Source organism: Colletes latitarsis, chromosome 2, assembly GCF_051014445.1.
Source record: "Colletes latitarsis isolate SP2378_abdomen chromosome 2, iyColLati1, whole genome shotgun sequence".
NCBI classification, from domain to species: Eukaryota; Metazoa; Arthropoda; class Insecta; order Hymenoptera; family Colletidae; genus Colletes; species Colletes latitarsis.
In genome coordinates this window covers 10,544,158-10,688,336 of record NC_135135.1, presented here as the reverse complement: position 1 = coordinate 10,688,336, position 144,179 = coordinate 10,544,158, and the positions used below count along the sequence as shown (strand labels likewise).

At 34.6% G+C, this 144,179-nt stretch overlaps 2 protein-coding genes across 3 annotated transcripts; both read right to left on the bottom strand.

The window, feature by feature from the left end:
* Window positions 1–85,893: 85,893 nt before the first annotated feature.
* Window positions 85,894–88,965, bottom strand: LOC143348073 (uncharacterized). The gene is made up of 2 exons (XM_076777893.1): window positions 88,627–88,965; window positions 85,894–86,217 (listed from the first exon to the last, which is right to left on the bottom strand). Exons 1-2 carry the CDS (start codon window positions 88,963–88,965, stop codon window positions 85,894–85,896), a joined length of 663 nt encoding a protein of 220 aa, XP_076634008.1.
* A 5,647-nt stretch (window positions 88,966–94,612) lies between these two features.
* LOC143347792 (uncharacterized) lies at window positions 94,613–136,385 on the bottom strand. Of its 2 annotated transcripts, none has more exons than XM_076777318.1 (4): window positions 136,279–136,385; window positions 98,272–98,558; window positions 96,069–96,329; window positions 94,613–95,691 (listed from the first exon to the last, which is right to left on the bottom strand). In XM_076777318.1, exons 1-4 carry the CDS (start codon window positions 136,286–136,288, stop codon window positions 95,260–95,262), a joined length of 990 nt encoding a protein of 329 aa, XP_076633433.1. In that variant the 5' UTR covers window positions 136,289–136,385; the 3' UTR covers window positions 94,613–95,259. The 2 variants fall into 2 exon arrangements, with proteins under 2 accessions (XP_076633433.1, XP_076633441.1); XM_076777326.1 differs by lacking the exon at window positions 136,279–136,385 and adding an exon at window positions 128,296–128,767.
* Window positions 136,386–144,179: the final 7,794 nt, after the last annotated feature.

The window sequence follows — 144,179 nt, the reverse complement described above, 5'->3', positions numbered from 1 at the left end:
AACTGTTATTTTAGATGTTTGATTCTAACTATATTTGCAGTAATATAATTCTAACATCAAGCATTTTTAATAATTCTAAATACGAATTTAAGACAAGTATATTATATTGTTTTATTCAAAAGTGTATGATAACTCGTATAAGAATTGTATTATTTAATATTTGAGTAAATATAAAACTGAATAGCTTCAGTTTTGCGGAAAATAAAGAAATTATATAAAAACATTGCGATAAATAAAATTACATAAGCGCTAATTATTGCATACGTTATAAATGTTACTAAATAATGTATGTTTAATACCCGCTACCTGACATTTCTTATTATTAGAATTTATCTCTTATGCGGGTGTTGCGCGTGACGTAATATTACTTTTATTTAAAAAATTGTGATGGTAAAGGGAAGAACAGTAAGATATTACAGTCACGATTTTAATAAAGAAGAATATCCGCCAAAGAAATACTGTAGTCGGCCCTATATATTCCTCACAGTAGAAAATAAGAAGAACTGATGGGTATTTAATGTGATATAGATTTCTTGTTAGCAGTGTTACTAGATACATTATTGATATATTTCCTTTAAAAATTCTACCGCCATTTGTTGCAAACGTTATCGTTATTTTACTATTAGGTTGTCTAATGAATCCGTTCGCATTTCTTTTTGATAACATCAAATATTGTCAATTTTCTGTAAAACTTACGTGATCAACAATTGTTTCAATATATGCTATTTTTTAAATTATTGACTTTCTTCTTTCCTTTTAATACTTGTTATAGCCAAATTCGTCCTAAATAAAAACATTTCTTCATCTTTTATTTAAAATGATTTTTTTTCACCGAAAAATTTCAGCACCTACCCCCCGTCGATTTTTCTTAAAAATTCGTTTTTCATTTTTAATAAATTTGTTTGATGTACTACGGGAATTTTGGTGAACACTTTTTTGTAGGTATCCATGAGTTCTACTTTCATACTAAATTTCATTGAAATCTATTAACTATTGTAGGAGTTATGGACGTTTGAAAATTGGACCATTTTTATGGGGTTTTCCTTATTTTACGAGGTCAAGGATTTAGTTTTCGAATATTCTTGGAATTTCTACATATTCTACACCAAAATACGCGTTGTTCGCCTTTCGAAACATTAAAATCCTCCAATCCGTTCAGGAGTTATGGTATTTTAAACATACGCATGAAATTTCAGTGAAACGTGTCAATGTATGGTCAGACATTATATTTTCAGTAAGGAACTTTTTTCTTGAATGTGGGTAGGATTTCGGGGGTATGTCTATTGACCAAAAATGACTGTAATTGACCCCCACAACCGAAAATAATTTTTTCAGAACGATTTCAAAAAATTGTTTTTCGCCGAAAAATTTAGGCACCTACCCCCTGTCGATTTTTCTTAAAAATTACTTTTTCATTTTTAGTAATTTTATTTGACGCCCTATAGAAAAGTTGTCTAATACTTTTTTGTAGGTACCCATGAGCTCTACTTCAGAAAAAAGTTTCATTGAAATATATTCACAATTGTAGGAGTTATAGCTGTTTGAAAATTGGACCATTTTTATGGGGTTTTTCTCATTTTGCGGAGTGAAGAACCAACTTTTCGAATATTTTTGCGATTTGTACATATTCTCCATCAAAATACGCGTAGTTTGCTTTTTTAAACATTAAAATCGTCCAATCCGTTCAGAAGTTATGACGTTTTGAAGTTTCGCACGAAATTTTGGGGTAACATTTCTGGCCAGAAATGATAGTTTTGGTAAAGAATTTTTTTCTCGAAAGTGAGTAGGATTTCGGGGGTACGTCTATTCACAAAAAATGATTGTAATTAACCCCCGCAACCAAAAATAATTTTTCCGTAAATGATTTGAAATTTTGAAATTTAATATTTTAATAACTTTTTAACGAAGCCTTAATCAACAAATTGATATTCTTGATTTTCGTCTTATTTTGGCCTCTAGAATCTCCCATTAACATTTTTCCCAAGGGTGGTCGAACTCCCTGTATATTTGTGGTAATCCAAAGTTAATAAACAAAACCTTATTATTAAAATTGTGTTCTAGTTCATCAGAGAGTGAAATATCTCATTAGAAAGTAACACTTATTTCTTAGTAACAACTTGCTCCACAACGGGATAAGAAATTCCGCTTCAACTAATCACAAAAGAAACAAATTATGAAAAACTCATTACATTACATTAAATTTGAAAACCTTAAAATAGAATAAATTTAACAATAAATTATCAGGAGTGAAAAAAGTAACAATATTATTTCCTAGTCATTTTTTATGTTTTCTCAAAATCGGTACGTCTAGCCCCCAATCTCCCTTACGTAGAATAAACGTGCTGATTATTCCATGATCGACGTATGTAAGCGTTCAGCGCATCGGCAAAGCAATTTTCCATAACATATTTCTGAAAACCTATGCCCGTTACGATATTACAGTGGAAGCATGCGTCAAACGATCGAGGCGTTTAGTCGTAATGAGGAATTTATGCGAAAATTTCTTCAAACATATCCGCGCCGACGTACAGTGCGTCCAAAAGGGACAAAAGTAAAACAATCAACTTGCTTACCGGCAATAATGCAATTCATAGACATAAATAAACAGTGGTAAATTGTTTTAGGAAAGGAAATTTCTTGAATGACAGTTTTAGTTATCGCATATCGTGTAAATAAGGTAAAGATTCTGTATCGTTAAGAGAATATTATTTTACTATATTTAATGGATCGTATTGCTCAAGGTAAGCATTCTTTATTTTGAATTTTATTGTCCAACTTTGATTAGACTTTTCTAAAATACTCCTCGATACTCCTCCATAATTCTGGCTGGAAATATTTGTGGATGTATCTTGGAAAAGATCACACAAGTATCAGCTGCTCCAAGTATCATTTGCCCCTTAATTTTTTATGATTATTTATTTAGGTCATTCACGATCGCTCACAAATAGTAATATAAAGGATACAGACCAAAAAAAAATAACATATTTACATACCTCCAAAATTGTTACTTTCCCGTGTATATATTTGTAAAAAGAATGTTAACGTTCATATAATCTTTTGAAACGTGCATGAATAAATTTAAAAATCTTACTTATTTTCGTCAAAATAGAAATGAATTTCCACCTAATGATTTTGATAGGAAAAATATTGAAAATAACTGTTACTTTGGATGTTTGATTGTAACTATATTTGCAGTAATATAATTCTAACGTCAAGCATTTTTAATAATTCTAAATACGAATTTAAGACAAGTACATTATATTGTTTTATTCAAATGTGTATGATAACTCGTATAAAAATTGAGTTATTTAATTTTTGAATAAATATGAAACTGGATAGTTTCTTAAAATTTGATTTTTGTCCCTCGATTCCCCTTAGCTCGACGCACTGTGCGTCGGCCGATATCGTCGAGCCGTCTCGTCGATTAACGATACGTCGTTGAGTTCTCGGTGAATTTTCATGCAAATTACGATACACGTCGTAATGGTAATCAGCAACCTCCGAGTCGAATCAATGGGCATTAATTGAAATAGAAGCAAAGCAGACGGACCAAGATCCACGACGACTGTTGCATTATGCAACGCGATAAAGACTCGGAATATTCAGAAGGGGTCGCGATAGACATTGTAGCCCTAACGTGGCTCAAAGGCATGCACAGGAAGTCGCCGACGCCGGTCTATGGGGATTGAGATTCCGTCCTGTCTCCAAGGCGACCACGTAGATGGATACTTTTACTCGATATAACCAGCCTTGTTTCAGGAAAACAAGCTCGTAAATACGTCTTGGGAGCTTCTTTCTATGGCAGTAGGCAATCGTGGGCACAGATGTCCCTCAGGGAGGACCGATGCGGTAATGATATCCTGCCTTTTCTCAGGGCCGCCTTTGGAACATGATTGTGTCTCTGGTAATTCGAGAAAATCTTTACTCGACAGGTATAATGGCAGCGGATCCTCGACGCAAGTTACGTGCCTGGACTCTAATGCTTTCCGCTAGCTGGTCAAATTGCTAGTATCCTGACAAGTGAGGGCACCGGGAAATCGGAAATAGGGTCCAGAAATTTTCGGGGAGATTGTTGTGTAACCAATAACTCGTACTTATGAATTTTTTTTCCAAAGACTATTATCGATTTGGACTGAATTCTCGTGAAGCGTATGGAGACATCTTTAAATATAGGTTTCAATTTTGAAAAAATATCCTTGAAGTTATTTAACGTGTGAAAAACAAATATTCCGGTTGTATTTCCTCCTTGAAACTAAGAAACCTTTGCGTTTAACAGTTTTGCCAAAAGTGTGTTGTTTACGAGATACTTGGATTTAAAGTTTGGAAATGATGACCTTATGTTTTAACCTAAATATCCCCGTTATTCACAAAAGTTATAGGGTTTGAAACACTACATAATTTGGTACGAATGATTTGATTTTATATATGGAGACGTAGAGGTTAATTTCATTTTTTAAATGGGATACGCAACTTTTTAAGCTTAATTTCGATAGAACATTATGAGTATACAAATATTAAGGATCTGGAATAACAAATTGCAAATGAACAGCTAGTTTCTTTTACGAATGTATCATATTTAAAGTTGCTTGAAATTCAAGAAAGAGTATTTTTTGACATTCGTACGAAAGTAGAATATCTTAATAGCGTAACCTGGGAATACTAGTTTAATTAATAGAATTATGATGGAAGCAGAAATTGTCAGTAAACATAGACTCGAAGTGATAGTTATGTTATGCGTCTGTAAAATCACTTCAGTCAGTATTTCGGGTAGTATTAACTCGAACGTTCAAAGTCAATCTAGTTCGCACTTTGAGAGCTTCGGGAGCTCTTCCGAAAGTTAAACTGCAACTAAATCACGTGTTTACCATGCAAATGCCCCCTAAATTAACAAACCTTGTTCGCGAAAGCTTTATATTCTGCTACTGCACACATAAAATTGACTTTAGCAGTATGTCGCTACATCTTATGTATATTGACTAAATGAATAAAATATTAACGTTACGTTTTGCTACGTTAACTATCGGCGATGCAAACATTATATCGACATACTTTATATAACTATATGCAAACTAAGTAGCTTCAGTTGCAAAGAAACTATTTTCGTATCAATTTCAGAAACTAAATCACTGAAATCTTATGTTTTCAATTATAATTATACAATCTTAGTCTTATGTTTACATTCAATAGTCTAACGTCTGAAAATAAAATTCGAAAATATAAATATTTCCAACCACTGTGAACCCATAATTTAGCGAAAGCATTGTATAATATTTGTTTCCAACGTTCCCGACAATATAATGAAAAATCAAAGGTAACCTCGTTTCGTTGGGAAAATGTTTTTATTATCGTTTGTATCGAAAAATCGCATTAACTGTATAGAAAAGAAAATTGAACTTGTACTATTTAACGAAAAAAATTTAGATTAAAGTTATCTTTCTATCCCGGTTGAATATGTACAGGTGTGCAAGCAAAATTTATCATTCAGTTCGAGAAAAATTTGCTTAGCAACAGAAAATTCGTAATTTGCAGTCTGACACTGAGAATTCTCTTTTCTTGCCTCCGTTTAACGTAAGTCAAGAAAGACGTTTCGTACGAATTGTATATTGAAAAAAAAAAAAATGGGAATTTACCATGGAATGGCTAATATAAAAAAAGACAGAAAAAGAAACACGTCAGCGGGAGGCTAGAGTTCGGTTTTGTTCGTTAATTATTGGAACGGAATGTTTCGGAATCGTTGCGAATTCAGTGTGATTTTATACCAGAGAGAAACATATTTCCCGGAAGTACGTGTGCAGGTGACCCGTGCACGTCCGTTTCACGATTTAAAATGTGCCCCGCGCGTATTTAACTTTTACAATTTTCGAACGAACGTGCGGAATTCAATCGAAACTACGCGCCAGTCCGGTTAATGAAAAACACTTCAGAACGCGAGAATCGATTCGAATCTGCGGACAATGGGCGCGTGTAAAACCGGTTTCATTAACGAAAGATTAATTAACTGACCGGGGCCACGGAAGGTAATTAGACGACACGCGAGGGAACAGAATGCCCGAGCGAATGAAAGAAAATTTCGGCTCGTTTATATAACTCGCGTATTAGGTTGTCATTTTTCTCGCGGCTTAGCCGGACGAACGTAATGAAAAGAAATTTCGAGCAACGCGTCAGCCGTGCAATCTTGCCTCGTTCCTTGCGTCGCCCACGCATTTATAAAGTAAACGCGTTTAATGAAAAGTAAAGAAACCTGCTGATCAAAATGACTTGATACGATGGAAAATTCAAAATAGGATTCCTAGTACACAACTATATATTCAGGATCATTTAAGAGTTAACTATTAGACGTATTTATTTTTAACGAAACGAAAAAATGACTGAAGAAATATTTGGTTCGAAAGGTTTAGGGGAATTTTAAATTATTTTCATTAGTGACTTCGACCTTTCAAACATATATTTCTATTAATCGATATTTTTATGACTTGATTTACACACAAAATTAAATAGTATAGGTTTGAAAAATACCTTTGGATTAAACATCTGTAATTTATCAATGTGTCAACTATAGTCACTATTCTACACAATCTTGCACTGGAAAGAGTTGTAAACTCGAATTTATTGAAATTTGTCTTTCAATTTATATCTTATCATTAGTCTACTAATATCGTATGATTCCAAAATCCAAACACAATTTGTAGAATCGAAGAAATAATTGCACTCTTGTAAAGTACAATTCCAGAAACACGAAGCTCAATATTTTTATGACTTGATTTCCACACAAAATTAAATAGTACTCGTTGGAAAATATATTTCTGATTAAACCTCTGCAATTTATCAATATGTATCAACTGTGATTACTATCGTACAAAATGTTTGAAGAAAGAATTGTTTGGTTCGAATGATTTAGAGGAATTTTAAATTACTTTCTTTAGAATTTTTATCCTTTCAAACAAATTTCATATATTTCTATTAATCGATATTTTTATGACTTGATTTACACACAAAATTAAATAGTACTCGTTGAAAAAAATATTTCTGATTAAACCTCTGTAATATACCAATATGTATCAACTGTTATTACTATTGTACACAATCTTGCACTGGGATGTGAGCAGTTATAAATTCGAGTTTATTGAAATTTGTCTTTCAATTTATATCTCATCATTAGTCTACTAATATCGTATGATTCCAGAATCCAAACACAATTTGGACCATACAGGGCTCGAACAATAAAGACGAGCTTCTAGAATCACAGAAACTATGGTTGTTATTGTACATAATGTTGCACAGGTGTGCGAACAGTTGTAAATTCGAGTTTATCGAAATTCGTTTCAATTAATACCCCATCATTAATCTACCAATATCGTACAATTCCAGAATCCAAACACAATTTGGACCATAGAGGACCAAATCGTACGTCAAGCTGTTACCTCTATTAACAGCGTTTTCGAACAATAAAGACGAGCTTTCAGAGTCGAAGAAACAATTACACTGTCGTAAAGTGTAATTGCAGGAGCACGAGGCTCCGACGAACTTCTTCGATAATATAATATGACGAGCCCCAGGACAATTTCCTCTTAACATTCCCGGGAACTTCGACGCGAGAGATTTCCGCTCGTCTTCGCGTGTCGCAAGCTGACGTTCCTGCGAGTCGGTTCGAGCTATCGAACCCGTGAAACATCTGCAATTCCACGGATGTTTCCGTGGCCGACGAAAGAATAAAAATCGAGAACCTCGAGACGCGATCCTCGAAAATTTTCTCTCCCCGATTGATTCACCGGAATGAAGACTTCGCGCGGCCCGAGGTCCACGGGACTAACAAGTTAGATGAATCAAGTTTCGCTAGTGGATCCATAGAGCCAGAAAAGAGTAGAGGACGTTCCGTTGGAAAGTTTACGGAACTTCAACGGGAATCCAATATCAGAGACGGACGTTTACAGGATTGAAAAGTAATGTTTGTACATTGTTCTGTCGGTGAACTTCGAAAGCTGAGAATCACGGTTGTACTCCGGATTTCGTAATTGGAACCAAATTGCGCGTTATTTCGTTTCCCGAAAAACGGGAAACCGCGTCTAAACAGGAACAAGTATCGCGAAATATCCGCGTTCTATCGTTTTGGAAACTTTCCGCGTCGAAGAACGGTCGACGTTGCGTTACGAGTTCCAATGCAACGCGAATCCATTTTTTTTACGGTGGAGTAAAACGTCCAATTACTGTTATTTTAAACTACAACACTCTAGCTGAAGATTTTCCGTCATTAATATGAAATTTACGAAGAATATTTGTATTTTTGTCATTGTAACTGATTGGAGAAAGCAAAAGGACTCGATTTTAAATAAAATGATATAAACTTTCGTTTACTATAAAAAAGTAACAAGGAAAAAGATGTTCTTCTTTAATAACAAATTATTTTTCTTCCTCCCTTTCGGTAATAAATTAAATCTCGTGCCATTTTATTATTATTCTCGTTATATTAAACCTCTGTCAGTGTTTTATCAGTTTTAACAATGTATAATAATATTTCATCACTCAAAAACGAGACTGTTCTTCGTAAAATTCATATTAATGCATCTGATCGAAAACTCTTTGCTGAGGGATGAATTTTATTTAAAATACCAAATAATAAAGTTGTGCATGAAATAAATAGAGAGTTTCAGAAATACCTGTAAATACTTAAACAGTTGAATCAAAACACTAAATGTAGCAAAAAAAACATTGTATGAATATAAATCCTATATTCCTTAGTTTTCTAATTATGAATGTTTAAATAATTCCAACGATACAGAAAAAATTGTATCCAATGCCCTACAGTGAATAATAAAAAATGATTTTAGAGATATGCATTTATGACTTAAAGCTTCCACACAAAAAATACAACTTAAATTTTTGAAAATTGTATTTGCAATTATAATTATATATCGTGAATTTTGATAAGTTCGTTGCAAGAATAATACTTTTTCTTTTTATTTGTTATAGAAGTATGACTTTTCGTTGAAACAATAAGTGAAAAATACGTAGTCATTAAATCCATGAGCAAATTTTATGTACAATATATTTTATTAACGTAATTTCTATTATATTCTCAAATTGGTTTACTGCAAAGTTTACAATAGTATAATGTTTTCTCTTTTTATGACATGGTCAAACTGTTAATTTTCTTTTTTTTAAATTACCGAAATTGATGGATTGTATATCCTTCCAACAAAAATTAATTTCTCCCGTCTTTCATTTTACTAATATGAAAATAAACAATATTTCTCACTCCTGAACACTGGGAATCTTCTGTATTCTGCATTAATTCGATTTTTTCTATTGTTCAGAATGTATAAACTATGCATATCGATACTAAGCTTATTTACAGATCTCATAAAATAAATTTGTTATGTATTTATAAAAACAATTTTTCTGTAGTTATAAGAAACCCCAATGAGTCATTCCAGAACTAAAAATACTGTAATAATCATTTTAGATGCAAAAACGTAGTAAAATTATAAACAAATAACAATAATGTTATTTTAGATACAAGCAAAAAGTTTAAACACCTAATCAACATACAGATTCTAGTGATTCACTTCTCGAAAAATTACAGACAATTTTATTGCAACTTTATAAAGAAATGCTCAAAAAGCTATTGTGAATTTAAATATAAAATACATGTTAGTTTCTATCCAAAAAGTAAATGATATTATTTCTGTCCCAAAAAGTTATAATGTAGGTGAAAATTAATGCTCAGAATTTTCTATTGTCGTACAATGTGACAATTATTAAAACAATGTGTCTAATTTGGCTTTAAAATGTTTATTCGAAACAATTTAATTCGATAAAAGATCACTTTGAAAATCGATATTACCCTGTTCAAGTTCCAATAAAATTAAGAATTATGAATAACAAGTTCCTGTAATTGGTGTCATACATGACCGCATAAGCAATTAGGTGTCTCATGTGGGCGAAACGAACCCGGAATTATATCTCATAGATAATAAATTAAACACCTTGAAATCGTGTAGCATTTATTATACGTTTGTAAACCTAAATTGCGTGTTATGGATTATTCGATGTCATAGATACCAAAGCATCCCAATTAGCAAATGGATTTTGACCGACAAATATCATTATGCCAATTCACGTTGAACCAGTTATTTCACACTGATCGTACTCTTGTAAATGATGGTTCGTATTAACATACATTAAAGAAATAACAACGCGACAATTTGAATAATAAATGAATAATCCCGAGTGACGTTTCTACCAAAAAATATTATTTCGTAACGTCGTAGTAACTATTCGAACCTTTTTAACGGTTGTAATACAAAATTATAAAGAAGCATATTCTGTATACTTCCCGTCGGCATGAATTAAATAATTAATAATTTGTTAATTACGTATCCCAAACCAATCTGACGATGCGTCCGCAGTCGTGACATGTATTTTAATAACGTGCTTAACGAGCTGGAAAATTTATATATTAAATTTCTACTATATTAAACGTAAATATATATCGTGTACCTTTTCTAAAGAGACGGAAGAAATCAATTAAACAATAGACGTATAGGAACTTTTTAATAGATTAAAAACACCGTTCGCGAGTACTTTATTATTTCGCAGTAAACGCGTACCGAGATCCCTTTGGTACAATTTTATTGTGTACTCTATAGTTTTAATTAAATTTTGCACTCTCGTTAGCAGTGCTTTTCAGGATGACAGAAAAAAAAACTCAATACGTTCAGTAATTAATGGTTACTGCATGCACCCTCTTATTTTTTCTCATTTCAACATTGTCTCCTTACTTTGGTTCTACGACACTGTTGAAGATTATGCGACGTCACTGTTAATTACTTTTGTTATTTGGACGTGCCAACGCGGTATTATGTTATAATATGCTAATTAATAACGAAGACACAGGAGGTCGCCGACAGCATAACAAAATGAAATGCCAAAGCTTTTATAGCACGCGACATATTTCTTACAATTAGTTTATAATTATTTTAATCGCGTGAAAATTTTGAATATCTCTGGCTTGTGCCTTAATTGTACTGGAAAATAATTTAAGATACGATTGATAAAATATATCTTGCGAGGCAACACTTATTTAAAGATAAATACAAGTTTCAAACTGTATGTTTCGATATTCTTTTGCATTTTTGATAGATTAAAGACTGCAATGATTTATTTGTACATAGGCCCTATGATAGAATGATTTAACTGGACTTTTACAAGAAAGTACAGTTAATTAATTTTGTACTCTCTTGATTAAGAATACTAATGGTTACTAACTGGAATTACCAATAAAATCTATTAGATCCTGTGTCAGGCGCGGCGTTGTTAATCGTTCAAGTAATCTGTTTAAAGTAATTAGACTAATGAAGAAACGATTAAAAGCCTTGCTGTGTAATGAGCTAATGCGCGTATGAAGGCATTTTCTAAATAAAACATTGTTAAAAATTGTTTATGAGTTGTACCATTTAAAATCTTAAAATGGCCTGCTGAAACCTAAGATTCGAATCCAGTAGACAATATTTCAGCACATTTAAAACTGAAATTGAATTGTATAATAATATATTACGTTAAAATACTGCAAAATTTAGTGTCATGTTAAAAACTCGTGGACCAAATATTAAAACTAAAAAAAATCTACAATTTATTGAAAAATCAGTATTTCGAAATCAACTTTACGAAGAAAGTTTGTACTAGCCAAATAATACTATTAATATAAATTTAACAATTTGTAAACAATGTCTCGTATAACAGATAAGATGTTTCATCATTGTGAATCTAAACGGCCGCCACGAATCAACAAAAATTAATTAAATTAAAATAAAATTTAGAAATTAGTTAAAGTAATTTTCAGATTCATGTTATTCCCTCCACGTTTCCATAACGTTCTTGCTTCAGAATGTAAAAATCAAAAGCATCGTACGTAATATTTTATACTTTTACATTGCACGCATAAACATTGAATAAAATAGTATTTACGTTAAAATGTGTGTGTTTAGTTTTGCTCTTCACCGTGGATAATATTCTGGAATCGTAGTGTTTGAATATCATTTGAATGGCTGCATATTATACACAATATTTGCATCGAAAACGTTTTATTGCTTCAGAATGTAAAAATCAAAAGCAGCGTACGTAATACTTTATACTTTTACAATGCACACATAAACATTGAATAAAATAGTATTTACGTTAAAATGTGTGTGTTTAGTTTTGCTCTTCACCGTGGATAATATTCTGGAATCGTAGTGTTTGAATATCAATTGAATGGCTGCATATTATACACAATATTTGCATCGAGAACGTCTATAAGAATGAATATCATGTTAGCTTGTTTGGTGTATATATATCGACAACATCCTGAGAGTAATTAATACGCCCGGAGTCAAGCCGTAGGTGATTCTAAGACGTTGCAACTTTCGACAGACATGGCGGAACGTTGCTAAACACGAAATTACCAGCAAACTTCATCCGGACGCGTCTAAAGTGATAAAATTACGATCATCGGTTAACGCGATCCAAAAGTCTTTAATTACAACCGCCATTTTCGAGTACGTTCGTAACGCCAGCGAGAAAATCAAAAGTACGGTAATTGAGATTCACCACGTGTAGAACGTTTTCCGCCATATTTTTCCACTCGCTTGCGTCTACTTCTTCCGCTTTTTCCGTGCCAACATCGGAAATCGTTTTTCTCCCTAATGACGTTCATCTTTATCTCCACTCACTATCCACCGCGAAAAAACCTTCGACTATCGCGAACACGATCGACCAGAATCGCGATATATCGTTTCGATAGTTCCGACGCGAACTGTAATAGTTCTTTTCATTCTAGCAAGTGTAGCTACAAATTTGAAAAAAAAAAACAAAAGACGAAACAGTTTGAGAGTTTTCATTTGTTGCAAACCCTCCACGGAATTATCAGCGATATGCGTAGCAACAAATAATATATAAAATATAAGCAGTTATTAGTTGAGAATAGTAACTATAATAAAATGCAAGAATATAGAAAATATTTTTAATTAATTCTAACAACGATTAAAGTTTATTTTATTTGCAATCAATATTGTGCTCTGTTACTCTATGTAACTAAGTGCATGAAACAAAGAGGATCGTGCAAGGAAGTTGGCTTCTTTTTATTTTATAATATATCTTAGGGCAGAGAAATGTCTCATGATACTAGTTTTAACTATAAACATGCCCAAGAAACTTAAAAATAATCGTTGAGATATACTTGATTGAAAAAGAAGAGCATCCACTTTAAACAGAGGAGAAAGATATTTAAAACACAGTCTAGGACTAGTACCATTTCTACCGAAGTCAAACTGAGGATATTGCAAAATAACATGATTTAGATCTTGTACAGGAAAACCACAACATTTAATATCTGTAGCGAGGTTAGTTCTATAAAGACAAGAAGCCAGTTAAAAATTATTGGAACGTAGTCTGTTAATGAGACGAAGAAATTAAATTATAGATGAACTGTTTAAGTAAATCTTTCATCTTTCATATTCTGCCTTAACAGTTATTTTAGTTTAAAATTAATTTTATCTGTAATCAACATTGTGTTCCGTTATTCCGTCTGGAGAATTGCATGAATCAAAGATAATTGCTCAAGGAATGCTTTTCATAATTTAATAGTATATTTTGAGGTAGAGAAATACTCAACGATACCACATTTAAGGGTTAAAGGCTTTCTTCGTATCTACACGGAAAGACTTTCGAACACTATCGCGAACACAATCGACCAGAACGGCGATACATCGATTCGATAGTTCTGACGTGCACTGTAAGGAAATAGCTGCTTTTATTTTATCAAGCGTGGTATCGCGTTTGGAAAAACTGAGCAGACGAAAGACTTCCTTTATTTACACGCGAAAAAATGTTCGATTATCACGAACACAATCAACCACAATCGCGATACATCGTTTCGATAGCTCTGACGCGTACTGTAACGGAATGGCTCTTTCCACCGTGGAAAGTAAGGCTTCAAATTTGAGAAAAAACCTTTGGTCGTGAACACAATCGACCAGAATCGCGATACATCGTTTCTGATTCCGACGTGTACTGTAAAAGAATTGTTCTTTTCGTTCTGGCGAGCTGTGGTTTCAAACTCGAAGAAAACGGAGCAATTTAGAAAAGACTTTGCTTTCACGATCGTGGAAAACAGTGATTTTCAATGGTTTTAAAAATCGCAAACGTTGACATCTTTCCTCCGTCTGCTAATGAATGAAATTACCAACCTTGACTAAGTTTGTTTCGATGTAACAAGAAACTAGCGAACTTGTTAATCTCGAACAAAAGTTAAGTTGTGTAAAAATATCTAGAAATATTATTTATCTACTTGGCACTCGAAACGCCTTACGTTTCACAATCTTTACCAAAATTACTTTCCACGCCAAATATGTTTTTATTACCGTTTGATGTATTGCTTTTCACTAGTTTTCGTTTCAGTGAAAAATTGATTCGTTCATTCTATACAGTACTTAAAGAGACGTAAATTAAAAATATTTGCAACGTTCAAAGGAAATCTACGCACGAAAATAAAAAGATCGAATAACTTGTGAAATAACTATTCTATGTTCTAGTTCTGATGCGCGTCTCCGGATAGGCGCGGGTAAATTCAACGTTTAATGAAATTCGGTGCACCGTTTTCATCGTCGGTTGCGGTTTTTCTTATTTCCTATAAACCTGGCAGCCCCGTCTGATGGAAAACGTCAGGCTGTCGTGTAACTCGGTCCATTCGAAAGGTGCCGAAACCAGTCGACGAATTCCACGCAAGTGAAAAATACTTTTAATTAAATAACACGGTTTCAGGAGTTTCATCGTGCTGGCAGCGGGCTCCGGGATCCGTTGAAATTGCAAAACAACTCGCACGCTACGTTCTAACTTTCGCAGACAAAGGGCACCTATCGCTCCTTTCATTAACCAAATGGAGCCGGGAGAACGCGCGATATCGAAAATGCAATCGCATCGACGATCCAAAGAAAACAGGAAAACGGAGGGATCAGATAAACGAGGATCCTACGTGCCACGTACGAAATTTCGAGTCGACAAGTTTAGAATCGTAAAGTTTATAACGTAGGTGAAACGAAAGAAACGAGCCAAACGACGATTGTATAAAAATATATAAAATACGACCGAGAGTCGGCGAGGAATCGACTACGTTATTTTGTTATAGATAAAAGTAAAGGAACTTCGTATGGGAAGTAGTATTGGTACTCACCAGAGTGTACCGCGGTTGGGTGCGACGCGTAGAAGAAAAAAAAGCACACAACAACAAGGAATGTCCGAGTCGGAACGCGCGTGGTTGTCGGCCGGATTACTTAAAGGTCGCGAGGCGAAAAAAAAAAGAAACCGAAATTTCGGATTCCCCCAGCGATGAGAACTGTACGTGTGATTGCGTGTCGGGGCGCGGACTGAACGACTGGGAGAGCACGGTCGTCTCTGGTTGTCCCACCCCACGCTTTCCTCAAACCATCCCCACTCTACATCCCACCATGAAGCTCGAAAGCTCCACACGACCCCACACCCTCGACACTTCCAGTACCGCTCGTCGTCAGCGCCAACGCCCTTGCGCACTGGGGACGTCTGCGAAGCGTGGCCTCGCCGCTTCTTCGTCACTCGACACCTTCAATTCTACCTTGCGCCCTCCCTTCTCCCATTCTTCCTTCGAGGAGGACAATTATCATCTTCCGCGGATGCAAAAAAAGCACGCGTTTAGGCAATTTAAGTTTAAACGGTAAGCGATTGAAACCAAACGTCACGCGGCGGGGCCATTTACCACAGAAACAATTTTTACTTGGCCCTCGCACGCGAGCAACCAAAATGTCTACCGTCGCGAAACCACCGCGATTATGGTTAAGAGGGGAAACCACTGTGACGAATTGAAAAGATCAAAATTTCTTTTTTATCTCTTTTCGATGTTTGAGAATTTTAAGAATGGACCCCTAAAATATTAAAGGAAAATTCGAAAAAATGAATTAATTTTAGGTGTTTGTTGATATGTTTTTGCACATATATTTTTAAGACTCTATCCTTTAAGAAAATGGGGAGAAAATCGAATTTTTTGGTGGTTTACAGTAGAAGACCCCGTTAAGGGAGGGAAACCTGTGTGACGGATTGAAATAATTGAAATTTCTTTTTTATCTCTTTTCAATGCTTGGGATTTTAAGAATGGACCCCTAAAATATTAAAGTAAAATTCGAAAAAATGACAAAGTTACAGAAGATTTGACAGACATTTGATATAATTTGGTAACATTGAATTTTATAGAAAATAATAAAGCTTTTCTCATTTGACAACTCCCTCCCATTTCTTTATCAAAACCATTACATATATCGTCGCAATAAAACTTTGATTTTGTATTAAAATGTTGTTCTTCAGTACATTGATAGTTACAAATTGTTTACCTATTAAAAAGCCTGAAGATTATTGTATAAAATAGTTTTATTGTATGCCAATACATACTCTATATCTGTTGACTTTTTTAATGTATCTTTTCAGAAATTTCGAAGTCAAATAAGCAATCTTTGGTAATTTTGTAATTTACGCGCGATGATTTAATCAGTTTTATAAATCGGTAAGTTTTTGCCCGTGAATAAATAAATAAAAAATATTTATGGAATCACGCAATCAAGAAATTTTCGTCTCATAAGTCAGTCACCATAAATTTTTGGAAATTTATAAATGTTTATTTTCAAATGTCTACGAATTGTTGATGTTGGTATGTTTAAAATTTCAGAAATTCGAAAAATTCTGGAACTTTGGGAGTATGTAGAGCATACATATATATATATATGTATCACGCAATTTTTTTTTATGCTCCCCAAATTCTCTGTCAGAGGTAGAAATTCATCCTCAAATATTTGGCTATTTTTAATTTTCTTTTTGTAACCTGGGAACTAAATATAATAGAAAAAAAGTTTTCAGACAAAAGTTACTTCTTAAAACCAGATCTATCGTTCGATAAATTATTCGTCAATTTTTTTAAACAATTGAATAAATGTTATAAATAAAAATTAATACTTCTTAAACATTTTTGAACGACGATCGCTGGGTCTTTTTGGATCCATATCTTACATTTTGCAATACTTATATATTTAGACTTTTAACCTGTAATAATGTAGAATATTTGTTTTATCCACTTGTTAAAAGATACAATGATCCTAATTTTCTCCTAAATATTTTTAAGTTTTACTAGAAATATACAAATTTTATTAAATTTTTGTTTTTGGAGAATAATTGTACAATAAAACATGAAAAAAAGTTAACCATACAATTCCAGTAACGTGTCAAGGCTCGACATTAAATATTCCAGCTGGCCCCATCATAATCGTAATTAATTTTTCAAATAAAAAATCAATTCCCAGAATTTCACATGCACGATATGTGAAATCGGTATACTCGACTTAACGAATTTCGCTGTAAATCGCCATGTTGGCTCGGATTTGTATTTACGACCGCTCCCAAAGTCGCGATCTGCTTCGTATCAATTTTCCTAGTTTACTTTTCTCGTTATGAACAGTCAGTATCCATCAGTTTCCCGATATATCTTCACAGAGTAGTGGAGAATATACGAATATGATTCTTGTTTTGGGTGCACGTAGCGGAAATACATCTGCCGCAACTAATTACTACAGAGACCGATATCCCAATCGTCGACGTCACGCCAAACGAGTCGTTAGAAGAATAAACATTCGCGAAATACGGTTCTGTTCGACCGCTTCGTCGAAATTGTGGTCATCCATGAGTCAGTCAAAATGTAGAACGCTATAAGATGCACTCGAAGACCTCGGTATAAGTCCAAGGAACTTTACGGTACGTACAATCTCAGCAGTTCAACGGATCTGCAAATATTATTCGAGCGCAATTTTCATCCTTACCACGTTACTAGGCTACAAGGACACTCCCAGCTCGTTATTACTCTGCTGTGGATAATATTATGAACACTTTTTCTATTTCTTTCTTCAATATTTCCAGGAAACAACCAATCAAGCTAATATATGTGTTTTGTGCATTTACTCGATGTTATAAAACGAGATTAATAAGATTCCAAATATTTATAAATTCAACTGGTCGTAGTTCATCGAAATGATTCTATGCTTTTGTCAGATTTATTTACTAGCTTTAACCACTGGAAAAAATTATTTTTATGATTCACGAAACATTTTGTCCTTCCAAAATGTTATAATTAGATTCGCATAGTACAGTCCCCACCACTTTTCATACAGATTTTCGTGCATAAAAGGAGCAGACGCGTCAGACTCGTTTTGAATTAAGTTTCTAAAGGACGAAACGCTGCAAGATGAGGCATCGAGTTTCCAGTCGAGCAGTCTTGAAATTACCGTACGGTACGTTCAATTATTGTTGGGCCATATTTCCCTTTTCAGCAACCCCCACGTCGTTCTCTGTATAAAATACGAGAATAATACATTCTTGCGTTCGATTATCTCTTATTCGATCGCGACGCAATTACACGGAACATTTTCAACGTTTTTGATCTTTATAGAATATCTCGAATCTAATGCTTCGAATCTTTCAGTCGCCAGTAGGTTTTATACAGCAATTCGAGTGGCGACCGAGAGGCGACAATCTTTATTAATGCTAGATTTCGTCGAACCTCGAAGCGTTGAGAGCAATCTCGGTCCATGAATAAGTTCCTAAACCTTTTGTGTATTCTTGTACGAAGTGCAAAATGATTTGGAATAAAGATAAGGTTTCGTTAGCTCTGACAGCTTCTGAGTGATCTAGAGAAATAAAATACCCGTAGAAATACTACCAGGATTATAGGTAACTTCAAATATATTTCGAAGAACCATTGAGTTTTTCTAAAGATATTCTTCGCCGATAAATAAAACAATAATTGAAACAAATAACTGTGCTACAAGAAAGTTAGAAGAAACGACGCTATCGTTTTTAATTTGGCGAACATGGCGGAAACTCGGTAAGAATTCAAGGGATTCATTGCAGTCATAATAAATAGTGTCAGCAGATAATGGAAGCCACGTTATTTTTTATTAAAATACATTTACAACCGATAGAATCACCGAAAATTGTTTGGATATCTGAAAACAGTCTGAAAAAAGTACCGAAGAACATATTTAAATTATAACACACTCCATTCAACTGTCACTAAGTATGAGTAAATATACGTATTTAACAAAGATAAATTTATGTAAGTAAGAATTATGCAGAATGTTCAATTATATTAAATTAATGAAATGTAAAATGTGTTGACAGAGAGCGCAGTGAAAAAATGGATAGCAGAATTTAAACGAGAAACTACCAGGTTGAAAAATGACCATGCATCGATGGAAAAAATTATAAAATACACGATATTATTTTAGAAGATTATCGAACGAACGTGTTAAAAATTGCTACAGATGTAAATGTCAGCTTGAAATTTGATTTATTCGCTCAGACTTCCACCTATTCCTAAAATTGAAAGACTTGATTTTCCTCAGATTATCAAATAATATACAGGGTGTTTGGCCACCCCTGGGCAAATTGTAATGGGAAATTCTAGAGGCCAAAATAATACGAAAATGAAGAATACCAATTTGTTGACGGAGGCTTCGTTAAAAAATTATTAACGTTTAAAGTTCCACCCGTACTGAATCTTTTTCTCGAAAATGCGCAGAATTTCGGGGGTAGGTCTATTGATCAAAGATGATGGTAATTGACCCCCTCAACCGAAAATAATTTTTCCAAAACGATTTGAAATTTTTTTTTTCACCAAAAAAATTAGACACCTACCCCCCGTCGATTTTTCTTAAAAATTCGTTTTTGATTTTTAGTAATTTTGTTTAGCGCCTTATAGAAAAGTTGTTTAATACTTTTTTGTAGGTACCCATGAGCTCTACTTCAGAAAAAAGTTTCATTGAAATATATTCACAATTGTAGGAGTTATGACTGTTTGAAAATTGGACCATTTTTATGGGGTTTTTCTGATTTTGCGGGGTCAAGGAGCAACTTTCTGAATATTTTTATAATTTCTATATATTCTACACTAAAATACACGTCGTTTGCTTTTTTAAACATTAAAATCGTTCAATCCGTTCAGAAGTTATGATGTTTTAAAGATTCGCATGAAAATTCGGGCAGACATTTCTGGCCAGAAATTATATTTTCGGTGAGGAATTTTTTTCTCGAAAATAGTTAGAATTTCAAGGGTATGTCTATTGATAAAAAACGATTGTAATAAATTCCCGTAACTAAAAATAATTTTTCCGTAAATGATTTGAAATTTTTTAATTTAATTTTTTAATAACTTATTAACAAAGCCTCAGTCAAGAAATTGATATTCTTCTTTCCCTAACATTTTTCCCACGAGTGGCCGAACACCCTGTATACCACAAACAGTTATTTCAACGACTTTCAAGAACCGGATTTCCGAAACGAAATGAAAGCTTTGGTACGTTTCGAACGATCCTCATATAACAGTTTTGAATTTTAATTTGTATATAAAATCGTTTTATGTTAGCCGCAGGAAGTTCATCAAATATTCGCGAAGGGCTAATAGCCTTGCATTCGCGCTAACCTCAAATGCGATTTACATTTTACGAGTACGTACAGTTTTATGCGCGGAACAGCGCGTATTATTTGCCTAACTCGACCAATTAAATTACATATTCTTGTCATACACCAAGTAGAACTAACGTTCGATGAACTGCACGCAATCTGAGGGTCGAGCATAGAGGAACTTTCGGTGGTGTCTCTGTTATCCATCGATCCTGCGTGCTTAAATCCTTTAACTTCTTATCACCCCCTAACCAAAGGCACGATGACAGCGCTTTCGTTGTACGACATCCAGAATATTAAGATAATTTGACTTAATCGCGTCAGTTTTCCGAGCGAATGCTTTCAGCAGTCGTAACTGGAGAACAAGGGAAGCTCTAGCAGCCTCGGAAACGAGCAAACTATGGACCGCGTTGCATACCAGATTTTATCCACATGCGAGGATAGAGAGCATTTCACTGCCAGAGATGACGAATGAGTGGAGTTATTGAATGTTACTCAACATAGAGCCACGTCACGGAAGATTAAATTGTTTTAAAAGAGATACGAACATAGAAGCCGCCGAATTGCGGCTCGGAACTCGCGGTAGCGTAAATTTATTGCAACAAACGTAGTTCGTTCACGATTGAATAAATTTCGTACTATAATAGTGTGGAAAATAGATTTCGTGCAATAAGCTCACGCTTCTGCAAACTTCAGGTTCATATAAATTCAATCGAATGCATACAATGTTTGCGTTTCTTTTAAAACAATTGCTGAAACATGGTACAACGAATAAATAAATAATAAAGTGTATCGACGTAGAACTTTTCATACTTTGATTTGTTGTCAACGCGTTTCTAACGATTTTTAATATACAAGTCAATGTGTAACGATTAGTTTAGCCCTTTGACTGCGAACGACGTATAAACTTTTTCCCCTATAACATATTTACTGTTTTATTAAAGTGGTACAACATCGTGTGATATTCTATATTGACATCTAGAATTACATGACTAAGGTACATGTCCCCATTATTGTTTAAGAATAATAATTGTTTACTATTATCCAATGATAAGTAAAATATGTAGTTTTATACTTGAAGTCTCTAGTTTCACGACTGAATTAGTTTTGAAGTTGAAAATAGGACCTCAAATTTATCTGATGATACTTATACAGTCTATTCTAATGTACCCTAATAATTTGACAAAATTCGTTTTTTGACGGTTACCTTTCTTTTACTACTAGGTATTTGTTAAGTCTCTAGGAAGGTAGGATAATAAAAAAAAAACGTCACTTTTCTTCTACAGCTTTCATTTTCCAAGTAGGGCGACTCAGCAAGGGTGTCTAATAAGCTCCTTATGTCCAGAAATCACAGTTGAGAAAGGCACAATCAGAGCAGAAAGTTTAGACAATTTATATGTTAATCCACAACATAGAGATAGTATACAATTTTACTTAAGTGGAATAAATTCAACAATAAGAGTGAATAAATATTCCAAGACACATTCTAAAATAAAATTAATTCTCATGAAATTTTTACACTATCTTATAAAGTTGATTCTAAGAATAGAAATTTAATTTTATACAAAGTAGTATGATGAAATATGAATACTAACATTTCATGAATAAAGGAAAGTATTTACAAATGTAATTTGTTATATTATTTTCCACCTTTTCCTTATTTTATAAAATCTAATACGAATTCTTGTAGACCAAATTTTGTGTTATAAGGTTTAATTACAAATATAGTTTTCGTTGTATTATAAAATCTACACAAAAAATGAAAAATTTAATTTGTTAAGATGATTGCAAATAAAAGGTTCCTTTAACTTTTTTCTAAACATTCGAATGTTGTGTACTTAGTCTACATACTCGAACGTATTTTAGTGAATTCTTCAGAATTTTTTATGTATTTTAAACGTGTGTAAATTATGCCAAATCTAGAAGACTCCAGTGTGTCTTGTGGTAATTTGAAAAACAGTAATTCTTAGGGTTACTTTGCTGCAATTTTAATTTTCTCTTAGCGGCAAACGCTCATAAACTGTGCCCAGCAACAGTATAGTTGTGATAGCATAAGCTGCGCTGTGGTATTAAATTATCTACAACTTCAAATTTCACCGGTATTATATACTTACATTAAATAATTATGATAAGAATGTTTTCAACTTCATTTCTTGATATATTTATATGCACAGTATTATTATAAGAAAGTAAACAAAACAAGGAAACATGCTTTGCAAATAATATTACGTAAAACATAGTTAATATTTTGCGATAATAATGAGATACTAAAGAAAATTCCATATTGTACATTTATAATTAGTTATTAGTAATAATGTTTCTTACGTATTTCACCAAGAATTTTAGACGTGGAAAACTTAAGAATACCTCTGATATAGTGTTCCGTAGAGAAAGAATATGAATGTTCGAACTGTAGTATCGGATATTGGTGGTATTGAGAAAGAACAGACACGTCAATTATGTCGATAACATCTTCCCAGAATACAAATATTTTCCGATCATTTTCTGCCATTATTTATCCATATAGCTTTATAAATTCACGTTTTTATTATATTAAAGCTTCTATGGGGAATAAATTCTAGCAAAAATTAAAGTATAGGTTATATAAGAGTGTACGCAGATCCACTATAATGTTATGGACACAAAATTGTAGAAACTAAAAAAAGTTATACAAAAACGAAGATGTGGCTCTATAATGTAAATTTACATGCACAAAAAAAGAAAATAAATTTATTTCAAGTATTTTTAATAATTTTAAAAACCCATACATAAGAATTAAAATAAACAAAAACTCAACAGTTCAATAACAATAAAAAATTCACAAAGATGTCCCTGTTTATTTCAGTCGAAACAGTCTGGAAAATTTGTGGTATATGAGGGTTGTCCAAAATGAAGTCGTACTACATGTATAGGGAAATCGTGTTATAGAAGGACTTAATTTCAGAATTAAGGTAGAATTGTATGTTTAAGAAAACATAAGAAGTGTGACTTATAAACATTCAAGGAAGATTATTATAATGATTTCCCTATGAATAGTAGTGATGTAGAGTGAATTTTGTGGTCAACTTTGGATTTTTAAACAAAATGCTTCCTACGATCGATTTCCATAAAGTGATCAATCTTAAGACTACCAGTGTATACAATAGCAATTGACAGACGGTTACAATTTCTCTTCGTCAAGTTGTCACAGTTATCTTCGCCATTCCCATGAATTGATGGCATTGTTTCCCACTCTCGTCCCCAATACATAAAGGCGAGGACTTGAGGAAGGTAGCAGCGATCAAATTTCATTTACCAATCTGTCAGGTTGACATAGATTCGAGTCCAGTACGATTAAACGTATACGCGTGTAACAGTTCGCAGATTGCGATTCCAACACATTAGTATAAGTCACACTAACCGAACACAGTTTTACTTGACACTATACGCTCTAGTGTAACTCAGGATAAACTCTAAAAAAGTTAAACGTCGATAGATAGTACAGTGCATCGAAATTTCAGCCAAATCCAAAATTTGATTACAAGCAACCATACAAAATAAATGATCATATACAGGGTGTTCGGCCACCCCTGGGAAAAATTTTAATGGCGGATTTTAGAGGCCAAAATAAGACGAAAATCAAGAATACCAATTTGTTGATGAAGGCTTTGTTAAGCAGTTATTAACGTTTAAAGTTCTGACCGTACTAAATTTTTTTCTCGAAAATGCGCAGGATTTCGCGGGTAGGTCTATTCACCAAAAATGATTGCAATTGATCCCCGCAACCGAAAATAATTTATTTAGAATTAATTCAAAATTTTTTTTTTCGCCGAAAAATTTAGGCACCTACCCCCCGTCGATTTTTCTTAAAAATTCCTTTTCCATTTTTAGTAATTTTGTTTGACGCCCTACAGAAAAGTTGTCTAATACTTTTTTGTAGGTACCCATGAGCTCTACTTCAGAAAAAAGTTTGATTGAAATATATTCACAATTGTAGGAGTTATGGCAGTTTGAAAATTGAACCATTTTTATGGGGTTTTTCTCATTTTGCAGGGACAAGGACCAACTTTTCGAATATTTTTGCGATTTGTACATATTCTATGTCAAAATACGCGTAATTTGCTTTTTTAAACATTAAAATCGTCCAATCCGTTCAGAAGTTATGACGTTTTGAAGATTCGCATGAAAATTCGGGCAGACATTTCTGGCCAGAAATTATATTTTCGGTAAGGAATTTTTTTCTCGAAACTGAGTAGGATTTCGGGGGTATGTCTGTTGACCAAAAATGCTTACAATTGACCCCTGCAACTAAAAATAATTTTTTCAAGACGATTCGAAAGTCTTTTTTTTCACCCAACACTTTCAGCACTTATTCGAATTTTTTTCTCGAAAGTGGGTGGGATTTCGTAAGTATGTGTATTCACCAAAAATGATTGTAATTGACCCCCGCAACCGAAAATAATTTTTTTAGAATAATTTGAAATTTTTTAATTTTGTCGAAAAATTTCCCAATTTAAAATTTTTCCCAAGGGTAGTCGAACACTCCGTATGTTCAACGGCAGGACAAAAATTACAGCAGCTTCGATCTACTATTTCCATTTACCAATTTACTCACTTCGTAGATTGAAAAATTCTTTCAATGGAAAATTGTTCAAAAATACCAAAGAAATAAATACACCTGCATCTGCATTTTTTACTAAATAAAACGACGAGTTCTATTGCAGAAAACTGTTAAATCACTAAAAAGGTGTTAGATCACAGAACAAAATGGCACATGTATGATTGATCAAATAATTTCTATGTAAAGCTGATAGTATTTTGTATTTTTATTATCAGGGTATTATTCAAATAAAAATAGAAACTCCTAATAAAGAAAGCTGGTTGAAACTCTTCGTAAGAAAATGATAATCAACAATAGGTCAGTCACACTTCAATACGCCGGAAGACGAAGCTCGATGATTGGCTAGACGTATTGATTTGCTATTTTTAGAAGTGACGAGACAGATACATATTTATCTTTAGCAAGGAAGCGCAGCTTTCTCTAGACACTCTTACCTTTATCTTCTGGCCTGGCTGATGCAGGGAAGTGCATTCGCAAATCCGACATGCGCCGTTTCATTGTGTAAAATGCACCAGGAACATAAACAACTCACCTCACGCGTGAGTCTATGCTCGAAGGATGCACTTTGCATTCGTGATGCAGCTGAATTTGGTTTCCCCAAAATGCAGTTAAATTTCTCTTGGAAGAATTTCCGAATAAAACGAGGACGTTAAAAAAAAATGGCCTTCGTATTTCTCCGAAAACTAAAGTACTGAGACATTATTTTTTAGATCTCAAACAAGTGCAAATTCATTATCATTTACATACAAATTTAATACACAACTTCTATCCGTTCCCATTTTGTACTAGTTCTGATAAATAATTAAGTTTTCTAGAATATTTTAACATTCTGCTTATAATAGTGCTATCAAGCTGAGACTTTTTATCTGTCAAAATAAAATATTTTAGTTTATTTATTATTTGAACTGTAAATGGGTAAAATTCAACCACATCCATTTTTCGAAACAATTATTCTAACATAAAACTCGAACACAACTTTTTTTACAGTTTCCATGTACACCCTGTATTTGGAGAGATTAAACAAACCATTGATAAAAAAAAAACATACACCTGTATCGTTCTGTTTCAAATTTATTTAAAAATAAAATGGTAACTCTTCCTTTATCACACCGTATTCAAATTACGTACCAAAAAATTTACATAATCGTGATAAATTGCCAGATTTGAGAAGCTTCCACGGTTATCGATACCTATAAATCGTGTGAAAACTGAGAAGTTAATTATTTTGCCTTAATATAATCAGTCGACTAGAATACGCGAAGTTAAATATCACGGGTCCAAGAAAAGTGCAAAAAGAAAGGAGCTGTCCTACAAAGAATATACGTTGTGCAAGAATTGGAAGTATAGTTTACGGAACGGAACTGTTTCTGGCAAGGCTAAACGAAGAATTCCTTTCTGGCCGGAAGTTTCGATACCTCCGAAGAGCATCCGCTGAGAATCTTTTCGAACAGAAGAAAAGTTCGATACTCTTGGACAACGAGTTAAATGTTTCGATGAAACTTTCATGAGGAAACGTATAGAATATTTCAACAATAAATTCTTTTAATCGTATCTGGTCCAAGAAACGGTGAATTTCCTGTATACCACTACTCGATGAGAAAAATATTTTCGAGACCCTTGGCAATCGTGTGTGACACGTGTTTCTAATAAGATCGAGGTACTCCAATTTAATTATAATTCGAGAGTCCTCGTGGGCAAAGAAAACTTAACCGAATAACTTGAAACTGCGGTTGCTGAGGAGAACATTCGATGAAAAATTTTTGATGAGGAAATTCGAAGAATCTCCACGAAGGTAATTTAAAACGGAACGAAGTAATTTATCAAGCAGAACGTAAAATGAACTACGGAGTATAAAACAAACCTATTTGTAACATTGAAACGTATCGAAACCGTTTTCTCGAAACGAACTTCGTAAACTAACTTTTTCTCATTAGCTCTATAGCAACACAAAAGAAACAGTTTATAGGATAATACGTATTGTTTCTATTCGCGGATTTATTACTGGAAAACGTTAATTAATAATTTCTCAATTATGAAGGAAAAGCAAATCCTTTTTGATATTATTAATATAAAAACTTATTGCAAAATCTGATCTCACAAGCTTTTTCAAACATCGCACAGCGATGATTGTTATTATTATTAAAACTTTAATTCTGTCGAACTTTAATTTTATGAAGTACATTCTAGATGAGATCCGATAAGATACTCTCGCATTTAATATAATGATAAAAATTTTCATTTGACGATAGATAATCCACTTGAAAAAAATATGAGAGTATACAAAATATAGTACATAATAATTTCCAGGGCGAACTTTAATAAGAAACTACCACCGTCGGAAATTGTTTTCAAGATTAAATATGGTACGTAAGTAACATTTTTATTAAAGACATAATTTACGATGCAGCGATTTTCCGTTGTCTTGAATAAATTACGTATTCAAAAGTATAGTGCATTATTTCGTGTCTATATTTTCACGATACTAAATAATATATATCAAAACATTGTATAATAAATTACATATTGTATCGAAGAAAGAAATATAAATTATGCTTGGTTTTTCTGTTACGTGATACTGTGAAGAAGAAAATTACTTCTTAATTCCATAGAATGTAATCATGTTATAAGTAGATTTTGCTTTGATAAAATAATGTAAAGTTAATATAAGAGATATAATTTGCAGTGAAACAGAATCATTTGCTTGCAAAATTGGTCAAAACTTTCTAACAAGCTTCGCATAAATAAGGTCAAGTGAAGCCTCTTTAATAAAACAAGCGGATGAGTATTACGGGGACGAGGAGCATAGTTAAAAGATAATAATCAGTTTCTTATAATAATATGAAAAGAAACTAGAAAACTTGACGAAGAAACGAAAACATTGTATCTGATTGTGTTACTTTCCGAATAAAACGTTGGACAACGACAAAGAAGTATTTATTTCTTTAGTCGTAAGAGCAAACTTTAATTTCAGAGTTCAACGTAATAATTAAGATAACGTTTCAACGTTTCGGTCGTTTATGCTACCACTTATAGGAAAATTCTTAAAAACTTTTAAAACGTTTCCAATTTAAATGAATATAAGCGTGGAAAAACGATAATAATCACAATAAATAATTACTTTTCGGTAGAACAGAGTCTGGAGGGTTTGAAACGTTTTCGAGATTAAAACTGAACTATGATTGATGATACTTTCCCACATGATTAAGGCTACCATAAGGCTAACGAGATTTCTCTTTATTTCTTTACTTTTTAATTTAACCACGAGCCAGAAGCATAGAAGAAAATATTTTATTACTCTCAAAAAATGAAGTGGTTCGTGTAAGTCTGCTTTTAATTTCTCCAGATTTTAACAACTACAAACTCATTATTACTGATACAGATGCGTTTGTAGGATTTAACGAAAAAGTAGAATTTTTTACCAAATAGGTTGATATTTTTGTAAACTTTGTTGCAGAAAGTTTTTCTTCGTATAAAACTTTGTATATAAAATATTCTTTTAGTGAGTATTAGAGTTTTATTATTACAGTATTATTGTTAGAGTTTTTAAAATTGATGGTCCTTCATAATTTGAATATTCTTGCATAGTAAATAACCAATTAACTTGGACGACTTTATAAATATTCACAGCCCACTTAGTCTTGTTTTTTAACATTGAGCAGACAGTTGGTATATCTAATATTCCATGTCTAGAGATATCTTTGCCATTTGTTCAAATTCAAGATAGAAATATTTTGTATAATATTTCTAATAACAGTAGTGTAATTTAAACAAAAATTAGTTCCCTCATCGTGATTTTAAAACACAGTCAAAGTGTTAACCATAAACATATCTTGCTATAATCAGTTGTTTCTTGGAAATTCCGAAGAAAGCAGGCAAGGAAAGTATTCGAGTTTATTACTATTCACACTACGTATATTGTTCTCCAACAATATAGTTCTTCTTGTTTTCCAACAATAAAATAGCACACAAACTTATCATCGTATTTTCCCAACACAGCATACGCGAGACGTTTTTTTTTCTAGCAGATCGGTTTTCCTCATTAGATCCTCCTTACCTCCGGGTCATACAAAGTAAAACAAGGGAATCGTGTTTTTCCACTAAGGAACGAAGACGTTGAGAAATACCAAGAAAATGAGCTAACTAGTTACGGAGCTTTAATGAAACGAAGCGAAGACTGCGCGAACGGCAATCAAGAGTCTTGGAATTAAATTTCGAGCCACTATTGCGGCTCGAAATTATCGTTAACAAAAGCACGCGGTTTTACAAGACCGGGGCACAGTATATGACTTTTCATTTTATTCAAATTAATACGTAATTAAGCAATACGGAGATCGCTTAACGCTTGAACCGACGATTCACGAGCAACAATTTCTACCGTGACCAGGCGTTAAAAGAAGTTATATTTTTTACATTCGAAAATGAAAAAGAAAAGATAGGTGTACAGTTCCTTGCATTTAGAGATAAATAATTCCTTTAAAAATTTTGGGCCAAATATTCTGCAAGCTAATTGGTCTACAGCACGAGAACTATAGAGAGTTGTGAGCACTCATCGTAGAACAACGGCATTTGTGCTGAGTTATCGTACTTTGTTATATTTTGTTGCTCGTAGAAATTTATAAAATGTCGTCACGAGACGTGGATGTGAAAGTAATTTTTCGAATAGAATTAGATTTAGATTTGCTAAAAAATGCTGTTGTTCTTAGAGATTATCATTATCAGACAATGATAGTTTCAATTATTGTTACATTATGCAAAGGAATTTTGAATAAGTAATAAAAGTAATAAGAGGAATAATGTGTAAGGTCTAATATATTCTTGTAATTTGAAAATGTTATTAGAAGTCTATCTACGCGCCTGCCAATCGAAAAACTAATAACATCAAAGTATGATCGCCTCGGAACCACACAATATTCCGAACCAATTTTCGCTAAAATTATTACTAGGCTATGTTTATGCACGCAAAACTCGTGTGAATGTGCAAAATATGTGCGAAATATGTATATGCTTATATGCAGTATGTGATGCCTCGACGCATGCAGTTCACGATGACGATGACGATGACGATAAATTCCTCATATTATTTGTTATGAATATAGAACTTATGAACTTGGAAATTTTGCAACTTGAATACGTTCGTTATGAGCATATCAATTTATTATAAATACATATGTATATTATATAAACAAAAGATAGAGAATGTGTACATTCTTTCTAAAGTTCAGACAAGTTTAGGAAATGTAATTGTTGTAATTTCGGTAGGAATACTGCAAACCGCAATTCAATCAGAACAGGGTGTATTTCTAATGAAACAGTTCCATAATTTAGTATTTATAGGAATCTATTTTGAAACGTTAGCAATTAATATGAAAATTTTGGTGAAGAGGGGAACGAATGGCACTTACGAATGGAAATAATCTAAGAAATGGAGTATTCACGAAAACCCCAAGGCTCAACACTACATCATAAATTGCTGAAATTGAAAGAGATAAAATTATTACGAAGTCAGTCGAAATTAAACACCGCCGCTGGAGTAAATTTAAATACGCTTCGATCATATCATATATGACGTTGAATGTTTATTTTCCACGTTGATTTAAATTGTAATTATAATGAATAAATAATAAAGGTTCCATTATCATTGCATGTCTCACGTAGTTTTCACGTACATTCGATAAATTGTATTTTCATATTATACATACTTTTAAATGCACGAACATTCGCAATCTAACAATTGCAATTTTATTTGTATCATATTAAATTTGGTCTTCCGTTTGAACAAAATTTATATATTTATAATAATTATATTGATTTACTACTTTTCCATTTTTTACTACTCTAGTAAACGAAGGTTCGATTTCAGCAAATGAAAAAAATGAATAAGAAATCTTGCAGTGATAGAATTAAGGAATCGCTATCATCTTGGAAAATGGGTGCAGTTTTACCGTTTTATTCTACGAAAAATGTAGTTAAAGAAGTTTAGTTGCTATAGTATCTAAACGCTGACGATAGCTATCGAGTAAATGAATATTTTTAAATGCTCCCGAAAATAAAAATCCGATAGACATAAATCTGGGGGAGGAACGATTCAGGTAATATCACGTGCAGCATCTATCTATCTGTTGGAAAATCGTTCGTTCAAGAACTGTCTGGCTACTGGGCTGAAATGAAAAGGTGCACCGTCATGCATAAATCACAAGCGACGTACAACATCTAATGGAACTTCTTCCAATAATTCATGCAATCGATTACTTACGAAATTGACGTAAGATTAATGTGTTAATCTTCTATTAAAAAAAAAAAAGAAATTATCAAGCACTGTACGCGAAAGTCAAATCAATTTTATACATTAAGAATTACTGTTTCGGTGCAGAAGTGGCTATAACTTGAGAACAAAGTGAACATTAGAATATACTTAATCTTAACATAATTTCGTGTGATAATAGATCTGCTGAATGATTCCTTGACACGTAATTTCTTTTAAAAAAAATTATTGAATCTAAAAACTCTTCATTTCTGCCTAATACCTATAAACTCTTATTTTTAAAAACTCTAGTATAGGTTTGAGAAACACTGTTATTTTGAAACTTTTTTGAAAAATCTTTGCAACATTATGACAGAGCCATGTTATGCAGTAGAAAATTTTCCTTTTTTTATAATTTAAAATAGAATTGTATAGTTACCAAATGCATAGTGCATATCAGCATTAAAATGTTTTGCATCGCGCTAAAACATAACCCGTTTTGGCAAAGCACCGTTCTTTGGGATTCCCAACGTGGTTTGCTATGAAACGCGAAACTCTTAACTGGTGTACCATTGACTGCATAACACGCTCGGTGAAGTATGCTCCAAGTCGTGAGCCTCTGATGCATAAGACGCTGAAAGCTGGTTTCCAAGGTAACGGATTCCAAGCTCTTTTTTAGCGTTTACCGCGCTATTCGCCGGAATACATGCACGTTTCTGATAGAAAGGATACTTTTCCTCTCTGTATCATTTTCACACTCGACTGGTCACGCTATTTAACCAGATTTTGATCCAAGTCATTTTTGTACACGTTTCGCCATAGAAATTTTCTGATACACTGGCAGTGAATTGCTTACGAACAAAGGATCGTTAGTCAAACTCTTATTTTACAAACTTATTATACATGTTATTAATCGAATCTTCTTCTACAGCTATACAAACGTACCAATGTCAATTTCAAAATGATTGAGAACCACCCTTTCAGTTAAAAAGTTATCAAAGTATTTAATATGTACTTTTCAAATACAACGAATGTGACACAAATAAATTTCAAGGACGATAAGATAAATGAAAAGATTTTCTTCGTGGATAACAACAAGCTAATTACTGCAAATTTAAAATTGTTTCTTAAGATCTAAGAGACAATTGTACTCTATACATTTTGTAAAGTCTTTTTACTCCTTCGAGAATTGGTAGAATTTTAAAAATGTATGCAGTGTTATTAAATATTTCAATATAAAAATATTCTTCTATCGAGAATCGATTCGAATTGTCTTTAGCAATGACTTTTCTGTTTAGAAGAAGAGTAAATTAAATATTCTATTTGACATTCTGCAGAAAATGAAATTCTAAATGAATGGAATATTCTTGTAAGAAAGGCACAATTATAGGTGATATTTAATTTATGCGTCTTGAAAAATGATGATATTCTTACGAACATTTGTAAAAAATTGCTGACCACTATCACTTCTACTCTTTTATTTAACTGTGATCTATACTCATAATTACTTGCTTCTTTCATTACTGAGACTTGATTTAAGTTTGTTTAACAATTTGCCTCGTTCGTAATGAATTACATCGAACAAAATTAATTTGTAGTATTGTATTTTATTCAATCATTTGCAATTTCTATTTCTCCCTTATTATGTGAAATTCTATAGTTCTTCCGATAGATACAGTGACTTAAAATTTCGATAAATTTTGTTTCAATTTCATCGTGTATTGTGATAATTAGCATTATATCAGGAATTTTGATATTTCTTTAGCTAATTATATCATGTGAATTTATAATGTTATTCTATTTAATTGCTTTCTATTTCTATTTTCGGTATTGTATTCATCAGTATATTCATTCATCGTCTTATTCAACATATTTAGTTAAAAAAACTAGTAATAGTTAAAAAGAAGAAAATTAACGAAATGTGTATGTTAAACTGACACATTTGATACAATTTGGAAGTTAAAATACTATAAAACTTCTTTAATTTTGTATTAAAACTTTGTTCTTCAACACATTGACATTTTCGAATTGTTTAACCATTAAAAGAAATGTACTTTCGAAAACATTAAACATTTATCAGACAAAGTTTCACAGTTGCGCCTAAAAAATTCTTGAAAATTGTCATGGTGGTTTCCTCCCTTAAATAAAACTGTTAATAATTCCCTGTGGATCGTGTAAGGGAAGAAAAACTTTTCTACCTTTGCTAGCTTCACCTGTTTGACTAGTTCAATCGACTACTGGTTTTTTTATCAGGTCATACGTAAGTGGAGAGGCAGTTTCGTTGCTGGATCCTCTCCATGGATCAACGCACCGTCGCGAAGGATCGTCGTCACGGATCAACGAAACGTCGGTTACGTAAGCGCTAATTGACCGGAATTGGGTCGCGTGATCGACAGCCAATGGTGTGGTCGCGAAGACGCCACTATCGGGAATATATACGTTACATATGTCCTCGATCGTGGTCCATTCCTTCTTCTTCTTCTTCTTCCGGCCACCATCGAGAGGTGAGTGCGCCCTTTCCGTTTTCCCATTGGCTCTCGTGATAAAAGTGTGTCCGTCTGTTATACGATGGAGTGTGAAAAGCGCGCTCGAAGGAACGAAACGGAAACGACGACTCGATATATTTACGTACGGGGAGCAACATTAAAGCACAAAAGACCCGAAAACCGCGAATGTTAAAACGCATCTACGCGAAGAGAATACACTTGCTTTATTTTAAAAGTCTCTTTATGGTAACTGATCCTGTGATCAAAAGGCTATGGAAACAAATTTGTGGTTCCCCCGAGAAATGAATTAACGCTTTCATAATGTATTCTTGATGATTTTAATCACTTAACGCTTTCATTTTTTCGATTTAACCCGAAACCCCAAAGAATGATCAATTTTTTTTATGGATTTCTTTCTAAGCTACGTAACAATGTGTTTTCTGTTAATTGCAATGTTATATCTTGCGTTTCTAACGTAGAATTTGTATGAAAACAATTATTTTCATTCTTTAAATGATAAAATTATACAAATATCGTTCCTAAAACATATCTATTGCTACCAGAGACAGACTCGTATATAAACCTTACGGAGCTGTTTTAAAATTATTAAATGATCATTATAAGGCTCTATCTATGCCTGACATTGTTAACAATTTATTTCAGTTGTTAATGATTAATAAAGTACACGACTGGTAGAGTTATCTAATTTCTATTCGGAAGATATTTGACTTTCGTAAAAAGAACTTTGAACGCGAGAAGTATGTTTTATGATGTTTTACAATTGTTCGTTGAATATTTTGACATACAGCCACCAGCAAGGTAAAGTCTATAAACAATGCAATCATTGAACTAATGGATGACCTACTTCTCAGTGACGTGAGAGTGAGGAAGTAATTGGAATAGGTAAAAAAAACCTTTTATCGTCCCCATGAAGGATAAAATAGAAAAATTGTAACGATAGAAATATTTGTCTCTGTCAAAGAAATATCTGTTATACACAAATTGTAGAATTTGTGATTATTAATCATTTGAAACAGTTAGAATAAATGTCTTTCCTTCGATAGGTGTACACTTTAATCGTATGCGTTTATTGTCTTGATTTATGAAACATTAAGATAATTTCATAAATATTTCTAAATACTAAATGATCATGGCGTATGTAAAACGCGAAATTGAAATTTGAAAAATTACTAAACCAAGTTCAAGTAATGTACCAGTGGAAAATTTTATGTCAAAAAGTTATAATTGCATAAATAATAATTAAAATGAATTAAGTCAGATATCTTAATAAATAAACTTTATTCGATCAAGTATTTCAAAAGTTTGGAAGCAGTTGAGTCAAAAAAAAGATTTAAGTCCATATTTGCCTCACTAAATTGTTGTCTCGTCAAAATGACGATCTTTTTGAAATAGTTTCCAAATCTTAAGCCTTCCATTAACTTTCTAAAATATTCTATGTCTAACTCAAAAATTAAATACCTGATCTTAAATACATCAAAACAAATAAAAATATGGATATAATGGTTCTATGAAGTCCTGTTCGCTGAAAAATTATTTTCGTCTGAAAGAAAAATTGACCAGAGTATAGCACGCTAAAATTCGACAAGGTACAGAATTTTTGAGAAATGAGATTTAAAATTTACGCAATAAACTTTCTTAACAGGCAGCTACTTTCAACTATTAACAAAGAAATATCGTGTTTTATTAAAAAGTAAAATTGCTTTCGAACTTTTGGACGGTAGTGTATATCTGGACTTTTCCATTTCTTTATTAAGTTTTCTCGTGCAGTCTGAATAGGAAACTTCAAGGAAACATTTCATTTCTAAAAAATTGTATACTTGCATAATTTTATTATACATAATCATTAGTAATCTCTTTGTGCCCCTTCGGACAGACAAGTGCAAAGGGTTAATTCATTTTAATGCGTAAGAGCATTTTCTCGAAATGCCTCGAGCCTTTATAATATGACCAGTCCTTATGGTAATTCAAAGCAAGACGAGATCAATGAAGACAGTGGCTGGCACAAATGCGCCAGAAAATCGTTATAACCAGCACACAGAACGTGTCAGATATCTGTTTTGGACAGGTACCAGAATCCTTCGTCTCTTTAGCCGTCATTCGTACTAATGGAGTTCTTGTTTTCTGAATTTCCCTGTTTCCTTTGAACGTGTAAAGGGATCACGTATGCACCAAGAATTATTGCTGCTTTCAGTGACGTTTCCTCTTTCACTTTTAACTGAAATTTACGAATACCTTCCACTGAAACTAACAATCGTCTATTCTTCGATTGGAAAGAAAAATGCACAGCAATCTTCGCTCGCTCTTTAAATTTGCACAAAGTTATTTTGTGAGATACACGTAGTGCTTCAGAATTCGTAAATTCGCTGAATAATATCTCGAAAATTATTAATTTTTTACTAATGGTTGGGTACTTTTTTGCATAGTCAAATATCACACGTATCAGTTGAAAAACCCATGACGACCTTTGTATCAGTAATTATATCTAATTCATTTATAAGATTAAACTCTGTTCCAGTAGTTATTAGTAATACATAAGCTGTATTTTTGATCCCTTTCGTTCAATAATCTGTTTTCGTTTTACGCGTATGTACAAACTCGAAACGAATAATGAGATTATCTAATTTGAAGCTAAATCATCTGCAGGTGTATTAGAATTCTCCTCATTTTATAACACTCTTTGTTAGGTAATGTAGATCATTTATAACAATCTAAAATGAACTCTCAGATAGAGTATCATTGCTCATTAATTAATAATTGTTACTATTTTCTTTAAGTTATCGATTTCAAATGATGTAAATAACTTGAATGCAACCGAGCTATTCAAACAATTGAGCAGATTGAATTTGTTAAAGTTTGACCAAACATTCAAGCTACGTATCTAGATATACTTGACTTGGTTTGGAAAATGAATTTTGTCTTTCGAATTTAAAGTACTTGGAAAGTTCATCAAATATTAAGTTCCAGATTTTCGTTCACGGAATTAATGGTATCCGTATGTCGTCGTTTGTGATGGGATGACCGAATCGCTCTAACATTCTACAGATTGAGGCCAGAAGCAAACCGCAGATTCACGAGGCAGCCTTCGGAACACTGATGTCATCTGCAAATTATACATCAGGGAGTTGTAAAATAGCCGTTCGAACCATTCTTTGGAACAGGTTACCGTAGAACATCAGGATTGCCATCAAGCAGGTAGATTTGTGGGATACAGGGAGCCCGCTGAATGGACACAACGGTAACTGGATTAGTGCCATGATTCTCGTTTGCCCAGGCATCATATCCGAACCATACATCGGTAGATACATATCATAGCTACTCTGGCACTCATATTTCGACTCGACAGCTGAACAATAGTATTACCACGCGTCTATCCAAAATAGAATCAAGATTTTGATCGATAGAAACAATTACAATGAGCTGAAAATATACAATAGCTCTCGAAAGAGCGCCACAGTCCGGATTCTACACCTCTGGATCGGTGAAGATCCGTTAAAAAAGTTTCGACCTTTCCCGACTTTATTCAACGTGAATTAATTTAGTACGGGAAATAATAATTTATGCGCAAACATCGCGTAGCTTTGAATGGAATACTTTGTATAAAGCAAACACATGTCGCCGTCGTAATTGAAATCAATCCTTCAACCACCGAGCAACCTCTCCAAACCACGTTCATACCTAAATTGAATTCTCTCAACTGTACCTCTGGAATGTATAATGTTCCTTGAATTAATCATTTATTTCATAGAACTGAAAGCTACGGATTCCTTGGAATTAGACAAGAACACCAGCCATAAGAATATAAGAATTCTCTTTGAAAGACATTTACTGAACAAGTATCCCCTAAAATAGTGATTCTTATCGTTTTTTATGGGTCCTTTCTACATAATGTTCCTCAGTATAACTTTCTTAAATATTCTTTATATTAATATTTTTCAAACAGTGTTGACAATTTGCACAGATCTCTCTAGAAAACGAGAACAATTTATATTAAGCAAGAGAGGATTGTAGATCCACGAGTTCTATTTTATTTCCAGGTGATCGTAAAATTATTTTTTAAACTTCTATAAATAAAAATTATTTCATAAACATTTAAATTGCTTCTTTTCTCTTTTAAGTTTATACATTTTTTATTCTGATGTAAAAGTTTTGGAGGAACTTACGTTTCTTATACTTTAGGGTAAAATATAAAAGTTTCAATTATTTGTTCGAGTAAAATTATTTAAGAATTTGAAAACATGTCAAATATAGATGAGACATTCAAAATGTCGTTACAAAAACATAATAGAGGTAATGATGTGCACGAAGAACTAACGAAAACTGAATTGTTTGAAAGGTGAGTTTGAACGAAAGATCGAACAGTATTGTTTGGCGTTTCGTAAAACGTTTCGAGAGGCGTTCTAGCCGTCAATATTGCTGCATTTATTGCTGCTTGTACGTTCGATGAAGGAGAAGTAGCATATTTAAGGATACTTAATTTTATAGGCATCGAAACAGGTCAATATTCGCGCCAGTATCGCAGCACAAAGGACGAAAAGCGGATTACCATCGACAAACTGAGAGTTTGAAGCAACAAAAAATGAGGGAACACAGCAGAGACAGCAAAAAGACTTTAAACGAACATTTTAAATCACTCAAAGGGTTGGTTTGTCAACCAGAAATAGATGGTTAAAGGTAAAATCAAACTTAAGTATTCAATTTTTACAATAAATGATGCTCAAACTTTAAATAAAACAATTTTAGGTACTTTAAGCATGTCACGATTACAAAAATTAACATTTGTTTCAACTTTTTTTTAAACCAAAAATATGTACAAACGTAAAAAACGATTATCTCGTCTTCGAAAGATGATATTTTATATTAACGTATAAATTTTAATATTTGTAGTGTAATTTATTAATTACTTATACTTTACAAATTTATTTGATACTTCCTTTTTTCCAGATGTAGTTTAATTATTTTTGAATATTTTTTGGTAACCTTCTTTAGCTTGCTTTTAAACTCTACGTTCCTCTGGTATAAAAGTATTTTTAAAAAATGAACAGTTTCTAATAATTTACCAGACATCAATATTGTACAGTGATCTAATATTCGTGGTTCCATCGATAAACTGACAAAATTTAGATTCTTTCAAACCAAACAATTTATTCTTTATGCATTTTATTATTTAAATGTTAATGATTTCTATAGAAGTTTTCTTTACAGAAAAGACGTTGCAAAACTAAATAGATTTTTACTGCAGAATTTTTTATATTAAAATTTGATACGGAAATACAAGCTTAAGAGTTGATAGGTAACAAAGATTTGTTGAAAGGTACATTATAGGGATGTCGAACACAAAGGGTTAAAAGTGACAGAGAGATTGCATTGTAACAGAGTTACTCAGACACCTTGTATATAACCCTTTAAAGACGAAGTATTTTACTTTCGCGCCGTGCACCGAGCAGACATTTCTACTGGAAAAAGGGTCTTCCCCGATTATTCTCCTTTCTCTCGCGAGCACCTGAAACTTAGACAACTCCCTCAAAGTTCGAACGACTTCCTTCCTCCTTACATCCTGATTCTTTTGATAATATGACGACCAGGAAAAAACGGAGTTGGCGACAGTCTGCTCGATAAATTATAGAGTTAAGGCTATCTCGCAAGTCTCTTCTTCTCAACTTAACCATATTAATAGCACCGATGGAGATATTAATCTTCTCTGACAAAAACGGGCAGGGACGTTTCTGTCGTAGATGTGCAGATACGTGTGAGATTATATAAAAGATCCTGAAAGTAATTTCCCCGTGTTCCTTGAACTCGATATCTACGGTTCGTTCAAAACAATTTGTCGCGCTTTCTACTGGAAGTTATACAGAAGTAATTAAATGTATCGACCGAGGCGTTGATGCAATGTTTCTCAATCTGATACTCCAAGCGGACATTTATTAATGCATTTTGTACCAATGATTAATTGCATTTTATCTCTAAGAATCTACTTTACGCCTGGTGAACGTCGATTATCCTGATTTCGGTAATTAAAACTTATTTTTGTAAGGCTTTTGAAGCTAGTCTGCAATGAAAAACTGTATCCATCGAACTATTCAAATTTTTATCAATCGAGATTCAAAATTAAATTACACTTTGTAAAAGAATCGAAATCATCTAGTTACGTTGATAAATCAGATAATAATAAAATGGATTGCAGTGACGCTTTTAAATTCTCATTTAAAATAATCAAGAGAAGCAAAGTAGAACTTTGATATTTGAATTTCTTTATTGTACGTTAAATTACTAAATGTCGAAATGTAGATTAAGGAATGCATGAAGGTATGTTTCACGAGTGATTTGATCTCGTGTATGCGTGTGTTTAACACTTAGTGGAGGGAACGTGTAAAAATACGTGTTATGAATACGTTGCGATCCCAATGGGACGCGTAAAATTACGCTTTAGGTGGATATGGCATTATCAGAACGCGAAGAGCTCGACAAAAAGTAGTTTAAAAAAGGAAGCAAACTGTGCAGCACAGAGAACACGCGCGATCGAACACAGTTAATTGCATGCAGTATCGATATTATATACTGTGTTTCTTCTCGAATCGTATACTCTATTTAAAAACAGTAACTTTTAAGTTTTCATGACCTCAGAAAAATGTTATTTATTAAATAGAAAATAGTTTATTTTATAAGACTGTCATCATTCTCCAAAAAAACTTAGTACGTATGATATCGAGATATTAGTTAGATTCAAAGAAATAAAATACAGTACAGGAATAAGAAGTCTTTTTGACGTTCCTAATAATAAAAAGAGAAAATGATTTCCGTAGAAATGATGTACGTTTACGTATTAAACGTCGTTTAATAAAAAAGCTATTAGAGTAAAGAACTCGGTTACTACCGCCCTAAACTGTTTTACTTAAAATAACGAATCCCAACGAAATTGTACACAAAAAACTCTAGGAAATTCTTTCTTTCGTCGAAGGTATATTGCATGAAAAACTCATTTATTGAAAGGGGAAGGTGACGTACGACTATTACTAAATAATAATATATGCAGTGCAGGAACAGTATCTCGTAGGTACGTGATCTTTTCGCAGACATAAGTTTTGAAACAGGGAAGCGTATGAAATTGACGTACGCGAATACGACGCGTCAGCATATGTGAAACTCTTTTCTGTCGATTCGCGTATATACGTACGTTTGTATCTTCGTTAAAGAATTATGATGTATCGGAAATATGACAACGATAGAAAAGAAAATATTGACAGAAACGTCAAGATTTCTACTCACGATTTTGATAAGGAAAGGCTTGATGTTGAACAAATAATTATAACGTGTAATGGGCCACAGATTGCAGGTCTTACAAATAAACGACCGTGATTTCAAAATAAAAGATTTTTTAAATATTTTACAGACATCTAATTAATTTATATATATTTTTTTTAAGGAAATAATTTGAACCCAATGAATCAGATAATTATCGAAAAAAGAAGAGAATGCAATATCAATAATATCACTGAACTTCAAACCAGATAAATGTAATTCAATTTTACAAAAACATCGGAATGATGTACGATATTTGAAGACCATGTTAAATACTGTAATTTGTTGTGTACCATTTTTATTTTACTGTACAGCCGCTAATGTTCTTGTAATTGATGAAACATTAAACAATATTTATTACTGTCCCATATAACGTGCAATATACCAAGTTTTAGGTCATTAAATTGAGGTACAATAGTATAATAAAGTAGGAAAAATTGTAGCTGTAATTTAAAAAGTCAATTCTCAAGTTTCTTTAACGCGTTGACTGCTACAGTGATCACTTGTGACCGGCATTTCAAGCTTGCAGAGTTTTTTTCAAAGACTGAAATACTTATTCTAACACTTACAGACTTTTAAATAAATTAAGAGCGTCATAAAATAACGAGTACATCGTTGAAATATTGAATATTTATGTTTTTTGAAAAATTGTGAAATATCAAGTGACTGACCAATATTATATTTCATATATAATTGGAGAGATTAAACAAACTATTGATAAAAAACATATAATATTTATAATGTTTAATTTTAAAATTAATTAAAAACAAAATATATATTCTTCTTTAATAAATCAGTTTTTAAAAACGGGGCAGTGATTTGCTTCAAGTAGTGAATCAATTTCCAAAAAATGTCAATTAGTCAATATCAGTCAATTAACGAATAAATTTTATTATGTAAAAACTCGAAAGGAACCATGATTACAAGCATTGAACATCGTTCGAAGTTTAAGAAAATGGCGCCTTGGAATTTGAAAATTCAAGATCAACGAAAGCAGAGTTTATCAGACTCTTTTATTATCGAATTCGGTGAAACTAGAAATGATTTATGGTCTGAAAAAAGAAACTAATACCGAGTTGAATTATAAAAAGTGAGCAGGAATTTTGGAAAAGTGAAATAAGTAATCAATTTTTTAACGAGGTAAAAAAATCGTTTTTCTAACCAAAAGTAATAGGGATGGAAGACATTTGTAGGAGCAGGTGAGAATCAAAGGGTTAAGTTATTATTTATTTGAAACTATAACTCTGTCAAAGTTCATCGATGCTATTGACAGAGATAAAACAATCCATGGCACTGATCTTCGGTGATGGGCATTTGAAGCAAACGAAGATATTGATTTTTCTGTATTTAAAGCGGGATGTACATGGATGTTCAACTTTAACAGAGTACATGGTGTATTTTCCAACAAAAGATCGAAATTGGTGTCTTGCCCGCATTGACACAATATAGAATATGTAAATGTAGCAATTGATAATTGCACTGGAACGATAACACTACATTCACAGGCATTGACTGCACATATTTTTATTAAAACCCAATCGCATTGATAGTTACATTAAAATAGGCTTTTTCTTTTAATTAAGATATGTATTCATATCTTTATATTAATCAAATTCAACATAAATTGCTAACAAATGATATATTTATAAGTTCTGTAACTTTAAGTATGGAATCCAAATTATATCAAATTGATCGATCCGTAAATATAGTGTAAATATAGATTTAAATACTCTCAAATCTTCGACTCATTTTTTTTCGACTAAAACTACAATGGTTTTAAATATTGAAGCCTCCTGTTTCCAATTACCTCGATAAAAGTTAATATACGATTATTTTCATGGTTTTATTTCACTTTGAATGAAAGAACACCTGTAACATTCGTTACAAATACAAAATGTTATTGTTATTATTTATTTATTGTGATTGAAATTTGTATTCAATTCGAGTATTTATTATACTAATAATAAAACTCAAATTTCTTAAATGAATTTCACTTTCTATTCCAAATACACACCATAAGTTTGTGAAGATCGTTTAATTGGAAGATAATCGAATATTAAAAATTATTCATCGAGAAAATATTTGTTGAACTCCAACTCAGAATAAAAAATAAGAAAACAAAATGGAAAGTAAAATTGCGGAGACATTTGCAAAATATTTGGAACAAATTTTAGAAGACGCAATAAGGAAGCTCGAATTTATAAATTAATTGTACGAAAATAATAAAATATTCGAAAATAAAAATAGATGTACCCAAATTTTTGAGCGGTAGTGCACATAGAAGTCAGTTTACGAATCACTATAAAATTTGTATTCGCTATTCGTGAATAAAATTTACCGAATTCTGCGTGCATGTAATTATTATGCATTACGTTTGCCTTTGTAATGGATGCTTCTGGGCATTCACAGCTTACATTGAAAGAGGTTAAGATTTAATTACCAGGCATTGAATACCTAAATATGCACTGGTATGACGGAACACAGTCAATCGTTTGATTAAATTTATACGTGTGTCGCATTCAGAAAATCGTGACCTAGTGAGATTCATGCGCGAATTTAGCGTGACAGTCAATGTGTTAAATTAACGTCGCAAATTATAGGCTGAAATTAATACTAAGGCTGAGCTATAATTACCGTTTAATTAAGAGATTAATTAAACCCTCGACGGGCTGATAGTAAGCTGTAACAAATAAATAAATCACGTTTCGGAATCTAACGAGGAATAGAAGGTTATTTATAAGATTTAATCCCAAACCATTTTTTAATGGAAACGCAAATAATAAGTTGTGATTCATAATTGAAAAAAAATGGGTTTTCAGACGAAATTTTGAAATTGTTAAGTTGATTAAACAATTAAATTCATTATTTTAAATAAATCTTAACATTTTTCAAGTTTCTATTTGCATATTTCGCGCAAAAGTTAATAATAAAATCTTACTTTCCACCCCGATATTTCCAGATTGTGTTTATGTTTAGTGACATTCATAAAATCTGGGTAGATCAAATTTTATTCAGTATATGGTATTGCAAAAATTCATTCTTCCTATCTATAATGTAACACACAAAATTTATTGATGAGTGTAAACTGTAATGGAAAATAAAAACAAGTCAATTTGGAAAATTTATTAAATTACAGTAATTATATGTGGAAACAGACAGGTATCCACTCAATTTTGTCTATAATATTTAATATTAATTCATAATGATTTTTATGTAACGTAAACCACTTCATTTAGTAAAACTACAAGCAAACTTTGTCGGTGGATATAAACTGCAATGAAAACTGAAAGCCAATTTAATTTGGGAAATCGATTAAATTAGAGTACTTTTACATGAAATAGACAGGTGCCCACTCAATTTCGCCTCCGGTTGTATGCAAAAAACTTTCGTACAATTCTGCACAGACATTGACAGACAAATAGAGGTCGATTGGGAAACACTATCAGGAAATGTGATGCATGTTACGAGACTGTACGATATGAATTGACGTGCATTAAATCCCTACCGATTGCAACTTCCAGCTCGGAACTCGGGGCATGTGTTTGATAGAACCTATTAAAACTTTCGTGCTCAACTTTGCTAGACGATTGCATGTGCAATATTACAAAAGTATAATACCCAACAAAATGCCGTACCTTCTACGTTTTATAGACAAATGATATTCTGTATAGTATCGATTCTGTCTGTACGATTATGTTTCAATAAACGTCTTTCAAAACATTCATATTTGTTTTCTTTCAGTCGACGCGTTCGCTTCTCGTTTCGTACGATGTTATCACGTACAATAGATAAAACACTCGTGGAGTTCAAGAAAATTATTTTCAGATTATGACTGTTCTACAGAACACCAAGACTGAAAGAATAATACTTATAAAATAAACTTAATGCAGAAAAGATAAGATTCAGGGTGATTTATTCAACGTTTTTATTTTAAATACTCTCTGATATTTTGTTCGATAGAAAATTGTTTTAAACGGAGAGGATCGTTCGCTGTACAGAGTTTTAAATTGAAATTCTTTCAACATAATATTAATAGTGTTGATAATACTTTTAATAGTGTTGCAACTTTAAAAAACTTTTTATGACTAGAAACGAAATTTTTTGATACCTTTTTGTAATTTATATTTATATTGTAATATAGCGTGGTATAAAATTATATTGGAGTAAAGATTCTTTCCACGAGTAAACAATTTATAATTAAAATCGAATACTCCACGAGGATTCATTCTGAAAAAGGTCCCAATCGTTTCATCGCAGATGGTAGAATAGATCTGGTGGTTGTACAGAGGGATAATGAAACACAATCTTATTTTCATCCCCGTGTGGATCTAATGATGACCGATTGGAAAAATCCATCATGCCTGAGAGATTTCCGGAAATCTCTATGGAGGGTCATCGGGAAAGAAAAACGAGACTGTTCCATATTATCTACCATTTCGTAACGCCCTCGTGTCTTAGTGGATGGATATCGATAAAAGTATTTCGTAATTTAAACTACCCGGATACTCGAGACCGCAGTAAAGGAGCGGCGTCCTTTAAAAAAGTGTATCCCAAGCCGCCATAAACATCAGATAAACCTAAATCATTTGTCTTTAGTTAAGAACCGCATCTTCCTAAAGGTACAACGGGTAAGAGCGATATAGAGAACAATATAAGGGAAAGAAGAGAGAGAATGATAACGTAGGAACGGCGGCATCAGCAACTGCGCCGTGGCCAACGAGGGATGTAAGAGGTTTACTGTTGCTAGGCAACCTGTTACCACGGACACCCATCATACCACCATGGGAGGACTCAGTAAGCTACGGCTTTTCGCACACGATCAGTGAAACTAACGGAGGTTAAGAGATGACGCCATAATCAACTGATCGGTAAGACTACGGTGGAACCTTTAGTATCCAAATTAATAGGAAGACATCACTGATAGGTGGAAGGAATTTCGGATAAGAGTGGTAAATTACTGTAAAAACAAAATTACAGCCAACCCCCATGAGACAGAAATGATTATTAGAGTTGACAGAGATGACAGAATTAGAGTCAACCCCACTATTATAGAAATCACTATTCTAACCAAATTACAGTCAATCTTTATGTTATAGGAATCACATGTTATATAAATTAATATTCTAACAAAATTACAATCATTCCTCATATTATAGAAATTCTAACAAATTGAAGCCCCCTTATTATAGAAATTATTATTTTAATAAAATGGCAATCAACTCACATGTTATATAAATTAACATTCTAAGAAAATTACAGTCAACCTTCATATTATAGAAATCACTATTCTAACAAAATGACAGACATCCCCCATATTATTGAAATAACTACTTTAATAAAGTGACAGTCATCTCACATGCTATATAAACTAATATTCTAACAAAATTACAGTCAACCTTTATATTATAGAAATCACTAATCTAACAAAATGATAGTCACATCCACTATTATAAAAATTACTATTTTAATAAAATGACAGTCAACCTACATGTTATATAAATTACTATTCTAACAAAATTACAGTCAACCTCCATATTATAAGAATAACACATTCCCAAACCAAAACAAATTAAAAGATGACCAAATCAGCATGGCTACAGTGAAATCGTTAGCATCCAAATGAATAGGAAGACGCGACTGACATCAATTTTAATACAATTATAATAATCTAATATAAGTTATTAAAATAAGGATATCTTTAGGACTTGAAAAATAGCCCTTATCAATAAGAAAGTATATCTTCGTAAATCCTTATTTCCTCGACTATTAATTTTTGAACATATTATGCTCGACAATTATTAATGAAAATATGATGTTTACTGTAAAAGAGTATACTTCACACTGATAAGAAATTAATTCTTAATGCATCTTGAAAGTCAAATAACTATTGAAGATAAAGAGTGGTAATTTCAAAATATTCAATATTCAGAATTTATAACAATGACAATTTATATTAAATTTTATTAATATTTCCCCTTTCAAGGTTAGTAAACATTTGATACATAAAATTTTATCCCCAAAATATAATAATTAAATTTAGACAACTTTCTCCGATCTTGACACTCGCATTGCTACGATGAAAGTATTCTGAGCATCGGTATGTAACTTCATTTTTGTAAGCATTGAACGTTAGGTTCGAAAGCGTTCGAATACTTCCGTGACCCACTCTATATACGATTCCGAGCACTCAGTATGTCACTTCAATGCTCACTCTGTACCTGAGCGGAAAAAAGAAAACGTTCGATCCTTACCAACTGGATTTATCGATTCTGCAACAGTTTATTTGAATTTGAATTCCGCTGACGAAGAAGTCTCGTACCAAAGGAACTGATTTACGGTTATGTTGATTTCTTTATATAAGATTTAAATACTGAATTTTTAGTAGATCAGCAATATTTTTATCCCCGCCGGAAGAATATAGGAATTATAATTCTGTTCCCGCAAGCAGAACGGTAAATGTGTGTTGTTTTACCGGTACTCCATGTCGCATAATTTTAACATTATGTTTGTTCTTCAAAGCTAATATGAAGAACGCTACGACTATAACACAATTCCCAATAGAGGCGCGAGCAGTTACGCCGCTGATTAAACATAGATTTTTATATTCTAGAGAGCTGTGAACGAAGACATAAGAGGATACTTTGTCGAATATTTTCATATTATGACGCTTGTAATAGGAATAAATTAAATAAACTCTACATGTATGTTTAAGCACTGTATAAAAGAAATATTTATGAATAAAAATAAAAGAAATAAGTGGTCTATCAAAACTGATCATGTCCAACGGTCATCAATATATAAAACTTTATAATTTATATTTAAAAAGTTACGAAATCACAATTTATCATCCAGTTTTATCGCACAGCAGTTTCTATAATCAAAAGAAATTGTTGAAACAAATTTTCTTTCAAGTCGATACTGTAGTTAATTTCGGAGAAAACAATTATTTACGAAAAATGGCATTGTAATTATGCTAACACCCTGTATACAAATTTAAATTCATTTTCAATTAAATAAACAATTTATAGTCCAGTTTTATTCTACATCTGTCGAATGATCAATAGGAAGTGCTAAAACTACTTTAGGTATGTAGCGTTAAAGTAAATGTGAAAATAAACATAGAAGACAGCAAAAATTATAATAGCTGGCATAGTCTTTGGATAGAGGATGAAATGCCCTTTAAAATGAGCGTTCGAACAAGTCGATAGCTTAATTAGTTCCGGAGATATAGCGATTTTAGTTTCAAGTCGATGCGGTGGCTAGTTCCGGAGATATAAGGGTTCGAAGCGTTTGTTTGCGATTCATTGAGACCAATGAACTCGCGCGCGCAAAAATAGTAAACAGTGCGTAGTAAATTCTTGGAAATACTACGCCCCGAATCTAGGTCACTCGGTCACGACTCACGCGCGACAAAGAGGTACGACGCGACTCGTCAGACGGAGACAGAGATAGTCAAATTAAGAAAAATACCCTTTTACATAAATTACGATATCTCCAAAACGGAAAGTCGGATCGACAAAAACCAAAAACCATTTTAAAAAGGAAGCTTTGCCGCCGCTAACAATAGCTCAATGATTAATAAAACACTAGTAGTTTCGGAACTGCACACGTCCAAAGTTTTAGTATTTTTAATACGCGTTAATAGCCTTTCCTAACACGGGGAAGCGAGAGACAGAGAAATTTTAAAAATTACCTTTTACATAAATTACGATATCTCGAAAACGGAAAGTCGGATCGACAAAAACCAAAAGCCATTTTAAAGGGGAGGCCTTGCCGTTTCCAACAGTGGCTCAATTGTTGATAAAACACTAATAGTTTCAGAATTGCACACGTCTAAAGTTTTAGTACTTTCAATACGCGTTAATAAACTTTTGTAAGCCGGAGAATGGAATTTAAAAAATTAACTCTTCATTTAAATTACGATATCTCTAAAATGGAAAGTCGGATCTACATAAAACAAACATCATTTTAAAGGGGAAGCTTTGCCATTTCTAATAGTGGCTCAATTACGGAGAAAACACTAGAAGTCTCGGAATTGTACGTGTGTAAATTTTAACTATTTTTAATACGTGTTGTTTGACTATTGTAAGACAGTGGGAAGTGAAGATTCTCTCGTTTCATCTTTGCTATATAATTCTTATTTACATCGGAAACTAACCAGAATTTGATACCTAATTTTGTCCGATTTTTTACAAAAAAATATAAATCGTTCAACCGGTTAGATGACTGGTCCAGAATAAGAATAGAAGTGAATATTGAAAAATTCATTATACGTATACTATAAGAAAAGTCGTGAAGTTAAATGGCGCTAAAATAACATTCTATGTTAGAAATTCTAAACAAAATTTAAAAAACGATCATTTGACCGCTCGCGGTGGGTTTAGTGTAATAATTGTTTGAGGTGGACATAATCAATTTTAAAATTGTAAAATTGTAATGCAATTTAATATCTGGAAACAAAAGACACCATTAGAACCAAACAATCTACAATAAACTATAAAACATGATTGCGTGAAAAACCATATGTTTATCGATGAAATCTCAGACTAGACATTCAACTATTTTACAAAACGATTTAAAAAACTTGAAACCCACTGTTTTTTGGTGGTTACTCAAAAATGAAAAATCAAGTTTTACCACGGAATGATTGTAACCTCATAAAACGAACCACTACTTCTTAATTCGTGCAGAAAATATTCCTGGGGTCGCACCAGGGTTAATAATTCGTAAATGCAATCCTAAAATGAATACTAAATCCCAACTTTGAATGGATACACGTAAGTACTGAACTCTGGCACGACGCTTTGCAAACAATCAAGGACAGTCGGCAATCTCGTCACGTTCGCCTATGGATTTGAATCTGGTTAACCAATTCGTTGAATGCATAGTCAGGGAACCCCGTTGCATCCGGCACGATATGCAGCCATCCGCTATTGATTACACACAAAATTGTATCTCCCACAGTTATATCTCCACGAGTGTTTCATAAACCACTTTCGCTAATAAAAAATAATGATACAGAGTATCGTTACGCCCCGAATAAACGTTTTTATTTCACTTTTTCATTTCTTGCTGCTGAACTGTGATTCAGTAATGCGTAGCATTTTAGGAAATACCCTAATCAAATTCCTACATTTGATACTAAATAATATTCCTATGAATTGGTTGATATTGGTTCATTACTATTACAAATTTACGTCATTATTATTATTCTCATGTCAACGTTTTAGATGTACGTTTGTCAGGTAAAAAGATATTTTTATAAACAAGAATGTAAAAAAAAATCAATTACTTCGAACGAATTAAATAAAAACTGAAGTATTTGCTGGCATCGTTGGTAAAGCAAAAACTGGTTTAATGTCTGTTAGGCAAAATGATATTTTTATAAACAGAAATGTCTGAGGAATCAATTACTTTGCACGAATTAAATAAAGACTGGAGTATTTGCCGACGTCGTTCGTAAAACAAAAACTGGCTTAGAGGCACTGAAATTGGGGACAAAAACAATTTCTTTTATTCGTTTAAAAATTCTGTTGAAACACTAATGTCTGTCAGGCAAAAAAAAAAGTAAATTTTTATAAACAGAAATGTCTGAAAAATCAATTACTTTGAACGAATTAAATAAAGGCTGGAGTATTTGCTGACGTCGTTGGTAAAGCAAAGGCTCGCTCAAAGGCACCAAAATTGGGACGTCTAAATAGGAACATTCAAAGTGATTTGCGAGAAAGATTCTCGAGCGTGGAGCGTGTAACACTAGGTTATCGAACGCGGCGATAGTCCTTTGGGAAAACGTGGAATCGACGTGTCGGAATCTCGTTATGACGGATGCGGTCACCGACATGGGTCATGTCGGACTACATTGATTTTTTCAATACGTTCGACGCATGATGTCTGGTCGTGTTACGGATGCTATCAATGAATGCCCCAGTGTGGCGGTTCGTGTTCACAGATGACACAGAACCGTTAGAGAATCACCGTGGATGATCGCTTTCTAATATCGAATTTGCGTATATTATATGCAACACACGTGCCCAAACATACATCAATCTTAATGGAGGTATTTCCAGAACACAAACGCGAGCACATTCGACCATAATTGTATCGCCATTGCCTGTTTTTACACTTTTCAAAGTATAACGGTCCAGCCACAAAGAAACTTACATTAATTACATTAAAAATGAAAACAGAGATAAGAACTAGCGAGGAACAGAGAATTTATAAAATATGAGAATTGTCTTACATTGAAAGTAAATAAATAGAATTAATCAAACATTTTATATTCTGTATGATCTAAGAAAGTATTATACATTTAAAATCTTTGTACTTGAACGATCATGAATTATATTTTGAAAACACAAATCAACGTAGAAATAAAAAAAGTGTGGAAACAAAGAGCAAAAGGAAACCCCAGCAGTCATAAAATATAATTTTATGAATACGATAGAGAGAGATCAAAACAAATCGTTTTTAATCGGATGGTGTATCGTGGTGTTGGAATCGAACAGAAAAAGCAAATACTCTCACCGAAATTAAATGAACGTGAGTATTATCTGTACAAAGCAGTATTTGAATATTTTACAAAAGAGCTTGCCAACAATTTTCGAATCCAGTGATTATAAAAAGGAACAAATGATATTTCAATAAGCTGACGATCCAAAACACCTAAATCCAATAGAGATTTTCAGTCGATTGTGAAAATGAGATTAGAAAATCTTGAAAATCCACTGTTAAGCATTCGTGAACTTTGAATGAGGACAAAATTATGGAACAATATAGAATCAGAAAATATTCATAGCAAACAACAAAGGGAAATGGACCAAAAGTTTCATGTTCTTACGTGATAAAAATTATCATTCTAAAAACTGTAAATATGATACGTATACTTCGAACTATTATATCTTCGTGAAGAGAAATCGATTAAGAAAAGAAAAAGAAGAGAGAAAGAGATTATCGTAATAATCTTTCTAAAATCGATTTAACCCCTCAACACTCATATTTTTTGAATTGACCAAGAATGATCAGTTTTTTTTATTGGACTTGTTTCTAAACTATATAAAAATTCGATTTTTGTTAATTACAATGTTGTATCTAACGTATAACTTGTAGGAAAATAAATATTGTCATCCCTTAAATCATCAAATTAAACAAATATCGGTTTTCAAAGCAGTCAGAAGTCTCTACTTTCGAATCTTTAAGTTGAATTTCCTCGAGGTAGAAAGCAGTTTCACATGTACGCGACACAGTAGGTTAACAATTACCGTATAGGAATTCGATAACAAAGTTAACATCGACTGCATTCCGTAAAATGTAATTTCATTGTATAAGTGCGTGTGACACAGGGATTTATCGTAGGCGAGAGGGGCAGAACAGCGGGAGGATATGTTACTATAGGCGAGGGAACAGCCCAGCCAACTTATACGATAGGAACAGTGGCCCGAGGGAAGTTACTTTAAACAAGGAGATAGAAGGACGAAGTGGAAGACGTACGTTCATATCGTCGTAGCACGAGGGAATGGAGGCAAAGAGAGATAAGCTAACTCGTACAGACCGACAACTAGAGAAGCACGAGCAGGTGAGGCTCGTTCGAGGATGCTTACCACTATTATGAAAAATATTATGATGTGAAAAGAAAGGACACAAGTGTCGAATAGAAGCGTACAGATCCCGAGAAGTTACCAGTGTAGAGCAATCAAATACAAGGATTCGTACAAAAATATTTGTTTACAGTTTACACCACACGCGTGAAAACACTTTCGAACAACGAACAACTTTAAGTTGTATCGTGGACCCACTAAGGTGTTACTGTGGTGAAATAGCAAGAAATACTTAACAAACCTGTTTGTATCGATTAAATTACTCAATTAATTATATATTTTTATTAGATACTCGTGCGTTCGTAGAAGTTTTAGGTTTGTCTTCTACGAATGTAAAATTATCGTTGTCCAATAAATTTGTACATTACTATATAAAATAATATTACACTATTTAGTGATACAAATATAATCAAATGTAATCTGTTTTCTTAATATCAGAACAAAACAGTACCAGATATACAATTATCTCCCGTATTAAAACAAGCGACAAATGTATAAAATCTTCCACGAACGTTAAAGGATCACTTTATAATCGCCAAAAAGTAGCAAAATTTAAAGTTCTGCAATTCTGCGAGAAACAGCCGTATAACGATGTGAAAAAAGCATTTTGAAGTCTGAAGCGTCGACTTTAAAAGCGTATTGAGCAATTTAGCCCGCGATGCTTTTACAAGCAGTGCTACCACTCTCGAGCCTATGTATAAAATTTTTTCAAATCCCTCAACTTTCACATCGCGAACCGAGTGAAAACAAATTTTCTTTTTTTTCGTTTTAATTTGAGTTCTCTCAACTTTCTCGAACGGCGCATTAAACTTTAGAGCCCCGCCTTTAATGGTGTCTTTTTCAAGTAGACCACGGTTTTTTTTAGGCAACGTTATCAGAATTTTAAGGGAACCCTTTTGAGGATTAGACGTTTCGTGAGAAGTCTGAACGTAATTTTATTTGTCGCCACTGATTTCTGTACAATTATTTTATTTTAAGCGTTGTAATACTAATATTTGTAAACTATTTTACAAGGCTACTGTCTTTAGAAACGAAAAATAAACCATTTAATTATTGAATATTTTAATTTTTCACACTATAAATTGAATAACTGCCGTGTGATTTCATTACGTGTGATTTGAGAAATTTAAAAATGCTGTGTTTACTAAAATGAAGAAAATGAAAAGTTGTAAGGATAGAATTATTAAAATGGTTAATACCATGTTTAATAAACTTTCCTATATTTAAATAAAATAACTACCATTTCTTATGCACAATTCCGACGTTACTTTTTGCCCAATCAAATATTTTCCTTCCCTTTAATAGTTTTCATTGGAAATTTTGACTATTAAAAACGAGAAAATTTGAAACGTCTGGATATAATAAAAGCTCTGCAACCCAGTTTCCAGCTTTTTTCGAAGGAGAGTTGTACATATGTATTGGTTATTGTACGTACAAGTGCTCTTAGTGCTCACAGTAACGCCGTTACTTTCAGTTTTGTCAAACAAACAGAGTATTTGTGCAACGAACCATTTCGTAAACATACACAGCCCAAATGGACAGCAATTTTGATGGTAGTGCGACGTTTGTAGTTATAAAATTGTTACCAGATCGATGGAAAAGACTGGTACTGGACGAGCAAGTTTTTTTCAAATCGCGAAACGCAAGGAGGCGGAATTTTGAACGACTTGTTAAAACAGTTTAAAAATTTTTGCTGAACGTCGACGTAGAATCAAATAAACCGAAAATCGCCAAAAGAAATACGTGAATCGGTGCAAGTATTGTTGCAAGGAACAAATGATCGTATGTTTTCTTACTAAGTTTTCTCATACGAGCCACAAAGAGTCGCACAATATCGTTCTGACTGAGGCTTAACTCCGAATATCCGGATAATAACGTCGCGGATTATTCGTAATCCGGATTTTGAATACCCGAATTCATTCCCAAAATATCTGGTTGGATTTACATAATTAAAATTAAGCAAAATTGTAACCGTGTAAATCTTATTGGACTACTTAACCTGCATAGTTCTACATGCTGACTTACCATCACGTGCAAACTTATGATCTCTATTCTAGTCTTTAAACAAACACTAAAAGCTTATTTTATATTAGTCCGTAAATTATGAAATCGTTATAAAATCATAAGTCTGTGTTGTTTTTATTATCTGAACTATTAGAATTACGATATTTTTAACTATCCGGATTATTCTAGCACAATTCCGAATATTCGAATATCCAAATAATCGAAAAATCTGGGCCAAGCCCTAGTTTAAAATAAATAAAACGATGTAACACGTATACCGAGAGTTTGTGAGCCTTTCTGGAGCTTACAGGAAATTAGGTACAATAAAACGTCGATAATCCGAACTAATAAGGAGAAAAATTTGTTCCGAACTAATAGGGCGAAAAATTTGTCGAATTAACTGTCTGAGAAAACCAACGTTGTAATTAGATAATAAAATAATTTTGAAAGGTTTATTATATAACAGAATATTTGAAATATAAAAAGTATATTAATAATTTTCGAATTTAGTTAACTGTAATATAACAATAATATTACAAATGATACGATCCCTAAATATTATTAAATTACACCTCTCGTTAGGTCATCGTCTGCATTTGCAAGAAATAGAAAATAACATATTTGTAATTTCTCAATCTTGTAATACTTCGATTTTAATAATAATAGTGAGAAGTAAAGAGATAGAAGTATTTAAATGTTAAATACTCATTACATTAATAATAATTATTATTATACGTGGCTATAAAAATTATAATTATGTTTATTTTAATGTGTACCACGATAATATTGGTATAGTAAATGTGAAATACTCATCTCGATTAGGAGCGTTCACGTTATTTACGTTGCACTTTAACTCCTGTCCATGGAGTATCTTCAATTCACTCACGATGATTATATTGAACAATATAAAGTAATGATCATTTTGCACACATATTACTTTCTGAACGTGTTACTACCATTTATCAATATATCCTATTTAAGTTAAACCATAATATCAATTATCCATGCAAATTAGTTAATACTGTGTCAACTAATTATATTCTTTCGAACACAAGCAAATTATTTATTCTAACAAAAATGTCACAATGGTTTGGACTGTGTCCTGTATGGAAAATGTACATTTAGTATATTTTTCGTGAGTAAACATCGGCAACGATAAATAATTTTGGTCACTCGTAATTGTTATTATCATACAAGTGTTTTTTATTTTGGTCATAATAGTTAGTGTTCCTAATTTTCACACAGGATTTGAGAATCATCCCCCTCTATTGTTTATATTTATGTGGTGCGAGCATCCCAACGACTCGCGCAACCGGTGGCCGCAGGCGATAACGATCATTATTGGCTTCCATTCGGGTTAAAAACTACCAACTACCCTGGTTTTAAGTGAATTTGGGGATTTCGATTTTGTCACTCAAAAGCGTTTACCAGGCCACAAACAACTGGAATTTATTTGCGATTCTTACGAAACAACGTCCAGAAATGCTTCTCAGTTTACTTTTTTTATAATTACCCTACGTTTAATTTTTACAATGCTAATTTTATTATACCTCCAACAAAAATTAAAACGTGAACGTCCATTACCATCTGTAACTTTTAGTAACTTTGATTCCGTTTTATTTTAATTTTATACCACATCTGTCTCAACTTTAATGTTTTAAAGAAGCACGCGATTAACATAAAAAAATTTCCCAGGAATTTACATAAAAATACGACCGAAAGAAGCGTTCATATAAAAGGGAATACGACTTTTTGCCGCGCGCGTTCGATCCACGGAAAGGCAAACAAAAAATAGTTACACGGGACTGTAAATCCGTAAACGATATATCTATCATACTAACAATCCCGATTCGCTGTTCTGCGTAAACAAATTCCATTTCCTCAGGTTCGATCAATCGCATCCATTATTTGCTTTCCATCAATTTCATGTGCAATTGGTTTTTCGTGAAGTTAACAGACTCTTCAGGTAAACAGTAAATATATATAGAAGAGACATCGATCGAAGTGCCATATTGGAGGGATTTCGGTTCGAATCACGCATTTGACGATACCAACGATACGGCGAAAAGAGAAATACAGCTTACGCGTCGGTTCCTATCTGCTTGAAATAATGTTTGACTTTCCGGAATTGAAAAAACGCAATTCTAGATACGCGTCGAAAAATCTAACTTTGGCTGACTGTTTTTGAAACGAACCTCGACGTTTGTGGAACATCTAACGTACAATTTTCCAACCAATTATGGCTGTTGTTATTACATTAATAACAAAGAGGGTTTATTGAGTTATTGCAGTTCTTCTGCGAGCTGCAAAATAATTGTCGTGTTACAGAAATTGCTATTTCAACAACAATTTAATACCTTCTATGCACTTTGTTTGTTGTTACATCCATAATGTATGGGAACATTCCTGTTTAAAGAGTTGCAAACATAAATAACTATTGCAAATGCGATATGTATTTAAACAGATGTGTAATGCTTCATGTTGCTACCATGTTGCACAAACATTGTTTAATTTACAAATATGTTACATTGCAAACTGGGTAATTAAAGAAAAATTTGCGTAGCGATAGTAATAATGATAAAAAAGTGAAAAATATACGGTGTCTATGAATTCTTCGTCTGTCCTTCGTATCTACAATTTATTTTAACTCGCGAAATATACTGTTCAAATTAATGTTACTCTTTTCGTAATCTACTTTACAATTTTTTTTTATACGGTTGAAATTAACTTTCGTTTGAAGTGTTTCGTGAAAGAATAAATATTTCCGAGCTTTTTCGTGAAAGGTGTTTCATCCTCCCGATCAGTTTCCCTGCATAAATACATAACAAACATCCCTCATATTTTTGCGACACCGTAGAAGCAGTCAGGTCGCGAACATAATCAGTGGATGAACCCTGGGGACATACTTTCGCGAAGATGAGGCTAGAGAAAAGAAAAGACGGCGAAAAAAAAAGAAATATTCAGTAGCAAAGTGTGCATATTGGAAAATCAAACTTGCTCGTTTCCAGCTGCATTATTTAGCAGCAATGTTCTGATAGAAGTTTGCTTCGTACATATTTCAAACGAAGGCTATGAAGCTCAATTCTTCGAGAGAGATCGTCTGCATTTTACTCAGCACCTGATTCTCAACGAAAAGAAAAGAAGTATCCTCTATTGTCTTCTCGAATCGATAAAAGTGTCGCTACTATTTGCTATAATAATGTACATTTTACTTGATTTAAAAAAACCCCGACAGTTATAAGACTGCATTTTGTACGCATAATAAAATAACGTGTGCTTCTATAGTTGACATCTAACGCGATAAAACACAGATATTTAATGAGTAAATACAATTTTTCAGCAATTAGATACGAAAATGCCTGACATGAAGACTCAAAAGGCAGCAAAATCTCAAATACTTGCAATTTAAAATATTATTTAATGCACGATTGTCTATGGCTACTGAAAATATTGTTTATTCCATTTATTTTTAATCATACACGTCTATACACAAAAGCGGAACAAAATTATAACAATAATATAACGTAGATATGACTAATAATGTGATTTAAAATGTAAACACTACAAAGTATTCAGTTATGATTTAACATAAAAGTACTTTTGTAAAAACACATCTTTATTCATACGTTTGCTATATTATAAATTTTTTTCAGTTCATTAGACTCTTGATTATTTTGCAAAAGCATTTTTCAACGTATTATTGTTTCGTTTATTATGCATGAATTTATTTGTCTCTCTTTTACGCGCACTATTATAAGAATTCAAAGACAATATTACAAATTAATAAACCGGGTTTCAAATTTCTGAGAGTTTTATACGAAATTTTTAATGTCTACGTACAATTTGAATCGTTAAAAATGATTAAGACCTTCTAGGTATTTTCAAGAGTTTCGTATTTCTAAAGCAAGTATAGGCGAAGAATTTAATAAAACTTCGCGAAGCTTATATGAACTATTTCCTGTCATAGCGAATAAAGTGCTTTCACGAGACTCGTGCTCGGTTCGGAAGCAATTAAATTGCTGCCTTCCTCCTTACCTTCACAATTATCACCGACAAATTATTCAACGATTTTGGTGCTTCGACCAAGAATGAAATTGGAATTATTTGATTAATATTTGATGAGATGCTTCTCTAATTTAAAATTTAACCATGACTGTAAGTGAAATTAAATTAAAAATCCTTCGAAACGTCAATGCCTTACATAATTCCATTAAATTAGCATTAGCTACCAAATTATACTACTAAATTTACTCTGATCTATTCAAGCTTAAATATAAGAGGAACATTTATAGTATATTATATACAAAAGTATTTGTGTATACTGACTGTACAAATTAAATATTCTAAACTTAAAAGAAATTAGACGAAAAGATAGCAAAGAGTGATTCAAAACTTTTTAAAAAAATTTGACAGAATTTTCCCACCAACCGAATCTAATATCTCGAGGGTGAAAAATTGATTCGTGACAAAATAAAGCTACGTATACAAATAATGTTTTCTTTTACAGAACTTTATAATTATTTTAGAAAACAATTAATTACTCCATTTATTTAACGATCAAGCAACCAATTGTATTAAATTGCTTTGGGTACATATATTTATTAATAAGTAAATAGTTATTCATATTTTTCTAAAATGACAGATATACTGCAAGAAAAGTCTACGTAATTATAGTAAATATACATTCTAATTACGATTGTATTAAACATCGAAATTATGGAGTAGACAATATTTTACTTAGATTAAAATTTATATTTAAAGAGAAGCCATATTCTGAATTACCTCGACAGTATCATTTAAATATATACATCCTTCCTATTAAAGATAATTGTACATTGGAAATTCTAAAATAACCACCTCCGTTATTATCTTGTATAATGTACCAAAGAATATTTCATATTAGAATAGCTACTGTGGTGAAAATTAAGAATATAACATTTTTTTAAATTAAAGTAGAGTTCTCCAGTCTAGTTTTCTTAAATCGTTGACGATTAAATTTATTACACAAACCAATTCATTAATAAACAAAGAAATAAGATCAATTCACAAGACCAGGCATTACACAGAAATGTCTCGAATGATAATTGTTAACCAGAAAGGTTTTCATTTGTAATTATCTTGTAGTACACTAATCAAAATCAGAATCCTACTGATAAATCCTACTGATAAAGCTACCAGAAAAAAGTGCCAACAAATTTTTAGAAAACTATATTTATTTGAGGAAATGAATATAAATAGTAAAACTAATTATATTAATATTTGTTTACGTGGTAATAACTTTGATCATACTAGCCATATACGGATTTTTCATTTGCAGATGTTTCATCCTTCTCACGTTTCAATGAAAAATATTTCAGTAATTACCGATTTTTGAACCCATTTTTAGTCAATGTTACATAGTTTTTTCCTGATTGAACGGTCAAATGTTACACGTTTGATCGAAAAAGAAACAAAGTGACTTTCGTAACTCGGTAAAAAAACAAAATAACAAATAAGTAATTGTTGTACTATACATCTGTATACATCTGTGGAAGAACTAACTTTGCAAAGATATATTTTCGATACTAATAATACCTTACGTATCGATACGAGAGAAACTGTTCAATTACGTTTTATATTATATGACGATATACATATGTACTTAGAAGGACCGATCGAGTCATTTTATGGCGGAAACGATGCGAATTCAATGACAAATGTGACAATAAATCTTTTAAAAAGCGTGAAAAGTATGAAAGAACAGTACGTGAAAAATGTTTTCTTCGGAGACTATTTCCTATTGCTGTTCATGGAAAAATATTTAATTCAAATCTAATTTCCCCGCCTTTCTGTACGTCTTCATTTTCATTTTCAATTTCACCCTCGTCCATCACATAGTAATTACTATCTTTATTTTCAAGTTTTCAGATGTTCGTAATGTATGTAAATAACACATATTATAATAATATACTTGACAAATGTTTAAGAGGGTATTCCTGTTTGGGGACGTTGATTTTAAGTGATTTTGTAAATAAAGAATTACTATATAATTATACAGCAAGGATTTAAAAATTTATCAAAGTAACACAATATAATTTTCGTTCAATAATCTATATTATTGCTCAAGTTATTGCATGTTTCTTGCAATTTTAAAAATAAAAAGATAAATCTTGATCAAGTAAAGAGTGACAGAATGAGGTAATAGTTACTCGAAAAATACTCAAACGGAGATTCGAAATCGTTTACGCGGAAATCAATAGGAACTTCAGGACTAAGAGACAGTTTTCATATAAATAAGTCCTTGTACTACCCTTAGTTTCCATCTCTTTTTGTCTGTAACAGACAACTACCGGAACTGTTTCCAGTGTAGGGGGAAAGAGGTGGAACAATTAATGAACCTGGAATTATAAAGCGAAGGTTGAAGATGACTTGTGCCATCTTATAACAACTAGAAGAAAGGAAACACTCGGTAGAAACGAATAATTACTTCCTGTTGATATTTACTGCCATTAAACGGTACATTTAATCTCGAATGCATCGTAGCATCAATTTGTGTTTTATCGTTTGTCGCGTTCCTTCATTCGAATTCACAGATAATATAAAAATAGAATTCACCGCTTAATTGTGCGATCTCGTACAAAAAAAAACTATACTTAAACGATAGAAATTCTAATATTTTAACGAAATATACTAGTTTCGAGTCTTTTTGTGAATACAAAGAAGTTTTACATAATCAAATACAGTTATTTTACCAAACAGTGAAACTTTTTTTATTTGGATATAAGTAACTCTAACAGGATTAAAGTTATCTAAATATATTAATCATAGTATTTGTGGTGTGTACTATTATCGTGGTTTAAGTATGGAACTTTTTTTATTAGGAATATCTTTTTTAGGGCCGCTGAATCTGACATCAGGATTTCAAAATTATAATGACAGAGCCAATATGGCTGAAATGTACCACGCTGATGAGAGAAAGTCGTCACGCCAGAAAAACTCAAGAGAATTGAGAATGAAGACTTATTAAGCGTCTTACTAGTGCCATCTGATCCTTTAATAAGTTCATTAAGAAAGTTCATTAAGAAAGTTGCCAAGAAGTTGTTTCAGCTCGCTTTACTCTGTCGAAAGATGAAAGTGCAAGTGGGACTTTCAGTAATGCTAGTTATAAATATTGTATGTATCGTTTTATATTTTCTAAATAAAATTTCCAAAAATCTATTAATTTTTGTATTGTGTATTTCAGTAATTCTTCCATTTAATAATTAAATATTATTGGATGTTTCATTCATAATGTGACAGTTTCATAAAAATTAACAGTGTTTAGTAAGAATTTTTTTAACACTATTCTATAAAAAATGTTCATTATTGAATTTTAAATAAATTTCAAAATGCTTTCATATTTATTTGTGAATATAGTTATAACAAACAATATCTACAAATTTTTGAAACATGAATACTGTTTTTAGAGGGAAGTAAATAAATGTATTCTCAAAGTCTAGATAGAGGAGTATGCAAATTTTGAAAACACCGTCGTCAAGGCTGAGTAAACAATGTTGGGAATCATTCGTTCCCTTCAAAATAGACTCCACTTAAGAAAATTAAATTTCTAACTTTATTGATTCGAGATTCAGAGAATTTGATTGGCTTCTCGTTTCTAACGCACAGAGTAAAATGCAATTTTTAAAAATATTTTAAATATACCTAAAACAATGTTTCTAATTTATTCAGTGAGGCTGGAGATCATTCAAAATTGAAAAATAACCAAAGTAACTAGATAATGTACGTAAGAAACAGCTGCAAAAACTGTTATGCTGTTATGAATTTCCACTACATCAAAAACTATAACTTTTAATGCAATGTAAAAACGAGTCTCACTCAACTAAACTGTGTTTTATATTAATTGGCTTAAAAAGAGTCAAACCTAATTAATGAAACAAAAATATTACACGAAACTTTAATTCAAAAGATAAAGGAGCACACATAGAAAATATTTAAAAAAGGGAAATTAATAACTTTTGCCTTGGGCGTTGCAAACAAAGGATCGCGTTTGTTCGAAGTACAACGAAACTTTTACAGCAATTATTTTTCTCTTTTCCTTTGAGGAGCGTATTTTTTGAATTTGAAAAGCACTCGAACCCCTCGGTATTACCTGCCAATTCTAACAACTGACAGTTTACGTTTCCCATTTACCTTTTCGCACTTTTCGATACCCTTCAACGGAGGGATAAGTACCAACGCAACGATCGTGTATCAGTGCGACGTCGATTTTTCAATAGCTCTCGAACTACAGTTTTCGGTGATACGAATATCCATTCGGGGGAAAGTACGCGTGAAAATTTCACCTAGGAGGGTAAATTCGTCCAACTTCCGTGATTTTCGGTTTTATTTTTACGCCGTCGGACAATGTCTGGACGAAGACTATATACGTACAATCCATTTTAGCCGTTTCATCCGTCAATTTCCGGTGACGCGGTGCACAATGTCTTTCTGCGCTTTCGTCCCTTTCGCGCGTATTTTATCTTCGTCGAGAAATCAATGTTACATCGTCTATTGACCTATCCTTGAAGTGCACAAAATCTCTGCAACTAAAAGCTCGTATATAGGAATCTTATATACAGGGTGGGGTCTCCTAACGTGACCGATTTCAAATAACTCGTTCAACCACTCGATCCGTGAAAAAATAATTCAAAGAGAAGTTCCGTGACTTTCAGGAAGACGTAGAAATTGTTCATTTATTACTTTGCTTTTTTTTTATCGAGTTACGAATGTCCAATAAAAAAATATACTCCGTAGAGTTTAAAATCAATAGTTATTGCGATCGTTATCGTTAAATAAATTAAAAGAGTTTGACTTCAAACCCTATTTTTTATTAAAGATAATAATTAAAAGAAGCAACGTTCGCATAACTATATTAAAATAAATTTTATTTCGACAGGGTTTCGAACTGTTATCTGTTACAGTTAAATTCTTGAGTGAGAATGACGAATTAAACCAGTATAATTTGTGCAAACGAGTTACACCAAAGTATTTTAAATATTCAGATACCACATTCGAGAATAGATTGGAAAATGTATTAATGATGTTTATACTAATAATGTACGGTTGCATAAAAATAAAACTGGCAATTTCTCAGAATATTTTATCAACTGTAAAAATTAAAAACATTAACTTTTCAGTGAGATACAAAAATACTGAAATGCAATTTTAATTTTCAGAATCCGATTATATTTTTATTCAAGCATATGATATTTTAATTTTCAATGAAATTGGTATTTTCCAGCAGTGTTTATCTAATTTTTATTAAATTTTTAATTCATATTACCAATTATTGGAACAGTTTCGAACGTCACTGTATATAAAGACATCGTTGAATACGATAAAAATTCACAGCAGAGATTAAAACATGTCTCGAGTGCATGCTTTCAGATACAAAGGAGGTCAATGCTTAAAACCCTAGAGGATGATCTCAATCTATCTCTCTGCTTTTCCCGTTATAGTGAGAATCGTTAGAACCTTGCAAAAGTTTCCTCGTTTAACAAAAATGAGAAACAAACGGTAGAATAAACTCCAGACTCATGAATAAGAATTCTCCAATCGCATAGCAAGCATTTTTTCCTGGTCTAATAAATGTTTAACAAAGCACATTTATTACTCGACAGATGATAATTGACGTATTATTTATGATCCGTATAAAATGAATTTTGTATGAAAACTATTTGGATGATGGAGAATGTTCTGAACTATAACTGAATTTAATTGAAAAAAGAATATCGCAAACATTTTTTTCTTTTTCTACATTTTCACTTCAGATAGTTTAAATGTCGAATTCCTTATTAAAATTAAAAAATTTTTAGCGTTTGAAAGATAAATTAGCTTCATATCGACCAAACAAATATGGTATTATAAAAGATTCAGTTTCTGGAGCAACAACAAATAAAATGAGCTATGTTCAAAATTGATTAGTCAACTACTTTTTAAATTATTCCAGACGCCAATTTGCAGAATGTGATTTCGTCTCACCAAAGCCTCACCAAATAGCATGTAACTTATTTTTACGAATTAAACCTCAAGCTTCTATGAACTTATTTTTAAACTGTATTTTCGATTTAGAAGAGAAACAAAAAATTTTTCGAACCTGTTACACGAGAATCCTCCACTAAATTCTCGTACTCGTTACTTGATCTATGATTACTCGATCGATTCGCGTTCATTTATTTAACGTATCATATTTATCACCGACAAATATCAAATAACCAAGAACGATCATAATATTTGAATCGTATCTGTTTCGCCCTACGTTCTCCAAATATTCCATGCAAGGTTTTTGAAGCCCCACAACAGTATTAGCTTTGTTTTCGTATAACATATGCTAGCATTAGTACCTTGTTTCAATTATAAACCATTGGTGTGGAATCGCTAAATAGAAGTTCCGCGAATATTATACCTTCGATTTGTGCCCGTTCGTCCAAAAGCTTTGTCCCACCATTTGCAACTGAGCATACCTTGTCAAATTAAATGTTACATTAAATATTGATCGGTGCCTACCCATCCAAGTGAACGACGCATATATTGCGACAATGCACGTGCAAATTGTGTTTTGCTGAATTCAATGTTTACCGATGCTTAGTCGTCGCAGGATTTGCGCATAAATTGCGGCTGGACACCATCAAATTGTATTCTCTTAACCCTACCACTCTCCTATCAAGCTTGAAAAAGTTGGAAAATTAATATTCTCGGAGTAATAAATAATTTTCTGTTTGTGTCGAAGCGTGCAATTTAATTGACTCGATACTGACTATTTAAATCAGAATTTCGACGAAAGATGAATCGAACTAGTCTCGTAATTCCCTCGATCATTCAATAAATTCGTTTTGTTACTAATTTTTATTTTGGTCTTATGTTTAGTTTCGATGGAATTTGAAGTGTTTTTATTTCTTTCTTTGTCTAAAATAAAGACTCCTCTTTGTTTTCTTTTTATTATAGAATAGTGAATTCTTATGAACAAGTACTCGACACATGCTCTACATACACGGTGACCGTATTTTCTAACCCAAGAAAAAGACTTACTTAGGTGGAACAAATGGAAAACCTCTCTTTCCCCTCTTTCATCCCGCTAGCAAACCTACCAACTACCTACAGAATGAAATCACAAATCTCTGCAACATTAGGTCTGCAATACTTTTTTAAAATATTTGTATTTAAATTTAATAAAAACAATTTGATGATAGGGGCATGCTTTTTGTACTACTTTTGTACGATGCAAATGGGTCATCGAAATATAATGTGACAGACATAAAATAATTCGAATTTAAAAAATACAGGGCATTGAATCTCGCGATTTTTTATTATTCACGGACTATAGAAATGAATTTTTATCTGAGAAACTATAAATCATACTGACAAGGAACATCCACGAAGTGCCCTCGCCTCCCGACTTTGATGAAACTTTGCAGGTTGTAGAGCGGCCAAAGATAAGGGACACGTATTTCAACGGCAGTAACTTTAGTTTAAGGGGTAAAATACCCTCTAAAGTTTCACCCTCTAATGCAATCTTGAAAACTATTGAAGATATAAGAAAGTTTTTCAAACACATTGTTAATGACTTTTAACGGAAACGAATTAATGTGATCAACTTTCCGTTAGCTACGATGGGGCTGCCGGACCGATAGTTTACATTCTGGTTGATATCTTCCCAACAGGTGAGACTATAGTACAACAAACTTAAGATATCTCCAACTATAACGTCGTTAATGTTATTTCAAAATATTAGCGAGCTTAAAAACTTCTTAACGAAAATTGCGTACATGATTACAAGACTGTGTTTCTCGTTTGGAGTCGCTACAATTTTGACAAATCGATCAAAATTGGGGGTTTTCAGATTTGCAAGAAACTTGATACATGTGGGTTGATTGCGAACCTGATAGAAAAATTTAAAAATTCAAAATAGTTCAAAATTACTAAATTTCTTTAATTCTACTTAATTTACAAATTTTCAATCAACCCGAAATTGAATTTAAAAATTCTAATATTTGATATTGTATTATATTAGAGTAAGAAATCCTTGTATACCAATTTTCGTACAAATGTTATATACCATTGACATGCAAATTGACCATACAATATACCACATTTTTAATTTAAAAATTCTCATATACAATTGGTAATCAAAATTTTTACGCCTACATCGATTATGTTCTGCCTGCAAAGGCCAAAATAGCTTCATAACGGGCATTGATTTTTGGTTTTATGCAACATTCCTCTTGAAATTAACGGAAACGGATTACTCTGGAGAGTAGCTTTCAGCGCGTATCCACTTGAGCGTCGGGGGTTCGCGAATTTCGATTTCGAGAGAGAATGGAGCGAAAGACCGGGGGAAAATATACGAGAAAATTCGCAAAACTGCGACCACTGGAAAAAATCTGTGATGAGCAAACGAACGGCGAACGACCACTAGGCACGGGTCATTATGTATAAAATATTCTCCGGATAAAAGTATATTTGAATCCCGTATATGAAGAAATAAATAAATATTCGTTATGTAAAAGCTAAAAGTATTTTTTGTGCACTTCAATCTAATGTAATTATCAAGATACAAACTTATTCTTCATAATATGGAATTAATCGCTAAAATTTTACCTAAATATTCATTATTACATTTCCCAATAATGTAACATATTCTCAGGCGATCGATGGACGCCTCGAAGTTTTAATTATTTAAAACAAAATAATTTTTTTAGAAAGTATTTAATGAACTATTTCGTTTAATTCTAATCATGTAATAATCATTTTTGTATCTGTGACCGTTTTAAACCAAAAATGTACAAAATACAAACAATTAAGGACGTCAATTGACTTTATCAATAAGAGTTTTATTGCTGAATAGGTATAAGTAAGTTTTGTTTGCAGCTGTGTTTCATTTTACGAAAACAATAATTAAAAAATGTTTTTTTTTCGTATGCACCCCTGGTAAAAATTTTAATGAGAGATTCTAGAGGCCAAAATAAGACGAAAATCAAGAATACCAATTTGTTGATTGAGGCTTCATTAAAAAATTATTAACAAAATTATTGTTAAAAATGATTAATCAAATATGTCCACCTACACGAATTTTTTTCTCAAAAGTACGTAGGATTTCGGGGTAATGTCTATTCACCAAAAATAATTGTAATTGACCCCTGCAACCGAAAATAATTTTTCCAGAACGATTTGAAATTTTTTTTTTCGCCGAAAAATTTCAGAAGCTACCCCCTGTCGATTTTTATTAAACATTCGTTTTTGATTTTTAGTAACTTTATTTGACGCTGTACGGAAATGTTGTTTAATACTTTTTTATAGGCGTCCATGAAAACTACTTCCTCCCAAAATTTCATTGAAAAATATTCACTATTGTACGAGTTATGGTCGTTTGAAAATTGAACCATATTTATGGGGTTTTTCTCACTTTATGAGGTTAAGGAACAACTTTTCGAATATTTTTGGAATTTCTATATATTCTTCATCAAAATACGCATTGTTTACATTTTGAAACATTAAAATCCTCCAATCCGTTCAGGAGTTATGGTGTTTTAAACATACACATGAAATTTCAGGGTAACATTTCTGGCCTGGAATTATACATTTCGGTAATGAATTTTTTTCTCAGAAGTGGGTAGGATTTCGGGGATATATGTATTCACCAAAAATGTTTATAATTGACCCTCGCAACCGAAAATAATTTTTCCAGAACGATTTGAAACTTCAATTTCGCCAAAAAATTTTCCAGTCAGTATAGAACTTTAAGCGTTAATAACTTTTTAACGAAGCCTCAATCAACAAATTGCATTCTTGATTTTCGTCTTATTTTGACCTCTAGAATCTCTCATTCAAATTTTCCCCAGAGTCAAATTCTTAATTAAATAATATATTATTAAAAGCAGCTATATTGTTTTTGTGTCTGGGCAACCAACACATATAAACGACCCTGTACCATGACGTGGCTGTAGCGCAAGATGGACGCAGTCTGACTTGAAAAGAGCAATTTTCCAAGAGTCTTCTGTTACAACCTAAGAGTTGCCCTCGAGTTTATGTCCACTAAAAAGTATTTTTCTCGAGAGAGCTTTGTCCCTTGTTGTTTCGCTCATTCTCTCTCCCTCTCGCTGCGGTTCTCTATTTTTAGCGGCACTTTTGTTCCGCGCGGGTTTCGTCCTCGCGACGCACGGTCGACTCTTCCAATTTTACAACGTTACGTGCACAACGGATGGCGAAACTAGCGGTCGCTAACTCCCAAAAAAATACACAAATTAAAAGCAGGAAGCAACGTTCCAAGTTTTTAGCAGAAACGAAACGCGTTCGCGATTTTATTACCTGCCTTGGCAAGCGTGGCCAAGAATAGCGGTCCTTAATCGCGTGTTTTCCGTTTTAAAACATTTTTCAAAGCGAGGAATCTGGCCACAGGACACGAGATACGTGTTTTAACTATTAAAGGAGAATAACTTTCAACGCAAGGATTCCCCTCACCCCTCTAAATATCAAATAATTCCTTGACACAAACAGAAGGGATGTGATCAAAGTTGTGAGTAAAAATGTCTCTTTGTTTAAACATTTTTTTTTTAAATTCTCTTTCTGTTTCACTATATAAAAATAATCACAATCTTGCGTCAAGGGATTGTGATCCAATTTGAAGTTGCTAATGCTTGCATTAAAAACTACATTTATTAAAGAAGTTTCTAAAACTTACATCCTAAAGTGATATCAATTTTTATAAAACTTTTGCACGGAACAGAAATAGTATAGACATATATTTTTATAAGCAATCGCCCATATTGGATGAGAATTTAAAGTTGGTGGCGAAGAACATATTTTGTTCGATATCTCCGAAACTATTATGTGTAGAATAAAAGTTTGCGTATAAATATTGTGTATTTTTGAACGATGAATTCAAGCATGTGATCAGTTTTTAAAAGAATCCATTTGTTCGAGTGATATATTATTACTAAGTTTTTTGTTAAAGATGCAACGTAAGCAGTGAGAATTCTAATTCACAGAAATTTCTAAACGAGCAGATAACACTAACTAAACGAAAATGGATCGTAGAGTAGCATCGAAACTAGCAGTAATCTGACAAATTTCGACGAATCGATAATACTTCATTTACCAGTGTTGCCAAACATAAATTTCCATTAGCATAGTTACACGACCGGACATCATCGATCGCGCTTTCAAGCAGTTGAGAAATGGTTTTAATATAATTTCCCCGACGATACGAAAGATATATTGGACACGAGGAGTACATTCAATTCTTACTATTGCTCAGATACTAATACGATTTATATCTTCCTCTAAGAACATAGATTGAACATATAGACACGCTCTGAAAGACTTTTTCAGCGTCAAAACAATTTTCTTCTTTTCGTTTCCATTGCCAGAAGCAAGATAATTACACATCCCGGTGGGAATAAATGGTAAAAACACCGTTTCGATGGAGATAAATTGTACATCGACACGGTTGCGTGCCTCGAATGTCTCTGGTCTTGAAATACAGCGAAAGAAAGTTAACAAAACTGGTTTTGTCCTTTTCGAAAACAAACACAAAAATCCTAGAACCAATTCTGAAACTTCTTTCTCAAAACTGGAAATATTTTAACATTTTGATTCCAATTCTAAAACGAAATAACTTCTTCGCCATTTCTCAGCCATTATCGTTTCTATCATAATTTATAATATGCATTATAAATGAATACTTGATTATAAAAGAAATAACTTCATATAAGAATATCTTATCCTTAATCCAATTACTTGTTTAAATATTATTTAAATTTCGTTTTAAATGAAAACCTTTCTTTGAATGGCTGGATTTGAAAAATCTAAAAGATCCCTAATCCAGCTTTATAGACATACCTTACGATTTCTACTGTTCTACGGGTCCACTCGCAGCTTCGCGGTAGAATATGTGCAAAATGCGGGCTTCGTTTCGCCACAAAAAGGCGACAATCTCACACACGAAAACTGTAAAACATAATTTAAATTCTAAAGCGCAAAAAAAAAAAATTAAATCGAGAAAGTGAACTTTCAAAGAGGAAGTTTTATACGTTTTGCGTGAGATAAGTACAGAATATGAGTATGCAAAATGAATATCAGAAAATGAGATTGATAACAAAATGATAGACTAAGCAATAGAGAACGTTTCCAAAATCCGCGAACGACATTCTAATTGTTGCAAAGTTATACTGCTGCATTTTCCTTTTAATAAATTTCAATGGCTTTTATTAATATAATACGCAAACATCTTTTTCATAACACAAATGAAGTTAATTTAAAACTGACTCCAATATTACAATAAAAACATGAAATATATTTCACTATCTTATATTACATTTTATTTACTTTCAATTATTCTAATGACACGTGAAAACATATAGATTTCGATAATTGAAGTAATTTCGAAAACTCTTACGAATAATTGTAGAGAAAAAGTTTCTGATTCAACGTGTGAAGAAAAATTAATTGTGAAAGCCAATATAACAAGAATTCAAAAATAGAGTTATATGTTCTTATTTCATCCATCTACAATGTAAATAAACATGTATTCGAACGAGTTATTCGAATAAATTTTTAGAGAAATTCTTACTCAATTACAAACAATTTCTTACTCGAATAAATAATTATTCTTCGAAACAAATAAAATGTTATTCCTAGTTGTTATTCTGAAGAGAAGACACTGACGGTATGCGATGTATTTTCCGAGTTTTTGTCGGATAGAAAAATAAGAGATAATAAATAAGCGAGGAAGGAGAAAGAAATACAGGAAGATGGTAAGAAAGGTGAGAAGTTTAAGGGTGATTCGAGGGAAACTCGGTTTTAACAGACGAAAAAAGATGCAGAAGAAATTAGAAGTACGAATCTTTTAGAGATTAAGGCAAATCTTTCTACTTTCGAGTAAAAAGGGAGATTAATACCGATCCAAGGAAGAGAGAAGAAAAAGACAAATCCCCTAGAGGATAGGGAATTCGGTATGGAAACGAAGGACAAAAAAATGAAGGAGTATAAAGGAAAGAAGCATCCAAGCATTATTAAAATGAACGAGAAGGAAAGAGGAAAGAAGATGACCAAGAGACCAATACTGTTTGAAGAGATAAAACAAAGACTTCAAACAGTGTCTAAGAATCTGGGAGGCAGGAAAGAGTCGTATGAGTCTACAGTTTAGAATAATAACTCAGTAAGAATTGAAAGAAATATTATATAAAGTTTCTGAGTAAATGTTTTGTTTTACACCACTCGATTTTTACGCGTGGGGAACTTTTCAACAAAAAGTCTAGAAAAGTGACTTTAAACGAAAAACAGAAGCAAAGAATTAAAAATGAGATGTGTTAATTCTTTGTGCGTTAATTAGTAGCTGCTTTCCCAGATTTCTGCTCGTTTATCACGGAACTTTGATCTAAACGAAATTCATGTTCGAAGTAATTAATGTGATTTTTCTGGCCCAATAGTTACACAAGATATAACATAAAAGTAGGAAATTTCTTTAAGAACATCGAAGATTATATTTAATAGTACAACGAATAACATCTTAAAATAGAAATATGTAATAATTTCAATTTAAATATCTAACGAACGATAATCAAACAAGAACTGTTACCGGGGAAAATTTTTATAGTAAATATGATAGTTTGAGAGCATCGTCGTAGAACACAAAGAAATTGAAAGAAAAATCGTCGTAGTTGATAAGGGAGAGAAGAATGAAGAAAATTACCACCATCGTGATATTGAAGTCCACTGAGAGGAAAACGTCCAGTGTAAAACCAAGCAAGTGTAGTAAGAAATATAGGTTATGTAACATTAGTTCGAAAAATAAGTACTAAATGAAAAGAATGGGTAAAAAGCAAAAGCAAGTAAAGTGTTATCTGTAACCAAATTTAAATTAATAGTAAAATCAGGTCTAAAATTAGAATCTACAATTCTGTACTTACCAAAAACTACCACAAAACGAAAGATTAAAGTCTTTTCTTTAGAACAACCTTTTTAAAAGTTCATGTGCAATCTATATTTGCCATTTTATTCCACTTAAAATGTTTACTATACCAGTATTTTCCATTTTTGTGTAAGTTTCTAGTTGTGCAGTTTGCTTTACGACGCGACGACGACATTTCGAAAGGCATTGCAGCGCTACCATGCGACCAACGTCAGCAACTTGCACGAATGATCACAAAATAAATCGAAAATTACTGAACCAATTTCAACCTATTTCAAAAACTGAATGAACTGTATGAGTATTTAATTAACGTGCAAAACTGCCAACTCTCATTCAAGAAAATTAAATTTCGATAATTCGAAAAGAATACCTTCCGGAATATATAATTCCATATCTTGCCGCTAGACGCGCTATTATCACATTTCATTTTAAATCGATAACTTTGGAAAAGACACTGAAATAAATAATCTTTAAGCTCTAAGCAGCTCAATAATTATAACATATTCTTTCATTGCTCTTATACATATCTACTGAAATTTATTTCACGATTAAATATTAAATGAATGTTACCCTGGGCTAGATCATGGCTCTGTCGGTACAAAGTATAACCACAGACAAAGTATACGAGTAGACCTTTCTCCCAATGTATTTTATCGGGGCTCTAGGGCCCCATTACCATTTCCGTATCACTCGCAATGTTACCAACAGATTTAGAAACAAACACAAGAGGAAGTGAGACAGAAAATGAAATTACATAAATTTTAGTATTTTTTAACGGAATGAAAGCTGTACGATCCAGAATTGAGCATCAATTGATTAATTTCATTGGAGTAATCAATCGATTAATATTATTTAAAAATTTCAAGATTATTAAAATACGTAAGGATGTACCTCATTGACAACTCCACCGCAAATCCTCTATGTTTTATTTTAAATTGTAATACACCAGGCTGATTCGTGATGCTGATGCACGTACTACCAGTGTTATACTTGAGGCATTCTACATATACGTCGCAGCTCTACAAACAAACGTGATCAGTGACTATACGCAACGCTACACCAAAAGTAAACGCGAGGAATATAACCGATCGCAACTCTAAAAGTAATCAAAATCAGTTCATTGTATTTGCAACGCGATAATACCTACATTTCGCAACACTAATGCAATCCGAAATTAGTTTGTATACGCAACACTACCCTGAAAAAAAACGCGAAAAATTTTCACCATTCGCAACTCTAAAGTTATCTATAAATCTAATTATTTGCAAAGATAACTAGGCAAGCAACACGAATAATTTGTACTTCGTAACGCTAATAGCAAACCGGTATTAATTCTTACTCGCGACACTACTCTGAAAGCAAACGCGAAAATATTCATCGTTCGCAACGCTAAAAGTAATCGCGATAAATTCAAATTATGCGCAACGCTATTTTTAAAACAAACGCGATCATTTGAATTTCGCAACACTAACGCAAACCACGATCTGCCCCAAAGTACTGGCTGTTGATCTGAAAAACTACAAATACTACAAATACAGGCGAATATAGTGACACAGTAGGAACATGGAATAACTTTCCATCCTCATCCGAAGATGAAGATGAACAGCCATTTGTTGCAGCCCACTCTTGAAACAATTTGTCAGGGCCTCTTCGACTCCATCGAGTCTCTTCTTTCTTCGGCGGTCCTGCCAAAGTCTGAAACTTAATACTACGCTCGAGATTCCGTGCAACATACAGTCCTTCAACGATACGAGGAATCGTTATCAGAACAGATGTGGCGGAATTCGAGCGGGACGAGCGTCTCGGGAAACCTACCGCGGGCGACCACGACCGCGAAGAGCGACTGTAAAGTCGCGCGATTCCAAGAATCGAAAGTAAAACCAAAACAAGCGGTACAATCCGCTTGTATCGGCTAACGTTTCGACCCTCAAAATCGAACTACAGGAATAGATTTGCCACAGAAATAAAATCACTGACAACTCTATCCTGACCCTACCTACTTACATCTAACACACACACCAGAAAGTAAGTTACCTACCTACCTAACCCTATATTTAATAAATTGCAAAACTCATTCTCGCAAACAACCACTCCACGGTTCTCACACATAATGTCCGGGCACAAAAACCTAAACTAGGGAGGAAACCCCGGGGTTCCTCCGACACCCGGCATCGTAACAACATTCACACTCTAAGGTACGTACCATTTACTGAAATCGGCTAACAAAAACTAACGACCATTGCGTATTTTTGATATATGAATATATAAGCATTTACGTAGAACGTGTTAATGTGCATAATATAGTCTTTAATAAAATATAATATACAGGGTGTTCGGCAACCCCAGGGAAAAATTTTAATGGGGGATTCTAGAGGCCAAAATAAGTCGAAAATCAAGAATACCAATTTGTTGATGAAGGCTCCGTTAAAAAGTTATTAACAATTAAATTCAAAAATTTCAAATCGTTCTGAAAAAATTATTTTTGATTGCAGAGGTGATTTATAAGCATTTTTGGTGAATAGACATATTCCTGAAATCCTACCCACTTTCGAGAAAAAAAATCGGGTAGGTGGAGAAATTTTTCGGTATAATTAAAATTTTTCAAATCGTTCTAAAAAAATTATTTTCAGTTGCAGGGGTCAATTGCAAGTATTTTTGGTCAATAGACATAACCCCGAAATCCTACTCAGTTTCGAGAAAAAAATTCCTTACCGAAAACATAATTTCTGGCCAGAAATGTCTGCCCGAATTTTTATGCGAATCTTTAAAACGTCATAACTTCTGAACGGATTGAAGGATTTCAATGTTTAAAAAAGCAAACTACGCGTATTTTAGTGAAGAATATGTAGAAATTGCAAAAATATTCGAAAAGTTGATCCTTGACCCCGTAATCTGAGAAAAACCCATTAAAAATGGTACAATCTTCAAACAGCTATAACTCCTACAATAGTGAATATATCTCAATGAAACTTTTTTCTGAAGTATAGCTCATGAGTACCTACAAAAAAGTATTACACAACTTTTCTGTAGGGTGTCAAATAAAATTACTAGAAATCAAAAACGAATTTTTAAGAAAAATCGACAAGGGGGGTAGTGCCTAAATTTTTCGGCGAAAAAAAAAAATTTCAAATCGTTCTAAAAAAAATATTTTTGACTGTAGGGGTCAATTTCAATCATTTTTGGTGAAGAATCATATCGCCGAAATCCTATTCATTTCCTAGAAAAAAATTCGAGAAGGTGTGAAATTTTTCGACAAAATTAAAAAATTTCAAATTGTTCTGGAAAAATTATTTTCGGTTGCGGGGGTCAATTACAATAAGTTTTTATGAATAGACCTACCCCCGAAATCCTACCCACTTTCTAGAAAAAAATTCAGTACGGGCGGAACTTTAAACGTTAATAACTTTTTAACGAAATCTCCATCAACAAATTAGTATTCTTGATTTTCATCTTATTTTGGCCTCTAGAATCTCCCATTAAAATTTTTCCCAAGAGTCGCCGAACACCCTGTATATAAAAATATAATATATAAAATTGAAAAGTTAATCTATTAAGCATTTCATAATGTTACTGTTGTGTATATTATTATTATAATTTATGAGAATCTAGTGTTACAAAATTCTGAACTGCAAAATAATGCACTTTTGAAACGACGTATTTCTACAGCCTAACCACACACTCACATACATGTAGAAAGTACGTCGCGCACGATACATTAGCATTGTCAGCCGCACACATATAGATTATTATTATAAATCTAAGTCATCGTGCCCATTGCCTTCTCTCACGCAAGTAGCACCTGGGCACTTGAGTGAGTTTAGGCAACGAACACGGAAAAATATCCTGCAAATCCTGAACTAGAATAAATGATTATAATAAATGCTAGCGGATAACAAAAAAATATTTATTTATTCTTTTGTATTTTATTTCTTGTACTGCACTTTCTATTTGTCATAAATGAAGAGCAAAAGTTTAATATACACTAATAATTAAATATATTACTACTAAAGAAAATTATTCTGAATAATATTGAATTATTTAAAAGAAAAGACTTTAACCAAAACTTTACAATAAAATAATTTACTTTGATGGGAAATTATTGAAACAAACTACTTAAAATATTCAACCCTCGGGCAATTCTGTCGTCAAAGCGTATTTTTTAAACAAGCAAATACATAGTACATAAAGCTTGACTAAAGAATTGACCCGTCGCGAAATGTCTTTTTGTACATAAATTGAAACATCAAATTTTTCAATACATAAGACTTTAGTATTTTCCATACAAAGCCATTAAGTTACATTTGAATGTGAGTCGCGAACAATATAAAAAACAGTCTGTGTTCAACATCAATAATCATCATTGAATATATGATGTAATTACAAGTCAAAGAATTTCCATATTCAATTTATATTATATTATAACTAATTTGTATTATAACCATTAGCTACTCTATGTTATATTTTCATGTCATATTAAAAATCGCGGAGTACAAAAAGACCCTAGCCTAAACTAAAAAATAAAACAATATACGTATGTATGTTCCGACGCACGGGTATAAAAAATAGCCGCGATCACTATATTCGCCAAAAATATCAAGTATACAACCAGTCACCCGTGTTGATTCGGACCTTTCGTCCTACAACATGATTAGGGACCGGAGGAACAAAAATCGTAACTCACCAACCGTTGACTACGATGACGTAATACCTCTGGAACGATGACGATGATGCTGCCCAGTGGAATACATCAGCAAAGTCATCTGCATGGTCCTGCTGAATCCCAGGATGTAAGGATAAAATCTATAGTCTGCAAAGCACAAAAAAACAATTATAATCTACCGTAAAAATGATATACATTTAATAAATTAATATTAAAGATATTAGGTTCAAAACTAATCATAGCTTTTTGATAATTTAACAAATTTTAAATCAGTAATGAAATTTGAAAATATTTTTGTCTAAACGTGTGTAGAATAAAGTAGGATGATACTTACGTTTTTTATTTGTAGACTTTCGTTCAATATACACATGTTGTTCTTCAGTGATGAATTGATTCTAACACCGGCATCGAGTGATTTTAATTTTTAAAGGAAAAATGAAAACGAAATATTAAAGAAAATGGTAAACTAACGCGACCGAAAATCATAGTCGGCGGACAAGAGGCTCTACTGTCGCGATTTAGAAAGCAAAGAGCCACGATGCTCTGGAAAAAATATATAAATGCGCAATATACACTGAATCGACCTTCGCGTGTGTCTAAAGTATAAACGAAACTCTATTCGAAGCAACTGTGCTTCGAAAAACAATCAACTAATCTACGCAACAAACACTGATTCTACCGACCGCATTGCACGCGGTCACTAAAATTTCTGAAAGAAAAGCTGAAATTGGAAATGAGAAATAATTAAATAATCACTCTGACATGTCTATTTATAGATTTGGTATTAAATTTGACCGATAAAAACACAAAAATATGTAAACATATATAGGTACAAACTCACTTGTTGTAATGGAGTTGATTTCCCCAATATTCCATTTTCAATTGCTTCCATTTGCCATTTCCAAACATGGCGTCGATTGTATGCCGATAGCGTCCCTTCCAGTCGAACTCGACAATCAAAATCTGTAACAGCAATAGATCACATATTACGATTCAATATATTAAAATAAATGTACCTATAACTTAATTAAACATTAACTGAACCCGAAATGTGATCCAAGAATTGCTAATTACGTTTACAGACATTGTAATTGACGACGATTATGTATGGGAAGAGCACGTGCGAAACAGATCAAACATTTTCCGCGATTCCGATTGACTTGAACGTCAGAAACGTATTAATATTAAATAAAAGCACTAACAGACAGCAAAGGAAAGTACTACGAGCGATTTGAAACATTAAGATGACAATAATTAAAAATTACGTACCTCATTAGACGCGAAGCCTGTCACTGCATCTCATCACACGAGTTTCCAGAGAACGAATGACGGACAGGAACGGACGCGTCTCTCGCGCGGGCCAATGGGTGGGGAGCAGTAGATCTGTATTTATACTAAGAAAAGGTTATGCCTTATATCTCGAATAACTGAAAATAAATAAAGTAAATACGTAAAATAAATACAAAAAGATATCAAACGAACAATTAATTAATGATTTATTGTCTTTATATTCTTGTGACGTCACAATGAGTAACAGCCAATCACAGGCGTTGCTTGAACATCGAATATCGATCTGTTAATCGACACATAAGTAACTAGATCGATTGAAATATATTAATTATCACTATTTTAATAAATGCTTTTCATATAAATTGTGTGAATGCAACAACAATAGATAAATAATATGTATAAAATATACAAAACTATTAATTTTTCACGATGTTTTTCTTTTGCGTCATAGGACTCCCACTAAATACTGTTCCTGTCTGTTCTTCGTTTAAACCTATTTCTTATGTATTCTATAATATTCTTTAAAAATAATTTTATTCTTACCATTGTTAGTATTCCTAAGCCAAGGACAATAATGCGATACGTTTCTTATCTTTTGAAAGCTCGGCCAGGCTGTGTTTATATTCTCGGACGCTTCTCGATTTCACCTTGGAGATGCGCTCATGAATTCCTGGTCTGCGTGACACAAACACTGTTGTTTTATGCATCTATACTATGCATTGTCTGTGCCCTTAATCCGTGGTGTTACGAAAAAAATATTGCGTGCGACATCTACTTCACACGTCGTTTATGCCTGTAGAAAACTTCTTACCAAACTGTGTCAAGTTCAATGTTATCGACACTGCGTCAAAGAAGGTTGGTAATCTAGTGAGAATTAAAACAAATATCTTTAGAAAATTTAGTAGAAACAAAAGAAACTTTTATATGAAAAACTGATTGAAATGTACATTGAAAGTTAATACTTACACATTATATGGTTAGAATTAATATATTTTAATTGATTTAGTTACATATGCAACCAATAACAGATCGATATTAGATGAGCCAATGACAGCTTCTCATTGTGGCGTCACAGTAGTATAAAGATTATAAATCAGTAATTAATTGTTTGTTTGATGTCTTTTTATAATAATTTTAATTACTTCATGTATTTATTTTATTTATTTTCAATTCTTCGAGATATAAGGTTTAACCTTTCTTTCAAAGATACACATCGAGAGTCGAGACGGACTAGGTGACTCCCTCACTCCACTCCCCACTCCTCGCGCGGGAGATGCGTCCGATCCTGTTCGTCATTCTTCGTTTGGAAAGTGGTGTGATAAGTGCGTTGACAACTTCGCGTCTAATTAGGTATGCATTTTTTATTTTTAATTGTTTCTGTTCTTTTTGTCATTCTCCATCGATGCATTTATACAATATTAATAAGTGTCTGTTAACAAATTTGTGTTTTATTACTGTTAGAGCCCGTAAGTACAATTCAAACACATAGGACGCTCAACTACGGTCAAACGCGTTTTTCATTTTTAACCGTTTTTATTCTCTTTGTCATTCTCCATCGATGCATTTATACAATATTAATAAGTGTCGGTTAACAAATTCGTGTTTTATTGTTGTTATAGTCCGTAATTACAATTATAACTCATGAGACGCTCAAGTATGGTGAAATTACGGTCACGCAATCGACGCGATGCCATAATGCTTTGAGAGTTTGTGGACACATTTCGATAGGAAACCTATATCTATGCGAAAAGGAGTATCTGGCGATGCTCACGTGCGAAAAATGTAAGTATCCTTCGTATTTTGTTCCGAGTACGCTTAAAAAAAATTGTTTAATTCAAATTTTTCTACGTCAAATTTTCAAATACGATAGAAACCTTTTCGTTAGAACATTTACTCTTTCTTTCTACAGAATCCTGACATCTCATCATCCTACTTGTGGATCCAGAGAAACTCGACGATAATTTCGCTGATGACATTGATGCTGACTTCGTTGCTGAGCTCGCTGATGACTCCTACTAGCCAACATCGTTGGCTGAGTGCTTGCATTCTACAATTGGTGAGTCGCATGTGATTTTTGTTCCTCCGGTCCCTAATCATGTTGTAGGACGAAAGGTCCAAATCAACACGGGTGACCGGTTGTATACGTAGTATCTTTGGCGAATATAATGACCGCGGGTATTTTTTATACCCGTGAATAGAAACGTATGTACATTATTTTAATTTGTAGTTCAGGTTAGGGTCTTCTTGTACTCTGTGTTTTTTAGATATCATAAATAAATATTTTACAGAATAATAAATAGTTTTTATTAAGAACATTTATAAATGAAAATATATTAAATATTTTCTTTACCCATTTTTTACTTTTATTTTAAAAATGACGATTCTAATAATACCGTAGGTATATGGAATATACAGTGTGTTCGGCCACCGCGGGGAAAAATTTTAATGGGGGCTTCTAGAGGCCAAAATAAGACAAAAATCAAGAATACCAATTTGTTGATGAAGCATTCGTTAAACAGTTATTAACGTTTAAAGTTCCGACCGTACTGAATTTTTTTCTCGAAAATGCGCAAGATTTCGGAGGTATATGTATTCACCAAAAATGATTGCCATTGACCTCTGTAACTAAAAATAATTTTTTTAGAACGATTTGAAATTTTTTAATATCGTCGAAAAATTTCAGCATCTACTTGAATTTTTTTCTCGAAAATGCGTAGAAATTCGCGGGTATGTTTATTCACCAAAAATGATTGTAATTGACCCTTACAGTCAAAAATATTTTTTTTAGAACGATTTGAAATTTTTTTTTTTCGACGAAAAATTTAGACACCTGTCGATTTTTCTTAAAAATTCCTTTTTCATTTTTAGTAATTTTGTTTGACGCCCTACAGAAAAGTTGTCTAATACTTTTTTGTAGGTACTCATGAGCTCTACTTCAGAAAAAAGTTTTATTGAAATATATTCACTATTGTAGGAGTTATGACTGTTTGAAAATTGGGCCATTTTTATGGGGTTTTTCTCATTTTGCGGGGTCAAGGACCAACTTTTCTAATATTTTTGCGATTTGTACATATTCTCTACCAAAATACGCGTAGTTTGCTTTTTTAAACATTAAAATCCTTCAATCCGTTCAGAAGTTATGACGTTTTAAAGATTTGCATGAAAATTTGGGCAGACATTTCTGGCCAGAAATTATATTTTCGGTAAGGAATTTTTTTCTCGATACTGAGTAGGATTTCGGTGGTATGTCTGTTGACCAAAAATGCTTGCAATTGACCCCTGCAACTAAAAATAATTTTTCCAAGACGATTCGAAAGTCTTTTTTTTCACCCGAAACTTTCAGCACTTACTCGAATTTTTTTCTCGAAAGTGGGTAGGATTTCGGAAGTATGTGTGTTCACCAAAAATAATTGTAATTGACCCCCGCAACCGAAAATAATTTCTCCAGAACGATTTGAAATTTTTGAATTTAATTGTTAATAACTTTTTAACGAAGCCTCCATCAACAAATTGGTATTCTTGATTTTCGTCTTATTTTGGACTCTAGAATCCCCCATTTAAATATTTCCCAGGGGTGGCCGAACACTCTGTCTATTATTGAATATTAATTGTTTCCTTAATCATTACAAAATATGATGTATTTCACGTATGAGAAGACAATTCGCGACTGGTAGATTTTTGAGTCAAAGTAACAAGCATTGTATACTATTTTTATTTTTCTTTAAAACTTTGACGACAGAATCGACCGAGACTATATGAATATTTGAATTAATAGTTCAATAAAATTATTTAAACAAATACTAAATAAATAATATTAATTTTTAATGAAAGTGTTTCCTTTTACATAATTAAATTTTAATTACAATAATTTTCTTTAATAATAACAATTTTTACATTTTAATAATAACGTGTTTTGTTTTTAATACATTCAAACAAAAAGTTGAGTTATTTTAACTGGAAATGAATTGAAAAATGCCGTCTCTGTTATTTATTAACCATTCTTTCTAGTTCAGGATTTGCAGGATACCTTTCCGTGTTCATTGCCTAAACTCACCCAAGTGCCCAGGTGCTACTTGCGTGAGCGAAGGCAACGAGTACGATGACTTAGTTTCTAAAAATTCCTAATAATATCTATGTGCGACTGACATTGAGTTAGTGTGTCGTGCGCGACGCAATTTCACATGTGTGTGTGTATGTGTGGTTAGGCTGTGGAATTGCGTCGTTTTAAAACTTCAATATTAATAAAATTCTATTTCATCTTGCTCATACATTTTGCATGTTCAAAGACAATAACATAAAATATTTAATGAAACGTGGATACAATTAATTTCTTGATTTTAAACAGCAGAATGCAGAAAATCATTTTATCAAAGCTTCTATTATTTGAAAGTTACTTGAAATACGCAATGATCGCTAGTCTTTGTCGGTTGATTTCAGGTATTGGTACGTACCCTAGAGTATGAAAGTTGTGTGAAATGTTCGGGTGTCGGAGGAACCCCGGGGCGTCCTCTCTAGTGTAGGCTTTTGCGCCCGGACATTATGTGTGAGAACCGTGGAGCGTATGTTTGCGAGAATGAGTTCTGCAATTTTTTAAATATAGGGTTAGGTAGGTAGGTAACTTGCTTTCTGGTATGTGTGTTAGATGTAAGTAGGTAGGGTCAGGGCAGGACTGTACAGGTCCTGTACCTGTAGTTTGATTTGGAGAATCGAAACGTTAGCCGATACAAGCGGATTGTACCACTTGTTTAGGTTTTACTTTCGATTCTTGGAATCGCGCGGCTTTACAGTCGCTCTTCGCGGTCGCGTTCGTTCGCGGTAGGTTCCCCGAAACGCTCGTCCCGCTCGAGGTTCTCTGCATTTGTTCCGGCAACGCATTGCACGGAATCTCGAGCCTAGTATTAAGTTTCAGACTTTGGCAGGACCGTCGAAGAAAGAAGAGACTCGATGGAGTCGAAGAGGCCCTGACAAATTGTTTCAAAAGTGGGCTGCAACAAATGGCTGTTCATCTTCATCTTCGGATGAGGATGGAAAGTTATTCCATGTTCCTACTGCGTCACTATATTCGCCTGTATTTGTAGTATTTGTAGTTTTTCAGATCAACAGCCAGTATTTTGGGGCAGATCGTGGTTTGCGTTAGTGTTGCGAAATTCAAATGATCGCGTTTATTTTAAAAATAGCGTTGCGCATAATTTGAATTTATCGCGATTAGTTTTAGCGTTGCGAACGATGAATATTTTCGCGTTTGCTTTCAGAGTAGTGTCGCGAGTAAGAATTAATACCGGTTTGCTATTAGCGTTACGAAGTACAAATTATTCGCGTTGCTTGTCTAGTTATCTTTGCAAATAATTAGTTTTATAGATAACTTTAGAGTTGCGAATGATGAAAAATTTTTCGTGTTTTTTTTTCAGGGTAGTGTTGCGTACACGAACTAATTTCGGATTGCATTAGTCGAAGTCTGAACCACACAGTTTTCATTCCGTTAAAAAACTAAAGAATTTCTGTCTCATTTTCTCCTGTGTTCATTCCTATAGCCTGTTGGTAACGTTGCAATTGACACGAATGTGGTAATGGGGCTGTAAAGCTCCAGAGATATGGTCAGAAAAAATACATTGGATTCTACGTCTGCTGGTATACCTCGTCTGTGGTACAGTCACAAACGAGGTATACGAGTAGAACTTTCATTTAATGTATTTTTTCGGCCTATTTTTATGGGGTCTTGGAACCTCATTACCATTTTCGTGTCATTCGCAACGTTACCAACGGATTCAGAAATGAATTTCCCTTCCATAGTCAACTCACATGTATTTACGCACACGCTACAGGTGGCTGTCCATCAATACTAATTCAGTGAATAGTTTCTCAACTGACCGCCATCCATGAGAAGAGGACGCTAAAATCACCTCCGAATTTTCAGGTCGGTATGGCAGTCAGCGGGGGCGACGAATATCCATAAGGTGAAAGGTATACAAGTAGATCATACACCTTGTGAACTTTTCTGGCCCCAGCTGACTGCCATACCGACTAAAAAATTGAAAGGTGATTTTAGCGTCCTCTTATCATGCATGGCGGTCAGTTGAGAAACTATTCGCCGAATGAATATGGTAAGCAAACAGATTGTAGGATGTGAGTAAATATATTTGAAATGACTATGAAAGGGATTAAAAAAGGTGATCGTCGTCATTTCGCCAAGAAACGTGAGCTAAAGATCGGTTAATTTAATAATAAAACCTTCAAAGCTGACGAAATTTTTAACGCCCTGAAACTTGTAGCATGTTTAATGTGTCAGGCACAGTTCATATAAAGAAACAAACATATTTAAATCATTTTGTACTTAAAATACGAATTATACATGTAAATTTTGTACTTCAACGATATAAAATACCTTCAAATTTACATATATAATTCTCTTGCCAAGATGTCATAAATTTTATCTATTCTTTAATACAATATTACAGAAATAGTTGTTATTTATGGAACTTCACAGCGAGACACTTACCATTCTGCTAAGGAACATCCTAAATTTGATATCCAATCGAAACAGTTTTTGTCAGGAAAATTTTTCAAAACACGTTACTTTTTCATTAGGAAAATTTAATATAAAAGATAATAATAAATTATTAAATACACTATGTATAAATATTCGATTTAGCATCAACAATATAAATATCTGTTTGATAATACTGAACAATACGAAAATAATTTTATTACTATTATTGTCTTTCATTAAATACCTATTTGCTAATAGTGATCACTTCTCAGGAAGATACAAACAGTTTCCTTAAGTGGATTGATTATCACATGCTGCGCTTCGAAATTACATGATCGCGTATCGCCTTCGAAATGGCAGAGTGAGAAGGTACCGTGGATTGTCAATAAATAACTAACGTTCTAAATAAATAATCCCATCGTCGACGTTTCATGAATAAATAATAAATACTAACGCTAATGATCGGTGAATGCAATAAATAAGTTCATGAATAAATAATTTAAATAATGCGATATCGACAACGCTCGTTTCGCAATGGCCGGATTATCTCCGACGATTATCGCGTATGACTTCAACGATTGTTGTCTAGTCATGCACACCGTGACACGTCCACGCTTCTCGCAGTTAACCGCGAGCAAGAGGTGCTAAATGAATTTACATTGTACGCTCGATAGAAATTTGCAACGTTCCCGTCGATGGTGTCATGCTTGATTATCGTTTCTTCGTTTCCTCGACACGATTTTATCGTTTTCATCTACAAACTGAAACAGATCACCGCTCGTTCTAGTCGTTGAAAACGTGCCTCCAAGCGTGCAGGTAGTCTTTATACTTGAGAAGAATGCCCCAATCGCGGACGAGTCTTCTGGTGTCGTCCACTGGCTCTCTTTCGACGTTGCTCATGATGCTTCTTTCCACCCGCGACGGAACCCGCAGAGACGGATGACCGAGGATGTAGCTCTCCACTTCGCATAGCATCATCATTAAATAAGACTGAGTCGCACTCAGGGCCGTGTGGAGCTTCGAATTCGTCTCGTCGTCAACCAATTGCTCGAATGCAACCGCGAACTTCTGCAGGTCCAAGTGCAGCTTCGGAAAGTGGTTGATGATCTGTAAACAAAACTGTCGTTCAAGCACATTCGTTGATCGTCGAACATCGAACATGTTCTTTTTTAATTTATTATGTTTTGTTACTTTGCTGACCGGTCAGTAGTATATTCGTGCTTTCATCCCTGAACTTTGCTGACCGATTAGGAGTATACTCGTGCCTGCACTTACGTTAGTTTATACAGGGGTTTAAATTATTATATCAGCGTGTTTTTACTACAGAGATATTGTTGGAGAACACTGGTCTGTGATACTGTAAGGGAGAATCGCGGTTTGTCAAAATCACTGAAGAAAAAATTGAGAAACCTTTGAAGAGGGAAAATAACATTTTTGCGTAGAGGATCCACTTGTTCTTGTTACATGAAAAGATGCATTTAAATTTGACTGCGATTATAATTTACAAAAATGAGAACATGAAATACAAATATCTCCTGCTAGGAGTAACTAGAGATCGAGTAATTGGCAATGCAATTGAATACAGTACAGATTCTAATAGTTCTTCTGGTATCTCTAAAAGAGCTTTAAAGATTCACCTTTGAGGCTATTAAGAAAATTTTAAGACTATATTTTAGAACAAAGTTGTGAACCATTGTGTGAATCTAAATACTTATACCATAATTGAAAAAATGATTAAATATATTTATAAATAAAGTCCACTAAAGTTTAATTAAATGTTTTCATTTCGTGTTCAATTGCTACACTCGGGAGACATTAGAACAGAGACATCTGCAGTGCTTGCCGTTTAAAGTAATGGAGATTAAACAGCATCAACTATTATATAGATATTTTTAATGGGCCCAAGTATTAGATCTATGCAAAAGTTTTAGTCTTTTTTCTTATAGATAGTATATTGCAAATTAATCTTCGAAATATTTTCCTCCATTTTGTACAATTTTGCTTCAGTCACCTTTTGGCTAAGTTTCTTTTGGAAGCAATGAAATCATCGAGCCATTTTCGTATTTCTGTAACGTCTCGAAATTGGTATTCGATTAAGGAGTACTACATTCACAATCTATCCACGAATTTTTGCATTTGAAAATTGCGTAACAAGTAGCATTCTAGAGTTCATATCCCACTACCGTTTTCACTGCTATTTTATGAACGTATCGTTAAAAATCGACAATGAAGTTTCAGATAGACGAAGTTTCAGATAGACTAAACAAATCCACAAAAAAAAGAAATATTTGAACGCTTGAAAAGCGGATTAAGACTTTTGCATACACCTAATAGTAAAGGGAATTGCGAAAAGCTAGATGGCTGCAAGGGTCGGTTTAGGCTCGAAATATCCTCGATCAGCAAAATATTAAGGATTAATGAGGTTCTCAAAGAGGAGAAGAATTTTTTTTACTAAGGAAATTTACTTTAGAAGGTGGAATTGAAAATTTCGTAGCAATTTCGTGACAAGTAGCATCCTAAAGTCCATACCCATTTATCGTTTTCACTGTTATTTCATGAATTTACCGTTAAAAATCGACGATGAAGTTTCAGATAGACGAGTACCAAATAAATCCATAAAAAAAGAAAAAAATTTTATTTCTTTCAACTAATTATATTTGAACGCTTGAAAAGCGGATTAAGACTTTTGCATACGCCTAATAATAAAGGGAATTGCGAATAACTAGGTGGCTGCGAGGGTCGGTTTAGGCTCGAAATAGCCCCGGTCAGCAGAGTGTTAAGGATCAAGGAGGTCGCGTCGTCGGAAGAACGCGTCGATGCAGAATGACTGTAACGGTGTTAAAGGGGCGGTGGAAGGGGTGGGAGGGCGAGTATCGGGGAGTACCGGCGTTATCACGATGCATTATCAGCGTACACGCATCGCGACGGAGGACAAGCGGGATTACGCAGTCGCGCGACCCGGCTAACATGAACGGCGCGTACCCCGTAGTTGCATTGCGCGCGCAAACCTCGAACAGCCGCGCGCGATTCTGTTCGCCTGCTACTTTATAATAATTACCGTCTCATTAAAATTTGTTATTTAACGTTGCGTTAATTAATTGCAACAGCAAATGGTCAACTGGTCGCGGAACTGAAAACGCGCGCGCGCCTCTGCAGTCGGGCTCACCTGTTCCGCGATTCCGTACGCTCGTGCTCTTCCGGTTTCTCGCGACACGACGCTTCTCCACGCTCGATGAATATTTATAGAAGGGGTTCGTCGTCGCACAAAAGGGCGATTATGCCCTCCCGGGAAAGTTAAACGCGACACTTTAACTTCTAATACGAATCTTTCGCTCGTTCACCCGTCGAAAGTTTTCGAGTTGTGCCAAAACTCTAGACCCCAGACTTCGTGCTCTGCTGTTTACCTTTCGTTTACCGGGATCGTTACAGGATTCGGTAAAAGAATCTCCGCCACCGCAAGCGGAAGAGATACTGACCGTAGAGGTCTATTGGATTACAAACGCAAGATAAACTTACCATTTGCGGCTTGGCGAGCCTCTTGATCATGTTCACGTCTTTCTTCCCGGGGACCCAGTTGGGGATGTATTGGTGCTCGTGAACGCCGATACGCACTCTTTCGTACAGGTACTCGTAGTCACGGTTCAGGTAATCCTGCATCGCCAACTGATGCTGCAGCCTCAGGCTCTCCAGACTGATCTTCACTTCCTCCTCCAAGTTCGCGAACGACGATCCGTCCGTTTCCATTTCACCGCACGGCAGGTGCCACATCGGCACCTCCGATCTCGTGGATCTTTTCGGCGCGCCGGAAACGACAGCCAGCACGGAGATCAACAGGCAGGAACGCGATAGGAACATCTTCGAGTCGATGTACGATTTAAAACTAAACGGTATCGGCGGTCGTATCTCGTCGAAACGGAGCAAGTGATTTCGCGATGTTAGCGATTGACGGGAGATCGTGAACTGAGATTGTCAAACTCTCGTGCTTCCAGCTTATATATGGCATTGTGTAAACAATCGAACGTGTACGTACGCATGGTCGACGGTGGGGTGGCAGCTTATATTTTGTCCAGAGTTTTTCGCTGGTCTGGTGGAGCCCCGCGTAATCGCGGTCGTGCCTTCTTCTAAGTAACGGATCTATCGAAAATATCGTCCAGATATCCAGATAATGGCGCACGCTGGTAAATGGCTGCATCCTGAAAATAATTACTGCGTTAATGTTTACTACTTAGCTGTGCAAACGCGTCGACGAGCCTGTTGCAATAAACGCCGCGTTATTTACAGCCCCGCAATCGATGTGGCGTCGCGACTGATTAGGTGTGTCACGTCGCGAAGCGTAACGATCGTTGTAACATTTTTTTTCCTCTCGTTATTGCAAATGCATTCTGCGTTCTTCTTCTGCGCCGCATGGTCTCTGACTTCCGTAAACGGCAAACGGTTTACCGTCCTCGATCGATTCTGTATTTTTGCCAAAATTTCTAATTGTTTCTATCACAACGTAGATCGTTTTCACTGATACGTATCCGATTTCCAGTATTTTTCTGAGAGTGTAGCTCGACCCAAGCATAATATCCAAATTTATCTGTATGACGTGGTCGCGTAAACGCGAACACCTCTATTGGTCGGGCATCGAGGATTTCGCGGATTCTCGCGTTTACGTTCCCACGTTCGAATTTTCTTCGAAAAACGGGAAATACCTGTCATCGTGCAAGTATGGCACTCGAGCTCACCGGGGAAAGTAGATACGGTTCGTCAGAAGTGTTTCGGGGGCCTTGTGCGCCATGCAGACGCAAACATCGCAATATTTGGATTGTGATTCAACCGGGAAAGCCGCGCCGTCGAGTGTCAAAAGCCTCACATCCGCGGGTTCACCTAAACGTGCCGTGTATCAGCGATCTAATCTACCAGATAGGATTAAACGCCACGACCATACCTAATAATTCTGAATCATCGCGCGGAACGTATCGATACGCTAGTTCGACTCGAGATGCAAACTAACGACAGTTTTAATATTATCTTGCCGAAGCGGGGCAAATTCAAACCGATTTCGTTGCAAGCAGATTAAAACGGAAATTTTGAGATATCCGTAACAGAGATTTTCGACGATATAGCGAACGTTTTGGTCGATTCATACGAAGACGGTTTTTAAGAAAAGTTGACGTCAGAAGGCCAATACTTTTGCGTTTAAGTACAGCCTGTAGACTGAAGCGCAAAAACTTCTGAATGAAGTCGACGTAACATACGCATCCTACGTCGACACTAATCCTACGTAATATGTTATAAGTATGCCGTATAAGGCGATACTATAATTAGACAGTCGGTGAATTCACCGAACTGAGATTAGGTCTTCTCGTCTCGGATTAGAACGTGACGGAATTACGTGCGTTCGAGTACATAAAAATCCCGTGCAAGCAAACAATAGCTTGATTTGCGCGAAATCTGCGTACGCGTTTATGGCTCGATCGATATTGTTCGATAGAAACGTACCTAGCATGTTTCTTTTAAATTAAAAATAAACAAATAATTATTTTATTTGAATAATTATCTTGAAGAAATATTTGTAATACTAATTTCGCATCTATTTATGATTGATCAATTTTTTTCTAGATCAAAAACATCGATTTTACGATATTAAGTTATAACGGAGGTTATCATAAAACATAGCTTTCTAGTTTTGAATTTATCTAGTGATGGATTACTATGGGGAAACACGCCGATTTTAATGAAATTTATGGCAGATGTAGTTTTTGAACATGCACTTTGAAAGGGTGAAAATAGCGCTCAAAATGGAGGCGCTGGAAATATATTTTTCTATTTTTAAATTGTATGTTTTTAAACGAAGAATTTAATTCTATAAGAAGACGTAAAAGAAATCATTTCTGTGAACATTATATGGAAAGTTGGAATTTTCTAATTAATTTCGTTCACTCTTTCGAAGTGAAAAAAATACGTGTCAAATATTTATGCAAAAACTACTACCCATTTCCTAAAACTAAAATCGGCGTTTATGAGCTCGATACTTTTTTTTATTAGTGGTTTATTGCAATATTTTGCTGTGTGCAATATTCGGTTCTTTTGATACAAAATATCCCTCCTATCTTTATTAGAGGTATTATTGCGGCTCTTTCTATCTGCTCAACCTGAAAACAATGTTTTCCTCAAAATTTCCACGTGTTTATGAATTGTACAGTTCTGTACGCCAAGTATCATCGATAAGTATTATAAATAAACGTTTGTAATGGCACGAGTATTATTTAACCATTTCCGTATGCTATCAAATAATTTAAATGATATAAAATCAACGCACTGGGAAAAATATCCTTTAAGTAAACATTATATTAACATTATGTTAACATTATATTTATATTTTTTTTAATCTTTGCTTTCTATAATAATAAAAGCACTTTGTCTGGTACATACTTTTCGTAAAGTCCTCGCAATAACATGATTCAACAAAATGTATATAATTCTAGCAATATCGAGATTAATATCGTGACACTTTTAAATAATACTCATTGTGTTTTTATATTATTCAAGAACGAAGTTTCTTGAAATATCACGTTATCATACTAGTTTTTGATGGTCTTCAAAATATTTCATTGAATACAATCACGTGAAATTCTCAAGTAAAACAATTTTGTACACAATTCTGTTAATGTTATTAAAAATTATCTTTTCTACCGAAATAAATTATAAATAACTGTTCTTCTTGATTGCACGCACCAAATATTACGAATAATAGTTGATATGTGTTCGAGAAAAACTAAAACGGTCCACATGAGACTAGCATCATAATCTTAAATGCGCATATGCCTATTAATGTTATCTTTGAATTTAGGTATCATACTTATTGTGCGTTTTTAATCGCATAATCTCCTCAATCGATTTTCAATGTTTCAACTTAAAAGTTTATTCGCACAAACGCGTACATTTTTTACCAGCAACACATTCATTTAAAACAATTACATTCAGAACATCCACGTGAATAAAACAGCAATTTTTTAAATACCATATAATAAATATCTATTTACTTTGAAAATTATCGAAAAAATAAAAATAATTTCTTACCATTTTTTCCTGTATTTTCGATATTATGTTTCATTGTAAAAGCAGAATTCTTAATATTCAAAATGTCAATAGAAGACGTAAAAATCACGCAGTGCTCTTGTATTAATCCTTTAAATGAAACGAGGATCGATTCGTGACAAAAACAATACATGCACAACAACGTGTAAAATATTTACATGAAAGTGTAAAGAGTAATGAGTATCGACTACAACTTTTCATCCCCTCGTGGACTCCTGATACTGGAGCCGGTTGTACATGAAACCTTTCGAGTTAAAAAAAATTAATAATTAAATAAACACGCGAGCAATCGAGAAAAATCGAAACGCGTTGATTAATAAACGATAAGTACTCGTTCGTTTAATAACTGATAAACATCCCTCGTAACCAAAGTTACAATCGTTTGCAGAAAGAATAATAACTAACAATTCTATAAATATAAAATCATCCGAGTAAATTTTTAATTCGGTGCATCGTTATTCGATTACACAATTACCGTTTTTGTTCTTCTATTATTACAATAATTTGCGCGCGACTGACGTCCGTTAAAATGCAATTTTCCTCCGTCAAATTGGCCTGCATTTTTTTTCATTTCGCATTACCTGTCACTTTCGCAAGTTTAATGAACTTGATACGGTATTATCTTGCTGCATACCTATACACTTTTCGCCAGACATCATCGATAACGAACGTCAGCTGACTAAAATCGTACGCGCGTACGTTTTATAAAATCCTGATACGATTGATTAAATTCCGTTATTGTATGCAAACCGAAAGTTTGCAATTATTGTTGGAACCGGCGGAAGCGTTGTTGTTGGACGAAAGGCGAGGTACGAATATCGAACGACGCTGTTCAATACAAAAACATCGAATTTATTCGAGACGATTATACAAGTACAGAAATGACAATAAATAATATATGCGATGGTAACGTGATATAATAAATAAATCGTAACATTATGTACGCCTACGTGTACGTCACAATAAATATACCTACTACGTATACTTGATAAAATGCAAGTGGGAATCCTTACTCTCTAAATGCGCGTGTATAAAACGTTCGGGTTATCACGCCGCGTGTAAATACCAAGTAGAAAAATATCTAACATTAAAATACAAGTACATATTATTAAGTACCGGTACAATATAAAACTTCGATTGTCTTTAATGCAAACATATTTTCATTCAGGAAGAAGAATGCTATGTCGTTTCACGACGATCACACGCGCAAGCGAGTTAAACGCGTATACAAAATAATTCTTATGATTCTTAAATGGTCCCTCGATACATTCGTAACTAAAGAAAGAGACGCGTTTCGTCGTCTGGTCCAAATACTCGAATGGAACTAAAAAAATAAGGGAAAAAACTGTAAACCGCGCCATCTTGTAATACCGCTGGTCTTTCGTGTTCGAAGCATTACGAAAGCAATTAAGAAGCAAAACATTGAATGATAAAAGTGTCATGTTCGCGACAAGACGAGATTCTACGGACTGGCGAAAGAGAGAAAAAAAAAATTATATGAAATTAAAAATTATAAAAAAAAAAAAGAGAAGATGCGATTACATCTAAATACGTATCCGTACGCGTTAACGTACGTCACTTACAATAAGTAATGCGCCTATGTATAAAACGTAGGAACTCTGTACGTACGCGTACGCTGGAGATATCACAGCTAAAAAACATTAAGCTTTCGCCTGCTTATGTTAAAGCTACAATAAATAAGTTTGACGAACCGTCTTGTTCGGCGATTAAATCGATGACTCTTGCGTCGTATCGTCAATACTTTCGTACGTTTCGAAATCTCGATACCGTTGTCGAGCTTCGCCTTGGGTGTACGTATTTACAATGAGCCACGATCGATCAGTATAATTCGAATCATCGCATCGACGTACGCGGGGATCGCGTGCAATGCGAAGAGTCACAAGAGAAACAACATTTATACCTGCACATTACTTTGTTGTAAAAAAAAAGAAAGAAAAGTTTGACACAAAGTTTCGACCCTGTCCACCGAACAAACTTTTCCGCAGCTACATACGTATCTTTCTGTTCCGACAATTTGCTATGAAACTCTTATCGCATTTGACACGCATCGATTACGTTCTAAGTGTGCTAATTTTATACTATCGTTTCTTCTTGCATGTACAATATGGCTAACAGTTTAAAGTGGATTCGTCCGCGACAATGATTCGTTAATTGTTTAATCGCCTCGTGAAACAAATCGATTAAAATTGCGCCGTACGAATCGAACTTTTTTTTTTTTTATCAGTGTTATTCGCTATTCTTGTTATTAAGTATATTATTAGATATAATACTGTTCTGAAATACATTTCTTAATACTGGTATCTAGTATACAATTTGATTCTCAACGACGCTTTAACTCTCCGCGGTACCAGATGTCCGAAAAAAAAAAAATAATAAAAACGTTAACTCCTTAATACGATTGTCGTTCTCGTCTAATTCTATCGCAACACTCTTAATGCTACCACATTGGAACAAACTGGCAAGATTTCAAAGTAATAAGCATCTACGAATGATCGTAACGATAAATAAAATAAAATAAAAAAAAATCATTTGTCATCGACAACGTGAAAGATGTAAAAACCTTTTTTAAAAGAAGCTCGACAGGCAAGTAACTTATGGGACGATTCCAATGCCAAGAACATAAATAAGTCACAAAGAAAACGACATTCTGAAACGAAGAAAACTCTCAAAGTGTCTAAAGCAGCGGTCCTTAACATGATATTTGTCGTTTACGATAAATCTTCCAAATGCGAAGGAATATATATTCGATGCACGTTATTTAAATTAAGCGACGAGAAGAAATTATTTAAAGGGTGCCCGTGGTAAATAAAAGGTTAGGAACCGCTGGTCCGAAGGAACTAATACGTTGATACGTGTATTAGATTGTTCTTTTAAATTAACGCTTGAAAATAATGTTCTAATCACAACAACAGAGAGTTCAGGTCCACGAAGAAATAAAGCTGATTCTTTAAAATAACGTTAAGGCTGCCTGTTAAGCCTCTTTTTCTTCAAATAATCGAGAGATTTCGTAAAAGTCGAGGGAAACCCTCGGCGAGATTAATCTCATCACACTTCCGCGAGCTTCTTTTGTTTCTTTCTAAACAGTCTGTTTCTCGGAGGACCCTTTTTCGGTCCCTGAGGCAAGGAACTATTCTGACCAGCACCCAAGGGATGCTTCCGAACTGGCCTGGTTTGCTTCTTACTCTTTGATATCCTTTTACCCTTTGGCCCGGATCCTTTGTTAATAATCTTTGTTCCCGGATTCTGTCTGTCGGAGTCGCAGGTTCCTGGTCCTGGTGCAGTCGCGTTACGAAAGGCTTTGGTCCAGGCGTTTAGAAACGTTTGATACAATCTGATTACCCCCCAATCTTGAATCAACATCAGCGTCAAGTCGCCCTCCTTTGCCCAGTTCGAACTCTCCGTGACAATTTTGGCGGTATGCGCCGTTGGTATTTGCAGACCTAAAATTAAGATAGCAGTCTCCACTTCGCACAACACCTGCAACGAAACGTTTGAAGTTGAAACGTCTGTCGACGTAATAATACCAGTTTATAATAATATAAATTATTCAATTTTAAATTAAACGAGACTTTAAGAAAATTTTATTGATAATACTACGACTAAAATTTTGTTTCAATTCTCCCTTCATCGTCAAATTTGTTTTTATTGTATCTAAATACAAAATATTTTTAGAAGTACTGGAAATTTAATGTTTTAATTATATAATGATCAGGAAAATTGCTATATACAAATGGGTTAAACGAGAGGTTAAATATGTTTAATCATATTAGAATCGTGCGTCGAACGACACTTTTCAAATTCGTAATTTAATAAAATCGTAATTTATGAAGTGACATAAAATAAATGATCCGCACCCTGAGGATCTCATTGTGCATTTGCTTGATGATCTCGTTTCTCCTATTCATCGTGAGATCGACGTTGATGTTGGACTTGAGACGGAAAGCTCTGAGATGGTGGAACGTGATGGCGAACCTTTGAAGCGAATCGTGAAGATGTGGAAGCGCACGATCAGCTTTCTTCCCCTTTTCGAGGCACCAAACCTCCCTGAAATACCAGTCGAATTCCTTCTCCGGGAGCCAGGGCATTCTGTACTGCCCCTTCAGCACTTTGTACACCTGCAAATGAAAGTCGAGATATTGCTTTGTCTAAATATTTTTCAACGTGTTCCGCGGTACAACTCGTGTACACGATTTCTTCGAAACCAGACAAGTACAAATTGCGTCACTCTTCGTGGAATTTATAGGTTTTAGTTTCAGCCCCGAGGATGCTGAATCTCGTCTCAACGTCACAGGTTTTCTTACAGTTTCGTTTTGGACAACAAATTTGGGACTTAACGTAATCTTTACTCTCGAAACACTCGATACTCTAAATCACTTTCTTCAAATGGTTCTGAAAACTCTCCTTATATTTTACAATCTAAAAATAATCGCAGAAAGCAAAAGTAGCAGTCCTTGGAGGTAGTTAAATGGTTCGTCTTCATTTTATTTTATAATTGTGGTCAGTAAGGTTTGCATCCTTTATATTTTTAGTGAGTCCCAAAGTACACTTTTAGGATGAATGTATTATTACTAAATTACTATTTACTTAGGTTTTGAGGGTCTTCGAATCATAAAAAGAATTAGAAATAAATTGTGTTGTTCTATGTTGCAATAAACACCTGCACTTTCTGCTACTAATCCTCCTTTCTTTAACTTGTTTATATTTCTTTAGCTTCATCGACTCGAGTGACCGATAGTCACAATTGAAAGCGATAAGATACGCAAACAGGATCGACTGTCATACAGGAATTAAAATAGACATTTTTCTCTCGGTCAATGAGTCCTCGCGAGAGTATCGTCGATGACTTCGTGTGATTTTCTCAACGAGAGCAAATCTAAACAGGGTTTAATCCAACTTATGTTCAATTATACGATATTCTGCTCACTTCCAAAGAAACTTCCAACCACGTGAAATTAAAAATGATTCTAGCGAGGCCGTGTTTAGACTCATTTTCAATCGGAAAGCATCGATAATGCAAATCCATTAATAATCCTCTCATGAATATACGGTGAAAAATATTATGTAAATTTTGATTTGCATTAATGGTTGACGTACCGATACGCGTGCGAGACTAATGATCGATTTCTGAAATATCTACTATATTCGATAACAATTTCCCGAGTGGACTTCTAATTCTTGTCGAAGAGTTCCTGCAAACGCAAAAATTCATAGGAAAAGATTGAGGTTGTAAAGAAAATCTTCCCAATATTTGGCCATAATTAGTTATATGTGCAAAATAGGAACAGTATTTTTACTAATTTATATTATTTAATCCTACAGTTTTACGTATTGAAAATTATATCGACGTGTGCTTTTTTTAAGACATTTCAAAAATTGTTTGTGCAATTATTTAATATCTCGCAAAAGAAGCGTTTGAAAGAAAAATAATTTTTTCCGTGATATTGTTTTACCTATTCCTGACATCCACGTCGATTGTCAATCATATCGATTTCATAGATTAAATATCATAGTCAATCTAATAACTTTGGTGCTGATATATTGATTTTTCTACATTCCATCATGCAGGACCGAAGAAACTATATTAAATTTAGTATAAAGTATAAAACACTGTTTTCTAATGTTATAAAATTGTTGGAGGCATTCAACGAGTACTCGCGTGCTGAGAAAATAATTATTATAATACTAGGTTTTATCACGAGTCAATGGGCGTCGTAATAATATCACATTAGTTATTTGAGCAGTATAATCGAAAAAAGGCCAATCTTCTCAATCGTAAATGGCCGGTTTGATGAAACCATTCGATTTCAGCTAACAAAGCTCGGAAGTAACGCAGAAAATAAACGAGCGTGCCTGTTCATAAAAATGCAATTACGCTTATGCGTGGCAGATCGTAACGAATGCAAATTACAGGCAGAACAGAAAGTAGGACTTTAGCACTAGTAATACTCTGTTGTGCGCACGTGCGATTCTACCTGAAAGAGACGCCCACTCTCATATACCCTAGCGCGGTTCAGTGATTAATTACGAATCGCGGTCAGGTCGGGAATTGCGATTTACCTTCGAATATATCTCGTGCACATCCTTGAGATGCAACCTGTAGTGATTCTGAGCGACTCTGAGCTGCGTTCGCACCCTCTTTAGCGTCCTGTGCACGCTGTGTCGCTGGGGCATCTTCTTGAACTGCATCGCCACCGGATTACCACACGGCGCCAACCACCGATCCATATTATTCGTGTTCGATACGCCTGTACGAAGGCCGTACGCAGGTACACCTGAAACCGTATTCAGGCCCGAACTCAGGAAAAATGCGAGGCTCGTGAAGGTAATCGTCTGTGCCACCGAATCTGCAATACAATGGAAACAACACATGTCAGAAGAATACCTTCCATGTAGGCCAATTCATTTTTCGGGATCGAATTTGTAGGCAAGGTGCAAAATTTTGACTAATGAGAACGATAATCGAAACTTTCTGACACTGGATTCGAGAAAATTTATTTTACATGCAGACTTTATAATTCAAAGTTAAATTTTTATACACAGCTCAAAATAGTATATAATATTCGGTCATGTTTATTGGATTAAATTTGTGTAGGAATTATTGGTCGATATTTATTCACCATAACACTATTGTTACAAGCATTATGTAACCGATCAGCTTCAAATTAATATTCATTAGTAAGGGTTTTATTTTTGAATAAATATGTCTATGATTATGTTTAATTTTATGCAGATAAAAGTTACAAAATGTTGTTTGCCCAATAGCTATTTAAAACTCTGTATAAATATAAACGAAAACACTAGATATCAAAATTTTTAATTAAAAATGTCCTGTCCTGTCAAATTACTTTTCGTTTTAAGACACTATTCACTATAAATATAGATGATTGTTTTGATAATAGAAAGTTACATTCACCTTCAAAGATATATCAAAAAAATTTCAAGAAAAAGTAAAATAAGTACATCAAGTCCATACGATTCATACTTGATTATTTTTTAAAACTCCATATTAAAAATGTACATATACAAATTATGTTTTCTTTAAATCGATGTACTAGTCTTTAAAATTTGCAAGTATATCAAGTAAATAATTCTAAACGTTCTATAATATAAATCTAGTTTTCGTTCATAACAAGATTGCAAAATAACAAAATTGACTCTTGATATTTTTCTAAAATTCTAATGTGAAAGTCAGAAATATCGAACAGTCAATCGAGGTTCGCTTACACGCGTTTTAAAGAAATCCTATGCAACTAAAATTCAATTCTGGCCTCAAGTGCGTTAATATTATCTCGACACCGGAGTTCTAATCGCCTAAGTAGAAGATCGAGAAACAATTGAACGAGTTAACGTTGATTCGAATTCAAGTAACGCGTCGTCTTACTTACAACTTGCCCCACAACACGTCACGGCTAATACTCGACCGATGAAATCATTTAATTGTCAGTTTGAGATATGCATCTCACTTTTACGAATGTTCGTCGTTGAAAAATGTCAGATCAACGAATATAGAGACGATAGAGAGATCGTCGAAAGGGAAAGAGAAGGAACTCTTCCGACTTTCACAGTCGGCGTACCTACATAGATACGTAGGTACCTACGTTGCACCTACGCGCCAATTTAACAGCGACCAATCGTCGCCCCCGCAGTAGGAAATGGGTTGCAAATCGGAGAATCAGGATTTATTGCGCAATTAAATGTCCCGGCTTACGACTTCCTTCGCAATTCCGTATTTCGCGAACTCACCCTGAAGGCGTATAGATCTCTCGAACTTTTTACGAGGCCAGACCCCCGCCAGGTTAATAAATATCACGCGAGCTTCATTATTGTTGAATTTCGTGTAAACGTAAACGAAAACGCCCATTAAAATTGATTTACTCGCCGTATTATCAAACGCAAATTACTTTCGGCCCAAAATTTCAATAACGCACGAGGTGCGAAGTACGAATGATTCATCGGGACGATCGTATTTTTTATACTTTAACAGTCACGCCCCCGAGGTGTTCCGGGTTATTCGCATAAACTTAACATTCGATACACTTCGATGGTGTACTTTTTATTTTGGAGTATTCCCAGTGACGTTTATGGTGTTCGAAAGTGTACATTGAGGTTTACCTGTATCCAGCGTGTATGACGACAAGTTCATTAAAATTAAAAGATGCTGGAAGAACGTTGCAAACTTTTTCAAAAATACGTGACCACGAGAATAACCATCACCCTTTATTTAATTCCAAAAATGTCATTTTGAATAAAAAGAAGTGGAGGTCAATCAGAATATCAATAGAATGATATTAGATTTAAAATCACTTAAATTGGTAAAAATTAAAACAAAAAATATATATCACTTCTTTTGCTGATTTTTATTGTTTTCCATACTTTAAAGTGAAATAACTTGAAATAAATAATAAATAAATAAGCTTGCAATAATAGATGACAAACTAATATCAAATATGCGAAAAATTCTCGAAAATATAATTTCAAGCCATGGATATCGAACTTTTTCCTAAAATTATATCTACATCCGTGCTTTTCACAAATAATAATCGTCTATTTAATTCTCTAATTGTAAAGACACGTTTCAATAAAATTGTGTAAAATAATACTCATTACTATTTTCTGAATTATAAAATACTAAAAAGCAGTTTCAACTTACTTTCAGTTCAATTTAACGTCAGTTTCACACAGTATGAACGGTTGCGACGAAATTTGATCACAAATTATCGGGCTGACTCGCGACGTGACTTAGGCGATTCGCGAATTTGTGATCGACGAAGCTATCAAGCGTATCGATAAAGAGGCCCGGGACCACCGCGGGGGTAATTAAAGCGCGTTAATTGCCCGTGCGTGCGTGTACATCCATCCGAAGCGTCGGTACGAGTGTTCAGGCGCGAGCTGTCACGGCGATTCGATACGATCGTTCATGCAATTCGCACGTCAGTCACGCGTGAACGAACATACGTCTTAGCGCAGTGAACAGCAAGAGCGCACGTGTGTCGTGCGATGATGCGCACCTCACATCCACGCTCAAACTTTTCCAATGAAATCGAAAGATCGATTGGAAACCGTGTCAAGGAATGTTTTTCAGTTCCGATTAACGGCTCCTTTTATCTTATCACGCTACGAACTCTCTATTACAATGGTTTTTAATCCTTTTGGCAGTTTCATGATCCTGGGAATGACGTTCTTAAATATTAGTTAAATCAATGGATTTCCAATCTTCCGAAACTTTGTTACTTTCTGAAATATTTTCGGTTCTGAGATCGAGCTTATTATAGAATTTGCATGAGATAAGAAAGGATTTAACGTTATCGAGATAAAAATAATCGGTTGAAAGAAGTCTGCAATGTTTCCAGGCATTTGCAAAGTTCGTTTCTCGAAACGATATTGGAGAATTTTGGATTCCAATTCCATTTTAGCAATGTTCTATCAGGGGCTTAGCTAAGAAAGCTTGAAAGATTTATTTTAATCTAATAGAATCGAAAAAATAATATGTCCTTCCTTGTTTCGAAACGTATCAATTTGTAGGATTTAATGAAGAGAATTCTATTTGGAATGATATAATTGTATAAGCGAATTTGAAATACACCAAGCACACAATCTTTTTACACAAATTAATGTCATATAATAATCACGTTTGTCTTTCACAACCACTCGCTGTCCCGGGTTACCCATTCCTTCTGGAACAAAACACTTTCAACCCTTTTTCACATAAATTAACATCCAACAAAACTACAGCGTGGCACAAATATTCGATACAAATCTCCTACAATACCCAATGAAATTTTCAGTTAAGCATAAAATGCAGAGTATTTCTTTTTAAAATGTAAGCTTTCCACAATAAAAGTATCATTTTTCGTTCCGAAAACCCAGGGTATTCTGCGTGAACGCGTCAAATTAAAAGTTTTATAAAAACAAGATCAAAGCAGTGACAAAACATGGAGGGTCAAAGCGAATCATAATCATACATACGAATACAAACTGACCTAATTTACGCCGCTAAATCTTGTAAAGTATTACAGGTGGGTAGGATAAAAAGTCGATTCCGGATTCAATGGTATATATTGTATTAACGTCGATATTTCACTTAGAAACTCGACAGCGAAAGCACGCGTTGCCAATCCAAAATTAACTGCACGGCCTAGCCAACTTTCAAGACGTTCGATGCGAACGGCTTTGACAATAACTAATCCGCTCACAATGAGAACAGACAGGGTTCGGTGCTGTCAATTGTACGGGGGCATTGAAAATTGTTCCCGGTCTCGATCCTCCGTGCTGAATTAAGCCAGTATTCAGACGTTAACCGGAAAGTTCTAACGAACGTATCTCTCTCGCGTATTTAAATATGGACTTAGCCTAACAATAAGTCACGATTCGATTAGCCCGTTGCACAGAGACTGGAGGGAGCCGTCGCACGTGTGTATCTTATCGTAAACTCACGCCTCCTCTTCTTCTCCCGGAATTGCTCTCCGACGCTGGGTTCCAGGCAACTCGTATCGCGAGATATACATACCGCGTGGGTGTACGCAGCCGCCGTTAAAGGTGCACCCCATATTGTGTATACTTCTAACGACCATCGCTCCCAACTGTAACAATTTGCATCGCCAGTCATTCCGGTGCACTCCTGGGTACCCGGTGTTTTCCATTTCCACGATACTGGACCACGAGAACTGGTCGTCTCTTTCAAAAAGAGAACGTTTTCTTTCATTTGCCAAAACCATTGACGCGCGTGTTGCGTTTCATTTTTCGAGAGCCAAGAAAGTGCAGCCGTGTCCCTTTTGGTTTATTTAGACAATAAATAGGACCGATCTCTGACCTCTCTTCATTCTGGCAGTTTCAGACGTGCCCTTCCAAGTGTTCCAAATAAAGACAAAGTTTAGTTTAAAAAGTATCTGAACTGTATGTTTTATTTTTATTCCGCTATTTCCAATAAGAGCAAAATTTACGATTACTCGTGTCTCATCGACACGGTTTCTGCGTTATCTTGCCGGGGTCGCTAAATCGAGAAGAAACGATCCGATGGTTGAAAATCGTTACGGAATTTTAGATCGCAACCTTCGCGGGTTATAATAACGGTGGTATCTGGACAGCATCCCAATGATCCGCATTCCGGGCAATGTCGTGTTCGGAAGATTGCTTACTCCGATGTTTAATACGTACGTTCGACATCTCCTGATCGGTTCTCAAAGTGGAATTGCCGCCATTCTCGCGATGGATTTCCTGTATGCCGGTAGTCGGCCGATCGGTCGGCCCTCCGGTGATTTGGAGAAAAGGGGCGGAGAAGAGGGTGGAGGGTAGAGGCCTTTTTTTCCGCGGTGAAGAGGACGAAGATTGTTGGTTTTGCTATGCCAGTACCTCGGTGGTGAATGCCCCGAGGCGGCAAAAGGCGGTTGCTGCTTTCTGAGAACGGGTCGGAGTTGGCCGCACCGGGAGCGGTGATTGCGTGGTGATTAGCCTCCACCTTCGCCTCTTTCGGCCGAACAAGGGAGAAAAGAGAGAGTACTGTCCCGGCGAAGACATTATCCCGAAAGAAAGAGCGCAATATCATTGCCAGACACGAATGTGCCCGGCAAATTGGCAGATACTGACAATCGATGCGTATTTCGTGTATGAAATTATGAATTAACGCAACGGGACGCCGAACGATGCGTGCTCTGAGCATGTAGGATTCCCCAATAGTCACAATACGCGGGGAACAATAACGAAACGTAACGATAACAGTAATTTTTTGTTCCAAGAAAATGAGACGTGTTCGCTGTAACTTTTGTACCATTCGTTTCTTAAGGAAAAGGTATGTTCATTCTAAGAATTCTAATTGTGTTGAAAAAATATGGGAGTAACTGTCTCGTACACTCGAACACTGTGAAACTATAATTGTAGTCACAATTAAGCGTGAAATTACTGAAGTAAGTGCGCATTAGTTTCTTACTTCAGAAGCGAATTATTCACAATCTTCAGTATATGAAGTGTAAGTTATGCAATAGAACGGTTGAACATTGTTGAGCAAATATTGAAAAAACTACGTCTAGAGTGTTTTCGTAACCATACAACCGACTTCATTAATGTAGCAAGATTTCAAGGCTCGTCCGCGTTAGAGTGCCTCCTGCGTGACAAATCCAATCTTGTTCTCGCTTCCGACCAAGCCTAACAAATATCAGCGAGTTGTAAGAAACTTTTGTATTTGATGGATTTTGTAAATGTCAAATAATTAAAAACAATTTGTGCAATAATATTTTCAAGATAGAAAGTTTGAGAAGCATTAATTGCTAAGACCTCTATTCCGTGTAAGCACATGAATTAATAAATTGTGTGAAGATGTTTCGATGATTGCAAGATCAGCTCTTTTCTTAAACAAAATTGTACATTTTTGTATGTACCAATGAATATCTCTTATTCTTACAAATTGACTACTTTAGAAGTTATTTTAACTTGAGCTTTTCACCATTCTACTATATTTAGCTCCAATTTCGAAGCTAAAATTTTTTTCTTGTCCCAAATTAATACATGATAGAAAGATTGTACTGAACCATGGCCCATACGTTCAACTATCAACGAAAGAATTTCTCGTTAGAAGAGTATTTTTATAAAATGGTTTTTCTCCAGTTTTGGGGGTAAATGCCTTACTGAACACCGAAACGTTGGCTATCGCGAACGTTGTAGTTTAGGAACACGGTCTCATTAATGCGACGTCATTGAAAATGGTAAGTGGGACGCGTTTCTGCATCTCCTCCTGGCAGCTTCCCTCTCAGTCTCTTTCCACATACGCGTTGTACGAGCGCACATGTGCGTATGCACAAATCGTGTTTGTACACCGAAGGTGTACCATCCTCATCCGCACCTACGACAAGAATATAGCGTACTATGTGCGAATACACCGGTGGGCACCATAGGAAGAGGCAGGTTATGCACAGCACGCAACATTTAATACGAGACGCACGCGGAGGGTCGTCGGGGAATAGTCTGCAGAGGCGTCGAGCTTTCTCCTCGCATCGAATCGCAAAACGATACGATAACGTATATCCATTAACCTTTATTATCGCTACACCATCTCTTCCGTCGAGCATGAATCCACTAACGCGGATTGCTCGACGACTTCCTATCGAATCAACCGTTCAAAATAGCAAAACTCCCGATCTCGTCGTACTTCTTTCCAAACGACGTCTATTTTCTGTACGAGATTGGAAAACCAGATTAACATCGATCCCGAACGATGTCCTCCGCCAATGAAACCCGACGTTACGGATGCGTCAGACAGATTACCGGTGCGCAAGAAGATTTGCATTTTGTCTGGCGAGACTAGCGCGTCGGATATTCCCTGTCAGTGGACGACCCCACCCATAAACAGCCGCTACGCCGAAGGATTTTAACTCGCCAGGGTTGCACGTTAACCTCCATCCTTTACCTTCCACCCGCCAATTCTGACGCTCCCAACTTCCTTTTGCTCCTTCTTTGCACCGTTCCTCCTCTTCCACCTTTTTCTTCCCGCTGGTCCCCCGTTCGTCGTCATCGTTGTTCTCGTACTTATTCGTTTCTGTCGCCTATTGTTGTTCCTACCTGTTACACCATCGTCACACTCTCGCTATATTCAAGGTATGCATCGATTTCTTCTCTTCTCCATCCCCGGTGGTCGTCATTGTTCTCACATTTATTCATTTCTGTTGTTGTTTATACTTGGTCGCAATCTTGCACTATTCAAGCTATACATCGATTTCTTCTACTCGTCATCCAGGTGGTCGCTATCGTTGTTCTCGTATTTACTCATTCCTGTTGTTTATATTTGATATACCATCATACATTCGCATTAGTGAAGGCTTCTTCGACTTCTTCTGCTTCTCATCCCGGTGGTCGTTACCATTATTTTCGTATTTATTAATTGCTATTGTTGCTTCTACTTGATACACTATTGGTCGTCATCATTGTTTTTGTATTTATTCATTACTGTTTTTCTTTATACCTGACATGCACCATCGTCATAGTTTCATATTATTGAAGGTATCTATCGATTTCTTCTGCTCTCTATCCAGTTGGCCGTCATCGTAGTTGTGTTTATTCATTTCTGTTGTTCTTTATACCTAATACACCATTGTTATAGTTTCATATTATTGAAAGTATGCATCGATTTCTTCTGCTCTCTATCCAGTTGGCCGTCATCGTAGTTGTGTTTATTCATTTCTGTTGTTCTTTATACCTGATACACCTTTGTCATAGTTTCGTATTATTGAACGTATGCATCGATTTCTTCTGCTCTCTATCCAGCTGGCCGTCATCGTAGTTGTATTTATTCATTTCTGTTGCTTCTCCCAGTTGCACCATCGTCACAGTTTGTCGTCGTGGAAGGTATCCCATGATCGATTCTGCAGTACTTTCGCGTATACGCGTCCGAAGGTGCTTTACGGTATTACGACGATATGGATCACTGATGTCATACTGACGTCATCTATCGTTTATATCCAGAGGTGACAGTCTACCGTTGGCATCGGTGCAAGCGTTGATCGGGAACGACGTTTCACGACCGCATCGTGGCAAGAGAGGTTGAGGGGGCTCGGAGCGCTGGAATGCACGAGATCGGCTACTACGGCGTTCAATGTCATCGTCGATTACATTATCTTGAATCCTCAGCCGGCAATAGGCCGCACACGCGTGCGCACACGTGCGCAAGAAAGCGCTCGCGGAGGCCGATTGTATATGCGTAAATCGCGGTCGATGGTATCGCGACTCTCTCGCGTCCTCCTGCCTTCTTTCTTTTCCGAACGATTGCGCGACAGCCTGTCTTCTCCCTTTTTTCCATTGAAAGATCGTGCGTGGCTCGGCGTTTCGCCAGATCTACGCGCGTACAGCGACGCTGAAATCATCAATGTAAACTCATAGCCAAGGCAATAGCCTCTACCATCGCGAGAGAAAGTTCATTCTTCTCTCTATCTTTCGATTTTGTCTTTGTCGTCTTCAGGGGTTCCTACCGTAATGCAAAATATCGTTACTACCTTCGTTCGACCATAAATATTAATATATGTACCTACATTTATCGACTATATTTTCGGTTTCTTGATCGCCTTAGAATTTTTAAAATTTTTCTTAAACAGAGAACCAAAATTCTTTTCTTATCGTTATTTTGATGCTCTCTCGTATCGAAATCGATATACAATAATAGCACCCTTAAACCACAACGGTGCCTTTAATAATTCTTAATCTTACCTAAATATCGAAACGATATATTTATTTCGGTATTTGGTATTATATCGGTTTTGATATAGCTGTTCGAGTTTTACTTTGAACCACTGTATTATCAATAATCGGCTACCAGGGTATTATTTTTCACACTTCAATTTAAACGTTTGTAACGTTCTTATCGTAATATCACACGATCGCGTTGGACCCTTCAAAGGAAAGAAAATAATATTCAAAATTTCAAAATAATAATTTACGAAGGAACCTATTGTATTGTTTTCTTCAAGATTTTGAATTAAAAAACTCATTTGATGTTGATTTCACATATTCACTATCGTTGAAATTCTTGCCAGTTAAAAAATGTTGCAGCTATCGAATAGTATAGCGATTATACAAGTTCCCAAATATAATTTTCAACTAATAATGCTTCATTAATAACGATCGTTTCTCTATTAAAACTACTTGTAAACAATGAAAACGATCTTGGTTATAGAAACCTGCTGTTACTGTCTGATTTTGATGTAAATGTTTTAAGTGCACCTCCCACGCACAGAACGAAAACTTTCCAGAAAGAAGTCCTGATTTGGGACTTGCTAAAAGCAATTGATCAAGTGATAATCACCAGTAATTTGACAGTTCATGCAGGTCCATAACAACCATCTTCCAAGTTTCCATATTTCCATTTGTTGTTGGAAATATCGATGTTCTGTTACTATCGACGATTAATCCGCTATTTCATTAGTAATTAAACGAAGTTTCGACCGAAACGTTCTTGCAGGATCACGAATGAGGAAACCAAGGTAAAAAACGGTATCGGTTCGCCGTCTCTCAGTGATTGTTGGCTTTCCTTGCTTTCGCGCGAAGGATCATCATGAATATTCACGAGGGCGATGAATACTCACGACGCGACATTACGCGCAAGAAAAGTAGATTATGCAAACGATTGTGAAATTGCCGCGGTCGGTGCGTTTAAAACAGAATAAAAGGAACATTGTGATTAATGGCCAATAATATGCATTATTCATCGCGCGCATTCTTGTCAGTCTAGTTCTTAGCGACGACTGATCTTTCTTGGAACATTCCAAGAGAAAGATATAGAGGGAAAATATTTTCCACTCCCCTTGTTCATTCACGCTCGTACGTATCTTCTGTTCTTGCACGTTCGCAATTAGAAAACCACGGCGTACCGCGTCGTAAGAATTTTACGTTTCGCATGGGAGGCGGATTCGCTGCCTTTTTTTTTCTTTTCTCAAACTTCCGTTCGAACATTAGATGCGCAGGGACGATGCACAATGGCCAGAAACTGGTCGTTTCGTTTCGTCGCGACCGAGGGCAATTTGCCGTTTGTCGCGCGTTCGATTTCGCGACGCGTTTTTACGACTCGCCTCGTAAACTTCCCATTCATACCGCTCTCGGTGGATTATATCTAGTCACGAAGCATTTACGAACGATCTCGTCGCTTAATAGAATCGGAATTAAGGTAGTCGACGGAATAAAACATATTCCGCGTGACACAACTGTACACCACAGATATTTTCAAGATTTATTTACCGAAGGAATAGATCTTTCTTTATGTGTTATTATTCAATATTTTTGGTGAAATATGTAAGCTCTGACAAGGCGTTTATTTACCAAAAATTAATCTATCTTTATGAATAGGTTTTTCTTTATATGTTATTATTCAATATTTTTGGTGAAATATGTAAGCTCTGACAAGGCGTTTATTTACCAAAAATTAATCTATCTTTACGAGACCTAGTATAACTTTGGTACCAGAATAGAGGATCGAATGTTTATAGTAACAGAGATAAGGGCCCTCTCATTCACGAGAATTCGTTGAGTAATAGAATAAAATTAAAGATATTTTATAAAAAGTGTATATACTATGAGACATTTAATTCTCCATGATTCAATAATCCTATTAATTTTTAACCCTCATGACAATAACTCCTTCTCCATGTTTCGCTAAAAAAATTTTAACGTTCTCGTAATATCGCAATTTGGATACTTACTAATATTCAGAAAGCGATAGTTAAAACTGTCGAAATTTTCAGTGGATACTTTTAATCTTCGAGACAATTTTAGAACGTACCTTTTAAGCATATGTATCTGCTGCTTGTAAAATAATAATTTCCTCTTGGAGAAAACGAGAACAGCGATATCCGTGTACAGGGATATTTAAAATCTCGTTTGCAACATGTATCAAGGATTCCATTAGAGGGCCCGGTTTATCTTTAAGGGGGCCTTGCGTTCTCCTAATGAGAATATCTTTATTCTTCGCGGCGGCAAACGGACCGCCGGCAGAAAGGCAACAACGTTATCGGGATCGAGGGAAATTATTTCGCGGAAAACCGTAAAATTGCGCAGCTCGCGTCACATTAAACATAGCAGAGATTTTTGTGTGACTAACGACGGGCGGTCCCCGTCCGTCTCGATGGGGGCATAAAATTGAACTCTCATGCCGCAGCTTATAGTGCCCTTTACGAGGATCTCGCGCACCGGGCATATACAGAGATGTCAGCGGGGCTTTTAAATGGAACTGGATGCGTGTACCACGCCTCGAGGTCCCTTTAGGATCTTTACGATTTCCACGCATTGTCGAACACGCCGAGCCGATAACGACCTCGACCTCGGGGTCATAAAGTCGCTCGAGTCTGTCACGAAGTGTCATCGCGTCGATGCTTTTAATGATCAACGCGCCCCGTTCGGTACATTGATTAAAATACGAGCCACGCGCACATAAGATCCTCTAATTTTTCGACAACCACTCCTTTCCTATTCTCGTTTTGTCAAAATTAAATTGCTCGTTCATCGTAACGAGTTTCGAACTAAAGAACAAAAATCACGACTGTTCGATTTCGACTTCATCGAATTTTTGCAAGATGGAGGTTCCTAGGAATGGATACGATATTTTTCATAAGAAATTTCTTTACTGATATAAATTGTATTATTATTTTTATTTTCAATTTTTAACGCCAAGAAAGATAATGAAATCTTCAATGACTCCTCGAACTTCTCAAATATTTCAAAATTGTGTGCTAGAAAATTCAAATAGTTAGATTTAAATAGCTAGATTATTCAAATAGAAATGTTTTAATATATAATAGATAAAGAAATAAAAATATACATTTTGTAAGACGTCATCTCGTCAAATAACAAAACAAAGTCAAGATTTCAAAACAATACTATAATTAAGATAATTATAATTAGATCTCTAGCCCCCTAGATAGAACTAGATACTAATTATGGAACATTATGTTTCTAATATCTCTGAGTAAGATAGAACTAAATCTCTAGCCCCCTAGATCACCTGACCTTACCCCTTTAGATTTTTACTTATAGAGCACTCTGATAGAGAAAGTTTACAATACAGAAATGCGTACAAGAGATTAATTAATTGCGAAAATCAATATTGCGTGTGAAGAATTTCCACAAAATCGCAACCAACTGAAGTCGACAATAAATTCAATAGTACGTCGATGCTAAAAGTGTTTCAACAAAGCCAGGCGACATTTCATATTTTTCTCATAACCTCTTAACAAAGCATTTATGGATTTTTTGTTACATAACATTTTAGTCTTAGTTTTACTCGTGTATAGAAAAATTTGGAACATCTTTTATTTCAAAAAATGAAATAAAAAATTGATATTTTTGAGGTCTCACACGAGACTGCCCCCTTAATAGGATGTACCTCTCTCGAAACTACTCTCTCAAAACACTTCTTGCTACGCGTAGATGATAATGATGATAGGAATCGAGGTGGTGATATATCCGGTGAGCCACTCCGTACGCGTGGAAGTTAAAATTAACGTTTTTCGATGATGTAAATAGCTCGCAATGGACGTCGATGTGGAGTACGCTAGTCCGGATCCCCTCGAGAGCCACGTTTGCATGTAGAAATTGAAACGCGATCGAGTCACGAGCACGTGGTACCTTGTGTGTAAACGTGACTGGTTCGGCGGCGTGTCCGTGGCAAAAACGTTCGTGTGATTCGTGCGTGCGTGCTCGGTTGCTGAGATCGAGGAACGGTGGCCGTTCGTGTGTCGCGGCGATCATTGAACCGACTTTACAACAATCGTACTGAATCAAAGTTGTCAGTGGTCAGGCACAAACCCGCTGGCTCCACCCACGATCCGTGACCGAGAGTCTCCCGATGCGTGGTCATTGTTTTATTTGCTTTTCTTTTCATCGGGAGGCGCGAGAAACGAGCGAACCGATCGTCCGGCGTCTCAGTGAACCGGCGAACGATTTATAAAACCGACCAACCGCGCGCATTTTATAACAGAAAGATACTTATCTCGATAATGAATTAATGTAATCCATCGTTGCGAGGCTTGGTCTAGAGATTGAATTTTCGCTCGTACAAGATAAACCGGCTTTATTAGTCGAGATAACATCGGCCGATTTATTTACATTTTGCGAGTATCCTGTTCGTTCCAGACGTTCTCGCGACAACGTCGCGGAAAAATCGCGTTTCACGGGCCGATAACTTAAAGCGAAACGCGAAGACCTTTCCGACGGTGTTCGAAAGTTTTCGGCGGTGGATAATATATCCTTGGATATTTAACATAGTTTTCGCGTTTTACGTAACGAAATATATACGAGTATGCCTACGTGTATCGCTGAAACCAGCCAAAGGACACAGGTGATCGCTTTCAGCATTCCGATCTCTACTCTGTGGTTCGTTAACCTCTTAACCCGTGTCTGACTGAGTAATGGAATAAAATGGCGGAAAATTAAGTCTTACAGTTGCAAATAAGAGACTTCAAATTCAAATAAGGAGCAAACGTTAATATAAATCGGAGAGAGAATTTCTTTTGTTTATACCCGGTGACTTGACGCAATAATTTAAAGAATAAACTTCATTCGTTATTCGAAGTACCTTTTGCCCAACACTGGTACTGGTGCATCAAACAGTACACGAATTTTAACAAAGTAATCACAATTATCATCTTTCGAAGGGTTCTTATCTTCCGGAGATCTCGGTTGGTCCGAGTTTTTTCGAACGTTCGGCGTTTCTGCCGCGCGCCGCGTTCTTTTCAGCCTCTAAGCTTCGATGCGTCTCTATGTTTGTGTATTATAGTAAGCGCCTCGGTACTCCGGGCACTCGGCAGACGGAACACGGCCCCGTAGTTCGACATGAATGAACGCATCGCTCATTGCACACAGGGCCCCCGAAGGCAGAGAATAGCAATCAGCCGCACGATGGAGGGCGTCAGGTGGCGAGAGATCGTAGATGGGAGCTTGTCTTCGGACGGTCGTACGACCATTGCTTATTGCACGTTTCGTAATTGGCCAGACTTGAGAATCAATACACCCCAGGCTATCGGCTCAGGATCACTGCGATGTTCACGGTACCATCAAACTCGGCTACGACCAATTACACGGTCGGTGCAGTCGATCCTCTCGAGGACCTCAAACTAGAGTACTCTAGGCGATCCTTAGGAGACTCGAACATTATAGCTGACCCATTGTTAGTCGACACGGTGCGTAGTAACGAGTACAGAGTGTAATCTATCTTACAAATTGGGTCAGGTAGATTCTGTTACACGAAATTGAACGAAATTAAAAAATAATACGTTTCATTCCAGACACATATTGAATCGAACTATAAAACAATTCTCAAACGATCGCTTTATTGTTAGGAATTTGATCAACTTGGTCTGCAAAGTCATCGAACTTGACACCTTTGAATTCTCATCTATGGCTTTAGAAAATTTTTAAATTTCTTGACAGCTAAAATCATCTTTGAGGAAACTCGACTTACAAATATGGAAGCAGTGACTTTAACCTTTAAAGTGATTTCAGAAATATTATTGTAAAACTTAGTTCCAGGCAGTTACAATAGTCATGAACGTCAGTGTAAATTTATGACAGAGTGAATAGAATAAAGCAAATATAATGAAATGGTAAATACGAAATCACTATGGACAAATATAAAACTGTATCGCGTAAATTATACTTGACATAAAAGGCCACCGCCTTTTCGATATACTAAATATCCTTGGCGGAACGAATTGCAGTAAGAAAGAAACACGATGGAAAGTCCTGAGGGCGAAGCCGTACTCCTTCGAGGGTTACAATATCGAATTTAAATTAAGATACAAGATCGATAATATTGCTTAAGTGGAAAATGAGCAAGCATAAAGACGAGGAATAGAAAAAAGAAACGAAATAGTGGGGAGAATTGACGATGGAGTCGATCGGACAAATTGTTTGCTGAACTTTATTCCACTTGTGTTTACAAGTAGGGTTCACGCGTGATCGATTTATGGCAACGCGCGACTATAAACGTTCATGACGTTTAATATAAATACATACGAAGGAATGTCGATAACGCGAAGCAAGTATTTTTTTTTTAAATGAATGTGGAGTACGCGAGTATCTAAAATATGGACGTACGTCATGTGTTTTACAAGCCTCGTGATAGTTTGCGGAAGTAAGAGTATTTCTACGGCATAACCGCGATTTGCTTGAGGCCCTGTAATTGCCATCGTAGGTGGTGGAACGGAAGACTGTGCACCGAGACCTCGTAAAGCTCGATTTGCTCTGCGGCGTATAATTTAAACATTGCCTCACTTCTGTAGTAAACCATACCACCCGCACTCTGAACTTTTAGATCTATATACCAGGATACAAAAATTTGGCTATCAGAACTGTAACGCGTTTAGACACACGGGTAATTATACGATTGAAATGATTTAATTGGCCATCGATGCACCCTGTTTTAACCCTCAGATTTGATGAACAATATTATTCAGAAAGTTTGTATAAAGGTTATTTGTGATAATAGAAATATTAAAGAAATGGAATAATAATTAGAAGAAAAAATAAAGGTTGGAAAGGTCATTTTTCAATTAAGAATGATTGTAAAAAATTTATTAAAATTCTATTTAACAAACTACTTTATGATGTATTTGGTTGTTGTTCGATCTAGTGGTACAGTACTTAATATCGATTTAAGGGCTGTTTTCATTTTATAAAGTTATCTTTTAATGTATTTTCTTAAAGTTTATAATCTTGAGTATCTTATATCGAGTTATTAGAGTTTTGAAAAAAATTAAATTCGTTTCTCTTACAATCACATCCAACAAACTTATGGAAACAACTTGAAATTCTTCAAAGAAATTTGAATAAAAACAAAATTGATGTTTTGAAAGGTTAATCAGAGTACCCCTTTAAGAAAAATTGTGATTTTATATTGGATTTGTATTATTTCGATACAGTTTCGATACATCACAAAACGAACGAACCGCGTTATGTGAGAGTGGACTGTACTATCATCGGTACATAAAGAAAAACACAGTTATACTGAACTTACGAGGTCCAAATGCGTTACCCTGAACGATAAACGAGAACCATCCGCTGACGCGCTTTATACCTCCCCACTCTGACAAGGAACATGTAGCTGCTGGTGCTTAACGCATTCGTAAATCCCTGCAATTAGCGGCTCGTTACGGATAACAAAACCGTGGTTAATCCTAAATTGCAATAACTGGAACGCTACCTTCCCTGCAACCAGCTACCGCATAGTGGAATCCACTACAATCGCGGTAGATTCCATGGTGGAAGCGGTCGAACCAGGGCCGAATTAATGCTAATTGATGCTCTAAGCACTACCTAATGATCAAATATGCCCTTTTGTAGCATATGACAGCACATTAACCCTTTGGCGTACGATTTATATAAGTGAATTTTCAAATATACCGTTCAATTTTGTCTAAATTTGTTCATGCGTGTAAACAAAAAGTAGTCGATTGTTTTCGTATAGTAGCCTCATTATTGTGAAAGTTTGGTATAAAAAAGGGGTTAATACCCAATGAGTGAAAATTTAATTTCTTTCCGAGTCCCCATAACAATACTAAATACAATGTTTTTCTTTTAAATTTCATTTAATACTAAATAGATCTGAGCAAATTGGTTTCTTATACGAGGATAATAGAAAATTAGAATTTTAAACAATATTATTGAATTTTATGGAAAATTGTAATCTCTTTCTGGTTTATTTGTTCCATAAAGCCATTAAAACGTCATTATGTTTTCGGTACATTGATTTAAATTTATTACCCACTAAAAAGTGCTGTAATGTACGAAATAAGTAATAATAATGATAAGGTATTATCTGTAGAATGAAACAGGTGCGACAAAATTTGTCAATTAAATTCACATGATTTTTTATCATTTCTTGCTACGTATCTAGCATTGCCATGATGACATATCACTTTGTTTCCAACCAATAATACTGGTCATTTTTCTAATTGATCTGAGTCTATATTAGACACAATAGTTTCATTATTTCGTTCAAAATACAAAATTCTTTGGTTATCCCACTAGACATAAAAATCTTACAAGGACGCAAACGTAATTTGTAATATCCTTGTGGTTAAATTAGTTACTGAAGTTACTAGTTATAGTAGAAAAAGTTCTTTTTTAATGCAAACAATCAGAGAAATGTATATTATCATACAATTAAATATAGATTCCCACCCATACGACCCCCATTTTTTCCTGAATCTCTATAATTGTCTATTAAATTACGAATGTCATCCTCATCAGTCTAAAAAGAACTTACTGGACGACAAAATACAGACTGTACACTTTTACCCTTACTTTGCGCTCCGATACTACCTCTACTTTTTCCCAAATGTCTATAATCGTCTAATATTTATCTGAATCGATATATTTCCTTTTCCTCCTAAGTTAAAAATTTTACCCTCATCGAATGGTGCAAGCATATTGCATGACAAGACACAAACCACACTATTTTTATTTCGCAGAAACGTGTTATTTTATCGAAACGAAACGGCGAATGCACGTTTCCCGTATTCGCTAGCCGCGACGATTATATTTTCTCGCACAGTTCAGCTATCAATCAGATACGGATTTGTATCGAGCACGTATCGGTACGTGTCGCATTAATTTTGCGTAATACAAAAGGGTAGCAGTCGCGTTCGACTCTGATAAACTGGCAGCCAAATTGATTTTATCTATTTACTCGTAAATCGCGGAACAATGACTCAAGATCGCCCTTGTTTCAACATGAGACGGCGTATCTCGCGAGACGGAAGGCGATCGGGCCGATGGCCTGCAATCGGTAGTCAGACAGGCAAACCCGTCAGAAAACCAGACGAGAATGCATGAAACTGAATTTATCCCGAGAGCCCGGTTTGCTACGCGGAATTGTTTTATTCCTTCTCTTTCGAGCCAAGGCTCCCGCCGGTCGTTTCACAGCCGACGAGCGAGCGCGATTAACAAATTGGTGTAAAAAGTAATCCCGAGGACTCGGCAAAATCGACGCACGATGACGTACTGGCGACATGTGTAAGTTACGCCTGCGTATCTTGTCAACTGGATGTACGTCGGTTACCGCCTACCACGTTCAGCCTGTCACGTCTTGAGTAATTTTATTGGAAGCAACGAAAAAGTCGTTGTGGTAAGAGAGGGTGAGAGACGACAGTGTAACTTTGATGTCCGCTTGCTTTTACAATCTACCGGACAACTGCCTACATCTAGCGCCGGTTTTCCTTACACGATCGATTCGATAAGAACTTAAACACACTGATCTGACATTTTTATCCATTATTCAAAGACCGATTCACGTCCAGTGGCCCTAACACAGGTTCTCAATTTATTCTCGTAAAGCTTCATGATAGTAACTTTCACCACTTTTGTAAAATGTTTTGGGTTATTATCATGTTCTAATATACTTTTATAATCAATACCTCCTATTTCAATTAAAGACTCGAGCTTTTTGGCTTAGAATGCATCCCATACAATAATATTCTCTCTTCCATGCTGGATTCTTGGAATTTTGGTGCCTAGAGTTGTGCCTGTTCTATCATAAAGCAAATATGTTTCGTTTTAACATATATAGACCAAAATTTAGTGTCAATCCAGAAGAAGACAAATTTCGGGATTTTAATAAAGGGATTTTATATTTTTGAGCCCAGTAAAAAAAAAAAGATATCTAATTTGCAACAATTTTTGGAAAAAAATGTTAGACGCATTGCGCTTCTAAAAAAAGAAGTGTTCTATTATAAAACAAATATGTTTCGTTTCGTAAAAAGTTTTTTTTATTTTACAAATTTTATGTAAATTAGATAGAAATAATCATTTGCTTAAAGCTTTCTTGTATTTACGATAAATGTCAATATTACTCTAAAAATATAAATCTTACAATATTTGTTTTATGTTGAGAAATATAATAAAGAAATGAATAATATCAAAAAATCAGAAACACTAATGAAACGTGTCAAGCGTTTCCACGATCCCATAACTATGAAATTAGATTCTATCTAGTAACTATTCCACTGTAACGTGGTATACTAAGTTATTAATAGTGGTCGATAGTAATCAAATGTCCTGTCAGAATAAGATTAGAAGACATTCTATAAATGTAGTAGGATTCTATTTTTGCGTATTTCTACAGCAAATCCAACGAATTTATATAATGATAAGACTTGTAATTTATAACGATTAAAAATTGGGTCCATTTTAATCTAAATCTCAATTTTATCATTTCCTATTCCACTACAAGATTTCTGATTGAATTTTTACATTATTGTATTTGTAAGTTTTTTATTTATTAATACAGGTTCACCTAGTATTAATATTGTTATTGTTAATTATTAAAAATCGAAACTTCACGACTTTGAAAAGAAGCAATTTTCATGAATTATAGAGTATAGGGTATATAAAGTTGTGTCTGATTTCCACTGGACGTCGAATTTTAACTATCTTTTTCTGTATTTTCTGGCGAAACTACAAGTAAAATCATCAGAACGTTACTAATTCATCAATATTCAATTGTTTATAATTTTGAAACGAACGGAAGTAGGGTATTCCTCAACTTTACTATATTAAAGGGTATGATTTTTACTGGCTACTAAGTTCTATAATTAATGACAAATTTTATTCAAAGCATTGGATATCATGGTGCTTTAAACTCACAATGTGTTGCAAAATCGTTTAAAGTAGGAGAACTTGGATATTTGAAAAATTGTGAATAGCACTCTTGGTCATTTCTACTTCCACAAAATAATTCAAACAAATGTCAAGGATAGTAGCAAATGCAACTAAAGCTTCTATAATAGATTTGCAATATATCGAACAAAGGAACACTAAACTATATGCTTGTAAAAAAAATGGTGTACAAATGTAAGTGACTGTGTCATACAAGCTTCATCGAATATTTCAGAAACAGCAGTATAAAACGTCAATTCTTCCTCGATATATTGCAATCATTACAAAAAACTGACATCTATAAGCAAAAGAAGATTTCACACCCAACACGTGCGCCTCGAATAAAATAACGCCACTCCAAATCGTATTCGATAAAAACTTTTGACGTTAGTTTAATCACGATCCAGTTATTGTTAACTTCAATTATGCATTGATAAAGGATTCGATACGTGGTATGAAACAAAATCGTTCGAATCTAATTGTCGACTTTGTTCTCCTCGTTGCATCAGGTAGTTTTGCAACGAAGGCCCCACATTGAAGTGATCATGATGTTTCATTATACCCAGTGTCGCCAACGGTCTGGGCGCTGGCATAATATTTTCATTTCACGGTGGAATGCCCATCTGTCCCATATAATATCCCCCAGTGAACTCTGATGAACCCGAAACCACAGTGCGAGTTTAAGTCATCCTTAAATCTCTTTCTTTTTATTGCCGTGGCAGCAACCCACAAAAGGGATGCGCAAAAATTTTGCTGCAACGTCAGAAATTCGAATCGTACACCTGAACTTGGAAACGTCGGCTCGATGGCGCAACGCGAAGTGTACGAAATAGTTTTTTGTTATTTCATGTAATTTTCTGTAGAAGTGAAGGGGCCGATGCAAGGACAAATCGCGATTGGTGCAATTTCGAATGGTTTTGTCTCGCGACCCTATTTCGGTGATTGGAATGCAACGTATACTTTAAGTTGGCGAAATTGCTTTATTACTTTCACCCTTAACTCTTGGATTTTCGATTTAGTGGCCCTTTCGCGATGCACAGAAACAACGAAATTGGAATACGCGTTCTTCCTTTTTATTTACTTTATTATATCTTAAAATATTTTGCAATCGGTGGACAAAAATTTTGTGTCTCATTAATAATTGAAGTGAAACAACTTTCCTCGTTTATACATACAAATCGAAATATACTTCATGATAGAATATACATATGGATGAAATAGATATTTTTAATATACAGGGTGTTCGGCCACCTTTGGGAAAAATTTTAATGGGAGATTCTAGAGGTCAAAATAACACGAAAATCAAGAATACCAATTTGTAGATGGAAGCTTCGTTAGAAAGTTATTAACGTTTAAAGCTCCGCTCGTACTGAATTTTTTCTCGAGAATGCGTAGGATTTCGGGGGTATGTCTATTCATCAAAAGTATTATAATTGACCCTTGCAACCGAAAATAATTTTTTTAGAACAATTTGAAATTTTTTAATTTTGTCGAAAAATTTCACACCTTCTCGAATTTTTTTCTAGAAAGTGGGTAGGATTTCGGGGGTATGTCTATTGACCAAAAATAATTGTAATTGACCCCCGCAACCGAAAATAATTTTTCCAGAACGATTTGACATTTTTTAATTTTGTCGAAAAATTTAGGCACCTACCCCCTGTCGATTTTTCTTAAAAATTCGTTTTTCATTTTTAGTAATTTTGTTTGACACCCTACAGAAAAGTTGTCTAATACTTTTTTGTAGGTACCCATGAGCTCTACTTCAGAAAAAAGTTTTATTGAAATATATTTACTATTGTAGGAGTTATGACTGTTTGAAAATTGGACCATTTTTATGGGGTTTTTCTCATTTTGCGGGGTCAAGGACCAACTTTTCGAATATTTTTGCGATTTGTACATATTCTCCGTCAAAATACGCGTAGTTTGCTTTTTTAAACATTAAAATCGTCCAATCCGTTCAGAAGTTATGACGTTTTAAAGATTCGTATGAAAATTCGGGCAGACTTTCTGGCCAGAAATTATATTTTCGGTAAGGAATTTTTTTCTCGAAATTGAGTAGGATTTCGGGGGTATGTTTGTTAACCAAAAATGATTGCAATTGACTCCTGCAACTAAAAATAATTTTTCTATGACGATTCGAAAAAGTTTTTTTTTACCCAAAACTTTCAGCACTTACTCGAATTTTTTTCTCGAAAGTGGGTAGGATTTCGGGGGTATGTGTAATGACCAAAAATGATTGTAATCGATTCGCGCATCCAAGAATAATTTTTTCAGAATGTTTTGAAATTTTTTAATTTAGTTTTTTAATAACTTTTTAACGAAGCCTCAGTCAAGAAATTGATACTCTTGATTTTCGTTTTAGTTTGTTCTCTAGAATCTCCTATTCAAATTTTTCCCAGGTGTGTCCGAATACCCTGTATCGCTAGCCACCCTCAAAAGGAATCTGCAACAAGTCGTACGAGTGGTAGACGAATAATATATGTTAGTTAATTTTTGTACTTACGGGTCTATTTTAGCTGCATAAGTTTGTAAAAAAGGCATTGCTCGTTAAATTGTATTATTCGATAATATTAATAATAATATACGAGGAAGTAAGCAATATAAGTGTATTCAAAGCTTAGTTCTCTCCGAGAAATTATATCGGTAAAAAGGAGCAGTAATAATAAAAAGTGAAAACCTATATAAATTAAAAAATATTTGTTCGATATAATCATCTTCTCGAAGAAGGATAAACACAAAGAAGATGCCAAAGGTGTTCCAAAAATAAAAAAGAAACAAGAACGAAAACAATTTGTACCAGTTGTACGATTCCTCTTTGCATGATGTGCTTCGCAAAATACCACAAGTCATTCTAATAATTTTGTATATATGAGGAGTGAGAGTGAGCGAAGTATGCGTGTGAAGAATACAATAAAGTATACGACTGAGGAATACGTAGTGTGAGGTACGATTGTAAAACTTTGAAAAGAGCAACGCAAAAAAAGAGAATATTGAAACGAGAGCTTGACTCGAACGAATGTATTCGAACTAATTGTATTAATTAATGAATTATTATTCTTCTCTGTTTTACTGGTGGAAAATCGAGAACCTATATGTACCTTTACCTTTATTAGAATTTTATATCCCGCGTAAAAAAATTGCTGGGACAGAGGAGAACCAATTTTAAAAATTGACATTCATTTTTCAAACTTGATGAATATTCGCTGATCATTATGAACGATATCTACGCGAAAATATATTAAAATCTAAGCCAAAAAAATGTTGAGTCGTAGGGGTTAAATTTTAAGTTCGAAAGTAGGGAACGATAACTAGTGGTTCAATTTTTTAAATTTATATACAGCTTTCAAATTTGATGAATACCTATCCGTCGTTTAGTAGAATCGACGAGAAAATGTATTAAAATTGAAGTATAATGGAAAAATTTCAGATCGAAGGGGTTAAATTTCACGATAACTTGTGCTTCAATTTTTTAAATTTGTATGCAGCTTTTTTTTTATGAATTCTCGTCACTTTATAGAATCGACATGTACAAGAAAATGTATTAAAATTGAAGTAGAACAATTTCAAGTTGAAGGGGTTAAATTTCACGACAGCTTGTGTCTCAATTTTAAAAATTTACATACAGCTTTCAAATTTGATGGGTGTCTATCCATCGCTTAGTAGAATCGATATCTACGAGAAAATATATTAAAATCGAAGCCAAAAAAATGTCGGATCGAAGGGGTTAATTTTCATGATAGCTTGTGCCCCAGTTTTTAAAATTGACATACATCCTCCATATTTGATGAACACCGGTCGCTTAGTAGAATCGACACGTACGAGAAAATCTATTAGAATTGAGAAATATCGGATCGAAGGGGTTAGATTCGAGGTCGGAAAATAGGGAACGAGGATCTTCCCGATGACGAACGATAAGTTGACGGAGCAAATCGTCGATGGATGTAATAAAGTAGCAATTTGTAAAGTCGGAATGACCGTTACTGTCGCCCGGTACCGTTCCTTTCACACGACGGCTGAACGATACCTGGTAAAAGAAAAGAAGGTTTGCCTCGGCACTATTTGACTCCTCCTTCGTTCGTTTCACTCCACCTCCGCGAACGATCGCTTTCGTCTCACACACCATCAAGAGCAGTGAACTTCCCTCCTCGCCCCGTCGCGAAATCAGTGAAAACGTACTCGACGTACGCGTGCGTCCAGGAAGATGACGAAGCTACGTCGACGTCTACCCCCGTCGTCGTTCTCGAGAATCTCTCGTCTTCGTCACTTTCAGTAAGGTACGAGACCACCTCCGGGGCATGCGAGTGTTTGATAAACCGGTTAAGGCCCATCCCCGGATCTGTTTGCCTTTGGCTTTTGTAACTTTACTAGTGTTGTGACTCGACTCGGAGCTAACACGAAAAAAGGGTCCGCGATGGTACCCCGAGAGCAAACAGTCCGTGTGTGTCCCGGATCAACACGGCGCACGCCTCTATCGGCGACCGTAGCCTACTCGTTCCGGAGGAACACGCGGATGTGGAGGACGAGGCGGACTTAACTTTCCACGATATCTGTTGGCTCGTAATCGAGGAAACCTTACGTTTCGCTCGCTCCTTTCGGCCCCAGCTTTCCATCCTGCCGCGCGAAACTCTTCTGCCTAAACAACCGATTTGTTTGATTACCGCGGAAGGCGGGGCACCGGATAATTACGAAAGCATATACGAGCCGAGGACGAACAATCGGAGCAATGCTGATACGCACAGAGAAAATGCAATGTTCTCTAGGAAATTCGAAATGAACTGTGTCTCCTTGGAAAAGATTAAATTTTGGAACATTATTATAGAGTATCGTGCAAATTAATGTTAATGATTATTAAGCTTATAGCTTCATACTAGTAACTCTTTTACCACTTTTATAAAATGTTTTGGGTTATTATCATTTTATTTTTATTATCGCTTCCTATTTCAACTAAAGACTCGAACTTTTTGATTGAGAATGCACCCCATACAATAATATTCCCTCTTCCATGCTTGATTGTTAGAATCCTGGACGTCGAATATTAACTATCTTTGCCTGTATTTTCTGGTGAAACTGCACGTAAAATCAACAGAACGTTATGTACAGAGAAAATGCAATATTCTTCAGAAAGTTCGAAATACACTGTGTCTCCTTGAAAAAGATTAAATTTAGGAAAATTATTATAGAGTATTGTGCGAATGTTAATGATTATTTAACATTTTTAGCAAGTAGCGATGCTTTAGGTGCTGGGATACTGCAAAATATAAACAGTTGTAGAAGAAATATTTAGGTCGAGAAATGTTTGTTCTAATGGCGAAGCAATTTTCCTACTTATTTTTAAGAGAGTAGGCTAAATTGTTTAGTCTGGCCTGGGAGCTCACCCGATTTGAATATCATAGAAAACCTGTGAGATATGTGTAACAATGGGCAGAGTACTTAAAATGGATTGCATCGTTAAGAAAAAAAACGATAGAAGCAGTAAAGCAGGTTCCACGACTAGCAAATGTTGGAAAATTGTCAGAAGTTAATTGATTCCATGCTGAAATAGATAACATTCATTGATATTAAAGGAGAATATTTTTTTTTATTAAAAAGTCAACACCCCATATTATCGTATACAATATATCGCATACAATAACCTGTGTTCACATTAATTTGTACAATACTATAAATCTCATTTAGTTTCGGAAATTGTCCAAATTGCATATTGCTAGTTAATAGCGAACGTATAAACGCTTCTACGAATAACTTATCGACACCTACGTTATAATTTATAATATGGATTATCAATAGAAGAGTGATATTCTGTAAAAATATATGGGAAAAGTAAAATTGATTTTAAGATCTGATTAGGCGATTAATTACTAAAAAAAAATGACTAAAATAAATTTAGAGTACTCGTGGAGTGATCCAAATATATCACAATATTTAAAATCTTATTATAATATTAGAATCTATAAGAATTATAATAGAAAATCGGAGTAGAGAAGATTTGATATTATTGATTGCTAAAAGTGCTCTCAAACACTTGTTTAAAAATTTAGAAAAACTAAAGACTAAATTAAGTAATGAGTTCCTTGTTGCTATTCAAGAAGAAATATTCATAAAAATTCATGCATTTTTTTTATTTAACATCCAAGATAGATATACAGTAACGTTTCAAATTCTAAGCCGACCTTTTGGAAAATATAACAGTAATCACGATTCTCCTAAAAATACTTTGCGAAAATAACTTTCAAATCTTTAAATTGAAAAATTACTAAAATTTAAATAGCCAAAAATTTAGCGGCAATCCAAAAGATGAAGAATTTCGGAATTTTAATAAAGAAATTTTATATTTTTGAACTCACTAGAAAAGAAGACACCTAATCTGCAATAATTTTTTAAAGAAAAAGGTGTATCAGAAGCATCGTGTTCCTTAAAAAACTGTTCTATTATAAAACAAGTATGTTTTGTTTTGTAAAAGGTTTTTATTAAATAAGGAAATTTATCGATTCCATTTGATTTCTGTCTTTTTCATTTTGCAAGTTTTATATAAATGAAATGGAAATAATCATTTGCTTAAAGTTTTCTTATATTTTCGATAGATGTCAATATTACTCCAAAAATATAAATCTTGCAATATTTGTTTTTATTTATTGAGAAATATAATTATAATAAAGCGTTTCCACGATTCCATAACTATGAAATTAGATTTAATCTAGTAACTATTCCATTGCAACGTGGTATATTGAATTATTAATAGTGGTTAATAGTAATCAAATATCCTGTCAGAATAAGATTAGAAGACGTTCTATAAATGTAATAGGATTCTATTTTTGCGTATTTCTACAGCAAATCCAACGAAGTTATATAATGATAAGACTTGCAATTTATAACGATTAAAAATTGGGTCCATTTTAACCTAAATCTGAATTTTATCATTTCCTATTCCACTATAAGATTTCTGATTGAATTTTTACATTATTGTATTTGTAAGTTTTTTATTTATTAATACAAGCTCACCTAGTATTAATATTGTTATTGTTAATTATTAAAAACCGAAACTTCACGACTTTGAAAAGAAGCAATTTTCATGGGTTCAAATGGACCCAGAATCTATTGAGCGAGGATTGAGGTAATCGGTTTTAAATTGTGCGATTAAGAAACTTAATCAATATTTATATACTATTTATATACTATTCTTTAACGAATAATAACCACAGTAATCAATACTTTAAATGTTACAACAATCTGCCAAATTTAAGAAGAAATTTGTCCAGAAAGTTCGAAGTGGACCGAGTCGAGCGTTTCTACGTGTCGATATAAACCGATTTCGTAACGATAAAATTAGATTTATTCGTGCAGAAACAAGCTTGTTTCCCTAGCATATGTTTGGAATAATTATTCTACTGTAACACGGTATGCTAAATTATTACTTCTGGTCGCTGGTAATAAAATGTTCTACCAGAATTCAAAATATTTAAACGTTTGCATTTGACCGTATCAAAAAAATATTTTTCTACCATGATGCAACGTTTATCTAAAATCATCGAATTCCATGAATAACTTGTACGAAAATGTATGTTTTGAACAGCCTAATGACTTATCCAATTTTAAATTGAATTATATCTCCGTTGATAACTTACGATAACAGAAAATAAAGAATTTCATCGAGAAATCAATTTAAAGGGAAACAAATTTATTTACTTTTAGAATCGTATTATTTATTTTATGATTTCTTTTAGAGTGAATGTTTATTACAAGATTTTCTGTATTGCGTACTTCAATAGCTTTAAAATATTTCTGAATCGGTGAAATATAAGATAATAAATCCATTAAATCTTTATGCTTCTCCTCTGCCCATTCCCTTGAAGTAATAAATAATGGAGACAACTGTATGTTATAAAATACTTTTGGTCTCCCCTTTCTTGGCGAAAGATCTACAGTACGGGATTCTTCTTCAGCGTCCATCAAAGTTTCATAAAATATTTTATATGGTGCCTTGTTTACGAATCGTATGCACTATATTTTTATCCAGTTAATTGGTACTCCATTGCTATTTTTGGTTCTTTGTGTTGTTATTTTCGTCGAGTATTACCAATATTACATTTAGAAATAGATATTCAGTAATTTTCATAAATTTACATTTACTTAAGCTTCTGTTTAACAAAATAATAGTAAAAATTCTATCAAAACAAACACGAAGATGCAGCGAAAATTCTTCAATAATAACGAAATATAGTCGATACGACATAATACTAAAGGAAAGTTTCAATTTTCTTTTTAGTTTCGTGACTTGGGCCACTTTCGTAATAACCTACTTGTGAAAACATACATAACAAGAGCCAGTAACTAATACATTAATCGTGAAAACAATTCCAGCGAATTTAAGAAGGGTAACGGATTTATTTATCTACGAAATTCAAGATCCCGTATCGTTTTACAAAAATTGTAATCCGAACTTATTCTAAACGCGGAGGCAGTTTCTCAAGGCTCGTTTCGCCCGGTAGTTAATTTATGTTTTCCGAGGCGATTTATATGTCGGATTGAATTCCGTTTCTGTAATAATTATACGATTGGTTCTATCCAGCCACGATGGCAATTTGCAGTCGTGTAATTATAGAATTTTTTCAATTTCTGAACGAAATATTTCACTGCCTTTTAATATGGTTTTCCTTGATTCATAACCACTACGTAAACACTTGCAGAAAGTTAATAGCGAAGCGAGAGAAAAGACGGAGGAAAGTGAACGAGTATATCTTTCTGCCCGGCCATTATTTCCGAAGCCAAATAAACACGCAGGGTGTGTCAGCTCTCGCGTTGATTCTGTTTTAACGCTTAGTCACTCGTCTACTAATTTTCCCATTAATGATCTCCCGATGATCGATGAGGTATTAATGGTATTCGTTCCAACGAGGATGCCACACGACGCCATAACAAACCAACACGTCTCTTCGTTATCGGTTGTTGAGCGTCACACGCGAAAAGTAAATGCGTCGTTGACATTAAAAGATTACGTTCGAGTTAATTCGTGTTCGAAACACGGCGGTTTCTATTAAAAGACTCGATAATTTTAGAACGGTTAAACCTCAAATGGAATATTATCTAGTTTTCGCGAAAACGTCAAGATATCGCGAACGGAATTTAGGTCCGTGTTCGCGGAAACAAACAATTGCATCGAACAAGGGAAAACTGTATTAATTATTGTTTGCACAATTGCAACCGCGATAATCGGCGCCGAACTCGTTTCTTTGTCGTCGTAAACAATTTCAGAAAAAGAAAGACCCGGCGAGCGGTTCGTGCAAAGTAATATATTCTAACGACGATAAATTAATTTGCGAATATCTGTTTGACAGCTTCGGTCGGCCGAAACGTTTGTCGTGTAATTACGATCTAGGAAATACGGACGTTTTCACTTGTGACAAAAACTAGGAATCGTTTGGACGAGTGACAATTTTATTTCCTTGGGAAACGATTCAGCGCGTACGCGAAGTATCGGGACAGTTGGTTATTTTAAAATCACACTAACGGAGCTCTTTGTTAATAACGTAGAGAAATATTGTAATGTTCTAGATGCGCTTCAAGGTTTTCTGAAAGGGTGAAGGGAAATGTCGTATAATTGTACGTCGTGCGGATGAAGAAAAAGGCATCTTATATATCGCGGAGAGTCCTCACGTGTCACTGCATCATTATGTACATTACGGCGAAACTAGCTGCCAGATACACCTTGTCGTTAGTTCTTTCCTGCAAGTGATTCCACGAAATAATCGTGGCATAAATAAACCGCAATTATCCTGCGTGTACGGCGAAAGAAGCGAACGGTGGATAACGTGAAGCGTTTGAAAAAAAAAAATACTCAAGGAACAAATAAAATTAGTCGATGCAGTTTCAATATGGAAGTAAAATGAATAATTATCGATAACGATTGGCTACGTGCGTAAAAACTAGAGAGAAAGTGGGTAGAATTTAGCAATGTACACACACCGCCTTAGTGTGGCGAGGGCGAAAGCTCCGGCCACCAGCAGCTCGAAGATCATCTCTTCCTCGTACTCCTGCAGGAGAGTCCTCGGCGTCTCCCGTCGATACCGCTTGCTCGCATCCACTCGCGCACTTCCGGTCCCGCCGCGACTCGAGGTTCAGCCCCGGGATTGTCAGTGTCTCTCGAAATCGGTACCGATCAGATCGTACCGCGTGGGATCCACCGTACTGGTCAGATCGATGTCAGCGTGACGTAACAGCGCACCAGAAATCTCCACATCGTGGAACCGTGTTCGCGGGTCCCTCGCGCGATCCCGACAGATCGAGGGTCGAGTGGCTCACCGACAGTGCCGCGATTCGAACGATGCGTCCGCGGAAGAGCGCGTTAGTTGACATTCGAAAGAACAACGTGTCCCTGTTTTACGATCTCTTCGGCTGTGAGCAGACTTCCGAGCGGGAGAACCGGTGCGGTTGACCATTCGGCTTGCCGATCTCGTGGTGACTGAGTGGGTCCTCGGTCGCGGCTCCCAGTTACTCACTCGGGCTCACGGACTCACTACTCACCTCGTCCTCTCGCTGTTGCACGTTCGCTCACCGGCACTCGGGTCCCACCTCCTTCCCTCCTGCCTCCACCTCCTACGACACCCCACCTCCTCCTCCTTCCCGACTCCACCGTACTCCTCCGGCTACCTCTCTCAGTCCTCCCTGCACTCCCACCTTCGTGCACGCCACCCTCGCCGATCCTTGCCACTCGCTGCGTGGGAGATAGATACGCGTCTTGGCCCCCGTACCACGATGATTTCATTATACGTACTGTTAACCCCTTAAGCACCGTGTGTGCTTCGCGAACCGTTTCGACGATGCGTATCGGTCCGCGTATCGTTTTCGGTTTGTCGTCTGCGACCGGAGGAACTGCCTCTGACGAGCAACGAGACTCCCCCGTTTACTTTTTAACCCTTACGAACCACTCGTTGAAAACGTCACGAAAATAACCCTTTCTGACTGTTTGTATGAGAGACTTTGCACGAGAACAGTAAAAATTTCATATTCGTTACGGATATACAGAGTGTTCTGCATTTTTCCGTACACGCTTCAGCAGTGTGTTCCACAAGTAAAAATAAGACTAAAGTGTTATGTAACAACAAATTCGTAAATGTTTTTGTTAAGAAGTTATGACGAAAATATGAAATGTGACTAAACAAACAAATTTACTAAAATTTTGTTTAATGAGAGCAACTGCTAGTTGAGGCATGAAAAAATATTTTTAACGTAGAATTATGTAGATAACTTAAACATTTCTTTATCAGAGTTTAGTTTGTATCGTTTATCTTGGGTGCTGAAGTATTCTTTCTTTGATGATAACTTGTTGTTGTCATAAAATTTTGAACTATTATTCAAGTTTATGTTCAGTAAATTGCAAAGCTCACAATATCGAATGTTTGCGAAAGATCGATTTTATTTTATTATAAATTTCTTTTCTTATTTTAATGTCCTGAATCTCAACCGAGTTTCACAGTTCGTATTTTTTGTTATAACTTCTTGACAAAGCATTTATGAATTTTTTATTATACACTTTATTCTTATTTTTGCTTGAAGAACACACTGCTGAAGTGTGTACGGAAAAATGCGGAGCACCCTGTATAGTACGTTTTGCATTTGTGAAAACATTAACACACTTTATTAACACGCACTAATAAATTTTTCATATTTCGTACTTTTCCTACGAGAACCAAATCATAATCGAAACAGAACAGAAAAAATAACAATTATGGAATCAATAAACAGGGTGTTCCTGGGTTAAATGCTCAAATTTGAGATATGATAAATGTGACAGATATATCGGTGCTAGCTTATATTGATTTCAGTTACGGTTCTATATCTGATATTTTTTGATTCCGTCTCGATTACGGTTCTATTTATGTACATTCTGAATTTATGAAAATATTAACACACACGTAGTAATAAGCTTCAAACTAACATTTCTGTGCTTCGTGAAGCGTATAAAGAAAAGTTAAAATTATTATCGAACTTTATCTAAGATCATATAAATTCATTAAAAAAGAAAAGCAAAAATTATTTACATCAAACAATACAAAGTCACAGTTTTTTAAATTTCTTCCAATGCCTTTTCTATATCATTAGTATTAAATACAATATAATTTTTTAATTTTTCTTTCAACTATGCCCATAAATGTTTTACTACGTTCAACTTTGGTGGTGGGTTCATAACATGTGGGCAATTATAGAGCAATCATAATCTAAATATACATTTATAACCCAATGTTTCCGGGTCATTATCTTGATAAAAGCTAAGTCTGTCGACTATACCCAGTTTTCGAACAATATCTTTTACATTTTCTTTCAAAATGTGTAAATAATTAATCTGCTGCAAGTTCCTATCAATAGTACAAAAATTTAGATAAATCTAGCGTTAAAGAAATTTTGAAAACCACCTTTGACGCTTGCAAAAATTCAAAACACGTTCATCATAGGATCCACAAATACTTTTAACAGTATCTGTAGTTGTATTTTCAAAATTCACATACTATACGATGCCGCAAATAGTTTTCGCTCACTCTCGTCTTAAAGTTTCTTTTTGGATGAAAAATGTCGATCAAACTGCTTCGAACTCGCGTCGTAGACTGTCGAGAACTCTTTAAGAGACATAGGAAGAACTTTCTATAAACATATCGCCGAGATACGAGTGTTTATTTAAAGTAAAATAAGAGACGTTGTACTAACTTACACGAAATAAAAATTCCAATAGTAATTAAACAGTATAGGAAACCTTTGTATCATATAATGTAAATATTACTGTAAATTACATCGCAGAATAATCTACATTGGAGGTTGAAAATGTATAAAAAAGAATAAATAAACTTCTCCAGTCATCATTCTATTTTCCACAGTTTTCCAAGTTACTCGAATGTTTCAAAATAATTGTTACTTTGAAAAATATATTTTTCCTCCCATCAATTTATCCATTTTTCTTATAGTTTCCTTTAACATTTTCGATAATTTCATTGTCAGAGGAGTTGAAAAATTATACGCATTAAAAGAGTTCGGGAATAAAGGCTATTTCATGTTCGACCATGCACGGTTTTGTCATCAATGAGTAAGTAGAGTTGAAATATCAGATTAAACGAGTGATAACGTCTGGAGAATCCGTTGACGAGGACATATTCGGGGAATGGGTTTACAGCGTTTCTGGATTTTAATCTTCGGTTAAAATTGACTCATCGCTGAATTCAGAATCTTGATCGGCGGGTTAAAATAATTTGCATTAATTGGAGTATGTGTTCTGTCTCTTAAAACTCGTTGGAAAGAATTCCCAGTACCCGTGAATTTATCGTCTAAAATTTTCGACGATAGCTTCTAATTAATAAGTATAATGTTCTGTAATAGTCTATTGTTTAATAGTTTCCTATATTTGTTCAAATTATAACCTGAAACATAGTTCGATAATTCAATGGTGCACTTGTTATTTGACAGAATTCCTAATTAAAGTTTATTTATAATTTCACGAGTATTAGGTTTCTTCTAAGCAATATTGCAACGCGTAAGTTTAAGGTGTTTATATTACTATAAAAATAACCGAACCTGCATTGCTATATCTTTGATCGATGTTGCGAAAGGAAACGTATAAAAGTTTGCAAATGATTGTGGTGCGCCAGATAAGTAACTCGAGCGCCTTTGATATTTTTATTGTGTTTGAGACAGGCGATACAGCGCCGTATACGTCACTGATAAGATATTACGTCTGCGATTAGATGTGTCGCGCGTCGTTCGATCAGGCGTTTTCAAGATACTCGTTACACGTACTCGATCGACAGTATCATATGTTCCAATAACTGACCAGAACAAATAATGTCTCAATATCTAGTCATTCGTGTAAATAGTAATTATTCATTAAGCACACGTGCAAAATAAGAAGAATATTATCATTAATTCGTATTCTTTGATACTGTAGCTTTGTGCATTGAAAATTATGTCAACGAATACTTTAAACGACGAAAATTATATCGAGAAAGTTTCAAACACAGCTCGTCTAAAATTATTACACTTCAAAATAAAAATACGATATTAAACACCTTTTATTACACAAGCACTTTATAGTGTTTATGGATATATAGATACTAGGTTTTAAATATACTATTTTTTGGAGAAATTGAAACTATTTAAAAACCCGATTCTATCTTCGATCGTATGTTTCGATAAAAGTAAATAAAAACTTGCAAGTAATTAAAAGTTGGACAAGTCTTTTCTTTGCCCTTAAATTGTTTGACTTTCCGTAACTTTAAACGTATCTACCGAAATTATCATTTGTTTTGCATACAATAAACACAAAAATAGTTTAACAAGTTTTTGCAATGGAATAAATTGAATCTACTTGTTGTATGTAAAAAATTTGTAGTAATATTTATATTATCGTCAGTTGTTGGTACATTCAGCTAATCATGATGTTGGGCAAAGCGTTCGAATTGCTTCGAAAAGGTTCGTAGGGTGTTTTTATATGCATTGGTCGTGATCTTGGAGGAACCATGGTCGGTATCATTAGCGCGTGCAAATTATTCGAATATTATGCGCTGCAAATTAGAAAGCACCGCCGAGGTGGCCCGCCGCTCCGGGATTTTAATTTAACGATGTGCGCGCGCTGCTTTAACACTAGGCCCCGGGGACAGGTGAAGTCCTCCGGAGGACCCAACTTCAAGGGGATCGAATTACCGCGTCAATTATGGTGTCACGTCGTTAATTAACCGGTAGTCCAGCCTAACGGCGTGTCGCGGAAGATCCTACCGAAAAGCGAGTCACTGGGGACGTGAATCATCGCGTTAATACCGAATAAAAGCTCTCTTAAACGAACACGTAATAATGATAATCGACGCACGAGTGTCCAGAGATAGGCAAAATGTAATCTTATAGACGATCGAAGATTATGATTAACGTGAAATCACGTTCATAATTAAAACCACAATTCTACGAACCCAGAACTTTAATCGAGCTTGGAAGAAGAGTCAAAATCCTAAAATCCTATTTCGAGACATTTATAACTGAAACTTTCCTTTTCTTATAAAGCTGGGACCTTTGTTTTTATCGTTGAACAAAATGACACGAATAGAATGATTATTTTGCTTGCAACGAAAAATAACAGAGCTCGAGAAAAATGATTTTGGAGGTTGCTTTACGAATTATAATACTTTATTAATTTTTAATGGAAAATTATCCTAGGATGGAGACAAAATTAAACCCAACTTTTATACAGTTGTTATACAGAAATTAAAATAACTGTTTATAAAGAAGCAATAGAAACGAACACATGAAAATTATTTTTGAAATGATAATAATAACTTGTTCGAAATAATTTTTGCTAAGGTAGAAGATTGATTATGTTTTTATATTTTTCTTTCGTCGTTAGTCTTGTATATAATGTAAGTAATTGTTACAATGCAGTCTTGACCTTCGCTTTGTTAACAAAAAGTCTAAAACAGGAAATTCAGCTATTCATTAATGTTTTATAGAGAATTCGTTCGATGGTAAGAACTTTAACTTTCTAAAGTACTGCAAAATTCGTATCTAAGACTCTTTTGTTCCCAAAAAATGAGAAGTTATGGAAGAATAGAATTTTGAAATTCCCTTTGAGATGGTTTAATAGAGCTTTTTACTGAAAATTCCGATATTTTGACACGATAGAATACTTTTCAGAACTTGGGTGACTATTACGCGAGGGGAGCGGGGTGGGGGCTCAAAATTGTTGAGATGGGGCACGATTTAAAAAAGATTGAGAGACACTGGTCTATACGTACATCTTTAATCGAGTGGCAACGACTTTGTCAGACTAGTTTTCTGATAAGCATCAATGGCGTCAGGTAACGTACATGCTGCCAGGGGTTTCCCCGAGTTTTATCGTTTCTGTTCTTACATTATCATTACATAATGCGGTACTGATGCAGTCTTTTTCCTAACAATTGGCGTACCTGGGTTAGGAAAAACGGAAAATTCTCGTTACGCAAGGCTAACTCCTGAAATCGGTCGATTTCCCGACACGGTCGTTGTTTCCCACTAATGTTAATGCAGGTGTCAAGTTTTTGCTAGCCATTACAACGGAAATGCGTAGCACCGTTGCACGACTTATTCCTTCTTTTGCTTCGGACACGTTTCTTTGACTATTCTTTCAACAGCTTCGGTAATACAAGCGGGAAAGCAAGAAACAAACAGAACGTTCTGTCATGAATAATGGAACTGTCACAATTTTCTTTCTTGAAAAGAGAATGGATATCTTGTTTCATTTTATTTTATGTGATGATGAATATTAACCCTCTGCGTTTGAGAGGGTAAGAATAAAAGATATACTGGATATTTAATATAGTTATTAACGTCAGAGACCCAAGGTAAAGAATATTAGGATAATAATTATTTTCTTGAACCCTATTGCTTGGAGACGTCTTTCAAACATACGTATAATTTTTCCATTTCTTCACGATTTTTTTTCAATACATAAACGTCAGTTTGACGCCTTAAAAACCCAGCTATATTCGCCTGTGGTCAGAAGAAAATAGAGAAACCGCAACTTCGATATGTAATATTTCATAAACTATTAACTGTCTGCCTCCCCAAAAATCGGGTACCATTAACTTCAGCTTTTCAAACTCTATTTTACTAATTTTCGGAGCTATTTCTTGCAAGTAGATTTAATGCCATAGATAAAATTGTACATAAATTATGAATTCCATACGTAATGACTCTATAATTACTATTAAATAACTAATTCACGTACTACATACAGTAAAATTTCGAGTATTTTAATAGAATTGGAGAACAATCTATACATCTACCAAATATTTTTGAAAGATCAACTAATATATATTTAGCACATCATTTTCGGGGCTATTTATTGCAAGTAAGATCACAGATAAAATCGTAAATAATTATGAATTTCACATGTAACGAATTTGTAATTACTATCAAATAACTAATTCACGTGCATATTAGTAAAATTTCGAGTATTTTAACAGAATTGGAGAACAACCTGTACACCTACCAAACATTTATATATTTGAAAGATCAACTAGCATATATTTGTGATAGAAAAACATGAATATACATTATTTAACTAACAAGATCATGCGAATGAAAAGAAACGAATGAATTTGTAGGGGTAACTAAACTCGGCCGAGATTTTTCCCTCGTAAAATCAGCAAAGTGGTCGAAGTCCTAGTGATTGCCCGACCGTCGCATTCTTTGTTCGTGTTAGAAAAAGCGCGAAGGAAGCGCCACTACTTTCGTTCGCTTTCGAGGATCGAGCAAAGGATGAAAAAAAAGATCGACAAAAAGACCAGCGGCTCCTGGCTGGCAATGGCGTTCTTCCTGCAAGGAGCCGCGGCACACGAGCTATTCGCTACGGGCGAGTTTGCGCCTCCTCGACGCGAGGAGAGGCTTGAAATCCATTAGTTCCGTTAACGATAAAGATCAGGATCCCACCACCCACCGCGAGAAACCGCGATCGAGTGGTGAAAAAAAAAGAAAAATAAAAATCGCGGTTCTTCCAGCTTCTGGCGGAACGCGTCGATGAGATCGTCGATGAAGGAAAAAAAAAAAAGGAAAATACACGCGCGACGACGCGGTACGAGCGGAAAATTTATGTCCACGGTATAATAAAAATAGCCGAGTACGCGATTATGCTAAAATCGATGGAACTAGCATACCTTGAACTGGAATATCTTCTTTAATCAATCATCGCGCGGTTTTAATGGATGGATTTCTCAGGCGGCGACTAATCGACACTTTGAAAATGCCGTTTATTCGTTCGAACGAGGGAGAAGAGCAAAGAATATATTTTCCATCGGGCTTATAGGAACGCAAGTGCACGCAGGCTGATCGATTTTTCCGGTGACATCGGCTATTTTAAACGGAGCCACGCGCCGGTGTGCTCGCACGGTAAAACGAGATCGCTTCCTAGAATATTCGTACGAGACCGTGAGTCATTCTCACCTATTCGCATTCTCCGTGCTCGATGTTAATCCACCTTGTCGACAAGTTTGAGCTCCTCGGTTCCACGGAGTATCGTAGGACGTAGGCACATCCACACACATAGAGTTTACACACGCGCACGCGGAACGCGTGGAGGAGCGCGAGCGCTAACTCGAAAGGGGTCACTCGAACGATTGAGAATCGTGATCAGCGCACGCTCTGTAAGGACACTCACGCCGTATCGGATTAATGAATGACTAGACAGGAGTGGAACTATGAATGAACACCGCATAGCACTAGAGTACTATATAAGCGTGCACGTTGTGGGCGTCCTCCGCTCTCCGCCAATAAGATTCCCTTGCAGTGACTTGCACGCGGTCTAATACGATTACATCTGGACGCCGGGTTTTTCTTGGAAATTCACCGACACGCTGCCGATCGCGAACACGGACCACGGATCAGAGCCATCGCGCGACAGCGATATCACTGGCCACTTCCGTTTTATCGGTACACCCAACGAGACTTTAAAAATTCCGCACATTTTTCGTTTTCGCGGTGATTCACCTCATTAAAAATATCGCTTTAATTGTTCAACGATAAACGTCGCGTGCGCGATCTTCTCATAGGACGGTTTACACGATACTTCCCGTTTTAACGAATCGGTAACAGACGGGACCAACGCGACTTTTTGCAATTTTCTGGGATGGGGGATCTCAAACACTGTGAGTCATCAAATTATTGGCACGAGCATCTTGAAATGTACTAATATGGTATCATACGGTGAATGGTAGGAGCAAACGATCTGGTAACGATAGTTGTGGACGATCGTCGTTTTAATATTGTCGATGGGAATCTGTAAATCAACAAGAAATTATGGAAAATGCATGAAAAGATAATAAAGATTATAGAGTTTCATTTAAAGAATACATTGTACTTTTCAGATACATCGATGCATAAGAATAAATAAAATTTAGTTTTTCCTTGTCACATGCTTTTCTGTCCCCAACCATTTAAATAGAACGACAAATTTTATTTGTAAATAATGTATATAAATTTTAGATTCATTCCTAAATTAACTTCCTTTTATGTGTTACTTATAAATTGGAATCTGTCATTGCATTTTTCTGACGTATCGATGCATAAGAATAAATAAAATTTAATTTTTCCTTGTCACATGCTTTTTTGTTTCTAACCATTTAAATAGAATGACAAATTTTATTCGTAAATAATGTACATAAATTTTAGATTCATTTCTAAACTAACTTCCTTTTATGTGTCACTTGTAAATCGAAATCTATCATTTCATTTTTCAGACGTATCGATGCAATATAAAGAACAAGAAAATTGTTCAAGTTATGGTTAAACTGGATGAAAAATTAATAAAAATTATAGAGTTCCATTTAAAAAATACGTGGCACTTTTCAGATACATCGATGCATAAGAATAGATAAAATTTAGTTTTTCCTTGTCACATGCTTTTCTATCTACAACCATTTAAATAGAACAACAAATTTTATTTGTAAATAATGTATATAAATTTTAGATTCATTCCTAAATTAACTTCCTTGTGTGTTTTACTTGTAAATAGGTTGCATTTTTCAGACGCGTCGACACATAAGAATAAATAAAACGTAATTTTTCCTTGTCACATGTTTCTCTATCTCGAACCATTTAAATATTAGGTCTTTTCATAAGTTAAATGTTAATGTTTACTAAAAATACTAAACTTCTTCCCGTTCGAGAACTTCCGTTAACTCCCTTTCCTTTGGTATAGCTATTGTATCGTCGCTACAAAGTTTCCTTGATTTTTTATTAAAATGTAGTTTATTAAAACGTTGATATTTTCAAATTGTTTACTCACTAATAAGCTTGAAAATCGTTGTATTTTATTTCTTATAAGGTTCGGTTTTATTATATGCCAACAAAAATATTTTGAAATACGATCAAGAAGATATCGCGTTCCGTAAGCCAGTGTGAATTCTAAATTTCCAATTCGTGGATGTTAGTGTGTTCAAAATTTCACAGATCATCCGAACTGAATTTTGTTCCCTTTCTATTAAATTACAAATTCCCCGTCAATTTCAGGATATGGAGTAGCACGAACTCACGGAACGATCTAATAAAATTACTTTATTCGCGAATAACAAATATAAAAGATCCATTCCTAAACCAACTTCACGTTTCACTTATAAATTAGCATCTCTAGATGTTTCGAATCGCGTAAAAGCTAGCTTACGAACGAATCTAAATAAAATTTTCCCAACTTCGGTAAAGCGAATCATCGAACTGAAAATCGCAAGTATCGCTTCCTGACTGTTATGGTTCCGAGAAATTGTGAGTTCGTTGTACGAGTTCGACACCTTTCCCCCAAAAGGAAGATTAACGCGTGGTCAGCGCGGATGTTGCGAATCATTGAACACGAGAAAGTCGTCTTGATATAATTAATGCGCGTAAATAACAAGGTCAAAACCGCTCGCGACGCCGATACTCGATTATTTATGAAAGCCTGCACGACGAAATTTTCATAGTAATTCGTGCGTAACCGCGAGTCTTTTTGCACGCACCTAATGAATCTTCGTGCGCGCATAACTTATTTAGATAGTCCGGCGGATTTAATTGGCCTCCAGAAACACGCGTACGGGGAACTGGGTTTGCGTAGGTATTGGTAAATCAAATGATTTAATTAACTTTCCAACCGGCCCCGATTCAGCTGGATCACCCAGCGGGAGGCCCGAAAGTCCTTGACCAACGGGTGTCCGGAGGACCCTGGCACGCGACGACAGAAATCGTGTCGATGTTGCTAATAATTTGCGAGCATACTCGAAAGAAACGTTACAACGACGGTATCGACAATTTCATAAACTCGAGATTTATTCTTCGCGGCGAACACGCAAAGTTCACTGACGCTTGCGTCACCAACTTCGCTTCCAAGTACCCGCGGTTAATGTCTCCTTGCTCCGATTTTTGAACGTAAATAACTACTTGCTCGGCTAGAACCGTTTCAAATGGCAAAAGTAAAATATTTCAGCCTAGGAATGTTTCTGATTTATCGCGTTACCGCCAATAATTATTCCGCATGCAGATGAAATAACGAACGTTCGCGATATCAGCGTTATTCATTGGGTATTAATTTACTGTTAACCCGACACAGTCGTGTATCCAGCGCGCAACAGATCAGTAGTTTCCTCATTTTTACGTAATACTCGTTACAATGGAGATACTCGTTCGAAGAAAATTGTTCGATAGCATTTTACGGATTTTTACACAAGACGACGCAACTTGTCGTCGCGTGTGAAATCAGCATTCCGTGAATGTCTGAATATGTAATGGCTTGTTGATAAGAACTATCGTCGTGCATGAACTTGTTAAAATATGCCGTGACTCATCGGGGATTAGAGGAAGAGGAAAGAATTCCTATCGTTCTAAGCATCTCCGACTATGATTCCAGTCGATCGTAGCGACGCACGGTCGGATCGACGATTTTAGCGACAGTTTCGTGTAACGTTTGAAAAATAATCCTTTTCTAACGATACGTGACGTATTTTGTGTTTGGAGTACATTTTTTTCTAAAATTAATCTAATTCGTTAACTCTATGCAATCTGCAATTCAGTTATTTCTACTCGTAGATTAAGATTTATGTGTATTTCCTTATCGACGTAAGGAAAAATTAATGCACAGAAATATGTTCGATATAAACGAAGCAGTAACATGAAAATATGTTTTATAAAATTATTTTGTCTGTGATACCAGTCTAAAGTATCTAATTTTTAGAAATTGTTGTTTCAACAGGGGTTGCATCGTCGAAGGTGCTAAGAAGATACTATGTTGATTAATAAATAATAAATAAAATCGACATGAGAAAATTGTTTTGTCATTTGAAGATATTACCTTATTTTTCCGGAAAAGTTCAATCCAAATTCGTAATAATTTCCTTAACAATAATTTGTGAATATCTTAGTGCAATTAAATCCTCCCTTAAATCAAGGTTTGAAAACTGTCACGAAGAACTGAAATTTTTAATCGTACAATGAAACATTAATACTAGATTTACGAAACTCCTCAATTTGACTATTAAATTTCATACTAAAAGTCACAATTTATTTCAAATGCTATTGATGTAATAATATGAATATGTGTATGTTGAATTCGATCGATGTAATTATACAAATATATATCCTAATCAAAAGAAAAAATATCCACTGTACGCAAAAATGGGAAATCATTGTGTACAGGAGATAAATTCATCGTGATGTGCAATACATAAGGCACCAAAGATGTTAAGACTTTATTTATCCATCTGTCAGTTATATCGAAATTAAGAGCCTTTCTAATGAACGATTCAATAAGCTTGTCGCCTTCCTGTGTAGATAATAAAAGCGTTGTATATTAAATTGACAAAGTTTATTATGCAAAGCCACAGTGATTGGATTGAACTTTTCCGGAGAAATAAGGTAACGTCTTCAAATGACAACAATTTTCTCGATTTTGTTTATTATTTGTTATAGATTGGAAGCGTTTGAATACTTTCCTGAGTTACTGTATATTCTAATCAAAAGAAAAACCAAATTTCGATCCAACCGTTAACGTGACGGCTTCCAATGAAAATACATGCAATCAGTGTCCCTAAATCTAGCATTAAACTTTAAGAGATAAACGTCATTGTCCGATTCGGTAAAAACTGTCGTGCCTCGAAGAAGCGACGCGTACTATCGATCTAATAACGACTTTACCCTCGATCCTTTTCTTTTCTTTCACGACCATTCGGTTTGAGGGATCCGTTAGGATTTGGAAATCCTTTTTCGGCGCTGTGCGTTTCTTATTTTTCACGTCTCGCTCGCCGGGCGTGGATGGTATCGATAAGTTCCGAGTCGCGATGGCGGTAAGAAGACAGAAAAGAAAATACGTGCGAACCTGTGGCTCGGTGAAGTCGGTCGGTCGGTTCCTCAAACGCATCCCTTATCTGATCAGCGGCCCAGAGGCATAGGCATATAATACGGAACACTGGCGATCGCGTTGTCAAAGTCTATCCCCGAGCGCATCTCCGAAGACCGGGTCTCCCGCGGCGAATTCGACCATTGTTGCCCCGTTCGGGTCTACCTTCTAAGAAAAAACACCGATCGGCCCGCTATAACTTATTAATATCTGGAGGAAAGTGACTCCCTTCGGGCCGCGTAGGCAAATCCGACTGCGAGGGGCGCAACGAGTCTGTCATTTCCGCGGACTCCCGTGGGAACGGAGCTTACGGAAGACGTGGACCAGCGAGAAGTCGAAGGAAGGCGACAGGGAGATGCGAACACGCCGGTGGCATTGTGGAGTATTCTCGACAGGTGCAGATCCACCTTCCAGGAAACATCCTCCGCCGCTCTGTCAGGAAAGAATTCCGCGAGAAACGGGGACGTCTTTATAAAGAATGCTTGGCGCTCGATGTATGTACGTACAGTGAGCCACGAAAGTATCCAAACCCTGTACGAAACGCTTCAGAATCAGACAAAGCCAGCTATAATGAAAATTTCAAAATCGTTTTACAATGTGTGCAAACTTTCATAGACATGACAATCTTTGAAAATATGTTTTAAGAATAACGACTGTAAATATTCGAATGATACAAAGTTGGGAGAGAAATATTGAACACGGAGAGATGTAAACTTGGATGGAATTATGTTAACAAAATTGTGAGATCTGTATTAAAAATGTCTGCCAAACAGGAATTAGTTATTAAGTGGTATAATGAAGGCAAGTCGTATAGTGAAATTACAGAATTATTAAGTAAACTATCTGGGACATAATAACAAAATCTTAAACTATAAGGACGAAATAATTTAATAATTTTAAAAGATCCAAATACTTCTGGTTCGCAACATATTAAAATAGCTAAAATAGAATTGATAACTTTGAAGAATTCCACAGTGACAATGATTTTTATGGTTGTATTCCACGAAATAAATTTTTCATAAGTAATCTAGAAAATAGTCAAAAGATCCTTGAAAATGAGAGTCACTTAGGTACGCATGAAGAAACATATGTAAAAATTTGTGACGAGAAAATGGACGTATCTCATCTGACTAGGGATATAATGCAACAGCTGATAGGTGAACGCAGTCGGCGTTCGTTAAAAAATGGAAGCTGATCTAGAAGTCACAGTTATGGCAGTTCAGTAATCCATGGTTCTGTTCCCCTCATTAGGGAACTAGACGTAGAAGGCAATTGATAGTTTCATAACCTGGCAGCATTCCCACCTGCGAATAGCTGAGTTTTTGTTGCTGACTCGTTACAGGTGACAATAAGTAGTTACCCGTTTCCAGGTAGATATCTGGCGGCTCGCCTGCTGTGAAACATCGCGAGTTGAAAGACGGTGCTTCCACCCTGAAATTATTGCAGCAACATTACGATAGGTAAAATTTTTACCATCTCGTGACTCAACGAATCCGCTGGTTGCTCAATGGCTGCATCTCGTCTCTCAGGCGTTTATTCTACGTGTACTTGTCTCGTGTCGCTGGTCCGTTCCTCCATTTGTTGCGCAACGAACGTACTATTAAATTAAATATTTCTGAACGAAAGAATAGGTTTGCGCCGTTACTCGGTAATTTCCCTTAGCATCGATAAACGATATTATTTTTATTACGGGTCCATTACGATTCCTTTGAAGTTCTTAGAATTCAAAGTGTCGAAATAAAATTTCTTTGAGAATAAAGATGATTCAGCGTGCACGTGTGAAAATAAATTTGATTAAAAGTTTCAACGAAGGTATATTAGAAATGAACATTTTCGCGACGATGTTTACGTTTTAATGTTACGTAAACTGAAGTGCGCATATAAATTGAGGAAAATCGACGTTAAACATATTTAATAAGCTGTTATTTATAGTATGTTATGAAATACGAAGTGCACTGCAAAACAAGAAGATAACGTACTTTAATGTTTATCTAATTTTTATTCGTTAATCGATACAAGTACAACTTTTTTTTAGTGTCGTAAATCTTTATTATCCTCTCTAGTTTTATCCAAAGAAAATAATAGAATTGTTAAAGAAATGAAAGAGGGATAGTACAAGTCAGACCCATTCAAATTAAACCTTTCTTCATTTGTAAATATGATTCTTTTGCTACCCTTAACAATTTTCCTTCTAGCTATTTTGAGATTCTCAGGATTTTAAAATGAATTCGTAATAACCTTTCGACTTCTATTTACAATTTTTGATATATCTGAAATCGAATGCAGTTCATTCTTTTATTTATATTGCTGTATAATTCGACCTCCTTTCATGGTCCATTTTTAACGTTTTACAAACTTTTTTAAACAAATAAATGCGGAAAAGATAGTTGCTTCATTAATTACGTTTTGTAACGAATATTTTATGCTTGGTAACTTTTACACAACCGAGTAAAGTAAGTCTGTTGCAATTCCCAATATTTATTATTAAAGTAGAGCATCAACAAAATTAAACACATGTATATCGCATCACAGGGTCTACGCTAACACTACATTTTAAATTCTGTATTTGTCTGGTAAGTTTTAGTTATAAACACATAATTAAAATTACACGTTTCATTTATGATATTGTGATAAAAATGAGAGTGTTGGATTTGAAAAAGATGACTTGAAGAAAGTTTCTAATTTGGCCATATATAATGTTAACGAGTCCACAATTGCTGAAATTAATAACAATGAATCGAAACTATTACAATTTGAAAGCAGAGCGAGCCATTAAGACAATAATCATCATTGGAAGAGTGTAGAATTAGCAAAAATAATGACCAATTTTTCAGGACATCTTTAACTGTATTGCCTTTTTAAAATTCATTTTTTAAAATTTCAATACTCATTCTTAGACTCGTTTAAATAGAAAATGTTGCTATATATAATGGTTCGAATACGCCAGCTGTAGACTAAAATACTTTTTGAAAGACATAGGAAACATTTC

Bases quoted from the DNA above. Each gene is read 5' to 3' on its own strand.
- LOC143348073 (XM_076777893.1), bottom strand. From the start codon at position 88,965: ATGTTCCTATCGCGTTCCTGCCTGTTGATCTCCGTGCTGGCTGTCGTT. The intron at 86,218-88,626 runs GTAAGTTTATCT...TTTTGTTTACAG, and splicing joins GGCTCGCCAAGCCGCAAATG to ATCATCAACCACTTTCCGAA.
- LOC143347792 (XM_076777318.1), bottom strand. The intron at 96,330-98,271 runs GTAAATCGCAAT...TTTCATTTGCAG, and splicing joins TGCACGAGATATATTCGAAG to GTGTACAAAGTGCTGAAGGG. The intron at 95,692-96,068 runs GTGCGGATCATT...GTTTCGTTGCAG, and splicing joins TGCACAATGAGATCCTCAGG to GTGTTGTGCGAAGTGGAGAC.